At 39.0% G+C, this 144,179-nt stretch overlaps 2 protein-coding genes across 4 annotated transcripts; both read left to right on the forward strand.

Moving 5' to 3' along the window:
• Positions 1-19,562: 19,562 nt before the first annotated feature.
• On the forward strand, positions 19,563-94,386 carry SPMIP4 (sperm microtubule inner protein 4). 3 transcript variants are annotated; one of them, XM_004447558.5, is made up of 10 exons: positions 19,563-19,805; positions 20,563-20,720; positions 44,335-44,511; positions 51,509-51,580; positions 54,117-54,146; positions 72,935-73,116; positions 76,252-76,340; positions 88,083-88,257; positions 88,550-88,641; positions 91,939-94,386. In XM_004447558.5, the coding sequence occupies exons 2-10, from the start codon at positions 20,587-20,589 to the stop codon at positions 92,761-92,763; spliced, it is 1,776 nt and encodes a 591-aa protein (XP_004447615.1). In that variant the 5' UTR covers positions 19,563-19,805; positions 20,563-20,586; the 3' UTR covers positions 92,764-94,386. The 3 variants fall into 3 exon arrangements, with proteins under 3 accessions (XP_004447615.1, XP_004447614.1, XP_058152850.1); XM_004447557.4 differs by having other exon boundaries at positions 19,564-19,912; XM_058296867.2 differs by lacking the exon at positions 19,563-19,805 and adding an exon at positions 42,034-42,125 and having other exon boundaries at positions 20,659-20,720.
• Positions 94,387-121,522: 27,136 nt separating this feature from the next.
• On the forward strand, positions 121,523-128,319 carry CYCS (cytochrome c, somatic). Its single transcript, XM_071215115.1, has 3 exons — positions 121,523-121,630; positions 122,547-122,723; positions 122,844-128,319. Exons 2-3 carry the CDS (start codon positions 122,555-122,557, stop codon positions 122,990-122,992), a joined length of 318 nt encoding a protein of 105 aa, XP_071071216.1. The 5' UTR covers positions 121,523-121,630; positions 122,547-122,554; the 3' UTR covers positions 122,993-128,319.
• The last annotated feature ends 15,860 nt before the right edge of the window (positions 128,320-144,179 follow it).

Raw genomic sequence — 144,179 nt, forward strand, 5'->3', positions numbered from 1 at the left:
ACTCAATTCCTCCTCATGTTCATTCAACCAGAGTAGCTTCCATTTTCTACCTGAAACCTGAGGGCCACCTGTCCCTTGGGCATTGGAGATCTGCTTCCATCCTACAGTGGGTGTAAAGTATAACTGCACGACTCAAGAGAGGTGATCAAAATGCAAATTTATTTTCAAGTCCCCCTGCCCATTTAAAATTTATAGGATGGTGAAAGAGATGTGCAGAAATCTTCCCCTGCCCCTGCCCCTGCCCCTGAGTGGAAACTTGGCCACATCCCATGAACTTTGCTGCTGCTCTTAAGAAATCGTCAGCCCTTTGGCCTCTCTAAGTCGAAAGAACATACAGTCTCATTTCTGTTGTATCAACATTATAACCTGCATTCATTCATTCATTCATTCATTCATTCATTCATTCTCCACTCTTCCCATCATGAGGCCTGTGATTCAAGGACAGGAGTATGGTCCATGTTCATCTCTGCTGTCTCTTCCAGGCCCACTTGCTTCCCTATTCTCTAGCTGCCTCTTTGGACTCCACTGGGATGGGATTGGGGGATCAAGGAGATAGGACAGTTCTCACCAGGCTGATGGATTCACTCTCAGGACCTGGCAGATGGTTATGCTGATGGTTGCTGGGGCTTCACCCTGCAAATCCCCTGCCTCCTGAGTGGCCCTCCAGTCCTAGGACATAGACTCCCACTCCATACATGCCTGTTTCTCTCCTGGGGAACCTCTTGAGTAGGGCTTGAAATAACTCCAGCAAATCTCTCTCTCTCCTACAGTCGTGCCTGGCTTGATCATGAGAGCTGATTCTGACAAAATCCCTCTATCCTGCTACCCTGGGCCTCTTTAGCATTTTTGGCCTAAAGTCGGATACCAGTCCTCTGTTTCTCTCAGCCACATGGAACACATTTCGTCATCACACAGAAGGTCCTTCTTGTGAAACAATAAGGAGCACAGTAACTCTGACACCTGGACACAGATAGGGAGTTGTCATGGCAAGGGAACAACCCTCTCCAAAGAGCTCACTCCACAACCACAAATCCTATCCTTTTAGTCTCCACATGGGTGAAGGAATTGAAGAAGAGTAGAACCAGTTTCTAATCACGTCCTTGAAAAGTCTGCAAATGGTTATCTGGTTTTGGGATTTCATATCTATCAGATTTAGTTTTATTAGTTTTGGTTAAATCTTCACTTTTGAGATCCTTTGCAACGAAGATGGCTCTCTCCTTACAAGGAATTTTCTCACCTGTTAAAAATGACCTTTTCTCTGAATCATCACACTTACATGTGCATTTTTCTGGGGATAGAGTTATAGTTCTTGAGCAAATTCTCAGAGAGGCCTGTGATCCCTTAAAGTTTAAGAATCACTGCAATAAAAGAGTTTTGTTTCTAGAATTATTTTAAGTTCATATCTGATTCCATTTATAAAGTTTTCAATGAATATTGTTTCTGATTGCTGTTTAAATGACTTAGCCCAACCTTCCTGCAAATAGCACCTTACGGTAGCATAAATTGAAAGTGAGAGAGCAATCAGGTTCTTCTGCTCAGTGTGCCTTTCCAGGCACATCAACACAATCAGTCCATTCTCTACCCCTCCTCCTCTCTTCCAACATGTCCCTTTCCCAAGGAAATTTAACTTGGGTTAGTCCTCACCTCTGCCCCAGCCTGGGAAGGTGAGCAGAGTGGAGGGCTCAGGGAGGACGCTGGTGATTCGACACGCATGACCACAAAGGCAGCAATTGTCATGGAAAGCGACTTCCATGTGATTGCAGGGCCACATTTCATACATCATACTGTGACAATGACCTTGAGAAGTACAAGAAGGAAAATGAAATGCACTGACTCTGGGATAAATTCTCCCCTGAGAAAAGTGAAAGCTCGGTGTTCACCTAACTATAGCTGACTAAATGAAATCGGCAGGAAAGGTGAGGGCACTGGTGTCCATTTACTCGATGACTCTTCCTTTTTAATGTATATTAGTTCAAGAACATACAAAACCACATGTTATTTCCTGGAAACCTGCACATTCACACTTGTGTGCCTTTGCTCTTGTTAATTCCTTCATCTGAAAGGCCCATTTTCTACCAATCAAAATCCTTTGAGGCCCAGGGTAATTATGGATCAGGCTGCAAAAAAAACAGAAAATCTAATGATATCGTTCAACTAAGTGAGGGGTTTACTTTTTTTCTCAAATAAAAAATGTCTGGAAGCAAAAAAAGGGATTCAGGGTAGGGAAGAAGGATGAACAGTGCACCCAGGGCACTGTTAGGGCAGTGAAATATTCTGTATTATACTCTAATGGCAGATGCATGACATTATGCATTTGTTAAAACCCATAAAACTATATAACAGCGAAGCGGACTTGGCCCAGTGGTTAGGGCGTCCGTCTACCACATGGGAGGTCCGCGGTTCAAACCCTGGGCCTCCTTGACCTGTGTGGAGCTGGCCCATGCGCAAGGAGTACCCTGCCATGCAGGGGTGTCCCCACGTAGGGGAGCCCCACGAACAAGGAGTGCACCCTTCAAGGAGAGCTGCCCAGTGTGAAAGAAAGTGCAGGCTGCCCAGGAATGGTGCCACCCACACAGAGAGCTGACGCAACAAAATGACGCAACAAAAAGAAACACAGATTTCTGTGCCGCTGACAACAACAGAAGAGGACAAAGAAGAACACTCAGCAAATAGACACAGAGAACAGACAACGGTGGGGGGGGAGGGGAGAGACATAAATAAATAAATAAATCTTTTTAAAAAACAACTATATAACACACTAATGCAAACTACTGGACTTAAATCAATAATAATGTATCAATATTGATTCATAAATTGTAACAAATGCACATTTATAACAAGAGAATTCTGCATGTGGAGGTGTATATGGGAACTCTGTACTTCCTGGCCAATTTTTCTGTAAACCAAAAACTACTCTAAAAAACATTCTGTTAATTAAAAAGAAAAAAGACTGGAAGGCAGCAAGCAGTCTGGGCTGATGTGGGGATTCCATACTGCTCAGAGACCAGACTCCTTCTGGCTTTCTGCTCCCCTCATCCTTAGTACAAGGCTCCCACCCGGCCGTTACATCCCTTCCAGGCAGCAAAATCAAAGAGCAAGGTCAGGGAGTATTCTTTTACAAAAGGGCGTCTTTAAAGGTGACCACCCAACATCTTCCTCTTTCTTGTCACTGGCCACCCCAAACTGCAAGTGAGGCTGGGAAATGTAGTTTTTCATTGGACACATCGCTCACCTCCAGCTATTCCTGTGGAGGAAGAGAGCACAGATATCGAGTGGACAACTAGACATGTCTGTCCAGCCTCACCTTAGTAGGCGATTATCTTATCAGTGATGAGTGACTCTTGAAAAGTCTCCCAGAACAAAAAGTGGGCCACTTTCATTTAACACTTGAAAAGAGCAACAAATGATCTTTCTTTCCTGTGGCAGTCAAAGTGGTACTGCTGATGAAAAAATCTACCTATCAGTTTCTGCTTCGGTGGGAGAAGCTGAACCAGTTGAAACAGCCACAAAAAATGCAATCACTGGCAGTGGAGCAGAGAAGAAAGGTGTTTAGCAGGTAAACTCCTACCTAGATTGACCTTCCACTCCCTGGGCTATTTGCGGTCTGTTACAGATATTATTCATGAAATGGGAAAAGCAGTAAATGAATTAAATAAATCATAAATAAGAATGCCATGGCCCACTGGCCTAAACTGTAGGCATATTCAGGTATTGGGAGCCTTTCCCTCCCTCTCCCCCAGTTTTGTGTTTGGTACTAAAAGCTCTGTGAAAATAATCACTTTGCTTCTTAGAATCGAGCTTGAGTTAGAAAAATACTACCTGGTGAATATTTGTCCCTCAATAGTGAGGAACAAATAGTCAGTGTTTATTTAAAATTATTTTTTTAAGTTACCCTAAATTCCTGATACATTTATTAGATGTTGCATGTTTTATTAAATTTTCTAGAAATATTCAAAAATCAGGGAGAGTTCACTTGTCTTTTTACATAGCTTGGCAGTATTCACTAATTGCACACAAATCATCAATACCTATGTAACCACACCCAAAATGTGGCATTATTGTGCCCCCCCCAAAAGTCCTATGAAAACAATAGCATTGATGTTTTTTAGAGATGCCTCTACTTTTACAAACTCATATTATTTAGAAATGTCTCTTTTATCACCAGGACAGTTTTTAAATGTCCTATATTTCCTTTAAGCTTGTTTTGAAAGGGGGGTGTTGTTGTTTTTTTCCCCTTGAACTATTCTGTCATCTCACCAACTCATTACATGTTGGATTCACCTAGGGTCAGAGCTACTGCTTCTTTCAAAATACCTGGGAGAGCAAAGGCGTCCATTGGCAGTCAGATTTGGGGAGACATTTATTTCAGAACAGTAATGAAGATGAGTTTGATTAGTTTAACTTTCCTGATAAATGAAGAATAGTCAACATTCATATGCCATTTTAAAGCACCTTTCTTTGAACTTCAGGTGCTCCATCATATTCTTCCTGATAGCCTATTTCTGCTTTGCTTCTTATCTGTTTCTCTGGTCTTTTATATTGCACTTAATAAAATTTAGAACACTCATTACACTTAACTTCTAAGAATAAGTAATAACAATAATTAGTCAAAATAAATGCCCAAAAATAACTAATAAACAATAGGTGCTCTTACAATATATTATGACATTCCCCCCTCATAATAAAACACTAATGTAATACATTTAATCCTGTGTGTAGATTGGAAAATGGGAAGTATTACCACCCATCTCTTTCTTCCTAAATATAAGAACTAAATATATGAAAAGAGTCAAACAAGAAAATCACTATCAGGATCAGGAGGAGAATTAAATTATGACCAGATAACTGTCTGAGTTAATACTTTCTATGTAGAGGTAATATTTTAATCCTGGAGGAAAATTAACTCAAAATTGGTTTCACTTCTTGCAGATTGCAGGCTTTGGTATATTGTAATTAATAAAACCTAGGACTACTGTTTTCTTTTTTGAAATATTCAACAATACTATTAAAAATTAGCTATAGCAATGAACCAACAAAAAATATCATGTAGCTTCTTCCTTGTAATTTGAAGCACTGAAATGTAGCCAATCTTGCAAAGTTACTCTTCACCACTAGAGGGCAGAAAATGCTTCACACATACAGAACTAATTTTAAATTCCTAGTCCAAAACAACCACCACCACCACCGCAAAAAACGACAAGAGATTTTAATACCTTGTTTTATTCTGTACAATATACTGTACAATTAACATGGCTCAGTTAACAACCATAAATAAACTAAATAAACTAAATAAACTAAAATACAGTCACCTCATTTCAACAGTTTATAGAAGGCAAAAGTGAAAATCCTTTTTAGTAGCCTGAAAATAGTTATGAGCTAAAGAACACATTACCATCAGGGAATCAGTACATAGCCAAGGAAAGGCAAAGAACTTAAGAAACAAACCAGGGAAACGGACTTTGGCCCAGTGGTTAGGGCGTCCGCCTACCATATGGGAGGTCTGCGGTTCAAACCCCGGGCCTCCTTGACCCGTGTGGAGCTGGCCATGCGCAGTGCTGATGCGCGCAAGGAGTGCCCTGCCACACAGGGGTGTCCCCCGCGTGGGGGAGCCCCACGCGCAAGGAGTGCGCCCGTGAGGAAAGCCGCCCAGCGTGAAAAGAAAGTGCAGCCTGCCCAGGAATGGCACCACCCACACTTCCTGTGCCGCTGACGACAACAGAAGCGGACAAAGAAACAAACAAACAAAAAAAAGCAGACAAAGAAACAAGACGCAGCAAATAGACACCAAGAACAGACAACCAGGGGAGGGGGGGAAATTAAATAAATAAATAAATCTTTTTTTAAAAAAAATCATTAAAAAAAAAAAAGAAAGAAACAAACCAAAGCAACAGTTCCTGAAGAGAATCAGCAAGACTTTTTTTAATGTAAAATATATGCAATGGAATTCAGAGGTGGTAATTACTATAAAATTGAATTTTAACCACCGAAGTCACAAAGATATCAAATGCTAAAATATTGACATCTGAACCTTAATTTTTCCTTGGGCGTTCTATTATCACGAGCCATGGGTAGTTGTGATAGTGTCAGAGATGTTTTTCCTTTCCTCTTATCTTTTTGACCTAATTAACTTTTCTTCCCCTCCCAATTAAGCCATTTGCATTTCAATAGCTAAAGCATTACTTTGTTTGATTAGAAAACACAACCTCTTCACTTTTTCACTCTCATTAATTAAAATGAGTCATGATAAATAAAACCATTTGGATTTCAGTTCGGGTGGGTGACATTTTAACTACTGCCCCCTCAACCTTCTCCCTCTTTCAATCTTGGCCATGTCCTACATTTAGGACAACAAGAAGGCAATGGCACCAGGCTGATGGAGGGATGGAGCAGATATGAAGCCAGGGGTTATACATCAGTGAGTCTGTGACTTCTCTGATGTATGAGTCTTTCACTTGCCAATCAAACCTGAGAAGGCTTTTACCTTATAGGGTTATGCATGACCTTACCCAAGACACTAAATCATTTCTGAAGTCTTGTTTCTTACCCTAAGCAAAACTGTTCTCCCCAGGTCTTTGGGCACTGTTTACTCTAATACTAATAAACACGGAGCAGTGGTACAGTAAAGTTGGAGTGTGGGGATTGCAGGAGGTGCACTGCTTTTGGAAAGCAATGCACTTCTAAAATCAGGACTAATCACAGAAGAGGAAGTCTTCTGATTATTACCTATTGGCAAATTTTAAGAAACATCTATCAGCAATAGCTGCCCAGTAACAAATATGATTAACAGGAGCCATAGACTTTTTTGTTCAAGCAGACTGCACAGTTATACATCAGAATATCACAGATGGCATTTCTGCACTGAGCATGGCTTTGCACTGATTAACTTCTATAGCCTTCTACTTTTAAAATTTTATTTTTAACAAAAAAAATAGGTTTTTTTAATGAAAGAATTATTTTTTTCTCTCCCTTTCCCCCATTGTCTGCTCTCTTGTGTCCATTCACTGTGTGTTCTTCTGTGTCCGTTTGCATTTTCGGTGGCACTGGGAATCTGTGTCTCATTTTGTTGTGTCATCTTGCTATGTCAGCTCTGTGTGTGTGTGGCGCCACTCCTGGGCAGGCTGTGCTTTTCAAGCGGGGTGCACTCCTTGCACATGGGGCTCCCCTACACAGGGAACACCCCTACATAGCAGGGCACTCCTTGCAGGTGGCAGCACTACACGTGGGCCAGCTCACCACAGGGGCCAGGAGGCCCTGGGTTTGAACCCTGGACCTCCCATATGCTCTATCAATTAAGCCACATCTGCTTCCCAGTAGTTTTTAAAGGTAAAAGAATTCTACAAGGCTTAAAATCAGGATGACTAAGCTTCCCAGTTTTCCAAGGACAGATACAATTTTTTGCCTATATCCTGGTGTAATTATTATGAGGGCCCCCTTTCACTCTCAAAAGTATCCCAGTTGGATGAAATATTACAGTCGCAAACCCGACCTTCATCCACCCCCAATTTCTATTCCCCAAAAGCAACTACTTTCAACCTGCTTAGGATTTCATTTGGCTCCAAATTTCTTTAAAAAAAAAATTATGTTACTTGTATCTATTTAAAACTATATTTGAATACTAGTTCCAAGACCAAAGAACCTAGTAGGTCAATTTTTTTAAAGACTTATTCATCTGAAAATGACTTTTCCTACTTCTACACTGGTTGGAATTTTATAGCCTTTATAACCATCCAAATTCTCAACAAAGTATGGGGATAGGAAAAGTTATGTCATTGTTAGGACTTACTACCTAGCTCTCCCTTCAGAGTAGCATTTGTTGCCTGTATTCTCAGCTCTTTTAAGGATTGCCTCAGTTGCAGAGAGCTACTTGGCCCACAGAAATTACATTCCTAGGTCAGCACCATCGATAGCAGATGGGGGCAAGGGCACAAAGGCCTTGAACTGGGACTGCTCTAGCAGGCCCTATGTGTTCCAGATCCCCCCAGAGAGTGGGCCAAGGTTTGGTCTGCAGCTCAGATGAACCTCTCTCTCTGCCCAATCCTGCTTCCTTCCCCTTATTTCCACTGATGTTGATCTTCAATAACTACCTTGTATTCCCAAACGCCATCTCAGCACCTACTTCCAAAAACCCAATCTGCAAAAATTGGTAATATGGTTCAAAATTCGAAAGGCACAAAATGGAAAAGGGAAACATCTCCATTACTCCATTGGCCTCCAATTTCCCACAAGCAACTAATGTGGCCAGGACTTCGTCCTATTTCCAGAAATATTCTGTGCATATATGAGAAACTGTGTAAATGTGCATTTTTTAATTTGCTACACAAATGGTAACCTACCTTACAACTGTTCTGTCCCTTGTTGTTTTTTTTTTTTTACTCATAAAGACATATCTAGGAAATTGTTCAAGTCAGTACATAAAAAGTATCATGATTCTTTTTAATGGCTGCATGGCATTCCAGTGCATGGATGTAGCAATTTATTTGGTGGACATTTAGATTATACTAAATCTTTTCCTATTACATGCGTTGCTGCAATAAATAATCTCTCGTGTGTGATTGAGTACTGTGTAGGAAAAAAATGCCTGTAAGAGGAATAACTATGGCAAAATGCAATACATTCATAACTTTGGTAGATATTGGTAAATTGTCCTTCACTGATACTACATAAATTTATAATCCTTTGAAAAAATGTATGAACCTATTTCCTCATACCCTTCCTTTAAGTGTGTCTATGTTTCCCAGGTGTTAAATACCAAGCAATGGGTCAGTTTAAACACTGGGAATCAATTGACCTACAGCCTTGAGGCTAGAAGTCCAAACTCAAGGCTTCAGCAAGGCAATGCATTCTCCCCAAACACTGTAGTGTTCTGGGGCTGGCTGCCAGGTCCTTTGACCCATGGCTTCTGTCACATGGCAATGTCCTTTCCCTTCTCTTCTGGGTTCGGTTGACTTCCAGCTTGTGCTCCTGCCTGGTGACTTTCTTCCTGTGGTCTTTTCTATAATGACTCCAGTAATAAGATTAAGGCCTGTCCTGCTTCAATTGGGCCACAACTTAACTAAAATGAACATCTTCAAAAGATACTTTTTATAATGAGTCCATACCCACAGGAATGGATTAAGAATATAATTTTCAAATGTACATCAGTATTCCAATGTGTTAAGAATATGGTGACACAGACAAAAATACAAGTACTATAACTTATGCACTACAGGTAACAGTAATAATGTAATATTATTATGCCTCAAGGACAACAAAGGTACTATATCAATGCCAAGGGTCATCAGTAGGGGGGTATAAGGGGGTAGGGGAGTAATGAAAACGTTCTAAAATTGACTGAAGGGATAACAACACAACTCTGTAATAAAACCGAGAGCCAGTGAGTGTACGTTTGGATGGATTGTACAAGGCATGGGACTGTATAACACAAGAAACCCTGTGGTAGATGATGGACTGTGGTTAACAGTACAAATATGAGAACCTTCTCTCATGAACTATAACAAATATATAATACTAATACATGGTGTTAATAATAAGGTTATTAATATGGGGAAAATACACCTAATGGTAGCTATGGACTATAGTTAGTAGGAATATTTGGATGTTCTTTTTATCCATTGTAACAAAAGGCTCATGACAATGCAATGTGTTGGTGGTGCAGTAGTGTATGGGAATCCTATATGTTATGAATGATTGTTTTGCAAACTCACAACTTCTCTAATAAAAAATATTGGATCTTGAAAAAAAAATTTTTAATGGGTAGAAATTCAGCCTACCACAATATGTATCACAGTATTGTCTAAAAATATAAACAAAAATAGAAATTTTAAATGTTGGGATAAAGATATATAAAATTTAAAATATTTTCTTTCCATGCCCTACTGGATCATCTAGTGCCACCATGGTGCTATTATACTCCCATTGGAAGCCAGTGGTTTACTAAACTAGGGAGTTTTCTGAGATCAGAGATCAGATCTTTTCAACTCTGAGTAGCCTGTGTCAGACATACAGTAGTAGTTCAATTAGCATTTGTGGAATGAATGAATTAATGGGGAGAAAGGGAATAAACCTGGTAAGCAGTAAATACAAATATATAAAACTGCTTATTTTAATGTACATATTTTGTCACCAATAGTGTAAGTTTTCTCCCTCTCTCATACTGTACTATTATATATTACAGTGTAATACTATTATATACTAATATACATGTAAAGTGATGTGTGTAAATAAAGCACACACACAGAGTTAATGCTCAAATTATTTTATTAATGGAGTATATAATCAAAACATTTTGATAACTCTTTAATAAATTCTTATCTATTTTCATTTTTAGGAGTCAAAATCTATAATGTGCCTCTTTAGATTAAGCATATTTTTATAAAACCCTTTGCCTATTTTGCCCACAAATGCTGCCATCTTTGGCAGTTTATGTGTCCAGTTCACTTCTATTGAACAAAGATTTATTGAACCCCTACTAGGTATTAGATGTACTGACCTTGCATAGTTTCAGTGTTGTTGAACTGATCACATTCAATACCCACGTACTGGCTTGCTATCTTGATGTTTGATTACATGATAATGTAAAGTGGCGATTCTTAAATTTTCATCAATTATAAAACATATTGCCCAAATTTCTCCTTTCATCCTCTTTGCCCTCTTCCTTCTCTATTCCCTTTGTTACAGAAATGGATTAATCCTCCAAAACTGTGTGACTGGCTAATACTTAGAGATATTAATTTACATTTTTCTCTCTGAGCTTTTTTTCTTTTCTCTTCCCTATGCTTTATGTCTTAGGGAAAGGATGTGACAGGATGGGAAACAGAGGAGCCACTTTCTGGCTTTCTTTCCAAAATCATCTGCCCCTGAGTAAGGACAGCATTTGTGAGAAGCAGCAGAGGGGCCTGCAAAGGGAGGGGGGAGAAAGGGGCCTCTCCCAGACTAATGCTAAGATTCTTTCAGGCTGCGGGGAGGAACAGGGGTTTCCGGGGCACGGGTTCCCAGCATGGCCCAGGTACCACAGAGGGCTGCTGGTAGTGAAAGAGAACAGAGATCTAGAAATCTCACATCACAGCGGCAATTGTATGTGCACAGCCAACTTCAAGACCAGAGCGTTCCCTCTGGTCACAGCATAGCACCCTCCACAATACTGACAAGATCCAGAAAGGGAGAAATACCAGAGAATTATTGAGGTAAAATTTCCCCAATAGCCTGCATGCTGATAGTTCAAAGGCAAAGTTAAATTTACTGACAGAAAATAAGGTTTTTTTAACTCCTGATTTTGTGGCCTAAAAGTCATATCCTCTACAGTGGGAATAACCGAATTACTCTGAAAACACAGAAAGTGAAGATTTTGGTCTTGGAGACATTGATACTATGATGCTCTAAGGCATGGGATACAGAGCAAATCATTCTGTACTAGAACTAAGCAACAGGCAATTATGCTTGTATTTCCCATATCAGAGAATCCCGAAATATTTCCTTTCCACTTTATCCATGACTGCATATTATATAAAATGCATTTGTTATGGCTTTTCATATTAGTCAGATTTGCTGATGATGCCGATAATTTGCCTAGTTACTCTTAAATTTGTCATTTCCCTCACTGGACCACCTATTCATGAAAGGTAGTTAGCTTAATAGTTAGTGACCTGTTCTTAGCCCTCAGATGGACTCTCATTTATCTTTTAGATTGGTTTAAATGTTTTGAGATAAGTGGTTTTCTTTTCGTTTTCTGACACCTGATCTTCATCATTTTTACAGAGAATTGTGTTTCCAAAAAGACAAATCACCCTAACATGTCAGAAGAATAGTACATTTTATTGTTGTTTTGCTTTGTTTTCTTTTTGATATCAGATGCTTACAGAAAATTAAATTAAGAGTACTCCCTGAATTTAGGGAATGCTATTATATACCTCTTTTTATAAGTCCCCTCTCATTTTGCTTTTTCCACTTGATCACTGATCTCCACTTCCATTTCCTTTTTCCCCAGTAGGCATCAAATATAAATGTATTTAATAAACTTAATACATTTTGACCTGTGCAGAAAACAGATGGATCTTGGATTCCAATTCCAGCTGTTATTCCTGATGTGGTATCATTGCTTGAGGAAATCAACACTTCCCTTGGTACCTGGTATGCAACTATTGATCTGACAATGCTTTTTTCTCAATAACTTTTAGTAAAGACCATGCTGAACAGTTTGTTTTCAGCTGACTGCCCTACCTCAGGGGTATATCAACTCTCCGGCCCTATGTCATAATCTAGTCTGCAGGAAACTTGATCAACTTTCCCTTCCATAAGACATCACATTGGTCCCTTATATTGATGACATTATGCTGAGAATGAAGCATGTGAGCAAGAAGAAGCAACTACTATATAAGTAAGGCATTTGTGTGTCAAAGGGTAGGAGGTAAATCCAACAAAAATTCAGGGGTTTCCAATTCAGTGAAATTTCTGGGCATCCAGTGGCGTGGCATGTACACTGTTGCAACTGGCCCCTCCTATAACAAAAAAGAGGCACAATGCCTAGCTGGCCTCTTTGGATTTTGGAGACATCATCCTCATTTGGGCCCATTTACCAAATGACTCAAAAAACTGCTAGTTTAGAGTGGGAACCAGAACAAGAGGAGACTCTGCAACAAGTCTAATCTTCTGTACAGCCTGCTATACCACTTGGGCCATATGATCCAGAAAATCCAATGCTGCTGGAAGTTTATTAGCAAATAAACATGCTCCTTGGAGTCTTTGGTAGGCCCCTAGGGAGAATCACAGTGCAGATCCTTAGGATTCTGGAGAAAAGCCCTGCCATCCTCTGCAGATAACTACTTCCTTTTGAGAAATAGCCTTGGCTAGCTACTGAGACTTAATAGAGGAAAAAAAAGTTTAAACATGAACCACCAATTAACCATGAGACCTGGGTTGCCAATATGAATTGGGTGTTTTCTGACCCACCAAGCTGTGGCTTAGTGCACAGCAGCACTCCATCATCAAATAGAAGGGATATATACAAGGTTGAGTTTGAACAGGACCTGAAGGCACAGGTTACCAAAGGAAGTGGCCCAAATGCCCAGGGCCCCCGCCCTTGCCACTTTATCTTCTCCCCCAGCCGCCAGTTATGGCTTATGAGGAGTTGCCTATGATCAGTTGACTGAGGAAGAGAAAACCTGGGCCTTGTTTACATACAATTCTGCACTATACAAGGTACCACCTGGAAGTGGACAGCTGCAGCACTACAGCCCCTTTCTCAGACATCCCAGGACAGTGGTAAAGAGAAATCCTCCCACTGGCTGAACATCAAACAGTGCCCCTGGTTGCTCATTTTGCTTGATTCATGGGTTGTCACCAGTGGTTTGGCTGGATGGTCAGGGACTTGGAAGGAATATAATTGGAAAATTGGTGACAAAGAGATCTGGGCAGAGCTTTGTGAATAGGCTTTGCTGAAGGGGTGAAAAACATGAAGATGTTTATGACCTATGTGAATGCTTACTAGAGGGTGACTTCAGAAGAGAAGGATTTTATAATTAAGTGGATAGGATTAGGTATTCTGGGGATACCAGTCAGCCTCTTTCCCCAGCCACTCCTTTCATTGCCCAAAGGGCTCATGAAAAAAATGGCAATGGTCACTTTGTAGGGATGGAGGTTATGAATGGGCTCAGCAATATAGACTTCCCCTCACCAAGGCTGACTTGGCTACAGCCACTGCTGAGTGCCCAATCTGCCAGCAGTGGAAAACAATACTCAGTTCCCAATAAGGCACCATTCCCCTGAGGTGATCAGCCTGCTACTTGGTGGCAGATTGACTACATTGGACCATTTCTATCATGGGAAGGGAAGCATTTTGTTCTTAGCAAATTAGATAAATACTCTAGATATGGGCTTGCCTTCCCTGCATGCAATACTTCTGCCAAAACTACCATCTGTGGACTTACAGAACGGCCATCCACTGCCATGGTACCCCACACAACATTGCTTCTGATCAAGGAACCCACTTCACAGTAAATCAAGTACAGGAATGGGCACATGCTCATGGAATTCACTGGTGTTACCATGTTCCCTATCATTCTGAAGTAGATGGATAGAATGAACCTTTGAAGACTCAATTACAGCGCCAACTGGTGGCAATAACTTGTAGGACTGGAGCAGTGCCAGGAAGCCATGTATGCTCTAAACTAGTGTCCATTCTATGGTGTTATTTATGCCAAAGCCAGGATTCACAAGTCCAGGTATCTAGGGGTAGAAATGGGAGTGGCATCACTATTACCCCTAATGATCTACTAGAAAAAATTTTTCCTTCCTGTTCCTATAACATTCAGCTCTGCTTATCTACAGGCCTTAGTTCCAAAAGAAGGAGTGCTTCCACTAAGAGACACAATAATGATTCCATTGAACTAGAAGTTAAGACTCCTACCTGGCTGCTTTGAGCTTCTCAAACCTCTAAATCAATGGGCAAAGAAGGGAATTACTGTACTGGCTGTGGTGATTGACACTGACTACCAAGGGGAAATAGGACTGCTACTACATAACAGAGGTAAAGAAGAATTTGCCTGGAATAAAGGAGATCCTCTAAGGCAGGGGTTCTTAATCTTTTTTGTTCCGTGGACCCCTTTGCCAGTCAGGTGAAAACCTCAGACCCCTTACTAAGTCCACACTATACTGTGGATTATTTAATAAATAATTCACACCCACACCAACATGTCCCCACAAGAATTTTTTTTTAAATTTCAATTCAAGCTCATGGATCTCTTGTTAAGAACCTCTGCTCTAGGGTGTCTCATAGTACTACCAGCCCAGTGATTAAAGTCAATGAAACCCTGATGCAGGAAGGGTTTCTAATGGCCCAGATCCCTTAGGAATGAAGGTTTGGGTCACCCCACCAGGCAAAGGACCAAGACTACCAGAGGTGCTGGCTAGGGATAAAGGGAATATGGAATAGGTAATGGAAGAAGGTAGTTATAATTATGAGCTACATCCACATGACCAGAAATCAGAAACGAAGACTATAATCGCTGTATTCCTTATTATGAATATGATTGTATTATAAATAAAGCAAATACCTTTCTCTTCCCTATGTTATTCCTTTAATACATATATATAACATAATTCGTATTAACTTTATGTCATAGTATTTAAGTTATAGGATATCAGCTTTAAGAATGAATATTACTCAAGGACTTGTATTCTCTTCGGGAGAAAGGGTGAGTGTGTTTCTAGTTTTATATATGTTTATCTCCTACCAGTTCTGTTTCTCTGGAGAACCCTAATACAAAAGGTATATACCCAAAAGAATTGAAAGCAGGGACTCAGGTATTTTGTATACTGATATTCATAGAGGCATTAGTCACAATTACCAAAAGATGGAAGCAGCCCAGGTGTTCATAACCAGATGAACTGATAAAATGTTCAATTTACATGTAATGGAATGTTTAACCACAGAAAAAGAATGAAGTTCTGATACATGCCACAACAGTATTAACCTTGAAGACATCATGTTGAGTGAAATAAACCAGATACAAAAGGACAAATATTGTACGATTTCACTGATGTGAACTAACTAGAATAAGCAAGTTCACAGAGTTGGAGACTAGAATACAGGTTACCAAGGTGGGGAGAATATGGAGCTATTGCTTAATGGGTACAGAGTTTCTGTTTAAGATGATGAAAAAGTTTAGGTAATGGATGTTGGTGAATGTAGCACAATATTGTGAATGTAATTAATGCCACTGAGTTATACACTTCAAAGTGGTTAAAATCAGAAATTTTCTGTTGTACGTATGTTATAACAAAAAGTTAAAATAAAAACGACTAGTATCTGTGAAGAAGTCCTTAGTCCTTCAGAGATTTCAAGCACCACTTGCTTAAAGGTTGTTTTTACACAGACTTGAAAGTTTATAGATTATGATTCATGCTTTACATTATCATTTACTTCCTGCATATTCTTTACTAAAAGGCTAAAGGCCTAGCTGTGGTTTAAATTTTTGGTCATCCCAGACACAGTGTGCTATGCATACATTTTTTTCCATTCCCAAATTTCATCTTTCCTGCTTGAAGGATTAGTAGTGATACAGAAAGTAAAAAGGGATGCATTAAAGTAAATGAAATAGTGAAAAAGCAAGGTGTCAGGAGAAGTAGAAAGGTAATCTGAGGCTATGGATGTAAGTCATTTTAGTTAGCCTGAGCTGCTATTGCAAATACCACAAACCAGTTTTGGCTTAAACAACAGGAATTTACTGTTTCATGGTTTTGGAGACTACAAGGCTCACTTCTTCCTGGGATCTGTAGTATTCCGGTGGTTCTGTGACAGTATGAAGTTTTTTTATGAATTCCAAAAAGGAAAGGATTATGTTTTTTTATTAATCCATTCCGGTGGGTGTGGGGTCTTTTGCTTGGACTAGGTCTGAGGCATGAACTAGCTTGGGTCTCTACCCTCTTGCTGGATCTGATATAAACAGAGATTGAGAGAGAGACACACTGAGGAAAAGGAAGCTGCCATATTCATCCTGCCAAGAGAAGCCCCGAGGGCTGAAAGAGGTCCCGAGAGTCCAGAACCAGCAAAGCACAGGCATGGAAAGAGGCTCCCGAGGGACTGGGCCTATGGAGCTCTGCTATATGCCTGAAAACTCATAGCTGAACTCGGGAAGGAAGCAGAGCAGCCAAGACTGAAAGAGGAAGCTGGAAAGAGACAAGCCCTATGCCTGGTTGCTCACAACTCCAAGAGATGGTGAGCCTGGAGGGGAAGACAGAGACCTAGGCAGGGATTGCCCATCATCTTGCTTCACCATGTGGCAGCTAACTTTGGTGAGAAAGCATCTCTAATGGTGCCTTGATTTGGACATTTCAAGACATTGGAACAGTAAACTTTTACCCTCAATAAAATTCCCATTATAAAAGCCAATCCCTTTCTGGGACTTTGCACTGGTAGTCCTGTGGTAAAGACAGGTTCCTTGCTTGAATCTCTGTATCTCGTCTCATGGCTACATCTGCTCAATTCTCCTAGCCTTTGTGACCTCTAGGTCCTCTTTATAAAGCCTCCAGTAATCCAGATTAAGACCCTCTTCATTCAATTGGGCCACACTTTAAAAATAACACTTTTAAGAGATTCTATGAACAACTGATATAGGCTTTGGGTGGGGGAGCTGTTTGTCTCTTCATAGATAACCGGAGCTGTATGTGTCCTGAGCTGTGCATGTAGGACAGTGAGAACTGCAGCCCTGCCCTTGGTAACCATGACAACAACTTCAGTCCCGGAAAAACAGTTTAGCAATGCAAACTCTATAAACTTTAAATATTCAGGGAAAATGCAAACCAAATGTGCCTTACCTAGAATGTATGAAGTCCATGCTAAAAGCTTACCTAGGATGTGGAAGATATATTAATTCAAGCTTATTGAGCACTGAAACAAAGAACCATTTGGCCCTTCCTCTGTATAAAAATAACTCAAAAATCTTGTTCAGGGCTCAGGTTTTGAACAGAAAGCTTGTGAGTCCAGCCAGCCATAAATAAATTTCTTTTTCCTTCCCAAAATTATTATGAGTCCTGGCCTTTTCATACGCAAATTATTGCACCTCTCTCGACTTCTACAACATCATGGGTTCACACCTACATGAATGCAGCTTACGATTGGGAATATGTCTAAATTGGAGTACATGATTCAATCTACTGCAGTTCTTTTGAACATCCTTGGACAGGAGGCTACTGTGTTGTTGAAATGAGTTAAATCACAGGAATTAAGGACAAGAAATGTTGGTCATAATAATATACTCAATCCTGACATAACTGAGGGCCTTTCCAAAGAGAAAAAAATTTTTTTACAAACACCTGACATATTTTTTTTGTCCATAAATTTTGTTTGGAAAAAAAAAGGTAAAAATAATTAATTACATTTTCCTGCCCCTTACATTAATTAGCCTTTAACCTAAAATAAAATTTCAAACAGTCTAGCTGAAAGATATCACCACACAAGCTATTCAATCAACCCTTGGTTGCAACATCCTCCCCAGTGTCACCACCATCCATATACATCCCAGCATTTGGCTACAGATGCATCTTCATTAGATGCTTTGGATTAAATCTATTTTGCTCACTTATTACCTCCCGGAAAGAATCAAGCCATGAGGAAATGGGTGGACATCTAAGAGAAAGTGATTTTAAAAATGTATAATGGTGTCAAAGATAAAAGCAGACTTCACCTTAATACACAAGTCTGTCTCCAGCAGTATCCACTCTCCAGGTGTAGTGGGGTGATAACTACCAGAGGGTGGAGAGAGGTGCAAGTTCTTACAAATAGACCCAAGACTACAAAATTACTACCCTACATACTCCTAGGTACCTTTCTTCCTGTCATGTCAGCTAACCCTCACCTACAAGGCACAGCACAAAATAAATACCCACTGATTGGCTGATGAAAAGTAAACCAGACAGAGAATGTCTAATGCACCAATGTCTAGCTGGAAATGTGCTAACTAAAATCTCTTCATTTAAGCAGTTCTGGAAATTCTAATACCTTCCCCAGATCTAATTGAAATGGTTTTCTGTTAATCTAATACTCTTAGTTCTTAGTTCCTAGAAGCACAATAACCAGACCTTCCCAGTACTGCTTAAAATAACATCTCAAAGCAAAATCCTAGTACGGCATCAAGAATATTTTGTAACCCAGTAAATCTGTAACTTTCCTCCAAAATAAAAGGCTTGATATCCTTGAGTGGTCAGCTGCTCATCCTATTTCACCTATAAACTTTAATCAATAAATCCCTGAGACCGGGACAGGCAGGGATTTGGCATGTTTAAGATAGGACTGAAAATTTTGCCCACATCCTCATGAGACTTTTTTAAAAACCCAGCGTCATCACCCACATGGCAAGAATGCATCACGTGGTCATCACTTGATCTTGGATCGCTACCCCCTTTTCATTGCCTTATTATAAAGACCCTAGCTCACATTCTCACTTTCGACTAGTCTTTGTAAGATTGCTTGTGCTCTCGCAATAAATCACCTTCTCACTGAGAGACTTGATTCTCCCTTGTAGCATGGGATCAGGTGGGCCCCTTTATTGAAAACCACCGTTCAGGCGGTATCACTCACAAAATGTAATCTTCCCACAGTCACCCTCCTCCAGGGTCCTGTTCTCAGACATTAGAGAATTTCCTGACCCTGTAGAAACACGGTTCCCAGTTGTTTCTTTGGGGATGGGGGGAAGGGGACCTGAGGTAATTGAGGGGGGCTATGCGCTCGGGGACTAGGTAAAGGACTGCATCTGCAGGTGGGCCTACTGGTTTGTCACGTCTGCCCCCTTCCAAGGAAGAAGCGACGATGTCGTCGCATTGGCCGCCAATCCCGCGAGGTCCCGCCTCACTAAAGTCTCCCCTGCCTCTCTCCCCTTAACCTAAACTTTCTCCGCCCAGTCCACCCGAGGAACCCCACGGCGGCCGGGCACTTAGACCAGGCCGTTTTCGAGGAAAAGAGCCGCGGCCACCGCCAGAGGGAGCCCAGAGGCAGGGCGAGACCGACGGCCGGCGCGTGGCAGCCGTCGTTTCGCCTCCTGTCTGGGCGTCTTGCCCGCCCTCCCCACTTCCGGTTCCGCTCCGGATTCTCGCCAGTCTGGCGGCTCCAGGGTTTCCTCCGAGACCTCAAAGAGCGGCCGGGCGCCCTCCAGTCCTCCTACCTGTCACCCCGAGGCTCGCCGCCGCGCTGGGATGCATTACCTAGTGCCACAGTCACCGTCGCCGTCACAGGCGCCCTCAACCCCACCCCGGCCCGCCCGCGCTCCCTCTCCCTCCCTCACCCGCACCTGCCCGCAAGCTCCACCGGGCCGCAGGTGCGGAGGGCAGCGGAATTCCACGCCCCGCGGAGGCCCGCGGGCTCTTGGAGGGGGCGGGGGCAGGGGAGGCGCGGTCACGTGCGGCTCCCAGGCTGATGTCTCAGGTCTGTCCGAACTTTCGCGGTACCCCTGGGCGGGACGACGAAGGCCCGGGAGGCTTGGCCTCCGCCCCTCGGGTCCGCGGTCCTCGCTATGGCGCCCCCTTAGCTTTTCCACCCAGTCGGAGGGAGGAGTGGGATTCTCACCTAAGCAGGCAAGAACCAGAAATCCCCTTTGGAGTCCCACAGGATCTATGGTCATTCTCCACCTCTTGGCAGTGGGATTCTTCTTCAGAAACTACAAGGCCTGTAGAAGCGCAGCCCTTGATTCTGTTGGACGCGAGTCTCCCTGCTTTTTAGAGAGACCATGGGCTGGAGGGCGGAGGAAAGGAGGATCTTTACTTGAATAGTTTATGGTTAAATTTGAGGCACGAATTGAATTTCAGTCGATTAATGGACCAATAGGTTGCCCAGGTTGAGCTGGTGTCTACTTAGAAACGTCTTCACTTCGGGTTTATGTCCATTGAAATTCATTTCCATAGAAATTAAATTGTTTATTACTTAAGTCATCTGAGAGGCTTTGGAAGGAAGCCCCTGATTTCAGTGCAGCTTGGGCTGAATAGTTAGGCAGTTCAAAGCGTGTTACCTGTCTGCTCTGACTGATGGGTTGAGTAAGTTGACCTCAGAACCAAATGTGTCTTCCATTTCTTTTCCAGATTGTGCCTTTTTAGCCAAGAAGCATGGAGGTAATTCACGGCAGGCCCTACTGTTGCAGGGAGCTTGAAGGAGCTGACATACTGTCAAACACCTTTTGCTCTAATGAATTGCACACTCCACTGCAAACAGCTCTTCGCACAACTGCCTCAGACGACAGGTACAGCAAATGCTAGATAGAGCAAACAAAAAAGTATATTTTTTAATGTAAGAAAAACCATTTCTCATTCAGGGGCTCTTCTATTTATTACATAAAAGAAGCCAAGTATGACAACTAAACCTTAAAGTGCCCACATCTGTTAAGAACTTGATGAGAAGTCAGTTGATGCATACTATAAAAAGACATCAAATTCGTTCACTAAATTCTAGAACTAAAGACTAGTCATTTCTTTAATTTGGAAACTAATCTGTTTTAATCAAAAAATTATTTTATAAAGGGGAAATTAGTGTAGTGGTTCCTTATCATCCCCTAACACCATCTGCTGAAATATACAGAATCTGTTTAAATTTTTGCTTTACCAAATTTCTATACACGTACTTTTGGTTATAGTTACAACACATCTAACATATAATGAGTGATTACTATGTGTTGGCACTGTACCAAGGCTTTGTAATTCTTTCAACAACCCTATGAAATAAGTACTATTATCCCCGTTTTACATGTGAAGTAACAGGTATAGACATGTAATTTGCCAAAATTTTAGTGCCAGCTTTTCTGTATTATGTTTACTCAAACCGTACAAACAAACAAACAAAAAACACCTCTAAACATCTGAGAGTGAAAAACAGCCTGCAGGGTTGTTTTTAGTTTTTTAATTTCACTCAGTCAAATCTTTCACATAAGAATTCTTTCTTTAAGAAATCAGACAGTAAATTGCCTAGCCTCAGTTTAAACACTTCCAAATGGGGCATCACTTAACCACACAGGTAGTCCATTCCATTTTTGAATGCTCCTGATAGTTGATTTTCTAGTGAGAACATTTTTCCTCCTTGTAACCTCTACTTGCTCATCCTTGTTCTTCCTCTGAAGCCATGCAAAGTAAGAATATTCACCATTCCATTATAGCAGTCCTTAAAGTATTTGAAGATTCTTTTGGTCTCTAAAGTTTCTCTTTACCAGACTTTGCCAGATATCGCTGGTTCTCACAAATTTTGTGTCAGGTTTTTTGTTTGTTTAATATACCTGAAAAGTATGCCTATACAAAGAATTAAGACATGAAAAAACATTGGTTCAATGAGTCTACAAGAATTAGGATTTAGGGGAGGTGGAAAAGATTACCTAAACAGTTAAAACAATTGGAAACTGCAACCAAAATAAGCTAGTAAAATCCCTCATATTTATAAGTAGTCTACAGAAGACTCTTTCCGTAATTTCCGTTAAACTAGAGTGCCTTAAGGGTCTGCTCATATGCAAAACAGAGCCATCTGCTTTTTAAATTCTCTGACTGGTCCCCATGTTGTTAAATGTTCTCCCCACCACACCCACACCCCCAGCTTCTTCATGAAGCAGTCCTCTGTCCCCAACACTTCAAAGAGAATGTGATTCATTGCATAGACATCTGCCTTCTAGCACCATCCCTTATATTTCTTCTGTGTTCCAGGTCTGCAGCTGTGTTCAGGGTTACCATATCATACACTCTTAAGTTACACGTCTATGCTAAGCATAGTAGACAATACAGGGGGAAAAAATTTTTTTTTGTTGCAAACTCAGTCTATTTGGTGTATTTCTAAAGGTGTAATACTTATTTATCAGTAAAAAGTTAGAAATTAACTGCAAAAATAAATAAGTCAGTAAATGGCAAACTAATTTCCTTGAGAGTCAAGGTACATATTAGAAAAGGAGGGGCAAGGCAGGTTCCATCCAATTTCATGAGTTTTATCAAATACAGGACCTTACTTACTCCTAAGAGTACCAGATGGGAAACATGTTTTATAAATTAGATCTAGGAAGTAGAATGTGGAATCAATTCATACCGCCTCTCCTCAAAGACCATCCACTAGATAATGAATTAAAATATAAGATTAAATTAAAAACAAACCCCACACACACTCCCCACTCCCAGCCCCAAAGAAAATAAAACACTAAGATGTCCTAGATTACTCTCCAGAATGGAAACAGGGAGGAGCATCAATAATTCAATTTAGTCAGTTACAGTAATCACAAGCGTGGCTTGCTTTTAAATATACAAAAAAAATTTTTTTTTTAAGCAAACAAGAAATAGTACCAGGGAAGTAGACGTGGCTCAAGTGATAAGGCTTCCATCTACCATATGGGAGAACCCAGGTTTGATCCCTGGACCTCCTGGTTAAAAAGAAGAAGAGAAAGCGTGTCTGCGTGGCAAGCCAGTGCCCACGTGGCTAGCCAGTGCCCATGTGGCAAGCCAGTGCCCGCGCAAGTGAGTCACGCAGCAATATGATACAACAAAAGAGAGACAAAGGGGAGAGTCAAGGTGAAGCGCAGTAGAAACCAGGAACTGAAGTAGCATAGCTGACAGGGAACCACTTTCCACATCATAGGTCCCCAGAATCAAATCCCAGTGAATCCTAGAGGAAAAAAAGTGAAAAGAAGAAGACAAAAAGAAGAAATAGATACAGAAGATCACACAGTGAATGGACACAGACAGCAAGAACAGCACGGCAGGGGGGGCGGGAGGAGGGGGAAGGAGAAATAAATGAATCTTTAAAAAAAAAAAACAGTACTGATCACTTTTCTGAAAAAACACAATTACTCAAAATTAACTAGATAGAGAAGGGGCAAGGGACCAAACCTATGGGTCTTGTTCTCACACAAGTACATGTGGGTGGGCATTGGACATTTGTCATTATTGAAGAAATGATCTTCAGATTGATTTAAACATTACTTAAGTATGATGCTGACACTAGCTGTGCAGAAAGGACTCTGGAGAGATGCTCATAGCAGCGCACACTTGCAGCTCTTCTTTGATTCTGGAGGCTCCAGGGCAACCAATATTACTTCATTAAATACATTCTTTAGGCATTTCTGTGTGAGTGCAGAGCACTCCCCATATTTGACAACCCTCAGGTCACTGGCCACCTTTTCAGCAGTGTCCAAAGTAATAGGCCTCTGTTCTTGGAATGTTCCTTGGTAGTAATAGGGTCATCTCTAAGATCAATTTGGGTACCAAAAAACAAGAAAGGACAGTGATATGTTATCTCAGTTACCCACTTTTCATTCATATTTTCAAATAAGGATGGATGGGCCACTGAAAAACAGACTAGAAAAACATCTGTTTATGGCTAAGTCAGTGGTGATAATCTATCATAATTTTCTTGCCCTACAGTTTGGCTCTCCACCAAACATAACTGTGACTGAGTAGTTGTCAATAGCAGTTGGTACAAATTCAGATGAAAGTTTTGTTTGTTGTGTAAGGCATCAGGAAACATATTTTCCTTCACCCACAGCCATGTACTTAGTTGTCTAAATTGCTGAAATTGTTTTGTGTCCATTTTCAATACTTCAAATTCAGATTGACCTCAGCTTCTCCCCTGGGTTACTGGCAACACTGGGCAGTCTTCTCAGCTGCCAGGCTTGGGCACACACCTCTCACAAACTTTACTCTTCTTTCCTCTTGCATCCAGGCTTTCAACATCATGATCAGATTTCATGGATCTATTCTAGTTTGTGAATGTGCTCTTTTTATTTTTATTTTTTTAAAAAGGTTTTATTTCCTAATTATAAAAATAACACGTGTTCCTTATTGTTTAGAAACCATGGAAATCCATAAAGAAAACAAATTCATTTTTCCGACTTAATAAAACCTAAACTACAAGGAAGAAAACCTTTGTCCTTTTATCCAGAAATAATAATCACTATGTTAACATTTCAATATGCATCTTATGTGGTTTTTTGTTTAAATTGAAGAGCATATTATACATATATTTTTGTGAACTTCTATTTTCACTTAGAAACACGTTATATTTTTAGATTAAGAGGAAAGAGGACTCAGTTCACTTCTACTCCTGAATCAGTCCTTGCTGTACCTGATTCTCAAAAGTGGCTGTTGACCCTGAATTACTACTCAGATCCAAGAGCCATCATATTAGGCAGGGCTTCCCTAGAGTCAGAGGAAACCCTTAGTAGGTAATGTGTGATCAGGGCAATTGTCCCTGACTCAGAAGCAGTAATATGAGGTTTTAGATTTGACCAAAAGGGTGGGGTTAGCTTCCAGTTAGAGCCTCTACCCGCCTTTTTTTCACCTCCAGGGTCAGCATACTGCTAAATATCTGATCTAGTATGAAAGTGGCTCTGCCTACCTGAAGATGGTTCTGGCCTTTCTGCCCCCTCCCTGCAAGATCAGATCTAGGTCAACTGAGCCTGCTGTTTCACAGCATTAGGGCAGTTCCTGTCAATGGTGAAAGGACACATGACACCCAGACTTAAGACACATTCCTCCTTTGTTCTGCATTGTGATAACATTCTGGCCACAGCTGATGTTAAGTGTTTTTCAGCAATGTTAAACTGAGTTCATACTTCACTTAGGATAACTGAAATCTAAAGGCCTTTTTCTTAAAGGGTAGCTAAGCTATTTCCTCAATACTTTAGTCTGCCATAATATATTTATTAACATTCAATTTGAGACCTTGATTTGAGTCTTCTGGTTCAACAGCTAATCTTATATTTTAATATCTTAAGGTTTTGGTCTCTGAAGTTAATAATGATGAAATTTAAAACAATGACATTCATAACATTTCACCCCTTTTTAAAAATATGAATTCCATGAAAATAAAGTATTTTACATCTTTATGTAAAGTGAATACCTGATTCTCAATCATAGTTTAAAGTTAAGTCTCTAAAAAATTAATTTGGTTATTCCCTCATAGAAAGACCATTAACAAATACTCTCCTTTTTTATTTTATTGAAGTATAAACTTCATGCAGAAATGTGCACAGATCATAACTGTACAGCTTGATGAATTTTCACAACATGAACACAACACATCTGTGTAGCTGGCACCCAGAACAAGAAAAAAAAAAAATCCAGCATTTCAGAAGTACTCTTGTGTCCCATTCCAATCTCTATACCACCAAGGTAACCACTAGCCTGGCATTTATAACTCATAAATTAACTTTGCTTGTTTTTGCATTCCATATGACTAGAAGCAATACAGTTTGCACTCCTTTGCCCTTATTTTTTACCTCAGCATGTTTTTAAGATTCATTCCTAATATTGCATGTATCAGTGATTTGTTCCTTTGCCAAAGAGTACTCCATTATATGAATAATCCAAAATTTGTTTATGCATTTTCCTGTTGATAGACAGGTTCCTCCCACACCCACCCCCCAGTTTTTGGATTTTATAAATGAAATTTCTCTACATATTCTTGTACAAGAATTACTATGGATATATGTTCTTGTTTTTTATTAAATATCCAGAGGTGGAATTGCAAAATCCTGGGGTAGGTGTATGTCAAATGTGTAGAAATAAAGCTGTTCATAATGTTCCTTTATTATCCTGTGTGTGTAAGATCTGTATTGATGTCAGCAGTGGGTTGAAGGGTAGCCCCCAAAATGATGTGCACCCATCCGAACCTCAGAACATAAGAATGTAACCTTATTTGGATTAAGGGTCTTTGCAGATATAATTAAGTTAAAGAAATTGAGATGAGATCATCCTAAATTACCTGAGTGGGCCCTAAATCCAATGACAAATGTCCTCATAAGAGACATACAGAGAAGACACACGAAGAAGAGAAGGCAATGTGAAGACTGAGGCAGAGATTGGAGTGATAGGATCACAAGCCCAGGAATGCGTGGACAGCCGCCAGAACCTGGAAGAGTCAAGGTATAGATCTTCCGTAGAACCCCTAAAAGCCGAGAAGACATGCGACAGCTTGATTTTGGGCTACTGGCATCCAAAACCAGGGGAGAAAAGTCTGTTTTAACTTTCCTATTTGTTGTAAGTTGTTACAACAGCCCTACTAATATACATTTTGGTACTGAGAATGGGGTGCTGCTGTAACAAAAAAGTAGTCATTGCTTTGGAAATGGGTAATGGGCTAGAAGAATTTTGTGGCGCTTGAAAGAAAAGTCTAGATTGCCATGAAGAGATCGTTGGTACAGATGGATATTAAAGGCAGTGTGGTGGGGAAGTGGTTGTGACTCAACTGATAGAGCATCTGCCTACTGTATAGGAAGTCCAGGGTTCATTACCCAGGGCTTCCTGGCCCGTTTGGTAAGCTGGCCCACATGCAGTGCTGCCATGTGCAAGGAGTACTGTGCCATGCAGGGGTGCCCCCGGCGTAGGGGAGCCCCACACGTAAGGAGTGCACCCCATGAGGAGAGCTGCCGCACTTGAAAAAAGCACAGCCTGCCCAGGAGTGGGGCTGCACACATGGATAAGTGATGCAACAAGATGATGTAACAAAAAAAGCAACACAGTTTTCCAGTGCCGAATGGCAAGAATGCAAGTGGACACAGAAGAACACACAGTGAATGGACATAGAGAGCAGACAATGGGTGGGGGATGGGAGAGAAATAAATAAATCTAAAAAAATAATAAAGGCATTGTGGTGAGAGTGAAGGCAAGTGAGGACAGCATAGTACAGAAAGCTTCATTTGTCTTAGAGAATGCATACATTGTCATGAACAGATCATGAGTGGGTTTATCTTTTATTTCATTTCATCTTCTCTATTGGCTTTTTATCTGTACCTTGTTGTATTATGATTTTTAATGGTTGCTTTAAGGATAACAACATGTAACTTGGACTCATTGCTCCCTGCCTTGAATTAATTTTTACCACTTCATGGATAGTATGGGAACCATACAACAGTTTAATTTCAATTTCTCCTGTCTTATCTAATGTCATATATTTTACTTCTACACATTATAAATGATGTGCTACAATATTTTTTTGCTTTAAACATTCAATTGTCTCTTAAAGAAAACTAGTAAGAAAAAGATTAATCTTCCATATTTACCACATAGTTACCGTTTCTGGTGCTTGTTATTCCTTTCTGTAGATGTGAATTTTCATAATGTCATTTTCCTAGACTCAAATTTAGCATTTTTTGCAGCATGAGTCTGCTGTAAACCAATTCTCTCATCTTTAGTTTCTCTAAAAGTGTCTTTATCTCACCTTTATTTTTAAGCTGTTTTTCCTGGATGTAGAATTCTATATTGACAGTTTTTTCTTTCAACACTTTAAAGATGTGGTTGCATTGTCTTCTGATTTGCATAATTTATAATAAAAAGTCTACTGAATTACTTGTTTTTTCCTCTGGGTGTAATGCAGTTTTTACCCTGCTGGCTCCTTTTTTTTTTTTAAAGATTTATTTATTTATTTATTTTCCCCTCCCCGCCATTGTCTTCTCTCTGTGTCCATTCGCTGTGTGTTCTTCTATGTCCACCTGTATTCTTGTAAGCAGCACCAGGAATCTGTGCATCTTTTTGTTGCATTATCTAGCTATATTAGCTCACCGCGTGTGCGGCACTACTCTTGGGCAGGCTGCGCTTTTTTCACGAAGGGTGGCTCTCCTTCCAGGGTGCACTCCTTGCACATGGGGCTCCCCTATGTGGGGGACACCCCTGCGTGGCACAGCTGTCCTTGCACGCATCAGCACTACACATGGGCCAGTTCACCACATGTATCAGGAGGCCCTGGGTTTGAACCCTGTACCTCCCATGTGGTAGGTAGATGCTCTATCAGATGAGCCAAATCCGCTTTTCTCTGGCTGCTTTTAAGATTTCTCTTTGGCTTTGGTTTTCAATAGTTTGATTATGTTGTATCTACATGTGCTTTCCTTTGTATTTATTCTGCTTAGGGTTCACTGAGCTTCTTGAATCCTGTGGGTGGTTGTTTTTGATCAAGGTTGAAAATGTCCATTATATCTTCAATTATATCTTCTTCCCCATTCTCTCTCTCTCTTCTTCTAGGACTTCAGTGGCATGTATGTTACATGCTTGATACTTGTTACATGCAGAGGTCATTAAAACTCTCTTCTTTTTTGTTAGGATAATTTTTCTCTCTACGCTTGAGTATGGGTCATTTTATTGACCTGTCTTCAGATTCACTGATTGGTTTTTTTTGTAGTGCTCATTTTTATATTATGCCTTTGACTTTTTAATTTAAGATATTGTATTTTTTCAATTCTAGGATTGCCATCTGGGCCTTTTTAAGAGTTTCCATGTCTTCTTGACATTCCCCAGGTCTTCATTATATGCATTTTTTTTTCCTGCAAGTTGTTTACCATATTTATAGTAGATCTATTAAAGTCTTTGTTAATTCTCACATCTGGATGTGATGGGCTATTGGTCTTTTATTTCTTGATTATTGGTTACACTTTTCTGCTTATATCTAAAAATTTTTTGTTGTGAACTTGGTATTTTGAATGATACATTATAGAAACTCTGGATTGTGCTATCTTCCTCTGGAGAGTGTTGACTTTATTCTAGTTGGCAGATTAATGACTGGTTTCAGACTTTTTAAAAAATGGATTGGTTTTCCCTGTTGTTCTAGGTCATAACTCTTAGTCCTGGAATGTCTTACTTCTAAGTGTGACTTTTCTAGAGTTTTAGTTGTATAATAAATCCTTTTAATGTGGCAGGACTAAATATTCAGATTTTGTTTCCCCAGCACTGGGCAGCTGTTGAAATCACTGATCAGCCTTCCAGCTGTTGCTTTCCACTGGCTTTTTTAGAGTATTGCTCATTGAGGTGCAATTGTAAGCCAACTATTTGAGGGAATTTGAATGCATATATATTTTGGGACTTCTTCTCTGCTTTCTATCTTACTAGGATCCCACCCTTAATATTTAGCCCTCCGCCAACCTGAATGCCAACTTCTAACACCCATCCCAGTAAGTCTATCTCTTTCAGCTTGATCTCTGCTCCCTGTGTGATGAACTGGGAATTGCCCTCCAGAGAATACTCAGGTAATGTGGATCTCAGTGTGCTTTTCAAGGGTCATATAACCTCCAATTTTTGCCTGAAATTGATTTTTCTCCAGTGTCTTCCAACATGGTGTGTGCGTGTGTGTGAATTTGGGAGTTTATAATTGTTATAAGCAGGAGAATTAGTACAATACAAGCTACACTGGAATAAGCTGTTGCTAGAACAGGACTTTTTATAAATAATTGTTTTGAGAGAATTCAGAGAAAATTTATATTTATTCCTTGAGATAACTGGTGATAACCTTCAACATTGTTTCTATAAAGCACACTATCCACATCAGAAATAGATGCTTATCAAAAATGAGGCCCCTGTGCCCTACCTGTGCCTTCTGAAATAGAATCTCTAGGGTGACAATTTTCTGTTCTAGATGTTATATCACTGCAACTATTTCATATTCCCAGCCCTGTCACTTATTCATACATAACAGTCCTTTAGCCGTCTGATTAGCTTACATGATGTCTCTGCTTGGCTTGTGGCAAAAAAAGTTATTTTCTCCTTTTGCAGATAGACGCTACAGCAAACAGAAGTAAAATGGCTTGTATTCAGTTGAAAATGACATTTTTCTAGGGTTTTAGTTTTATAATAACTGTGCCAGAAATAGAATCCAAACTTCATGATTTCTAGTTTGAGTTGTTGGCTAAATGATTTCTGCTGATGATTTCCTTATTTGTGAAATAGGAAGTTAGACCAGATTCCTAAAGTTCCTTTTGCTTCTACTATCTAGCTACATATTAATCATAGGATTTAAAGTAGTTCTAGTTAAAAGCCATTCGAGTAAACACATAAACAGTTTCTCCCAATTTTTAGGATAATTGAGTAGGATTTCCAGACTTAAGCAGAACTTATTTGGTCTCTGTCACTTATTTACGAGTGAAGACTACTAGAGCAGCCATTCTTAACTTTTTTTTTGCCTTGGTACCACAAATGATAAATGTTTACCTGTGACTCTTATTGATAATTGTAGCTACTACATAAAGATTTTTGTACAGTTTCCTAAGATCTATCTGTGACTCCATCCGTTTCTCTCTTGCTGGTCTAGTAACACCTTGTCTGAGAATTACTGCCCTAGAGAATACTTGTGTGTGCTTCCCCTATGCTTTGTTCATTCACGCCACCAGCATTTGTTATACCATGTTGTATCTTTTCAATTTTGCATGTCTGTTTCTTCCACCATGGTATTGTTTACACACCATTTGCTAAAAATGCAAATTCTTTGGTCCATCCCAAAGCTGTTGAATCAGTCTTTGGGCTTGGGGCCATAAAGTCTTTATTTTAACAAGTTGACCAAGTAGTTCATATGCACACTCTTTGACAACAACTGCATTACACACAAACTTCTTCAATGTAAGAACTTTCTATTCATCTGTGTTTCCAAAACATCTAAGTGAATGGCTTTCTTTCCAGGCCACCCTCACAGGCATGTAGGTTTACATCTTTATTTTCTACTCTTTTCACCTAACACTCTCTTCTGTGGTCCTTCCTTATCCCTTTCAAATCTCTATTCAATTCTTAATTTTCATATCACTGACCAGTAATTCATTTTTGTTTTGCCATGAAAATTTTACATTGTTTTACTTTGGAAATCTTCTGGTCTTATTAGGGCTTTTTTTTTTTCTTTTTTTGTCAGAAGTAACAGAAGCCCACTGGCTAAAGCCAACTCTTCACTTGTTGACTCATGTAAGTGAAAAATCCAGAGGTACAACTGACTTCCCATGTAGATCATATGATGGCATTGGGACTGTCTTCAGCTGTCTTCTCTGCTTTCCTCTGTGTTGGCCTTTTTTCTTGGGCAGTCTTTCTCCCAAATGTTGACAAAAACAGCTGCTAGCAGTTGCAGCCTCACATTTGATAGCTTTCTAAGTTCAGGGAACAAAGGAAAATGGAAGAAAAAGCTCTGGAGAGGACTTTCATTAGCATATCATGGGGCATTTACCCATTCACTGGGGCCAGGAGATGCAGGCTTTTACTAGCCAGCACTGTTGCTATAGGTCCATCCTGGAGGTTCTCTCCCATCCAAACTACTGGAGTGAAAGTGGGGCAGGTGGTTCCTCAAAAGGAAGACTGGGCTTTGTTAGCAGTAAAGGGGGTTCCAGGCAGACAGAACTAACATTGTCCACTTTACCTTCCTGCTGATGTTCTCTTACTATTTTAGTACATAAGGACTTTTGAATTGCCACATATGATTGAATTTACTATGACTTTGAAAGCATTGTCTAAAGTAGTTCACTGAAATTTGGGTTCTCTCCCTAAATAGTCCTATTGTTAGTGATTGTCCCCAAAACTCTCTAATTGATGTGAAATTTAAGAGAAGCACCTATGAGAAAATATTCCCTTTCATTAACTGAATATAAAATTAAATACAAGGTATGTTCAGCTATCTATAAACTATAAGAAGTTATCATTTGAAGCAATATCTAGGTAGAACTAGGCTCCTGTCTCCTAATAACTAAAATTTGCTTTCCCTTTTATTCCATGTGAATCTTTCCTTTCACAGTCCCTAGACTGGTATAGCCAGAGTAACCATGTATTCTCAGAACCCCTCCTCTTAATTCCCACTCACCTTTTAAAAGCAGCTGGATAGCCACAGAAATAAAGATCCTCTATCTTCATAATTTTATTCTTTTTATCTACTCTGGAAAGTGCCATTAGAATGATGTTGGTATCTCTGCTCTGTTGTTGAGGATGGCGTCTTCAGACCAGCTTCAGCATCCATGGCTCTTAACCCCTACCTCAAGATTTCTCAAAAACAGAACAAAACAGAAAGCTCCTGAATTTCAGAGATTACTTTTCACAGCTGTAAGGATGATCTTGAGTCCTACCATATGTTAGCTCTCAGCTTCTTAATTTTCTAAACATGGATTTCCTTAAAGGAGTACTTTTTAAAAAAATGTTATAATGTGTTTTAAACTAATTTGGCAACTTTAAAGGTGATGCAAAATGATTCCCTCACAGTAATCTACTTTTTATTTTTTTCTTTTCAGAATAGGCAACACAGTGTAGCTCCATTGTCTGCAGCCCTCCACAATCACCTGAACTTTCTAAAATACAGATTCACAAACCTATCTCTAGACATTCTGGCTCATGGGGTCTGAGGTGGAGTGAGGGAATCTGCATTTTCAAAATTTTTCTAAGCTTATTTTAGGAACCATTGTGCTAACAGATAACAGAAAGCTGTTATAGCTGAAAACAGGAAGAAAGTTAGAATTATGGTTCTGGCTTACTCACTGATAAAGCAGGCGTTCTTAACCTATTTTGTTCCATGGACCCCTTTGCCAGTCAAATGAAAACCACATTCCCCTTACTAAGTCCGCATTATACTGTGTATTATTTAATAAATATATCACAACCACTCTAACCTGTCCCCACAAGAATAATGGTTTTTTGCATTTCAGTTCAAACTCATGGATCCCTGGTTAAGAACCCCTAGATTAAGGGCAAGTTAACCTTTATATCTCAGTTACTTTATTCACTTCTGTATTTTGGAACAATTACAGCAGTCACTATTTTACACAAATGGGTGGTATCCTTTTGGGTGGTGTATTCTTTTGTGGTTCTCCCACTAAAAATTTAAGCATGGCAGGAATGGCTATTCAAAGTCTTCATAGTTCCCTATGCCCTATTCCCATTAAGCTATTCCCTTGTCTTACTCATTAGGCAAACAAAGTTATCAATTAAGAAAGTGCCTTGAAAATTGCTTAAGATTCATGGCAGGTTTTGTTTCTAGAGTCACTCCATTGCTTTCCGATTCTTGAACGTTTTTCTTGAATAAGTTCTCTGCAAACTAAAAACTACGGATTTTGTTTGTTCTGAGCTTTCCTTTAATCATGCCTTCCAGTAATTACTAGCTAAATTTGACTTCCTGAGTTTGGGATTTGGTGTTTGAACTTCTGTAAATTGACTTTAAAACAAGATATTGTTTCATCCATAGGGTATGGTATTTTTTCAAAAACAAGTAAATACTTAATTTTCTGTGGTTACAGATTTCAGTACTAATAATTTGATAATTTTTTCCTTCTTTATGGAGATGTGTGTTATATAAGTTTTAAAAATATTTAATTCTAACACTTCAGTAACTATTTTAATTGGTTCCTTCCATAATATGCTGTTAGTATTAAAGCTAAATGGGAAAGCAGGACACCCTAAAGTAAAAGAGAAATATGACTTATTTATGCTTTCCCTTTTATTTTAAATGGTTTCCTGTAACTTACCGGCCTTAGATGGATGCCAACCCAAATGATTGATTAACATTTTCTACTGACTTATCTTCCTGGGAGAATGTAATATATGGGGGTCAGATGTTGAGAAATAGACTCATTTATGATTTAAATGTAACTTTTGCAAACTTAAATATTAAAGCTTAGGTTGTCATTAATCAAATGTATTTAAATATTTTTCACTTGTCATGTCCCCCAAACCATGTCTATTGATCATAGTCATATAACTGGTAGGAGCCTCAGATATCTGAGAGCTAAATGCCATCATCCTTTTTATAGTACCCCAAATCCATGATTGCCCAGAGTCCCACTGACTAACTAGTGCAGAGGCTGGCAAACTTTTTCTGTAAAGGGCTAGATAGTAAATATTTTAGGCTTTACTGTCTTTAACACAACTGCTTTACTCTGCCTTTGTAGAGCAAAAGCAACCATAAACAGAACATAAATGAATGGTCTCAGCCCTTAAAATTGGGTAAATTCAGCTCAAATCTTTATTTCATGCCTTGTGGAAGTCCAAAGCTTTCCCCCAAATTTATCCAGAATGGGGTTGGGAGTGGCTCTTCAAAATTTCATGGTTACTTCTGACTATGAGATCCTGGTTCTATTTAGAGTGTTTCTGCCCAACACAACATTGCTGCAGATGCAAAACTCAATTTCCTTTAAAGGCTTCGTCCACACAGAGCATTTGTGAGCACAATAAAATTCACAGAAGAGTAGGAGTTTGGGAAGAGGAGTCCACAAAGCACAATATTACATATATCTTTAAACCCCTATTAGCCATAACTTCTGTAATCTCAAAGTTCTTTAACCCACCTGTCTCCTGGGGGTTCTCACTAGCTTTCACCCAAGGAAGTCCCCAGCCTCCTACCATCCTGCTGGTTCATGTCTTCTCTTTGTCCCTTTACTCCCCTCTTCCCTCTCCTCTTCGTGTCTCAGGGGCAAAAAACCCAAATCACTCCACAGCTGAGCAACTTTATCTCTTTTTAGATTGCGTTCCTACCAAGACCCATACTTGCAGGGTCTCTGGTTCTACCTCACATGGCTTAGCAAGACGTTTTATCAAATGAAAGTAGTTCCTTCCCTAAAAGAAATTCTGGAGCCAACATTGTCAAGATTTTTCAATTTCATAATCTTCCCCACCTCTAAGCTTTTTCACATGTTACTCTCCATCTAGAATGCTCTCTTCCACCTAGATAATTCCTATTCACCTTTTAGAACTCATTTTATACAGTGATTCTTCCAGGCATCCTTCCTCTGTAGAGGATTTCTGTTTGTCCTGGCAGATGCTTGGGAGTGCATTACTGATCCAGGACCACTTAACTCCAAGGTCAGGTCTTGGGCAGATGCAAACTTGGGCAAAAGATTGAGAGCTGGTTTATTTCTGACTCATCTTTAATGTGAGAATGTTTTCCCTTGTAGGGGCCCAGCTTTTTGTAGAGATGTGTCTCTTTTAGATTTTTCATCTGGCTCTGACTTTGATTTCTGTACCCTTCATTCTGCAGGGCCCTTAAAATGAAAGTGTCAATTTTCCTGAATTGGAACTGCCCTAAGGGCAAAGATTTCACTTGTGCTTGTTTATCAAGCTCTGGGTTCCTATTTTCCCTCGTAAGTGGGCCTTGCAACCCTTTTATCAACAATTAGTTGCTTTTAAGAAAATTTTTTCATGTATTTTTCAGCATTTTCATTTGTTTTCAGTTAGAAGATTGGTCCAAATAACCTAGTCTAACATTACTGGAAAAGTGAAGTCATTAAATCCTTCTTAATTAGAAAGCAGATCTCTTGTCATATTTATTAAGTATTTTTATGAGAACTTCTCCTTAGCCAGAAACTTTGTTCTTGCATTATATGCTACAGTTCAGGAAAGAAATCCATCTCTGGCCTTGCTCATTCACTCAGGCATGCATTCATTCAACAGATATTCATAAGTACCTGTGTGCCCAGTACTTGGATAAAGCATGATTACAAAAGCACAAAAATTTTAAAGTGCCCTTGACTCCCTTGTTAAGAAAAAGCAGAGAAAATCATCTGAGCTAACAGTTTTCAAGATCAGACTAAGCCCTACCGGGAAAATGAGCAAATACCTTTGTCTCCCTCCACTGAATGATACTATTGTAACGGGTGGAACTCCAATGCCTGCTTTCTATGGAAGGTAACTACTGATTAGGACAGTGCTTCTACATTTTTAGCATGCCTAAGAAGCACATGATGGGCTTGCTAAAACAGATTACTGGGCCTCACCCCTCAAGATTTTTTTTATTAGAGAAGTTGTCGGTTTATAGAAAAATCATGCAGAAAATACAGAGCTCCCATATATCCCCCCTCATGCATGCAGTTTTCCCTATTTTTGCCACTTTGCATTAGTGTGGTACCTATTTTACAATTGCTGAAGCAATATATTATATTATGTTATTAATTATAAGCCATAGTTTACATTAGGGTTTACTATTTGTGTTGTGTATTTAGTTATATGGATTTTTTAAAAATTTATTCTAGTAACATATATACACCTAAAATTTCCCCCTTTTAACCTCATTCAGATATATGAAACTGCTATTGATTACATTCACAATGTTGTGCTAACATCACCATCATCCATTACCCAAATTTTTCCATCACCCAAAAGAGAAACTCTGTACCAGTAAAACATTAACACCTCATTCTCTACCCCTACCCCATCCTTTGGTAACCTATATTCTGGTTTCTGGTGTTATGAATTTCCTGATTCAAATTATTTCATATCAGTGAGATCCTACAATATTTGTCCCTTTGTGTCTAGCTTATTTCATTCAACATGATGTCTTCAAGGTTCATCCATGTTGTCACAGGTTTCAGAACTTCATTCCTTTTTATAGCTGAATAAAATTCCATTGTATGTATAACCACATTTTGTTTATCCTTTCATCACTTGGTAGACACTTGGGTTGCTTCCATCTTTTGGCAATTGTGAATAATACTGGTATAAACATTGATGGGCAAATATCTACTTGAGTCCCTGCTTTTAGTTCTTTGGGACATGTACCTAGAAGTGGAATTGCTGGGTAATACAGTAATTGTGTACAGGCATACCTTGGAGATTCTGTGGATTTGGTTCCAGACCACCACAATAAAAGAAATATTGCAATAAAGCAAACTGCATGAATTTTTTGGTTTCCCAATACATATAAAAGTTAGGGGGAAACGGACTTGGCCCAGTGGTTAGGGTGTCCTTTTACCACATGGGAGGTCCGCGGTTCAAACCCCGGGGCCTCCTTGACCCGTGTGGAGCTGGCCCATGTGCAGTGCTGATGTGCGCAAGGAGTGCTGTGCCTCGCAGGGGTGTCCCCCGCATAGGGGAGCCCCATGCGCAAGGAGTGCGCCCCATAAGGAGAGCCGCCCAGCGCAAAAGAAAGTGCAGCCTGTCCAGGAACAGTGCCGCCCACACGGAGAGCTGACACAACAAGATGAGACACAGAAAGAGACACAGATTCCCGTGCCGCTGACAACAACAAAAGCAAACAAAAAGAACATGCAGCAAATGGACACAGAGAACAGACAACTGGGGAAGAGGGGGGAATGGGAGAGAAATAAATAAAAAAAATTTTTAAAGTTATGTTCACACTACTTTTAAGTGTGCAATAATATTGTGTCTAAAAAATATATATATACCTTAATTTTAAAATGCTGTATTTCTAAAAAATGCTAGCCATCATCTGAGCCTTCAGCAAACTGTAATCTTTTTGCTGGGGGTGGGTGTTGCTTTGATATTAATGACTGTTGACTGATCAGGGTGGTGGTTGCTGAAGGTTAGAGTGGCTGTGGCAGTTTCTTAAAATAAGACAGCAATGATGTTTCCCACATCAATTGACTCTTCCTTTACAAAAGATTTCTCTATAGCATGTGATGCTGCTTCATAGAATTTTACCCACAGTAGAACTTCTTTCAAAATTAGAGTCAATTCTTTCAAACCCTGCCACTGCTTTATCAATTAAGTTTATATGATATTCTACATCCTTTATTGTTATTTCAGCAATTCACAGCATCTTCCCTAGGCGTAGATTACACCTCAGCAAACCACTTTCTTTGCTCATGCATAAGGAGCAACTCTTCACCTGCTCTGGTTTTATCATGAGATTGCAGGAATTCAGTCATATCTTCAGCCTCCACTTCTAATTTTAGTTCTCTTACTGTTTCCACCACATCTGCAGTGACTTTCTCCACTGACATCGTGAACCCCTCAGAGTCATCTATGAGAACTGGAACCAACTATTCCAAGCTCCTGTTATTGTTGATGTTTTGGCCTCCTCCCATGAATCATAAATGTTGTGAATGGTATCTAGAATGACAAATCCTTTCCAGAAGGTTTTCAACTGACTTTGCCCAGATTGATCAGAGGAATCACTATCTATGGCAGCTACAGCCTTACAATAACAATACCTTTTAATTGAACACTTAGAGACCATTATAGGGTTATTAGACTAGCCTGATTTCAAAGTTTCTGTGTCTCAGAAAATAGGGAGGCCCAAACAGTGGGAGAGAGATGGGGGAATAACTGATTGGTGGAGCACTCAGAACAGACGCAGTGTTTATCGATTCACTGTCTTAAATGGTCACAATTTGTGGCATCCCCCAAATAATTAGAGTAGTACATCAAAGATCACTGATCACAGATCACCATAACAGATATAATAATAAAGAATAAGTTTGAAATATGTGAGAATTACCAAATTGTGATACAGAGACATGAAGTGAACACATGCTATTGAAAAAATGACACCTGGAGTAGTGGATGTGGCTCAAGCAGATGAGGACCTACCTACCACATGGGAGGTCCAGGTTCGGTTTCTGGTGCCTCCTAAAGAAGATGAGCAAGACAGCAAGCTGACACAATAAACTAATGCAACAATATGATGCAATGTAGAGACACAATGAGGAAACACAATCAGAGACACAACAAAGTAGGGAGTGGATGTGGCTCAAGCAATTGGGTACCTCTCTCCTACATGGGAGGTCCTGGGTCCTGGGTCCCAATGCTTCCTAAAAAAAAATTGAGCAGACACAGCACACAACAGACAGACACAGAGAGCAGACAGCAAGTGCAAACAAAAAGAAGGGGGAGAAATAAATCTTTAAAAATTGGCACCTATAGACTTGCTCAATGCATAGTTGCCACACACACCTTCAATTTGTAAGAAAAAGCCAGTATTTGTGAAGCACAGTAAAGCAAAGCACAATAAAATGAGGTATGCCTGTATTCACTTTCTGAGGAACTGCCAAACTGTCTTCCACAGTGGTGGCACCCTTTTTTTTGTTTTACAATAGTAGCCATTCTACTTGTGTGAAATGGTATCTCATTGTGGTTTTGATTGCATTTCCCTAATGCAGGAGTTCTTAACCATTTTTTTTCATTGGATCCCTTTGCCAGTTAGGTGAAAACCATGGACCCCTTACTAAGTCTACGCTATATACTTTATATTATTTAATAAATATTATCACACCCGAACCAACACGTCCCCACAAGAATAGTGTTCTTTTGAATTTTCAATTCAAGCTCATGGACCCCCTGGAATCTTTCGACGAGCCCCTTGGGAATCCATGGACCCCTGGTTAAGAACCCCTGCCCTAATGGCTAATGATGCTGAGCATCTTTTTATGTACTTATTGGCCATTTGTGTATCTTCTTTGGAGAAATGTCTATTCAAGTCTTTTGCCCATTTTTAAATTGGTTTGTCTTTTTATTGTTGAGTTATAGGATTTCTTTATCTATTCTGGATATTAAACCCTTATCAGGGAAGTAGATGTGGCTCAGGTGACTGGGCTCCCACCTACTATATGGGAGGGCACTAGTTTGGATCCTAGTGCCTCCTAAAGAAGACAGCAAGCTGGCGTGATGGGCAGGCACAGCAAGCTGACATAACAAGAGACACAAGAAGAAAAAACATAATGTGGGACCCAACAAAGCAAGTAGCAAAGGTTCCCAGTGCCTCCTAAAGACGACAGCGAGCTGACGCAGCAAGATGATGCAACAAGAGACTCAGGGAGGAAAAACATAATGAGAGACACAACAGAAGCAGGGAGTAGAGGTGGCTCAAGAGAATCAGCAGCTCCTTCCCACATCAGAGGCCCTGGGTTCAGCTCCCAGTGCCTCTTAAGGAAACAAGGAAGATGAACTAACACAGAAAGTGAAAAAACAACAAGGGGGTGGGGAGAAATAAATACAATAAATCTTTAAAAAAAAAAACTCTTATAGATATGTGGTTTCCAAATATCTTCTCCCATTTTGTAGGTTGTCCAATTTCATGATTAAGTCCTTCTATCATCAAAGTTTATTTTGATGAAGTTCCATTTATATATTTCTTCTTTCATTGCTCATGCTTATGATGTGAACTATAAGAAACTATTGTCTAACAAAATGTCCTAAAGATGCTTCCATATCTTTTATTCTAGGAGTTTTATAGTTTTTGTTCTTGTGTAGGTCTATAATCCATTCTGAGTTGGATTCTGTATACAGTGTGAATAGAGTCCACTTCCATTTTTTTGCATATGTTTGTCCAGGTTTTCCAATACCATTTGTTGAAGAGACACTTCTTCCCCTATTGAGTGGGGTTGGCACCCTTGTCAAAAATCAGTTGGCCACATGTATGAGGGTTTACTTCTGTCCTCTTAGTTCATTTCCATTGGTCTGTGTGTCTGCTTTGTGCCAGTACCATGCTGTTTTGATTTCTGTAGCTTTGTAATACATTTTAAAATTGAGAACGTCCTCCAACTCATTCTTCTTTATCAAGAGGATTTTGACTATTCAGGGCCTCTTACCATTCCATATGAATTTGATGATTGGCTTTTCTATTTCTGCAAAGAATGCTATTGGAATTTAGATTAGGGTTGCATTGATTCTGTTTAGTCTTCTAATCCATGAATATGGAATGTCCTTCTATTTTTTCAGGCATTTTTAAAATTTCTTTCTGCAATGTTTTATATTAATAGTTTCCAGGTATAAGTCCTTTACATTCTTGATTAAATTTATTCCTAGATACTTGATTCTTTTAGTTGCTATTGTAAATGGAATGTTTTCTTGATTTCCTCTACAGATTGTTCATTACTAGTGTATGGAAACACTACTAATATTTGTTTGTTGATCTTGTACCCTGCCACCTTGCTGAATTTATTAGCTCTAGTAGCTTTGTTGTGCATTTTTCAGGATCTTCTACATATAAAATCATGTTATCTGCAAATAGGAAAGTTTTATTTCTTTCTTTTCAACTTGGGTACCTTTTATTTCTTTCCCTTGCCTAATTGGTCTAGCTAGAACTTCCACTACAATGTTGAATAACAGTGTTGACAGAGAGCATCCTTGTCTTGTTCCTGATTTTAGTGGGAAAGCTTTCAGTCTCATCTTTCAGTATGATGGTAGCTGTGGGTTATTCATATATTCCCTTCATCGTGTTGAGGAATTTTCCTTTTACTCCTAAGTTTTCTGAGTGCTTTTATAAAGATTTACTGCATTTTGTCAAATGCCTTTTCTGCAATAATTGAGATGATCATGTGGTTTTTCTTCCTTCATTCTATTAAAGTGGTAAATTACATTAATTGATTTTCTTATGTTGTACCATTCTTGCATACCTGAGATAAATCTCACTTTCTCATGGTGTATGATTCTTTTAATGTGCTGTTGGATTTAGTTTGTTAATATTTTGTTGAGGACTTTTACATCTATATTCATAGGAGTGATTAGTTCATCTTCTTTTCTTGTGGTACCTTTATCTGGCTTTGATAGTAGGGTAGTGTTGGCCCCATAGAATGAGATAAGAAGTGTTCCCTTCGCTTCAGTTTTTTGGAAGAGTTTAAGCAGGATCGGTGTTAATTCTTCTAGGAAATTTGGTAAAATTCATGAGTAAAGCTAACTGGTCCTGGACTTTACCTTGTTGAGAAGTTTTGATTACTGATTCAATCTCTTTATTTGTTATTGGTCTGTTGAGATCTTCTGTTTCCTCTTGAGTCAGCATAGATAGTTTGTATGTTACTAGGAATTGGTCCATTTTATTCGGGTTATCTATTTGTCGGGGTACAGTTCATAGTTATCTTCTTATAATTATTTTTATTTTGTGGAGTGGTAATTTTGTCTCCTCTTGTTTCGTTTAGTTTTTGCGTTCTCTCTCTTTTTTCCTTTGTCAGTCTAGCAATTGGATTGTTGATTTTATTGATCTTTTCAAAGAACCAACTTTTGGTTTTGTTTGTTCTTTTTATTTCATTTATTTCTGCTCTAATTGTTGTTTCCTTTTGCTTGTTTTGTGTTTAGTTTGTTCTTTTTCTAGATCTAATTTTGAGGTAAAGTGTCTGATTTAACATCATTTCTCTTTTTTTTTTTTTTTAGGAGGTATTGGGGGTTGAACCTGGGACCTCATATATGGACAGCAGGCACTCAACCACTCAAGCTACATCTACTCCCTTTCCTCTTTTTTTAATGTAAGCATTTAGAGCTATGAATTTCTCAGCCCTGCCTTTGCTCCATCCCGTAAGTTTGGTATGTGTTGTTATTTTCATTTATCTCAAGCTATTTCCTAAATCCCTTTGTGATTTCTTCTTTGCCCCATTGTTTATTTGTGTTAACTTGCAAATATTAGTGAATATTTCAGCTCTCCCTCTGTGATTCCTAGCTTCATTCCATTGTCCTGTCTCAGAGAAGATACATTGTATGATTTCAGTTCTTTTGAATTTATTCAAACTTATTTTGTGAGCTAACATATCGTCTATCCTGGAGAATGTCCTAGAGAAGAATGTGTAATCTGCTGTTTTGGGTAAAGAGTTCTATATATGTCTGTTAGGTCAAGTTGGTTTGTATTATCATTCAAGTCATCTATTTCCTTATTGATCTTCCTTCTAGATGTTCTATCCTTCATTGAAAATGGTGCATCAAAGTCTCCTACTGTTAATGTAGAACCATCTATTTCTCCCTTCAAATATGTCAATATTTGCTTCATATATTTTGGGGCTCTGCTATTAGTTGTATATATATTTATAATTGTTGTCTTATTTAATTGACCCCTTTATCAGTATTAGTGACCTTCCTTTTCCCTCATAACTGGTTTTGACTTAAAGTCTATTTTATGTGGAATTAGTATAGCTACCCTTTGTCTATTTGGATTATTATATACAGAGTATATATTTTTCCATCCTTTCACTTTCAACCTATTTGTGTCTGAATGTGAGGGAAGTCTTTTGTAAGCAGCATATAGTTGGGTCATATCTTCTAATATAGTCTGCCAATCTCTGCCTTTTGCCTGGAGAGCTTAAGTCATTTACATTTAAAGTAACTACTTGGGAAGTGAATGTGGCTCAACTGATAGAGCATCCAGGGTTTGATGCAGGGCCTCCTGACCTGTGTGGTAAACTGGCCCATGTGCAGTGCTGCCACATGCAAGGAGTGCCGTGCCACTCAGGAGTTCCTCCGTGTAGGGGTGCCCCACATGCAAGGGAAGCTGCCCCGCATGAAAAAAGTGCAGCTCACCCAGGAGTGGCACCGCAGCCACAGAGAGCTGACACAGCAAGATGATGCAAGAAAAAAGAGATGCAGTTTCCCAGTGTCGCCGGATAATGCAAGCGGATGCAGAAGAACACACAGCAAATGGACACAGAGAGCAAACAACAGAGGGGAAGGGGAGAGAAATAAATAAAATAAATCTTTAAAAAATAAAAAAAAAATTACTGATAATGCAAGTCTTTCTTCTACCAATGTGTGATTTCGTCTTTGTAAGTCTTATGCCTTTTCTGACCCTCTGTTCTTTAACATTTACTTTCATATTTGTTTGATTTTTTGTAATGTACCATTTCCAGTCCCTTGTCATTTCCTTCTGTATATATTAATATTTTTCAGTTATTTTATTTGAAGTTTACCATGTGCTTAAATTTAACATCCTCAGTCTGTAACTATCATCTTCAGTTTGATACCAACTTAACTTCAATAGCATACACACAGTTTCTATACCCTTCCATCCGTTCATCTTTTTGTTATATTTGTTATAAATTATAGCATTATACATTTTATATCCAAAACCATCATGATGCCTAAAGAATCATTATCTATCATAATCTTCTTGACACTGAGAATCTTGTCCATGTTCTGAAAATATGATGTAAGGTAATTATTAATTGTATTAGCCAAAGGGGTGTTGATGCAAAATACCAGAAATGGATTGATTTTATTAAAGGGTAGTTATTTTGGGTAGGAGCTTACAGATACCAGGCCATAAAGTATAAGTTACTTCCCTCACCAAAGTCTATTTTCACATGTTGGAGCAAGATGGCTGCTGACATCTAAAAGGGTTCAGGCTTCCTGGGTTCCTCCCTTCCTGGGGCTTGCTTCTCTTCCTCTGTGGGCTTACTTCCTGGGGCTCCAGTTTAAGGCTTCAGCATCAAACTCCAACATCAAAAACCCCCAACTCTGTCCTTTGCCATGCCTTTTATCTGCAAGTCCCCACCCACCAAGGGGCAGGTACTCAATGGCCTACTGACACAACTGAATCCAATATAATGTCATATGCCCAGAGGAAAAGGCCAGTTTACAAACATAATCCAATATTTCTTTTTGGAATTCATCAATAATATCAAACTGCTACAGTAAGCTATAGAAATTTTTGTTTTACTGAAATTTTTTCAAAATTCTCTTTTTTCACAGGTATCAGGAATTTAGGGACTCACTCCAACATTGTAGGCTTCCTTGGGGTGCGGAAAGGGAATATGGTGGAATGATACCAATTTCACTCCCTGAGGAACACAGGCCAAAATGTGAACCTCCTCGTTTAATGGGCAAAGGACATCAGCATTATGGGTTTGGTGGAGAAACCTGGCCAAGGTAAGTAACTTTTCTCTCTTTACATGGAGGGTTTTTTTTTGTTTTTGTTTTTAACAAATCAGTTTTATTGATAATAAAGCATGAATCCATCCAAAGTATACAATCAATGGTATTTGATATAATCACATAGTTGTGCATTCATCATTTCAATCATTATTAGAGCATTTTCATTATTCCAATAATAATAAAAATTCTGTTTCCATCCCTCTAGCTTATTTGTATTTCTATTTTGTAAAACTAGTCTTATATATATGTCACATTCGTGTTTCACATGAGGTTTCACTATGTTTTAGTCAGTCCCATGTTACATTTTTTAGCTTTCCTTTTAGTGATAAACAAGTCCTTAGACTTTCCTTTCAACCACTCTCGTACCCAGGTAATAGCTCTGCTAGTTACAAACACTATGATATGTTTTCATCATTTCTATTCATTTCCAAAGATTTACAAACAACCTTTTTACCAATGCTACACAGATTAACCATCAGCTTTCCATTCTCTACCCTCATCTATTTTTTAGTGACCTGTATTCTAATTATTAATTCCACTGACTTTACACAATCTATTTAGTTCATAATAGCACAATCATACAGTATTTGTCCTTTTGTGTCTGGCTTGCTTCACTCAACATAATGTTCTCCAGGTTCATCCATGTTGTCATATAATTCAAGGCTTCATTTCTTCTTACTGCTGCATAATATTTCCATTGTGTATATATACCACAATTTGTTTATCCATTCATCAGTTGATGGACATCTCGGTTGTTTCTGTCTTTTGACAACTGTGAATAATGCAGCTATGAAGATGTGTGTGCAGATGTCTGTTAGTTTCCCTGTTTTCAGTTCTTCTGGGTATATACCTAGTAGTGGTATTGCCGGGTCATATGGCAAGGCTATATTCAACTTCCTTAGGAACTGCCGAACAGTCCTCCACAGTGGCTGTACCGTTCTACATTCTTACCAAAAGTGAATAAGTGTTCCTGTCTCTCCACATCCTCTCCAACACTTGTAGTTTTACAGTTTTTAAAAAACAGCCGTTCTAATAGGTGTGAAATGATATCTCATTGTAGCTTTTTAAAAAAATACATATTTTTAATTTATTTTTAAAAGATACTCAGAGTACATAAAATGTTACATAAAAAATATAAAGGATTTCCATATGCCCCACTCCCCACACCTCCCACTTTTCCCCACATTAACAACTTCTTTCATTAGTGTGGTACATTCACTGCAATTGATGGACACATTTTGGAACACTGCTACTCAGCATGGATTATACTTTACATTGTCGTTTACACTCTCTCAGTCATCTCATTGTAGTTTTGATTTGTATTTCCCTAATTGCTAGTGATGTTGAACATTTTTCACATGTTTTTTCACCATTTGCATTTCTTCTTTGGCCAATTGTCTATTCAAGTCTTTTGCCCATTTTTTAATTGGGTCGTTTGTCTTTTTATTGTTGAGTTGTAGCATCTCTATATATGTGGATATTAAACCCTTATCGGATATGTGTTTGCCAAATATTTTCCTCCATTGAGTCAGCTGCCTTTTCACCTTTTGACAAAGTCTTTTGAGGTGCAAAAGTGTTTCATTTTGAGGACATCTATTTATCTATTTTTTCTCTTGTTGCTTTTGCTTTGGATGTAAGGTTTAAGAAACCAACACCTATCACAAGATCTTGTAGATGTTTCCTACATTTTCTTCTAGTTTTATAGTTGTCACTTTTGTACTTAGATCCTTGATCCATTTAGAGTTCATTTTTGTATAAGGCGAGATAGGAGTCCTACATAGAGGTTTTTTAATTCATTTTTTATTTTATTTTTTATCTATATAAATTGCTATTTATGTTTTATACAAATGGAATCATTCGATATTATTCATTTTTATTTCTATTGTGGGTCCTCTGTTAAATCTACCTCCAACCTTATTTCTTTCTCTTTTTATGAAAAGACAGATAGAAAAACAAATTATATAACTTCTAATTATGAATTTAGCTGAAAATCTGTTTTTGTGAATATCTTTATGGATGTGCTGTCCTTAGAAATGGTAAAGTATTGTGATCACAAATTTTTATTAATTTAATTTCCTTGTTTATTCCATCTTATCTAAAACTAATTGGAAATATTCCTAAGAGAGAAAGCAAATTTAAATGTTTTTGCTTGAATAAATAGCTAGCCTAATTCATACATATGATCTTGGTTTTTGAAGCTTTGCTTTATAATTTGTCCATCAATCTTCATTACAGTCATTAGAATCTACTGTGCATTATTATCAGGTATTAAATTATTTCAGTTATAATTTATATATCTTAAAGTCAATCTTTTCAGCACCTGTATTCAAAATGCAGTTTAAACCCAAAGAAAAAGCACAACCATCAACAGAAACAAAATCTGAGCAGCAAATTAAATGTCGCACTAGTTATTTACTAAAGATTATAAAATTTCCTAAGAGCAGAATCCATCAAAACTTCACATAGAACCTAGTTACTCCTGCTTTATCTATTATTCTTGGTTACCTGGTTTATTATCAGTCTAGTTTCTGGTGATGTTTTGTTTTTTATTCTAAAGCAGTTAAAAGAAATAAACTAAGAACACACATAGCTCGAGACAAAGACATTAACAATAGGGACACATGGCAGCCAGCAATCTTATTGGCAGCCTCAGCAAAGCAATAAAAAGGACATGAATGAAAAGGCCTGGCAGGATAAGTCCTATTTGGACAGATCTAAACATCTAACAGACGATAGAGTGAGGACCTCAAGTTCATTCATTCAACAGATTTTTTTAAAGTTCTCAATGGAACTTACTTTCTAAAATAATCTAATTTGTAATAACTTTGTAAAGCACATGTTGTTTTCCTGATTTCACACATGAATAAACCAAGACCTCAAGAGATTCCATACCTTACCTTAGGTCAGATAATTATAAAGTTGTGGAACAGGGATTTAACTCCAGGACTGTTTGACTCTAAGACCCAAGTTCTTTTCATCTACTCCTTCATTCATTTACTCTTGTTCTTTCCATCCACTTATCTATTGGCAGTGTAAGTATAACAAGCCTTGCTCTAGGGACTGGGGAATTATTCCTTATGGACTTTACAGCTGTTGTCCCCAAAATTTGTATTAAAAATGCAGAATAGCCAAAAGAACTAGAAGAATACTCACAGAATTACAATGTATAAAAAGAAGGCCAAAGACTAGTTTCTTAAGGGAAATCCAACCTGAAATGAGAAATGTGTATTTGGTCTCTTATTCTGTTATTGAATGCAATCCTAGCATGTGGGAGAGAAAATGTTTATACCAATTAGAATGCTCATCAGCCCCATCTCCAAAATGTAGGTAAATGTATTCTGTTCTCTGCATATACTTTTTTGTCAAAAGTTATACTTTTTCCATATGTATCTCTTAAAAATATATTTAGGGCAAATCCCTATCCTGTAAAAGAGTACAGATCACTTAGGAAACAACTAAGAATAGATTTATCTTGTTTCCTAAGCAATATTTTTCTTTCTCTCTGAAAAGAGCTTTTTAAGCAAAATAACAGTATTTTACTATTCTGTAACTGGCTAAGCCTCATCTGGTCCATATAGAAGCCCACACCCTGCCACTTGACCTCGAGCAGATTTTTAGTTGAGTATTGTGGTGCCACATGCTCACCACACTCCTAGGGGGAATAGGCATCACTACCTTGCCTCATCAACTCTTCAGTCATATGAGTTTGAAAATTAAAGTACTGCTTCTCAGGATAATGTCTAAGTGAGATATCCTACAGTATATCAGAGCTTAGGAAGTCTCAAAAGCATGGCTTACTCAGAGAAATGTAGTTCTCTTTCTATATGTGTGTTCCAATGCATTGTCAGTGTCATTCCATGTGAGATATCATTGCCTTCTGATTCTTCCTCTTCTAAAGGGACGTAAATAATATTTACTTTTTCATAATGTGAAAATTTCAGAAATTCTAAACAAGGGTGGGCAATCATCACCTAATTCAGCATCCATTCCCTAGAAGAGTGAAGTTACAAAGTAGTGAAAATTTATAACTTCATTTTCACATCTCCATTAATGCTTATTTTTGTAAGTTTGGTTGAACAGCATAATTTTCACTTTTGTCTAAGAAAAATGACTCTCCCCTAAGGTAATGTTAAATGCTAAAAAGCTGTTAAGTAGATCTATTATGCTCTGTGAACTAAAGAATGCTTTGAAATTCCTGGTAACTAGTGCTTAATAATAATATTAATACCAATAATAGTAATAATAATTGAAGGTTAATATCACCATATGAAGTAAAACCACAAAATATCCCTCTCATGACACCTAAAAACCTAAACAAACACAAAAATTTATAATCAGCAACCAAACAATGAAAACCTTATGCCACTAATTTTAATAAATGGCAGCTAAGGAAAGAAGCAAAATTCTATGCAGTTTATCCCATATCCTAACAAAACATTTCCCAAGGGGTCATTTGGGACAAGACAGCTCTTTGTACCACATATTACAAGAAGTTTAGCTTTCCTGTACCTTACCTAGAAATACCAGTATTATCCCACATTTACTGTGACAACCAAATAAAACCGTTCACATATATTTCCAGACTCCTCCTGGAAGTGTTGGGGGTAGAGGAGGAAATCCCACTATTCCTTGAGAGGCTTGTGCCTATCCCCATCTCCATATTGAGGGAAGCTTAGTCTACAAAATCCTCATAATTCTGTCATTTGAATTGAAGATTGAAAGGGTAAATAGGTAATCCTATTAAGAATGAAAAACCTTCCAGAGTAAAAGGCGTTATTTTAACAAAGCAAGATCTCAGGAGAGATAACATTCTACAGGATTGATTCCACCAGAATTCTGGACTGACTTCAGGGAATGACCCATGGGTATGAGACACTTCCCTGATTGGAAGAAGTAGATTCAGTACGGATCATTTGATGACATCTTAGAAGAGATTGCAAAGCCAAGACCCCCAGGACACTATATGACACTCTCTGAGCACCTCTTCTCTGCCACCTCTATTCTAACAGGCTAAATAAAAACGGATAAAACAGTATTCAGTCATCAAGCCTGCAGCAAGGACAGACAGGCAAACTAGTTTCAGATGAGTGTGTCAAGGAGAATTCACCTACACTTTATCATAGCAAATAGCTGGGTTTGGACAGAGCTGCCCAATTAAACACAGGTAATAAGAACAAATAGCATGGCAACTCTGCAAACAGGCAGAGAAAGATAAATATATATATGTATATGGCATACAAAAAGCACATAAAGAAACCAATCTGGAAAAAAAAAAACATAGTCCAGGAAATAAAAGCAGATTCCCTATAAAAGGGGATCACAAGGCTAAGAAAAAATGAGAAAAACAACATAAAATTACTATTACAAATCTAGTTTTTTTTTTTAAAAAAAAGCTAGAAATGGATATAACTAAAAATTGGCACCTGATAATAATGATACCAAAGCAGAGAAAAATTTAGGACACTAAAGCAAATAAAAAGGAAAAAAGACAATGGATGGGAAGGACAAATATAGGCTATATACCATAAGGAAACTTGATGGCCCAAATATAGAGCATCTAAGAAAAGGAACAGAAAAAAAGCATTGAGATACAAAAAATTTCCATGAAATTAAGGAAGAAATTATTCTGAAGAGCTAAGGGACATATCATATAATGGGGAAAACTGGTATAGAACTACTGACATTGACCTACAACCTGCACACATTATTCAATTCATAAAGAAAAGTTCTTTAGGCACTCAGGCAGGAAAAACAAATAATGTGCAAGAAGGAAAAATGAGACTGGCTTCAAGCCTTTACAGCATTAGTCAGTAGATTATCACTCAAAGCGATTATTCCAGCAAAATTGTCAATCAGTTATAAGGACTTTAGCAGGCATCACAAGCATGAGAGAATTTAGGGTAAACAGTACCTGTGGCCGTGAATCCCAAAGAGAAAAAGATTGTTTTTTACCTAATCCATTCCTGTGGGTGTGGCACTCTTTTGATTGGATTACATCAGAGAAGCGTGATTCAGGTTGAGTCTCCACCCTCTTGCTGTGGTCTTATGTAAGCACAGAGAGACACACAGAAAAAGGAAGCCACCATTTTGACCCAGACATATGAGGTAAAGGACTCCAGGTTCACCCATAGCTGAGCTCAAGGAGAGGAGCCCTGAGAGGCTTAAGGAGCCAATGCCCAGGTAAAGATGACTGATCAGCCACAGCTGAGTTCAAGGAGAAAGTAGAGCGAGACAAGCAGACCTGCCATCTTGTCTGATTGCCACACGGTACCTGACTTTGGTGAGAAAGCATCTCTGATGGTGCCTTCGTTTGGACATTTCCGGCCTAGAAACTAAGCTTTTATCCTAAATCAAATCTCCATGAAAAGCCAGCCCATTTCTAGTACTTTGCATCAGCAACCCTGTGGCAAACTAAGATAAATTGCTCTTCTTAAAAAAAAACCTGACAATAAACCTTAACAAAATCAAAAATATTAGTCAAAATAAAGAACTCAAGAACAGAGAAGCTGTGATAAAAGGGCTGTGATTAAATTCATTCAAATATGAAATGGATGAGCATCAAAGATGAGCACTGATTCCATTCAAATGTAAATGTTATAAACCCTGGCAAAGAACAGGTTATATCAACAACTAAAATGGACAAATCAGGGAGAAGTAGCAAAAGCAAAAATCCTACTCAAAGGGAAAAAATATATTATTGTACATTTTCTTTTAATAGTTTTATAGATATTTTTCCAACTATTTAGGTTTTTAACCCATTTGAAACTATCTTTGTGAAATTACAGATCTGATTTTTCCCCAATAGCTAGTGAATTTTTCCTGCATTGTTTATTGTAAAGTGCATCCTTTTCTACCAATATAAAATGTCACCGCACATATACTGTATTTTCACATGTATGTGGTTGTATTAATCTAATTGTAACTTACTAGCTCACCATTTCACTATGTTAATTTTTTTAAATATTCAATTTATTTTTTTCTTTCTTTTCAGAAAGCTGCCTATTGAACAATTCTATTATTTGACACAAAACAAAAAAAGTGACATCTATGGAAATGATTCTTTGTAAGTTTGGGTTTTCTTTTTCCTTATATGAATTCAAATCATATTTTTAAATGGAAATGAGTTATGTGAGAAATAAAAAGCTCAAAATGAAGACTTGCAGGGCAACACAATTGTTCCTCCTTTTTCCAAAAGAAATTAGTACTAGAAACCAAGACCAACAAAATAAAATAATAATAATAATAGTTTCTGGCATCTAATCTAAGTGAGGAAAAAAGAGGAAATTTAGAATAGTAATCTTGGAAAAGATTTATATCAGTCATCTTGGCCCATTTCCATGCCTTGGACCTATTTAATCCAAAGACTTAAGAATTTGTTTCATTTTTCAAATGGTTCATAGAAAGTGTCACAGCAGCCCTCAGCAAAATTTTTAATCAGAATTTTATGACAGTGTGGTTTGTTATGACCACCTACAATAGCTCAATAAAATTGCTCCCTGGCATTGGATTGGGAAAAGTGGACATGGTGGCTGATGGGTATGGGGAAAGGCAGGAAGAGATGAGAGGTGGAGGCGTCTTGGGGACATGGAGCTGCCCTGGATGGGGCTTCAGGGGCAATCACCGGACATTGTAAATCCTCACAGGGCCCACTGGATGGAATGGGGGAGAGTATGGGCCATGATGTGAACCATTGACCATGAGGTGCAGAGGTGCCCAAAGATGTACTTACCAAATGCAATGGATGTGTCATGATGATGGGAATGAGTGTTGCTGGGGACGGGGGGGAGAGGTGGGGGGGGGGGGTTGAATGGGACCTCATATATATATGTATTTTTAATGTAATATTATTACAAAGTCAATTAAAAAATAATAATAATAAATAAATAAATTAGTTTACAAAAAAAATAAATAAAGTTGTTTGAGGAGTCATTACTGGCAGACTCCTTGATGCCAAAATAAATAAATAAATAAATAAATAAAAATAAAATAAAATAAAATCACTCCCTAAGTCTTCTCTTTTTTGTATAAAACACATTGTTCATTTATCCTTTGCTTAGAGGTGTTATTTTCCTGTATATTATTTTTTTAGTCTTTGAAATAGTTTGTAATGTATATTACAAGCTAAAGCTTAGTTTTTAATTTTCAGATAAAGATAAAACACAGCATTGTTATAAAAATTTCACTTCTTTACCTTTCATTATTAGAATTACTAGGAATCTTTATAGTCAAGAAATTAATACAGAGTTTAGCCACTAGGGGGAGACAAAAAGTCATGAAATTTGTGATGCCAGGCCGTATCCCTTTGGGATCACTTTGGGAAAACTTTGCAAAGCAGCTGCGGAGTGTATCAGCAAAATTAATGAATTGGTTCAGACAAGGAGGGTGGTATCTCTGAGCGTTTGTTATTTTTATTTTATCCTTTCAAATTCTGAGCTTTTTAAGAATGTTTTCTTTTTTAAATTTTTAAAAAATATTTTATTTTCATTTTGGACAGTTTTAGGCATATACTTGTCAATATCATAGCTAAATTTGTCACTTGAGAACAATTTTAGATTTCTATCTAATTTGATGTTTTATATATAGTTGCCAATCTAGTAACACTCCATCCCTTGGATTACTATATTTATCACCCCTCCCCATCCCTCAACTCAGCCAGAAATATAGCTGGAAGATAAGAAATGCTTTTTTATAACTAAGTTGATAAATCAAGTCCAAGTAAGAAAGATTTAAATCTTTTACAGTTCATAGAAATTTTGTGTTTATAGTACATTATAGGATAATAAAATTGTTTGACTTACATTTCACTGGCTTGTGAATTTTTTCTACCATTGAGGAAAATATAATGAAACCAGTGTTTAATTTTCCTGATCTTTGTTATCAAATTTATATCATCCTGTTCTTTTTTAGTGGCTGAAATCTTTCAGAATCTTATTTGCACAGGCTGAAACTAATCACCGCAATCAAATATAAGCGGATGATTATCCCTTCCTAGTGTGGACTTTTTTCAGGGCCACAATATAATTCCTAGGCTTGCAAAACTCAAGAGTGATTCGTAAACACAATCTTGGAATGAACTACTTCCAAAAAGACCTGCCTCTGGGAACAGGGTTCATCCTGTTCTAGGCTCTCTGTTGACTGGACAACATTTACCATCATGAATATGAGTAACCTGGGCAAAGAGAGAGCGTGCGTGGTATTTAAGTCATGTGAGTGCACCATGTGTGTTCTGTGAGGCTTCCTCCCAGCTCTGTGGCTACTGCCCCTTGTGAGAGGGACTGTCAGTAAGAGCCACAGCTCTAGGCTCCTCAGAGACAGCCAGCCCATGTTCCTTCATAGCTAAGCAAGAATTGAGAAAAGGGTGGTGAGCGTGGCTAACGTTAGAATAAGTGGGATGGGAAAAAATAATCTGAGACAATTTAGTATGGAAATATATTTCTCTACCTTGTCAATGTTCAATATTCCAGAAAGTCAACCAAGAATATTATCTGAATATACTGTAGTTTGAAAATGGGACATAGCTTTTTTTCTTAAGCAAATTTCTAATAGGAGTATAAAAATCCTTAATATAAATTAGAATTTGTTTTCTTTTTTTATTCCAGGCTTCCGAAACCACCTAATTCAGCAGTAGAGTAAGTATACAAACTATGTTTTCCTTCCCTATTAGAATCAAGAAAAACGATTGGCATTCCCTATGGCTTAGACAAATTTGAGGACAAGTGAGACTTTTCATAAAAGTTTTGTTTTGTTTTTTTAAACAATTGGGAGAAGAGGTTGGTACAAGTCCAGGGTAACAGTGTTATTTATTTCTCCCAATTATTTCTCCTGTCAATCTTTTTTAAAATAATTTTTTAAATTTTAAAAGTTTTAGATTTACAGAATTATTGCAAAGATAGTACAGAGTTACCATATACCCTATACCAAATTTTCCCTGATATGAATATTTAACCTTAGTAGGGTACATTAGTCATAATTGAACCAATATTGATATATTAAGTAAAGTCCATATTTTATATACAGATTTCCTCAGTTTTGCCAGGATACCACATTACATTTTATCATCATGTCTCTTTAGGCTCCTCTTAGTTGTGACAGCTTCTCAGACTTTCCTTGTTTTTGATGACCTTGACAGTATTGAGAAGTACTGATGAGGTGTTTTGTAGAATTTCCTTCATTTGGGATTTGTCTGATGTTTTTCCTCATGGTTAGACTGGGTGATGCATGTTGGGGAGGAAGACCACAGAGATAAAGTGCCATTCTTTATCTTACATCTAGGTTACAGGCTGTCAACCTGACTTATTACCGATGGTGTAGACCTTGATTACCTGGCTGAGGTGGTTCTCAGGTTTCTCCACAGTAAACTGACACACCCCCCACCCCCACCCCCCATCACCCAGTTTTCCATACCTTACTATTTAGAAGAAATATGCAGCCCACACTTAAGGAATATAGCATTATGCTTCTCCTCCTTGAGGACAAAGTATCTACATAAATTATATAGAACTCTTCTGCATAGGAGATTTCTCTACTCTCCCCCTTTTACTTATTCAGTAACTTGTTTACTTCAATATGGGCTCATGGATATTTGTTTTGTACTTTGCTTTATAATTCGATACTGCTTTCTTTGTGTTGCTCAAATTGGCCATTGGGAGTTCTTTCCCATTGGCTCCTTTAACCCTTTGACATGCCCATCATTGTAGTTGGCTGTTTTTGTTTTGTTTTGTTTTGTTTCCTGAGTATTTTCTTAGTGTCTGGCACTGTAAGATACAGCATATTCATCTTGTACGTTTCCTACCCTAGTCCTAGAATCAGCCATTTCTCCAAGATCTGGATGCAAGGTATGCGAGGTGTTACTGAAATCCCCTCCCAATTTGAACTGGAAATATTAAAATAACTTTAAAATATTGTATTTCACTTACAGCAAGGATCTGTTTAAAAGGCTATTAAAATTAAGGTCTAAGTTTTTTTAGTTTTTGTTTTTTAAAAAACAAATATTTAAGAAGTTTTGGACTTTTCAAATTCTTTTGTTAGCAATATGAGAACTAAAGCTGTTTCTGTTGGGCTACTTTTCTGACTCACCTTTCTGCCTGTAGTGCAATAAAGTTCCAAAGTTTTCTCCTTTGACCCAAACACCTCAAACATCCCCTTCTAAAGGCTGTGAAACATCTCATGAAGAGTACTGGATTCAGAGACTGCGTGTGCCTCTAACTGAATGAATCATAAAAGAGAAACCTAATTCCTTTTTTTGCATGTGTATGTGTTTAAAAGAATGTTTGATATTCTGCTTTTTCTTATTATTTTCTCTCTATTGGCCTCTCTGGGGGCTGAAGACAAAGTGAAAAATAATCTTTATAAATCATTTAATGTAATAGGGACATAATTATTTTATACATAGTCTTAATTTAAAGGAATAAATATATTTTTTGGTCATTTAATGTAGTTGTACTCATAACTTGAATAGGATACAAGTTGAAACTTTCTATTTCAGTTTTTTTTTTTATTGACTTTGTAATAATATTACATTAAAAATATACATGTGAGGTCCCATTCAACCCCACCCCCCCACCCCCCCTCTCCCCCCCCAACAACACTCGTTCCCATCATCATGACACATCCACTGGACTCGGCAAGCACATCTTTGGGCACCTCCGCACCCCATAGACAATGGTCCACATCATGGCCCATACTCTCCTCCATTCCATCCAGTGGGCCCTGTGAGGACCCACAATGTCCGGTGATTACCCCCGAAGCACCATCCAGGGCAGCTCCATGTCCCAAAGACGCCTCCACCTCCCATCTCCTCCTGCCCTTCCCCATACCCATCGTCCACCATGTCCACTTTTCCCAATCCAATGCCACTTCTTCTATGTGGACATTGGATTGGTTGTGTCCATTGCACCTCTATGTCAAGAGGAGGCTCAGATTCCACATGGATGCTGGATGCAATCCTCCCATTTTCAGTTGTAATCACTCTAGGCTCCATGGTGTGGTGGTTGTCCTTCTTCAACTCCATCTTAGCTGAGTGTGGTAAGTCCAATAGATCAGATTGTAGGTGCTGGAGTCTGTTGAGGCTCAGGACCTGGCTATCACATTGTCAGTCCAGAGATTCAAATCACCTAAATATATCTTAAACCCCAACATTAACTGCACCTCCAGCACATTAGCATGAAAGTCTTATGAAGGGAGATCCCATCTGAGTCCAGATTCATCACACATAAACACCATTTCCAAAGAGGGGCCATCTGCCCTGGTAGTTAACCCCATCGGCCATGACCATAACTCCCATGGGTCTCTTTAGCTATTTCAGTTTTTGAAGGTCTCATTTTTTTTGCCAAAAATAACCTTTGCAACATATATAAGAAACTGAATAAAATCTCATAATATACATGAATCATGACACATCAAGTCCATGGCTTTCAGGTCTTAAAGTATATTTTCCTAAAATATTACCAGCTATAAATTTATACTTTTTGCTAGGAAATATAAATTTCTGGGGGGGGGGGGGGGAGGGAATAATTTATGCCTTTATCCCAAGTGATAAGAATTCACTGAGGCCTCTCCCTGCTTTCCTACCTCCCCCTCCTTCTTCAGGAAGCTAAAATTATGGTTGCAAGCCAGAATCAGTAGATTCTAAGGCCTGTATTTGCAAATTTACTTCCTATCAAGGTATTCAGTCATGAGTCAGAAATGGTTTATGGAATTTGTGTGTGTATGTGATCTTTTTATTTTAATATAATTTCTAACTACAATAAAGTTGCAAAAATGATACAGGGAACTCTCATATTCCCTTTGTATAGATTCAGTACTTTACATTTTGCCCCTTTTACTTTATATGTTTGTCTGACTGTCTGTATGCCTGCATTATCTCTCTATCTTCTGTCAATTACCTATGCATTTTTAGAGTAGGTTGGAGACATTGTGCCTATCACATCTAACTACTTTAAGCATGGATTTCCTGAGAACAGAACTTTCTCTTACCTAATCTCAGTACAGTTATATTATTTCTCATCCCAGGATCGCATTAACCCCTTTTAACTATTGGAGAAAAGAAAGAGCAAACACTGATTTGTGGGTGCCTGCTGGACACCAAGCATAGATAGCCCCAATACCCTTGACATAGGTTGGGACATTTCTTCTTCCAAAAGACCCTGTGAATTCAAATTTTCATTTCCCCTCTTTTACAGATGAACAAATTTGGGCCTGAAGAAATTCAGTTCTTGCCCCGAGCCTCTGGTTAGTCACTGGGGGGAGCTGACTCACAGACCTTGGTCTGGCCAACTCTTCTACTGCCCTAACACCGGAGCCTGGGCACCGTAAAGCACACACTTATCATGGGTTTCTCCACAGCAAGACACCAGGTCCAGGTGTCTCAGTTCATCTCACTGTGCCATCTCAGTGCCTCATCTGGGCACTGTGGAATCAGAATTACCCAGAGCACAGCAGAGCTCATAAGCAAGGTGCTCACTGCCTATAGCTTTTCTTCAGCCCTTTACAGACACAAACAAGCATGTCCAAAAGATGAGCATTCTTGTGAACATATGCATGGTTCAACAGCTGAGTCCCAAAGAGAGGGAGAACAGACATTACATGCTTGGGGACAGGGAGTGGGAAAGACACGTTTCTGTTTATGCGAAGCTCAGTTAGGGAAAGTTATCATTATCCTGGATCCTACAGCTAGCTTGGCAAGGCTCCTGGGAGGGGTAGAATATTAGAACTTAGAGCCACATAAGCATAGATACTTTGCAGCTGGAAAGGACTTCTGACACAGAGGCCACCTTCATGCCAGACATGGGGAAACTAAAGGGAAACTAGTTTTGCTTCTCTTATTCACCTAGTCAGTGACTGAGCTGGGACTGGACCCCAGATCCTCTGGCTTAGGTTCTTTCCACTACAGCTGGAAGTCCTTAGCTTTTTACAGTACAAACCTCCTTTTATTATTCACTCCTCCACCCTTAGCTGGTGCTATCTTGGATTCCATATTTTGAAAAATTATACCTGCCAAAGTGTTTCTGTTAATGAGTAATTAATTAGTTACCTGGTTTTTTTTGTTTTCTATTTTTATTTTTTAAAGCAATTTTATTGAGATATATTCACATACCATACAGTCCATCTAAAGCATTCATCTTGTGGCTTTTGGTATAATCACAGAGTTATGCATTCATCACCACAATCAATTTTAGAGCCTTTTCATTATTCCAAAAAGAAAAACCCACTACCCCTTAGCCTTCCCCTGCTATACAGAACTGCTAATCTAATTCTATCTCTCTACATTTATTTATATTTACAGTTTATATAAATGGAGTAAAAAATATGCAGTGCTCTATATCTGGTTTGTTTCACTAAATTTTTACATAATTGATGGAAAAATATATTAATATTCACCACAGTCCATAGTTTGCTTTAGGTGTATTTTTGCCCATCTAGCGCCCTATTAACATCTTGTAATGTTAACATATATTTGTTCTAGTTCATGGAAGAACATTCTTATGTTTGTACTATGGACCACACTCATCATCCACAACAGGGTTCACTATACTATATATGAAGAGGAAAGTTTCATCCTCTTAACTTTCCTTCTAGTGACATACATAACCCTGAATTTCCGCTTTCAACCACAGTCATACCCACATATCAGTGCTGTTAATTACACTCTCTCTAATGTGCTATCTTTACCTCTATCTGTTTCCAAACATTTACAATCAACCTCATTACAAATTCTGTACTATTAAGCATCAGCTCACCATTCTCTACCCTAATTCTATCTTTGGTGACCTGTATTCTAGCTGTAAGCGCCATGGATTTGCTCATAATATTTAGTCCATATTTGTGAGGTCATACAATATTTGTCCTTTTGTGTCTGGCTTATTTCATTCAACATAATGTCCTCAAGGTTCATTCGTGTTGTCACATGAATCAAAACTTCATTTCTTCTTACAGCTGAATAATATTCCATCATATGTGTATACCATATTTTGTTTATCCATCATTGGTGGATGGACACTTGGGTTGTTTCCATCTTTTGGCAACTGTGAATAATGCCACTATGAACATTGGCATGCAAATGTATGTTCACATCCCTGCTTTCTGTTCTTCTGAGTATATACCTAGTAGTGAAATTGCCAGATCATATGACAGTTCTGAATTTAGCTTCCTGAGGAACCACCAAATTGTCTTCCTCAGTAACTGTACCATTTTACGTCCCCACCAAGAGCTAATAAGTGTTCCTATTTTCTCCACATCCTTTCCGACACTTGCAGTTTTCTGATTTTTTAATAGTGGCCATTCTAGTAAGTGCAAACGATAATCTGATTGTAGTTTTGATTTGCGTTTCCCTAATAGCTAGTGATGTTGAGCATCTTTTCATGTACTGTTTAGCCATTTGTATTTCCTCTATGGAAAAATGTCTATTCAAGTCTTGAAAGTATATCATTCATACATGAACATACATAAACAATAAGTGTATAGCAAAAGTTGTGTACTTACAAAATGAACATGCATATCATCGTCCAGGGCTTCCAAACAACACCCCACCACCAGCACTTTGCATTGTTGTGAAACATTTGTTACAAACTATGAAAGAGCATCATCAAAATATTACTATTTTCATGAGAGAATGTTCTCATATTCTGTTAGCCACAGTCTATCTTCTATCACTATGGTTACCATATATTTTCTCCCATTGAATAGGCTGCCTTTTTACTTTCTTGAACAGTGTTTTGAGGAACAAAAATGTTTAATTTTGAGGAGGTCCTATTCATCTATTTTTGCTTTCATTGATAGTTCTTTATCCATTTTGAGTGGATTTTTGTATATGGTTTGCAATACACACCTACCTCCATTCTTTTATATGTGGATATCTACTTTCCCAGGACCATATGTTGAAGAAACTATTCTTTTTCTATTGAGTGGACTTGCCACCCTTGCCAAAAATCAGATGACCATAAACATGAGGGTTGATTTCTGAACTTTCAATTCCATTCCCTTGGTCTTTGTGTCCCTTGTGTGCAAGTACCATGCTGTTTTGATTTCTGTGGTTTTGTAATAGTTTTAAGATCAGGAAACAGGAGTCCTACAACTTCAGTCTTCATCAAGATCACTTTAGCTATTCAGTGTTCTTTACACTTCCATACAAATTTTTTTAAAAGTTTTTTTTTCTCTCCCTTTCCTCCTCCTCCCCCCCCAGTTGTCTGCTCTCTCTGTCCATTCACTGTGTGTTCTTCTGTGACCACTTCTATCCTTATCAGCAGCACCCGGAATCTGTGTTTTCTTTTTGTTGCATCATCTTGTCATGTCAGCTTTCTGTGTGTGCAGTGCCATTCCTGGGCAGGCTGCACTTTTTTTTCACACTGGGCGGCTCTCCTTACAGGGTGCACTACTTGCGCATGGGGCTCCCCTATGCAGGGGACACCTCTGCGTGGCACAGCACTCCTTGCGCGCATCAGCACTGCTCATGGGCCAGCTCCACACGGGTCAGAGGCCCGGGGTCTGAACTGTAGACCTCCCATGTGGTAGGTGGACGCCCTAACCACTGGGCCAAGTCCACTTCCCTCCATACAAATTTAATGACTGGCTTTTCTGCAAAGAAAGCAGTTGGAATTTTTCTTTTGGTGTGGGGGGGGCTGGTGTGAGAAGGTACTGGGATTTGAATCTGGGACCTCATGCATGTGAAGCAGGCACTCACCCACTGAGCTACACCAGCTAACTAAGGCTGTTGGAATTGTGATTGGGATTGCATTGAATTGGTAAATCACTTTGGGTGGAAATGACAGCTTAATAATATTTGTCTTCCAACTATGACATGGAATGTCTTTCCATTTATTGAGGTCTTTTAGCAATGTCTGGTAGTTTTCTATGTACACATCCTTTACAAACTTGGTTAGATTTATTCCTATATATTTGGTTCTTTTAGTTGCTATTTTAATAGAATTTTTTTTCTTGATTTCTTCTTCAGGTTGTTCATTACTACTGTTTAGAAACACTGGTAATTTTGCATGTTGACTTTGGACCCTGCCATATTGCTGAATTTGTTTATTGGTTTATTAGTCAGATAGCTTTGTTGTGAATTTTTCAGGAAATTACTATAAATATCCTAGCTCTCTTCTGGTTACAACTTACATGGAATATTTTTTCCCTCCTTGTGCTTTCAAACTACTTATATCTTTGATTTTAAGGTCAGTTTCTTATAAATAGCATATAGTTGGATCATGCTTTTTTTTTAGAATAATGGAAAATATTTTATAAAAACATAAGATTTACAGAAGTTTCCATACAAGCCATACAAAATAGTTACAAGGTTTTTTTTGAAGGGAAGATCCTATGCTTTTTTTAAAGATTTATTTTATTTATCTATTTCTCCCTACCCCCTCATTATTTGCATTTTCTGTGTCTGTTTATTGTGTGCTGGTTGTCTCTTTTTTTTTTTTTTTTTAGGAGGCACCGGGAACCAAACCTGGGACCTCCCATGTGGGAGGGAAGCACCTAATCACTTGAGCCATCTCCACTGTTTTGTTGTGTCTCTCATTATGTTCCTCTCTGTGTCTGTTGTTGCTTCATCTTGTTGCATCAGCTTGCCACACCAGCCCATCGTGTCAGTTTACTGTCTTGCTCATCTTCTTAATAGGCATCAGGAACCAAACACAGACCTCCCATGTGGGAGGTGGGAGCTCAGTTGCTTGAGCCATATCCTCTTCCTGGATCCTAGACTTGACAACACAGTCACAGTGTTATTAGTGAGGGCTGTGATGCTTGTTTAATGTCACCATTTTGTTTCAGATAAACACTTGTCCACCTACAGTGTCAAAATAAAGTTAGAGTTTGCTACAGGGCATATTCTAAAGAATAACTGGTTAGCTGTTTTTAACCAATGCATTTAATTAGATCACCATAAAAAGGGGGGGGAGGAGGCCATAAAATTAAAATAAAACTACCTCCCTCCTCAAAAATAGAAATAAAATAAATAAAAACACCCATATTCTTGCAGCTAAGTCTGACAACTACCTGCATTCACAATGCTTTATACTTAAACCATGGTGAGGGAAATGAATGCAAGCTGGAGAGGGGCCACTGCTTTTATACATTTTGCAGTAATCTAGATGATACTTCTAGCCTCTGTTCATGCTTTACAGCAGTGAATCAGGACAAGACATAGCTTTGCTAATGTGCGTTTAATCACTAAAGGACTGAAGATGTCTAGGCTTTTATTCTGTAATGTTTCTAATTCTAATATGTCCACTGAATGCAAACAAAAGAGGAAGAACTCTTGGCAGAACAGGAGATGCATACTTGATGATCAGATCGATTTAAATATTATTCATGGCATATGGCCTAGTCCATGCTCTCTAGCTCTTTCTGTGGCTTGGGCTTCATTGGTCTTCCACTGCTCTGCTCCATCATTTACTAATGTATCATCTGGATTGGGAGTACTTAACAAAGCCTGGATCAATAGCAGAACTGTGCAGAACTACAGTGCTGGAGAACACTTGTTTTCAAAATATCTAAATATATTCTTCCCAACTTGTCTATAATACATTAGGGTGATAAATTTTGGTGATGAAATGTACTTTAGGGGCTGCCATTGGGTATTCTTCTGGATAGTTTGAGTTTAAAAGTCCCTCCTTCAAAGGGGCAATCTTGGGAGTCAGCAGTGTCCACATGAAAATAACAGGTGTTGCTCTCATCTGTTTCTGCTTTGATACCAGGAACTGGTTCTGCCAGCAATGCTGGGTTTCCTTGATAATTCTGTGGGCAGAATTGTTACTTTTTATACACTTCAATTTTAGCACCTGTAAGAAGTGGAGTTACATTAAAAAAAAATACGATACAGTAGTACTGGCATTTATAATTACCTGTGTGGATACCTTTACCAGAGGTCTTTGTTGTGTATGCTGCTTTATTCTATCTAGTGTCCTTTCATTTCAGTCTGAAGAACTCACTTTAGCATTGCTCGTAGGACAGGTTTAGTGATAATGAATTCCTTCAGCTTTTGTTTATATTGGAATGTCCTAATCTCTCCCTCACTTGAAAGAAAATATAGCCGGACATAAAATTCTTGATTGTCAGTTGTTTTCTTTCACCACTTTAAACATTTCACCACTTTAAACATACTTCCTCCTTGCCTCCATGGTTTCTGATGAGAAATTAGCACTGAATCTTATTGGGATCCCTTTATATATAATTAATTGCTTTTCTCCTTGTCCTTGGCATTAGCCAATTTGATTACTATAAGTCTGGTCATGGTTCACTTTGAGTTTATCCTCTCTGAAGTTCATTGGACTTCTTGAATGTGCATTTTCATGTCTTGCAATAAATTTGGGAAGTTTTCTGCCATTATTTATTTGAATATTCCTCCTTTCCCATTCTCTCTTTTTCTCTTTTTTTTCTAGAACTTGGTTTCCTTGATAATGTAGTAGCCATTATCATGTCACCACATTATCAGTTTGTGTTGTTTTGAGTTGCTAAAAGAATTGCCACAAACTTTATGGATTAAACACTGCTTCTTATCAAATATTTATTTATGTTCTATTATAAAGTTTCTAAGATTTTCTGTGTATTTTTAACAAATCAGTTTTATTGATTTTAATAAAGCATGAATCCATCCAAAATGTACAGTCAGTGGTATCTGGTATAATCACATAGTTGTGTATTCATCACCTCAGTCATTATTAAAGCATTTTCATTATTCCAATAATAATAAAAAATAAACCAAAAAAACTCAACACCTCTCAATCTCTCTATGCATCCCCTGCCAAACATAGCTGCTATTCTGTTTCCATCTCTCTATTTATATTTAAATTTTGTACAAACAGTCTTATATATGCAATATTCCCCATATTTGGGTTTTACATGAGGTTTTACTATCTTATACAGTCCCATATTAGTTTTTAGCTTTCCTTCTAGTAATATACATGACCTTAGACTTTCCTTTTCAACCACTGTCATACCCATACAATAGTACTGCTAGTTACAAATACCTTGATATGCTTTAACCGTTGCTATTCATTTCCAAAGATTTACAAAAAACCTTTTTACCCATTCTGCACAAATTAACCCTCAGCTTTCCATTCTCTACCCTCATTCTATTTTTTGGTGACCTGTATTCTAATTATTCCATGAGTTTACACAATCTATTTAGTTCATAATAGGGCAACCTTACAGTATTTGCCCTTTTGTGTCTGTCTTGCTTCACTCAACATAATGTCCTCCAGGTTCATCCATGTTGTCATATGATTCACAGCTTCATTTCTTATGGCTATATAATATTCCATCATGTGTATACACCACAATTTGTTTATCCATTCATCAGTTGATGGATAGCTGGGTTGGTTCCATCTTTTGACAGTTGTGAATAACACCACTATGAACATCAGTGTGCAGATGTCTGTTCATGTCTGTGCTCTTAGTTCTTCTGGGTTTGTACCTAGGAGTGGTATTGCTGGATCACATGGCAACTCTGTATTCAACTCCTTTAGAAACTGCTAAACAGTCCTCCACAGTGGCTGTACCATTCTATATTCCCACCAACAGTGAATAAGTGCTCCTATCTCTCCACATCCTCTCCAACATTTACAATTTTCTGACTCTTTAATAATGGCCAGTCTAATAGGTGTGAAATGATATCTCATTATAGTTTTGAGTTGTATTTTCTAATCGTTAGTGATGTTGAACATTTTTTCATGTGTTCCTTTGCCATTCATATTGCTTCTTTGGTCAATTGACTTTTCAGGTGTTCTGCCATTTTTTAATCAGGTAATTTGTCTTTTTATTGTTGAGTTGAAGTATCTCTTTAAACATCATGGATATTAGAACCTTATTGGCTATGTGATTTCCAAATATTTTCTCTCATTGAGTCGACTGCCTTTTGACAAAGTCCTTTGCAATGCAAAAGTGTTTTTAATTTCGAGAGTTCCCATTTATCTATTTTTCCTTTTGTTGCTCATGCTTTGGGTGTAAGGTTCAATAGACTATGGTCTACCACAAGATCTTGAAGATATTTTCCTACATTTTTATCTAGGAGTTTTATGGTTGTTGCTTTTATATTAAGGCCGTTGATCAATTTTGAGTTAATTCGTTAATTTTTATATAAGGTGTAAGATGGGGTTTTCTTTCTTCCTTTTAGCTAGGGATATCCAGTTCTTCCAGCACCATTGCTGAATAGACTATTCTGGCCCAGCTGGGCGGGCTTCACAAATATCACTTGACTGTATATGTGAGGTCTATTTCTGAGTTCTTAATTTGGTTCCATTGGTCAATTCATCTTTTTTTTTTTTTTTTTTTTAGGTAGCAAAACCAGGGATTGAACCTGGGACCTCTTATGTGGAAGGCTGGCATTCAACCATTCAGCCACTTCAGCTCCCCTGAGTTGGTTTTTTCATTTATTTGCTTTTTGTTTTTGTTTTTAGGAAGTACCAGGGATCAAACCCAGAATCTCCCATGTGGGAAGCAGGCACTCAACTGCTTGAACCACATCTACTCCCCAATCTGTCTATCTTTATGTCAGTACCACACTATTTTTACCCCTGTAGCTAAGTAATGTGCTTTAAATTCAGGGAGTGAGAGCCCTCCAATTTTGTTCTTTTTAAAGACATTTTTGACTATTTGGAGTCCCTTAAACCTCTCCAAATAAATTTAATAATAGACTTTTACATTTCTGCAAAAAAAAAAAGGCTTTTGGGATTTTTATTGGGATTGTGTTGAATCTGTAAATCAGTTGGATAGAATTGACACCTTAACAGTATTTCATCTTTCAGTTCATGAAACATGGACTGTCCTTCAATTTATTTGTCTTTGATTTCTTTCTAGCAATATTTTGTGGTTTTCTGAATACAGAGCCTTTATATCCTTGATTAACTTTATTACTAAATATTTGATTTTTAATCACTGTCATGAATGGATTTTTTTTCTGATTTCCTCCTCAGCTTGCTCATCAGCAGTGTATAGAATCACTATTGATTTTTCTGTATTAATTTTGTATCCCACCACTTTGCTGAATTTGTCTGTTCTGGTAGCTTTGTTGTGTATTTTTCAGGATTTTCTAGATACAGGATCATATCATCAGCAAACAGTGAAAATTTTACTTCTTCCTTTTCTACTTGGGTGCCTTTTATTTCTTTATCTAGCCTAATTGCTCTACCTAGCACTTCTAGCACAATATTGAATAACAGTGGTGACAGTGGGCATCCTTGTCTTGTTCCTGATCTCAGAGGGAAAGCTTTCAGCCTTTCACCATTGAGTACAATACTGTAGGTTTTCATATATGTACTTTACCATACTGAGAAAGCTTCCTTCTATTTCTATCTTTTGGAGTGGTTTTATCAAGAAAGGATGCTGTATTTTGTCAATTGCCTTTTTCCATCAATTGAGACGATAGTGTGATTTTTTCTTCTTCAATTTATCAATGTGGTTTATAACACTAACTGATTTTCTTGTGTTAAGCCACTCTTGCATACCTGAGATAAAACCCACTTGATCGTACTGTATAATTCTTTTAATGTGCTTTTTAATTTGGTTTGCAAGTATTTTAATGAGGATTTTTGCATCTATATTCATTTGAGATCATTGGTCTTAATTTTCTTTTTTTGTAATATCTTTATCTGGTTTTGGCATTAGGGTGATGTTGGCTTGATAGAATGAGTTTGGTAGTGTTCTTTCCTGTTTGATTTTTTGGAAGACCTTGAACAAGATTGGTATTAGATCATCTTTGAATGATTGGTAGAATTCTCCTGTGAAGTCGTCTGGTCCTGGGCTTTATATCTTTTGGAGATTTTTGATGACTGTTTCAATCTCTTTGTTTTGATTGACTTGTTGAGGACTTCTATTTCTTCTAGGGTCAGTATATGTTGTTGGTTTCTAGGAATTTATTCATCTCTTCTATATTGTCTAGTTTGTTGGTGTACAGTTGTTCATGGTATCTTCTTATGACCTCTCTTATTTCTGCGGGATCAGTGGTAATGTCTCCCCTCTCATTTCTGATTTTATTTATTTATGTCTCCTCTTTTTTTCTTTGTCATCTAGCTAGGAGTTTGTCAATTTTGTTGATCTTCTCAAAGAACCAACTTTTGGTTTTGTTGATTCTATTGTTTGTTTGTTTTTGTTTTGTTTTGTTTTATCTCAATTTCATTTATTTCTGCTCTGATCTTTACTATGTATTTCCTTTGGCATGATTTTGGATTAGTTTGCTGTTCTTTTTCTAGTTCCTCCAGGTGTGCAGTTAGATCTTCAATTTTAGCTCTTTCTTGTTTTTCAATATAAGCATTGAGACTATAAATTTCCCTCTCAGCACTGCCTTTGTGGTGTCCCATAAGTTTTGGTAATTTTATGAATTTTTGAATTTTCACTTTTTCCATCCATTATTGATTTCCAGCTTCATTCCATTATGATCAGAGAAAATATTTTATATAATTTCAATCTTTTTAAATTTATTGAGATCTATCTTGTGACCCGGCATGTGGTCTATCCTAGAGAAGGATCCATGAGTGCTTGAAAAGAATGCATATCCTTCTGTTTTAGGGTGTAATGCTCTATGAATGTCTGTTAGGTCTCGTTCATTTATCACATTATTCTAGCTCTCTGTTTCTTTATCCTCTGTCCAGATGTTCTATACCTTACTGAGAGTGGTATATTAAAGTCTCAGAATATTATTGTGGAGACATGTATTTCTCCCTTCAGTTTCTTTTTATTCTTTTTTTTCTCCCCCTCCACCCTACCCTGCTTTTTTGCTGTCTGTGTCCATTAGCTGTGTGATCTTATGTGTCTGTTTCTTTTTTGTCTTCTCTTCCCATTTTTTCTTTTAGGATTCACCAGGATTCAATCCCAGGGATCTCCAATGTGGGAGAGAGGTTCCCTGTTGCTTGCGCCACCTCAGTTCCTGGTTTCTGTTGCATCTCACCTTGACTCTCCCCTGTGTCTCTCTTTCTTTGCATCATCATCTTGCTGCATCACTCACTATGCAGGTATGGCTCCCTGGCCTGGTACGCCTTTACCAGGAGGCCCCAGAGATCAAACCTGGGTCCCTCCCATATGGTAGATGGAAGCCCAGTCGCTTGAACTACATCTGCTCCCCTTCTCCCTTCAGATTTACCAGTGTGTCTCACATGTATCTTGTGGCACCCAGGTTAGTTCATTTATATTATTATTCGTGCTCTCTGTTTCTTTATTTTTCCTCTGTCCAGTTATTCTATCCAATCCTGAGAGCGGTATTTTGAAGTCTCTAACTATTATTGTAGAGACATCTATTTCTCCCATCAGCTTTACCAAAGTATGCCTTGCGTATCTTGGGGCACTCAGGTTAGGTGCATAAATATTTATTAGAGTTACTTATTCTTGACTAATTTCCCCTTTTATTAATATGTGGTGACCTTCTTCATCACTTATAAAAATTTTTCATTTAAAATCTATTTTTTTCTGATGCTAGTATCGCTACTCCAACTCTTTTTTGGTTACTATTTGCATGTACTTTCTTTTTTCAGCCTTTCACTTTCTTTCTTTTTTTTTTTTTTAGAGAGAAAAGCATTATTTTTTTTTTTTTTAAGATTTATTTATTTCTCTCCCCTTTTTCCCCCACCTCTGACCCCACCCCTGTTGTCTGTTCTCTGTGTCCATTTGCTGCATGTTCTTCTTTTTGTCTGCTTCTGTTGTTGTCAGCAGCACGGGAATCTGTGTTTCTTTTTGTTGCGTCATCTTGCTGCATCAACTCTCCATGTGTACGGTGCCATTCCTGGGCAGGCTGCACTTTCTTTCGCACTGGGCGGCTCTCCTTACGGGGTACACTCCTTGTGCATGGGGCTCCCCAATGCAGGGGGCACCCCTGCATGGCAGGGCACTCCTTGCATGCATCAGCACTGCGCATGGGCCAGCTCCACACAGGTCAAGAAGACCTAGTGTTTGAACCGTGGACCTCCCATGTGGTAGACGGATGCCCTATTCACTGGGCCAAGACTGCTTCCCATCAGCCTTTCACTTTCAACCTGGTTGTGTCCTTACATCTGAGGTGAGTCTTTTGTAGACAGCATGTAGATGGCTCATAATTTTTTATCCATTCTATTAATCTATGCCTTTTGATAGGGGAGTTCAAGCCATTAACATTCAATGTTATTTTGTAAAAGCATTACTTACTTCGTCCATTTTGTCCTTTGGCCTTCTGTTGTCATATCTTACTATTGTCTTTTAACCCTTTAATTTACCCTTCCTAATAATCTTCAATTCTACACTCTTCTCCATGTCTTTTGCCCTTTTTCCTTTCAGGCTGCAGCACTCCCTTTATGTCTCTTACAATTCTGATCTTTTGATAACATACTCTCTCAGTTTTTCTTTGTCTTTTAAGACTTTAAACTCACCCTCAATTTTGAAGGACAGTTTTGCCAGATACAGAATTCTTGGCTGCCAGTTTTCCTCTTTCAGTACTTAAATACATCATGCCACTTTCTTCTCACCTACATGGTTTCTTTTTTTTTTTTTTTTTTTTAAGGTACAGGGACCAAGGATTTAACCTGGGACCTTGTATGTGGGAAGCCAGCACTCAACCACTGAGCCACATTGCCTTCCCTGAGTTGCTTTTATCATTTGTTTAGCTTGTTGTTGTTGTTTTTTTCAGGAGGCACCAGGAACTGAACCTGGGACCTTTCATGTGGGAGGCAGGCACCCAACTGCCTGAGCTACATCCACTTCCTCCCCTACTTGGTTTCTAATGAGAGGTCAGCACTTAATCTTACTGAGGTTCCCTTGTATGTGATGCTTTGCTTTTCTCTTGCTGCTTTCAGAATCCTCTTTTTATCTTTATATTTGTCATTCTGAATAGTAAGTGTCTTGGAGTAAGTCTATTTGGATTTATTCTGTTTGGGCTCGTTGTCCTTCTTGGATATTGATAAATCCAGGGGTTTTATCCAGGCTTAATGTCTTGAGGGTGGGCTATGGGAGCCCGTCCCAGCCACTGTGGGGGTTTAGTAACTCACATTTGTTGTTTTGGGTTCTTCATCTCTCTGTCCCTCACCCTCCTGAAAGTTGCGCAGCACTCCTGGTCTACTGACCCCAAAGTAGTTCCCTCAGACAAGCTTTTACAAAGCAAACCAAAGCAAAAATTACCTTTCACTTTCTTTGCAAATTGGCTTTGCTTTGGCTTGAGGTCTCCTTCGGAGATTGGCCCTTCTGCAAAGAAGATCTTCCCAAGGCAAATGGAAAGTGCAGGGTCCTTTTAGTCTTATACCACCCTGTGAGGAGCCAGAACCACAGAACCTGCTTCTTTTCTTGGGCTTGTGCTTTCTATAGGCCTTAGAAATTCCTCATTTGCAATTTACAAGAGTTTGAGTAACTGTAGTGACGGCCCCTCAACTCCCTTTGAAATAGACCTCATTCCCCTCCTGGGCGCTTTCTTGAGTGACTTAATGTAGGTATCCGTTGCCTCAGTCTGCTTCAACTTGTTTCTCACACGGTTCCAGATCTCTGCACAGTGCTTTTTTGCCCTCAGGACAGTCTGTCAGATGGCACATTGAAATCTGGACCTGAAATTGAAGCCTCATGATATAATTTAAGATGTCTAAATTAATTTGCCATCTTACCTTTTGGTACATGAAGCTATTTCTTCCTGATACCTTGATTTAGATGCCATTGAAAATATGAGAAAACCAACCAAAAATGCTTGGGATTGAAAAATATCATGTGATGGAAAAGCAATGAGACATTTTTAGATATGTTTCTTACAGAAATTATTCTTATTATTTTGTAGTCACAATGCACAGTCATTTGCAGAAGCTATGTTTTAATTAGATAGAAAAGAACATGAAAGAAAAATTCCTGTAACAAGACTCTAATACTAACATTCATGACATAACCTGTATGTTTATTTTGACCTGGCAAATATAGACTTTAAATAGCTTTCCATAGCTTCTGTGGACTGTGATTGTTAGCTCTATAAACTCAGTTAATCTTTTAAGCTCTTTCTTTGGTTCTTCTCTCATAAGCACGCAAGCACCCAAACTGTTGTCACACCTTTACTTCTCACTGTTTGTCTGCTCTCTTCTGGAGGTCTCAATTCTGCCCAATCTTGCTTTTCTGCTTTTCTCAATTTTATTTTCCAATTCTATGTAATATTGCTCTATTCTGTGGGCTTCTTAACCTGTTTCCTTCTAGTTTAGAAAGCTCCTGTGCAGTTTGTTTGTTTTTTAATCTCTGCCAGTTCTCCAGAGAATAGGAAAATTATATCCCTGTGGTCTTTTAACTTGTGTGTTTTTTTTGCCCATCAGTGCACTGTCAACCAAGAAATAACAAACTAAGCTACAAGGCAACAAAGGCATTTATTTGGGGTCTTAGAATTGAAATTTGAAAAGCACAGATTCGGGTAGCAACCCAAATCATGTCCTGTCTTGGCATCTCCAGGCAAGGGTTTTTAAAAAATAAGATTAGGTAAGTCATTTATGGAAATTTGGGGTAGTCCACTTGTCCTTGAGTTTAGATAGATACTAAAGGTCCTTATTTTATGTCCTTGGGGTTTTGTTTTATATATATAAAACAAAATATACATATATTTGTATAAATATAAAATATATATATTTGTAAAAATATATTCTAAAATATATATATATATATTTTAAGGTACCATGAATCGAACCTAGGACCTGGTACATGGGAAGCCGGCACTCAACCACTTGAACTACATCCCCTACCCTGTCCTTGGGGTTTTGAGGAACATTGTTGCTTGAGGTTTTGCATGCTTTGGTTGTTTGTGATACCTGGCTGATATTTGCCTAAGAATACTCTCCAAAATTACCTCCCAACTCCATTTTAAATCTCTTTTAAATTTTACAGAATTGGTTGTTTTATTTCTTTTTCAGTACTATAGCTGTTTTTTTGACCTTTTGATTTCTAAACAGTACCATGTACAGAAATAGGCAGTATATTTTGCTGATTGATTCTTAAAGAAACAGATGGTCTGAATTGAAAGTTCAATCTGAGATGGTTGGAGTTCACTTTGCACTCCTGAAGCTGAATGTCCAAAACTTTCTATAAGTAAATTATAATAGCCTGTGAACCCCTTAAAACAAGAGGCAGGAATTGAAATCGACTAGAAATTCTTCCTGTAGCATTTGAAAACTACAAGATTCATATGTATCGGCTTCATCATTTTACACTAATGATATGAGGGTTATTCGCTGATAAAGCATTCAGGTATGATTTGTTAAAAAGTTACATTTATTTTTTTATTTGTCCAGCAAAATTAGGAAAAGTTTACATGTTTTATGGCATATATAGAGCTGACATTCCACCAGAACGCTTACTCCAGGAGGACAGAGACTTTGGTTCACTTTTGTATCCCCAGGGATTAGACTAGTGCCTGGCACAGAGAACGACTTCAATAAATATTTGATGATTAACTTTTCTTTAACTGTACTTCTTTCTATTCTGTTGTTTTGTTTGCTCAACCAAATCTTAGAGAAATCTGCCACCCGTATCCAGTTGAACACCCCTACCACACCCACATCTCTCGCGGTGCCATGTTCCCGACCTTTACCTCACCTAAGGAGTTATACACTGGAATTAAAGCTCGCAACCAACAGCCTTTCCCTCCAACTGTGCCGACAAAGCCTTATGATACAACGATTTTGAAGACAAGAGGTAAAATCAGAACAGTGTTAATTCTGGAGCTTATTCAGTAATTAAGTTAAAGAAAACAAGTAGCACAAAGAACTAAAAAAAAAAAGAGGTGACCCATTAGCAGATTAGGGATGTGCTTTTCAACACTGGCTGCTCTTTAGAATCAGCTGAGGTGCCACAGCAGACCTACTCTATCAGATTCTTTACAGATGTTCTTAATCTTTCTATTTTATACACAGCTTCCCATGGTAGAATCAAAAACCCAAACTTTACAGAATTGGTTGTTTTCATTCTTTTTTTTTTTTTTTTTTAAAGATTTATTTTTATTTATTTAATTCCCCTCCCCTTCCCTGGTTGTCTGTTTTCTGTGTCTTTTTGCTGCGTCTTGTTTCTTTGTCCGCTTCTGTTGTCGTCAGCGGCACGGGAAGTGTGGGTGGCGCCATTCGTGGGCAGGCTGCACTTTCTCTCGCGCTGGGCGACTCTCCTTTAGAGGTGCACTCCTTGCGCGTGGGGCTCCCCTACGCGGGGGACACCCCTGTGTGGCACGGCACTCCTTGCGCGCATCAGCACTGCGCATGGGCCAGCTCCACACGGGTCAAGGAGGCCCGGGGTTTGAACCGCGGACCTCCCATGTGGTAGACGGACGCCCTAACCACTGGGCCAAAGTCCGTTTCCCGGTTGTTTTCATTCTACTTGTATTTTCTGTATTTATTTCCCTGCTTCTCTCTCTTATGGCTTAACTTTTAAAAATTCCATCCTAGCTCAGGTGATCAGGACAAAGGCCATGTTTGGTTCTTATATCAGAGTCTGGGTGTAGCTGTGGTGATTAAATCACAAGATTCTGTTGAAATGAGACTCAGATAGTAAAGGGAGCAGTTGGTACCTCTTGACACCCTGGAGAATCCTTTTTGACATGCAAATTTGGGGTCTCCTGAGATGTGTTTATTAAAGAGGATGGTAATCCCGTGCACCAGCCATCAAGTCTTACCCATACTAGATACCTCGGTGTTTGTTCAGGAGACCTACATTTGTGTGAAAACAAATCTCTAGAAAAAGACTGAAGGGAAGCAGATGTGGCTTAAGCAATTGGGCTTCCATCTACCATATGGGAGGACCTGGGTTTGATCCCCAGGGCCTCCTGGTAAAGGTGAGCCAGGCCCACGCAGTGAGCGATGCAGCAAAATGATGACGCAACAAAAGAGAGAAACCAGGAACTGAGGTGGCACAAGCGACAGGGAACCTCTCTCCCACATCGGAGGTCCCCAGGATAGAATCCCGTTGAAGCCTAGAGGAGTAAAACGAAGTGAAGACAACAGAAAAAACAGATAGAGAAGATCGCACAGTGAATGGACATGCCAAAACAGCATGGGGGATGAGGAAGGGGGAAAAAAGGCTGAAGTCACTACAGAGAGAATAACTAAAAGTGACAGAAAAGATATATGGCAGGCATAGATAATTATTTGCTGAATGAACTTAAGCTATAAAGTAGGTAAAACCCAAAAATTGACTTATCATGCAATTCCTCTATACATAAAAATTTGCGCCAAATGTAATACTATCATCATGAATATCAGCCTTATTTCCTTATTTGGAGACTGCAGCATTTTAGAGATAGTATGGTAGAGCGTTTAAGAGCAGAGACTGTAGAACAGACTGCATGTGTAGAATTCTGACTCTACCATTTACTATCAGTCATGGGAAAGTTTCTTAACCTCTCTACCTCTGTTTCCAAATCTGTAAAATGGGAATAATAGAACATTAGTCATAGATAACAGAGTTAAATGCTAACAGTTATTGTGTTTATTACATTGTCATCATATAATGATTCTAATGTGTGTACCATGCTAACATTTTTGTTTAGCCCCTTATATGTCAGTCCAGTCAGCATTGATAAAAGGTAGTGAAAGCTCAATCAAATATATTGACCATTTGACCTTGAGTGCTGTACTTAGATATATTGGAAAGATGGGGGTACAAAAGAACTGCAAGATATGATCCCTAAACAATGAAAATTTTATGATCTTGTTAGATAAACTGTCAATGTAGTTTTTTTTTTCAATCCCTAAATTAGATAATTTCTGAAATTATATGAAGTGCATACAGTTAGCAATCACAGAAATGGGTGTTGGATTTATAAAACACTTTTCAGTTCAATTGTAGCTTAAGGAACTAAAGAAACAAGTTGCCATCTTAATTTTCCGCTCTTCCAAGCATCTCTCACTCTCTGCGCAGTCATTCTTGGGGGGATTTTTTAAAGATAAGTACATTTTAATAACCCTTATAAAAGATCTTTCCACAAACTATTACTGCATTAGGTTTTCTACTCTTCCACTTATTTTAACTCTTCCTTATTATAAATAATATTGTAAATAAGTAACATACGGATTAAGCAGGCAGGTTAATCTGCATGGATTCTACTTAGAAGCTATGTGACCTTGGGCTTTTTCTCTCCATGCCTTAGTTTCCTGGGAATAATGGTACTTTCCATATTGTAATGTTATGAAAAATACCTGTGATGATATATATAAAACACTGTATAAAGCAATAGCACATACTAAGTGTTCCACAAATGTCCTTCCTTAGTCTTATTACATATGGGACTGAGTGTGCAAAGCGTCCTTAAAATTGAAATTTATCATGGGACCAGAAGCCTGCTGTGTTTGGTAAGGCTTGTCAATCAAAAAACCAATACCTAAGAAGCTGATTTCTTAAAAATGTGCTCTTTCACTCCAGTTTGGAAAACTCTTAATATTTAGGAATAGAAAAGCCAAAATAGATATTTATAGAAATGTATTTGCTGAGTCCTTGGAGACTAGAACAGGGATCCACGAAGATTTATTATTTGAATAAGAATCCTTCCCTTTAACAAGAAAGATGAAGTAATATTGCTCCCCAATACAGCTGAGAACACTGGGCTCAGAGACCCATTCTCACTCTGCATCTCAAAAGTTATCAACAAAAAAAACAAAAAAAAAAAAAAAGCAAGAAAAAGAAGCTATAATAATTTTAGAAACTATAAAAAAAAAAAGTTATCATCGAGTGCATTCCTCTCTGTATTATCTTGTTTCTATTTATGGCCCCCCCCCCACATAAATCCCATGTGTTAAAAGCCTACTCTTATATTCAGTATAACAGTGCTTTTCCTGAAATTTTCAGGTAATCCTTATAGATACGAACTGGTTGATTTTCCCTCGGATTCAAAGAAGAAAGCCTTGAACTGGCCAGGTCAGGGTGTATATTATGATGTAAGTATATTTTTAAATGTGTGTTTAAAACAAAGTGAAAATATTTTTAGCCAATAAGTTTATAAATATATAAAAGATGGATTATTTTTGTTTTCTATCTGGATGAAAAATTGGAGATTTTTTTACTATTTTCATGTTTTTAAATTTTTCTTAGCTGATTTCATACATTTGACAGTTAAGTAACATTTCTGCAATTACAAAAAAACAGTTTCCTCCTAGAAAGATAGTGGAGGACCGTTTCCCTCATCTGTTCCCCCAACCATATTATGATTCATAACATATCAAGTAATTTGAAATATGCGTAGAGTAAATGGAGATTTTCAGAAAGATTTATAAGCTATCATCATTATTGTCCCAACCACTATTAGTACATTTATGATGAGTCAAAAAGAAAAGAAAAGAAAACAACCACCACTTATTGAGAAATTGCTACATGCTAACCACTTTAGATATGTCATTTAACCCTTAAAATAGCCTCCTAAGTTAGTGTCATCATTCCCATTTTATAGATGAGGAAACTGAGATTCAGAGAGTTGATGACTACTTCATGAACATAGAACTCAGGTTATGAGATTCCAGTCTTTGCTCTTAATCTCCACCTAGATGAAACATTTTATATCATAAAGGAAAATAGACATTTGAAAATAATAATAGCTAACACTTATTGAACAGCTACTCTGCAAGAGGCAATTCTAAGTGTTTTCCACGTATTATCTCCTTGCATCCAGCAACCTATGAGGTGGGCCAGAAATAAATTATGGAAGGCTGGAAACACTTGAATTTTACATGGAAAGACCATCATAGCAGGCAAGCATGTAGTCATTGCAATGTCACACAACCATCTATGAACTAAGCATTTTCCTGCTTCTTTAAAAAAAAAAAAATTACACATCAAGAAGAATCTAAAGAATCAGCTGCTTCACTGACTCTCTTTTCTTCCTTAAAGTAAAATCTCTGTTTAAGCAACCCAAAATCATGAGGTTATTCTAGAGGCTTTCCATCATTTCATCCTCTTCTAGTCAGTCTCCAGCTCTGTAGTTCAGTTTCTTCTTTGAACTTCTCTCATTTATACCTACTCATTAAAATACTGCTTTCCCCTCGTCACACCCCTTCTCAACCATCTTGAATAATTTCCCTTTCCCTAAGTGTAAATCCAAGTGCTTTAACTGAGCTAGGAAGCCCTTTTCCAACCTGGCCTTACCTCCCCTTCTGCAGCCTTGCTCCACTCATTAGTCTTTGAACACATGTCCATCTTCTTTGAACTCTTTCCAGCTAGGGTTCATGTCATGTCCCATTCCTGGAATGACTTCACCCTCAGGGCCTCTCTGCCCATGTAGCGCTTACTAATTCTCCAAGGCTCTGCTCCATATTTCTCTTGAACCAAAGAGAACCCACGTCAGTAAACCTCAGTTCTAGTTACAGTCTTATATGTGCCTTTTTTTTTTTAAGTAATGTTAGTCATATTGCTTCACTTCTCTGAGTTTCATTAGTATAACTTATCTGTATAATTTCAGGAAAATTGCCCTACAAACTTCACAGGACATGAGGATCAACTCAGATATGAAAGCACTTTAAACATTAGAAAGCGCTATAATTTATAAGGCATTATTATTACTCCAGCAGAAGTGATTTCTCCCTCTTCTAATTTTCTGCAACACTTTTTGACTGTGGTCAAGTAGCTTTTCACATGTATTTTAAATTACCATAAATTACAAGCTCCTTAAGAACAGAATATTTTATTATTTGTATATTCCCCCACAGTTTATTTTTAAGATTTATTTTATTTATTTCTCCCCAATTCCCCTTCCCCACCCCCCCCACCCCCCACCCCCCCGTCCATTGTCTGCTCTCTGTGTCCACTCGCTGTGTGTTGTTCTGTGTCGCCTTGCACCCTCAGTGGCACCGGGAAACTGCATCATCTTGCTGTGTCAGCTCTCCCTGTGTGTGGCACCACTCCTGGGCAGGCTGCACTTTTCTCACACGGGGCGCCTCTCCTTGCAGGGTGCACTCCCCACTCGGGGGGCCCCTACATGGCACAGCATTCCTTGCACGCAGCAGCTCTGCGCATGGGCCAGCTCACCACATGGGTCAGGAGACCCCGGGGATTGAACCCTGGATCCTCCATATAATAGACACTCTATATCAGCTGAGCCATGTCTGCTTCCCCCCATAGAGTTTTAACATTTTGACTGATTTATTCAATTCTTCCCTATTATGATTAAGCCCACTTTCTTAATCTGTTCTGACATCTTAATTTTCAATCTTTCTGTCATTTTTCTGGCTCAGCCCTAATCCTACTCAAGTTTGCACTCCCTGAACAAAGACATTTTTTAAAAATCTATACTGAACTTGAGTATCTCATGACTCATCTCTTTGATTTTTTTCTTTCACTTTTAGCATAAGATCCTATAGTTTCCCTGTCTTTGACCACTTAATTGGGGGAGTAAAATTCATAAATGTTTAAATGTTGCCTGAGTTCCAATAGCCAGTTCAAACTCTTGTCTCAAAGTGACCACGTCACGTATCCTGTTTCAAGTCTGATTTTATATGATACATTTGCGTCCTTATCACTGTGCCTTCATCTACCTCAGAACCTAAAACTGTTCTCCCTTCTTTCATCTCTCACCTGTACTTTGCTTTCATCCACTAATCTCTCCCCTAGATTCCCCTTTTTTTCTGCCTGAAATTCTAAACTTTTTCTTCTTTTTTTTAGAGGGGCAGGGGTTGGGTCTGGTCATTACCTACACAATAGGACCTAAGGGGGCCATTGTTTCTTAATATACTAACGTGTGACAAAGACCCAACTAATTTGTCTTCCAAAACAGTGTTCCCTGAAGCTCCTGTCTCACTGCAAAAGTTCCCAAGTGGGGAAACACCTGCCCATATGCCCTATGTCTAGAGTGATCTGTGTGTTAATCTCCTGCATCTTGCTCTGAGATCTTTGCAAACTAGAGGATCAATATTTCCTCATATGAGCCCTTTAAACACCAAGTCACCATGTTTGCCAGAGTCTATGCACATGAATCCTTTGCATTCCTTTTTCCATCCTTATTAATGTCTTCAAGGCCTACTTCTCCTTCCCTTTCCCATCAACACAGACTGGTCATGCAACAGGTATGTTGGGCCTTCCCCTCCAGATATGCCACCGCAAATTTAGAATTGATAGCTATACCAGAACATGATCAATGCTGAGTAGTTTGCCTACAGCTTCAAATTCAATGGCAAAGGAGTCTTGAATGTACAGCAGAGCAAATGGGCTAAAAAGGACAAAGAAGTAAAAAACAAAAAAAGTCCATCCTACTACCTATGCTTTACTTATGTCTGTAGCTAGAGAATAAATAAGCCAAGCATAACACAGTAAACTTTGAGCCCTTGGTAAATATTCAGGGAACTAATGTTGCAAATGGACATATAGTCTTTGTATTAATGTACTATTGTGTTAATTTAGATATGTATCAAATTGAACATGACTTACACTATATTGTGTAATAGAAAACAACTCATTTACATTGCATGTATGAGAAATTTAGAATTGAAGGAGTAAGATGAAATTGTTAGTATCTATTTGAGTAAACTTTTCTAAATGATCAAAGTATACCAGTTGTTTCCTCTCCTTGATATCAAACACACTTAATTTCTATTTCTTTTTTAAGAGGATCAATCTACATATCTACTAAGTTTAACAATTTATACCTGTTCTAATTGTTATTCATTATTGGCATCATATGCATATTAGATCTGTGGTATAGAATGATATATAGAAACAGTTGATATGACAGCTGTTTTTCTGAAAAAAATCCTTTACCTACAGACCTTAGTGGATTTTCTACATCTGTAACCTTAACTTCTTTTTCAAAAGCCTCACATAAATGCTTGTCATTGGAAGATCTCAAAATGAGGCAAAATGGAGATGATGAAAGTGTGTTGTAAACTATACAAATGCAATGTAAATTTTTTGTTGTAAATATTACTGGTGAACATTTCAATGCTGACAGAATAAATAGGTTAAAAATTGTCATGATAAAGTTATTGGAAGTAAGTCTAACTATAGTGAAACTTCTTCAGATTATTCCATTATCTGTGATGAAATTTCTCATATCGTAATTGAGTTGGTTACTTTCATCAGTCTAGAAAATCTATATTAAAAATACCCTTATTTTTGGAAAATATAATTAACAGTTAAAATAGGGTCTAAATATGTATTTGTTTGCCTCTACTGTTAATCCTACAGCTACCCATATGTATAGTATGCAATCTATAGGGTTCTGGGTCACGGTGTCATTGCAGAATGATATAATCAGAAGAGTTGCACAGAATTTTATTCAAGCCCCAGCTCTCCTGCCTACTTAGTGTAAGGCCTAAGGAAAGACATATGATAACTTGGCATTTAGAAGGAAAGAGGTTCAAAGGTAAATATAGTGACACAAGCATAGTATAGTGAATAAAACACTTGATTAGATTCTGGTCTCCTCTTTGTTGCTGATAAACTGTGTATTTGGGGGTTTTTTGTTGTTGTTGTTTGTTCATTTGTTTTTATGTCTGCTATAACAAATTTCCACAAACTTCAGAGCATAATGAGAACAGATGTGACTCAAGAGCAGATATGACTCAAGCAGTTGAGGTCTGGGTTCTGGCAGTGCTGCCTTAAAAAAAAGCAAAAACAAAACAACAATAAGCAAAACAAATGAAAAACTCAGTACAGGGGAGCTGATGTGGCTCGGTGGTTGAGCACCAGCTTCCCACATACAAGGTCCCAGGTTCAATCCCTAGTCCCTGGTACCTCAAAACAAACAAACAAAAAAAAACTTAGGTTAAGTTAGAGTTGGTCTGCTGGCAATGCATTGTCTCCATTTTTGCTTATATGAAAAAATTCTTTATTTTGCTTTTGTTTTCAAAAGATTTTTCCCCCTGGGTAAGAATTCTAGATTGGCAGGTGATTTTTTTTTTTCTTTCAATATTTTAAACATGTCTCTTTACTGTCTTCTAGCTTGCATAGTTCCTAACAAAAAGTCACTTTTGTTCTTTTTTTCTCTGTGTGCTTTTAAGATTTCCTCTTTATCCTTGGTTTTCAGTAATTTGATTATCATGAACCTTGATACAATTTTCTTTGGGCTTATTCTATTTTTTTTCCCCTACGACTATAAGTTCATGTATGTTAGATGACATGATATTGTGCTCTGGTCACTGACCAGGACTCAAAGACTTAAGGGACACCTCAACAGATCACTGGAACGTACTCTCTGTGTAACTCCCTCCCTGCAGTATTCTACCCCAATTTTTCACCACCTTGACTACCACAAATTCTGTCTACTCCACTCAGTGAGTCCACCCACCTCTCTGAGTTTGCCTCCATACATGCAGCCTGGAAGCTGCTTTTAGGCAGTAACTGGGTACAATCAGAGAACTCCCCTTGTTTCTTTCGCAGGGGTCACATCTGAACTGCCTATTGACTGATGTCTGAAAATCCTTGTATAATACAATTTGTCCACGGTTCTAGTTGTTAAAGATGGGAAGGTAAATCTGGTTCTTGTCACTGCATTTTGGCCAAGAGCAGAAATCCTAAACTATATGATCTTTAAGGCTGTTTCAATGCTTAGTGCTCATGATTCTGTAAAACTGTAAGAGATAAATGAGAATCAATAAAATAAAAGAGGAAAAAAATAATAATTCTTCCTTGCTCCTTTCCATTCAAGGTACATACATCAAGAACTCCATCCAGGAACAGAAATATCCCCCAATTTGCATAGTCTTTGCTATAAAAGTCTCAGGGACAACCCTAAATCTTCATTTTAAAAAACTTCCAGTGTGTTTGTCTATTTGAAATTATATCCATGAATAGTATAGTTTGTTTTGTCTTTTTTAAAAAAAAAAAGTCCTGTTGGCTTTTTTTTGTTTGTTTTTTTATAGGTAATATAAGCACATGGTGTAAAAATTCAGAAGCTGTGCAAAAAGTTATATAGTTAAAAATTAAGTCTCACTTCCTTGCCTGTCTTTTGGCCACCCAATTTCCCTCACGTAATTTACTGCCAGAACAAGTTTCTTGTGTATCCTCCCAAAGATTTACTATTCATAGACAAGCTGTTTCTTTATACATTTCTTTTTTTTTTTGTACCTTTCTTTTTTACCCCTTTCTTTTTTGTTTTGACATGCATCTTTGACATCTTTCCATCTTCTGTCTTGATATTCCTTTGGTATTAGAGCTACATAGTATTTCATTACACAGATTAACTTTCTTTTTAATGGTGGACATTTAAATTATTCCTGCTTTTTTGCTATTATAAATAATGCATTACAGATAATAACCTTATACATACAAGTCATTTGACATGTAATGGGTATCTATGTAGAATAAATTCTTACAAGTGAAATTGCTGGATTAAAGGGCAATTTTGTAATTGGCTACATTGCACTTCACAAAAGGTTCTATCAGTTTACGTTCCTACCAGCAATGCAGAAGGGTGCTCACTCAAATTTGAATGAACAGTTATAAAAACTTATATTTAATATAGTTTATACCCATGATGCCTTTTGGTTGAAAGAGATCTTAGTTCTATAAAACTGTTGACTTTGACCACCATTTTTTGAAAGATCTCTACTTCCTGCAGTCCAGCTTTTGTTACCCTTGCTTCTATAGATCCCCTATTGTAGCATTATCTTTTTCCTGTTCCTAAAGCAGTGGTTCTTAATCTTAACTTTAACTGTACATTAGAATCTCCTACGGCTCTTTTAGAAACCCCAGTGCTCAGGCTGCACTTGAGATCATTTAAATCATTCTCTGAGTATGGGGCCCATGGCAAAAATGACTTGTTCTAAAACTTGTAACTTATATTTATGGGCTAATACCTTCTCTCTCCTCCTACTCTAAACTGCATCCAATGGAGGGGACAGAGGGACACTGGTAACCTGAGAAGTAGTTCCAGATTGTCATGTAGCTGCAAAAGAGAAAACTCCATGAGCCATATTTTAGCAATTTCCAGATAAGCCAATAAGAAAATATGCATAGCATATTAATAAAGAGTATGAATTTTAAAGTGGCTCAGCTGCCAGCTCCAAAACTTATCTGCTGTTTGACCACGGGCAGTATATTTTACCCATCTAGGCTTCAGTTTCCTCATAGAAAATAGAGGATTAATAATAAAATCTACCTGATAGGGATGGCTTGAGAATACAATGCATGTAAAAGCACCCAGCACCATGTTAGTACATAGTACATAGTGAGTTCATGAAAAATGTTAGCCACTGCAAGTATTATTCTAGTGATTATAATACTTCATTAGCCTTAAGAAATGGGTAACCTTGATTATTCTACATAATAGGGTTTAACTTTTAAAAAAATAAAGTGCTGAGACTTCAGCAGAATGTTTAAATGTCATTTTGCCCTTCTCCGTTCATATAACATGTATATTAAGCCTGTGCCTTCAGGAATCACAGAAATCCAGGTATCTCTTTCCCACCCAGACCCCAGAGCTTCCCCACTATTTGTCTCTTTGGCCCAGCCTAGTTTTCCCAACCAGAATCCTTGCTAATCTTCATACTCTACCAGGGCCTCTCCTGCTACCACTCTCTTCCTTAAGCTCTCTCTTCTTACAGACCATTTATATAGAACATTGCCAAACCAACCAGATGATTCCTTTTCCTTTTACTATTGGAAAGCGTAAATAAGTTGTAATGTTTGATTCTTCTTGGCTATTTTTATCATTACTTGTTCAAGTAGCCTAAGACTTTTTCTTTCTATTTCTCAAGAACTTGAGCATCTGGTCTTAGCTTTTACATTACAATAATGTTCTTTGACATAAAATCCACCTTTTAATCATCTTTTGAATAATATGAGATATAATCAAAAAGGTCAAATACCGTAAACCTCCCTAACCTTGGACTATTTGAAATATTTTAACGTAACTGTTTTCAAAGCCTAGCTGAGACTATGTATTAAAACAGTGTTCATTAAAACCCAGTTTTCTTTAAACCTAAATATTTGGACAGGTCCTTGGTTTCCCTTGGAAATAGACTTTGCTCACTCATAAGAGTAAGTGCAGTTCTCTTCTTTGAACCATCTGTCATCTGTCCAATATAAAGATATCCATCTCTCTTCTAGAAATACCTTGCTCATTCCTGGGACCAAGATAGCACCCATAATCCACACTGATCTTCAAATAACCATAATGAATTTCATGAGCACACAGACTCTTCTTTAGCAAAGTGTCATCAACTCATTGGTCACCCACAGTGCATCTCTCCGTCACCACCACCACCCTGAGCCCCACCGTCCCACCTATTTCTGTTCAACAACAACCTAGGTACCCAGAATGGGCAACAGGCTGGCCTTCTCTCTCTTCCCTACCACCCAGGCTCCCCATATCCTGTCTTGCACCCTCCCTGTTTCCTCCATTCTAAGTGCAGCCTTTTTCTCCCTCTTGTGGATCCTTTCCTCCCTTCAAACAGCTCTTCCAAAGTCCTGACTATATACCAAAGAAAGCTGTTTCTGCTAGTCTTTTGTTGGCTTCCTTTCCCTCTCTGTTCATTCCATATGTAAAGGAACAAAGATCTGAATCATGACTTCTGAATATGAAAATGGTGCTAATGACCCAACAGAATTCTAAGTGAAATATGACCCAGTAAATGACCCAACATGCCAAATGGTAAAGTCCCTTCAAAGCGCAAAGTGGTCTCTACAATAAACCTCTTAATTCTCCTATTAAACCTGGTTAAGCCCCATCATTCAAGATTAAAACAAAACAAGCTGTATTTAATTTTCTTTAATTACTACAACGCATTGTTTTATTAACAGTTTATGGAGTTTTGGTGCCTCGCACAGGGCCTGCAGAACCTTGTGTGTAGTTTTGCATGTATTCGGTATTCCATAAATGTTTATTAAATAAGTTATGAGTTGCTTAGAATTTATGGGCTATTCTGGAAATGTAACCATAATTTATACAGCACTATTCCTCTGAAAATGTATTCCAAATTTAAAACAACATCACTCTTTGTAGAGTGGAGTTTCTACCTAGACACTAATATCTTAGGAATTGGATTCCCTTCCTGAATAAGTAAGTCACAGATTTGAAAAAGTTGTATAGGGGCATTATTTAATATTTCTTTTTTTTTTTTTTTTTCTTTTTAGATTTATTTTTATTTATTTAATTCCCCTCCCCTCCCCCGGTTGTCTGTTTTCTGTGTCTTTTTGCTGCGTCTTGTTTCTTTGTCCGCTTCTGTTGTCGGCAAGTGTGGGCGGCGCCATTCTTCGGCAGGCTGCTCCCTCCTTCGCGCTGGGTGGCTCTCCTTACGGGTGCACTCCTTGCGCGTGGGGCTCCCCTACGCAGGGGACACCCCTGTGTGGCACGGGACTCCTTGCGCACATCAGCACTGCACATGGGCCAGCTCCACACGGGTCAAGGAGGCCCGGGGCTTGAACCGCGGACCTCCCATGTGGTAGACGGACGCCCTAACCACTGGGCCAAAGTCCGTTTCCCTAATATTTCTTAAGATAGATTTCCACATGCTTTTAACCCAGAGTATTCTCTCTTTATAAAATTAGGGATCATTCAAATGAGGTTGCACTCTAACGTAAGCATCCCACAGTTTAGAGGACCCAGCTCTGACCCTCCTCTGGCTTTATCCCTCCGCATGAGGCAGGGAGTTTGTGGGGGTCAAAAGGATATGTCCATCTGGAGCCAAACTGCTTTGAGCCCACTTCTGGAGCCTTCATGGGGTCGCTTCCCCAGGTCTGCCCTCCCTAAGCAGACAGTGCTGCCAAGACAGTGCATATCTCTAAGCCAAAGGAGTGGCAGGGGCAGGGGGTGATGGGTAGATGGAGATTGAACTTGGAGGCTAGGGTACCCTCATGCATGTAAGGCACCTCATGGTTTGGGATGGAAATGAGGACAGCAAGAAATGGTGGGGGAGGGTGCTGAGGCCAGAGGCCGGCAACTGGCTCAACCTGAGCCACCAAGTTCCAGGGCAGAACTCGGAGTAGTACAAGAGTCTAAATTTGCACCTGGTCCTCCAGGTTGGAGGATGGAACATATTTTTTTCAACAGTTTATTTGCTGGGTTTATAACTTTAACTAGTTAGATAAAAGGAATGTGAGCTTCCATTTGTACTCATCCTTAGGACCTGCAAATGTTAAGAGTGGGCTTGACTACAAGGGCACCAAGCAGCATACTGTTCAAGGAATGTTAGTTCTGCACTTTCCACCACCATCCATACCTCGGCTTCTGCTGTTCCTTTGGCCTCCCCATCTCTGCACATGATTCAAGGCCCAGTTTCTGTTGTATGATGGCCTCTTGTCTCCTTCTTCCCACCCCACGTCCTACTTCCCTGTTCAGCTGGAATAAATCTTTCCCTCCTCTGAACTTCCAAATAATTTTATCTTCACCTCTTTTATAACAAAGAGTTACTTTTCATTCTATAATCATTCATATATATGCCTATATTAGTCAGCCAAAGGGGTGCTGATACAAAGTACCAGGAATCTGTTAGCCTATTTATTTGGGGTAAAAGCCTACAGTTACAGGGACCCTAAAGAAGTATCATGAGAGGTACTTTCTCACCAAAGTCAGTTGTAACGTGTTGAAACAAGATGGCAGGCGATCTCTGTCTGGTCTCTCAGAGCTTCCTATACCAGTCTCTGGCATATGGCTCATTTCTTTTCAGGCCTCCTTAGCAATTAGCTGCTTTGTTCTTTTCAGCTGCAAACTATCAGGTAAATGGCTCATCTCTCTTCCCAGACCTTTGAACCTTCATTCTGTCACATGGCAGGACCGAAATGACCAAGTTCTTTCCTCTTCCATGTCTGTGAAAGTCTCTCTCTTCCCCTGTGTCTTCATTGAGTGAGTGTTCATTTACATCAGCCCACCAAGGGGGCGGGGACTCAACCCTAAGTCACACCCTACTGATGTGGTCAAATCAAAGCCCTAATCTTAATAGGTAATTTAATCAAGACGTGTCAGCTGAATCTAATGCATTTAAACAGTATCATACCCAGAGGAACAGACCAGTTTACAAACATAATCTCTCTTTTGGGGATTCACAAATAATCTCAAACTGCCACAATGCCTTATCTCCTCTATTAGCCAATATGCTTCTGGATGGCAGGATGGTTCTGAGCCATCCTTATTTCCTGCTACTACCTTGCACATAATAGGTGCTCAGTAAATATTTATGACTATGCTCAGTCTGAGAAAAGGTGAATTTCTAAATAACCAAAAAGACAGCAATGAAACTCATTCATTTATTCACATTTACATGTGTGCCTCTTTTGAAAATACAAAATAAGATACCACAGTAAGCAACCATGTCTGTAGAACAAAAAGTTTTATTTGAATCTGAGTGACTTAACCTTCATCAGAAATCCATAAAAGACTTCAAATAATGTCATTTCAGGCAGGGAAAGAGGAGGAGGAGGCACACAGTTTTAGCTAAACTTAGCCAAAGAATCACCTTGGAGCCATTTGTATCTCTAATAAAATTTTACTGGAGCTAGAGTATTTCCGGGATCATTTCTACAATGTACATTATCATGATTCCCACTAAGTCAAAAAAACTTTAGGAAACAACCTTATCTTTTTTTTTTAATCAGATATTGAGTTTACAGTTGGCAGAATATTCGTAATTAATAAAGAAAGAAATAATATCTAACTTCAGCCTAGAATTTCCTTTGCCCCCTTCCCTGCTGAGATACTGAATAGGCACTTATTCTACTAGATATCATTACTAGCAATAATCTTTATCTTTATATTCTAGTTTCCTAAATGTGTGGAGAAAAATAAGCCAGTATTCTACCCAAAACCTCCTAAAACCTTCGCTCCTAACACTTGTTTAAATTCATGGGATCCTATTAACTCTCTAAAAGAAGCCAACATACAAAGAAACCTTGAGAGGTCTCACTGGCTCACTTCATACACTCATGATTTCACAGGTATGAGTTCACTTTAATATAAGTAAAAAGAATAAAATTGGAATATATGGTGAATGCTGTTACTAACTTTCATCTTCTAATAATTTTTGCTGCTCCTCAGTGTAAGCACTAAGAGGACTTAAGGTGGGTGGTAAGTTTCTCTGTGTGGGTAGCTGGGAAGTAGGGTTAGTTTTCATTTTATTGGTTTTAATTATATTACAAAGGGAATGGATAAGCTTTCCTAGAAAATGTATTTTAAGTGCCATTATTTATTTATTCTTACAAAATACTAAGACATAATGTTTCCATTAAGGTCTGGGGCCCATGAACCCCCTTGAACTGGATGATTACCATGAAAAGGAGGTAGCAGAGTTAACTGGACAGATAGGATTTGACCCAGAGCCTGTAAGTAATGTCAGTCAACTCTCAGTTATTTTAGGGGGGATGTATCCAGGTACTGGACTCCTAGTTGCTTTTTGCCTTTTTACTTGCATCATGAGTACTGGTGACCAAACTAGCAAAAGGAAAATTTAACTCATTTTATTTTATTTTATTTTTCTCTCTTTACTTTTTTTTTAAATGTTACATTCAAAAAATATAAGAGGCCCCCATATACCCCCCACCTCCCTCACCCTACTCCTCCCACATCAACAACCTCTTTCATCATCACGGGACATTCATTGTATTTGGTGAATACATTTTGGAGCACTGCTCCACCACATGGATAATGGTTTACATTGTAGTTTACACTCTCCCCCAGTGGACCATGGCAGGACATACAATGTCCAGCATCTGTCCCTGCAGTACCACCCAGGACAACTCCAAGTCCTGAAAATGCCCCCACATCATATCTCCTCTTCCCTCTCCCTACCCTCAGCAGCTACCGTGGCCACTTTCTCCACATCAATGCTACAATTTCTTCCATTACTAATCACAATAGTTCCATAGTAGAATATCAGTAAGGCCACTCTAATCCATACTCTCTTCCTCCATCCTGTGGACCCTGGGATGGTTATGTCCATTCCACCTCTATATCGAGAGGGGGCTTAGATTCCACATGGATGATGGATGCACTTCTCCTGCTTACAGTTGTAGGCACTCTTGGCTCCCTCCCTGGTGTGGTGGTTGACCTTCTCACTTTAGAAGTTAGTGTTGAACTGATTTAAATTAGTTTGAATACACTTGTCCACTATTTGAAAGAACAAAAAAGTTATCTTTTCCTTTTCAAAGTCTTGTTTTTACTGGTGTTAAAATAACTCACAAAGGAATTGATTTACAAAAGAACAGAGCTCAACTACTCATTTAATGAGATTCAATAAATTTCTTGAATTTTTGCATATTTGTATTCTTGAACATTAACATTGCTTTTGAAGAGATAAAGACTTACTCCTGATATCCACAATAATTGAGAGTTGGCTGAATTACAACCAGAAGCCAATAAATACTCTGCATATATCTATAGATATTTCTTAATTGACTGTGTGAAATGGCCTGAAAGAAATGATCAAGCCCGTTAGCAGAAGTTATAATCTGCTGGTTCAATTATGTAAATGAAATGAAATGACCTAAAACTGTGCACATATACTGTTTTTTTGGTACCTAAAAATTTATCCTCTAAAACTGCAGAGTTTTCAAAACAAAACTAATATTTTCAGAGATGTAAATTGTGGAAAGACACATAGAAACAACTATAAGGTTACTTCAATGTAAGTTTTTTTTTAGATTGAGCTAAAAACATTCATTTTTCATTAGATTCAATATTTTCTAAGGTAATAGAAAGTCATAAAACCAGAAGTATTTCCATAGACTATGCTTTATCATTCACTGAAGGGCTTTTACTTTTCTTTATTTTTTACTTGCAACAAGCATTCTCTAAGAATAGCCAAGGTTATATGTTCACTGACATTGTCAGGTGCATACAGTAAACTGTCCATATTTCCACAGATTTGACCCCATAGTGTCTAACCACTCAGGAAGCAGCTCTATCATTTTTACAAGGAAAGACATGTGTAATTATACAAAGTATGCTTGCCAAAAATATTATATGCAAAATTATTGTACAAGTAAGCCAACACTTAAATATTTATTAATGATAAGTTAAATTATACCTAAAATAGTTTAAAGTTTCATGAAAGTTTTAGTGAATCTTACTGGTTTCTGACTGAAACATAAATAACAAACTCTGGGGAAACATGTTTTAGTGGTAATAAATATGTGTGTGAAATATTGTGTTGTAATAGAATAAAATATAAGTACCAAAAATCTGCTACTTGCATAAAGGGATACTGTCAAAGTAGGATATGATAATCCTTATCTTTTTTTTGTTTGTGATAGATTTAACAAAATGTGTCAAAGGGATGGATTTTTTTTTTCTTTTCTTCATAGTGTCTACACAAACATGATTAGCTAAAAGTTATAACAAAAGTCTTACTGACTCAGTCCCATAGAAACTCCTCCAACTTCAAACAGATTACATTACAACGAATGTTCCTTAATCTGTTTCTTTTTTTGAAAGTCTAAACTACAGTTATTATTTTCTCATTACTTTCATTTTTAGCTACCTCTGCTGTCAATTCCATCATTGTCTTATTTCCATTCTGTTTTTTCCTCAACATATTAGTATACAAGTTTTCAAACATACAGAAAAGTTGAACTAATTTGACAGTTAACAACCATTTACCCACCACCTAGATTCTACCACAAACATCTCTACCTGTTTTATCACATGATCTATCCATCTTTCCATCCCTCTATTCATCCATCAATCCACTTTATTATTTAATGCATTCAGAGTAAATTGCAGACATTAGTATACTTCACCCCAAACACTTCAGCATGCTTATCATTAACCAGAGTCCAAAGTTTGTTTGCAGTTATTTTCTTCTTTTAAGGTAAAATTTACATTCACTGACATTGCACAAATCTTAAGTATACAGTCACTGAGTTTTGACAAATGCATACATCATTGTAACCCAAACTCATCAAATTATAGAACATTACCATTATTCCAAAAAGTTCCCTCATGCTTCTTCCCAGTCAACTCCTCCCTCTTCCCCCACCAGACATACATCTGTTCATAGCACTTTGAATACACTGGTTGAGTTTGCAGTTACCAGACATGATCGAGTTAACAATATTTATAAAACACCTCAAAAAGAAGCACAGATACAACAAACTCCCCTCAGATAGTGTTTCTCAAAGCATACTGAGCATACCATCTGCCTCAGCATTACCTGAGATGCTTGTTTAAAATGTAGATTACTGAATCCCACTGCAGACCTCCTGAATCACAATCTAGGAGGATCAGGCCCAAGAATCCCATTTTTTCTGCAAGTTCCAAAGGTCACTCTGATTTAGCTAAGGTTTAAGAACCCCTGCCTTAGCCAAAGTCTTTGTCTGAGGTTTAAATAACTGCACACAACTGTTAACGCCATCTATTGGGGATAGGCAGAAGTTGTGTTCCAGTGAGTCTTTTATATCTTTGAAAGTTTGAAAGCAGAGTTCTTACACAGAAGAGCTACTCTATAGCCAAATTAAAATCACGCCCTTTCTATACTAGCAGTAGAGTAAAGGAGAAGAATATTGCAGTGTACACTCAGACAGTGAAAAATTCATGAGTCTTGACCTGCCATTTGTGGAAACATCCTTATAAGGCAGATTAATGAATTAATTGATTTTCTCTTTCTTATCCTACCACTATAGCAAGAAAAATTCCATCCTGTTCTCAAACCCCCCAGACCCTTGGAAGGACGAATTGCCCGTTTGATTCAAGATCGACGTCCTCTGGAGGCTATTGTCCAGCAAAAAATACCTTCCTGTCCAGACTGCACCCCTGAAGTTTTGTGTACTTTTCATACCTTTATACCCAGTTCTACAGAAATGATGGCACTTAGTGATAACACACGGGCTGGTACAACCCATAAAAACCAGGAAATTGAAGACAAGATTAAGGAAGATCAAAGCTTGCTATCTACTTATGCAATACCATCTTATTATCCAACGAAAGATCTGACTAGCATTTATGACATAAAACCATACCCCAAAATCACAGATACTAAAAAGATGGAAGATTTGTACTGGAGACAGCTGTCATTGAAACCGCAGCCTGTACCTTACTGTAAACCAAACCCTTATACTCATTATGAGCATTTTAAATCTGCCTTCCATGACCCATATACTCTTTGTCAAAATTCTGATAGCCTTAGTAAGCCTAGTATTTCACAAAATAAACAAGACAAGGAAGATTTAACTTTCAAACAGTTTTTCAGTAAGCCAGAAAAACATCAGTTTGCCTTGAATATGGAGAATGATGAAGAAATAAAATCTCTTCTGGGCTGGATTCCTAGAGTTGGAGTGGCCAAGCCTCACACTGATTTGCTGGAGCTTAAGAATACTTTTTCAAAAACTGGTGCACAAAAGCGGTTCCATAAATCAATTCTAGAAGATCTTAAAGACCTCAGAGATAAGGAGCATTCAGGGATGAAACACCAATTCTATGGCCATAATTCCTATTATTTCTATAATTGAGATATTCATCCATCCCTTCAAAACCCAGCCTCTTGCAAGAAAAGGAAAAATATAACAGAATTTCCTTCTTATTGCCGGATTCTGTTTTCTAGCTTAAGCCATAATGACTTTGTTAATGAAGTTATGTTTTCTGGAATTTAAGTTAGGATCTGGTCAAAGGAACACAAAAAAGGTGATGTTCTGACCTCTTGAAAAATTTAACAATTTGACAATAAAACTTTAGAACTAGAAAATTGTATAGTCTTTAATCTCACCTTGAAATTCTTCTCCAAGAAAGTTTTTCCAAATCAGGGAAAACAATGTGTTCAACAAAATTTATATAATCACTGTTTTACAAAAATGAAAATTTGAAAAAAATTCAAATGCCCAGTAATTGAGGGATGCCTATACAAACTATAGTACTTAATAAAATAAGTATTTGAACACTGTCCCTTTATGTAAGTATTTGTACAAAATAATATTAGGTGGGAAAGACAAAATTCAAATTTAATTAAGGGATGATATGACTGTGTTACTTTAATAAAATAAATATGTGGACCCTATTCCTTTATGTAAACATGTGGACAAAATAACAGTTAACAAGAAGCAAAAAAACCTAAAACTCAAAATGCTTTGCATGCACAAGTCACAAACATGTGTCCTCTCCTTTTAATTTCTAATAGAGAGGCGAAACAACCATTTCTTTTATACAGATAAGATGATTTTATTATGAAGATCTAAAAATGGCTTCAGTAAGTAACTGGTGAGTTCTAATTGTGACAAGAAAAGATGTTTTAATATCAATCATTCTAAAGCCAAAAATGATTTTTGGAAGTTGTCCACCAAGAGGTTAGCTAACCCTCCATATGCAAGTCAACTCATTTAATGTGCCAAAAGGTACATTTTAAACAAGGAAATTTCATGAGGAATTTCTATGACTGCCTTAGATTTCTTTCAATTAGTTTTTGTTTTTCTTGTTTTACGGCCATGTTATTTGGTTACATCCTCTTTTAAACTATTCTGAGTCAAAATAACGGAATTTTCCCCAAACTTTAGTCTATACAACACTAGTTCCAGGAGACTTAAATAGTATGGCGGTATAGGTTATATGGCAAAATAATATTGGAGAAAACGAGTCAATCACGTGACTTGATGGACCGGTTCTCCAGAACCCTTTAATATGTAAATGGGGAATGTCCTAGGTGACAAACTAATCTGACCCTTTTAACATAGACTGAATCATTAGATTCTAGGTATAGTCTAGTTTGGGGTTTAATTGCACATTTTTCCGTTGTGTTGTAAGGGCATAGAATTGGATTCTGGCTGTGCGTGCTCATTCTGTCCATGCAAAGGTGGCACAGCCTTCTCTTCAGACATTTGACTTATTTGTCCTCCACTCTTAGAAGAGGATGTCAGCCCTACTCCTAGTACTGCTGTTTAGTTACGGTGAATCTATCCAGCCTTATTTGGTGACAGAGAATACCTACACTGCCAGTACTTGTCTGAGACATTGATTCTTTATCATTCAGTGCTCATCAAGAACTCAATTTTGAAAACTATTTATGGAGCCTTCTAGGTAAAGATGATTGAATCCATGCATCTAATTTCACTCATTTCAAAAAGCACATTAAAACAACAGCAGTTTCTTGTTTTGTGTTTTTGTTATTGTGTTTTGGGTTGGCTTTATCCTACACACAAAAGCATAAACTAACCAGATCAGAGAGAATAGGAGCTGAGACATCAGGAACATTTTGTAAAGGAGATGGATAACAGGTAGATCCTAACAGGCTAAAGACATTAAAACTCTAAACTGGGAGTGGGAAAGCTTAAAAACATCCTTACTTAGGCTCTAGAATCCTCGAAAGGCTCAGGGACTCAGCACCAGGAGCCTCTGGGTCTGGGAGTGAAGAGGGCAGGGAGAATTAAGCAGGATTGGGTGAAAGCTGGGACTCTCCCCTGACTCCCTCCCTCACCTTGGCATAGGTCTGGAGGTTTGTTTCCTGAAGAAAGGTAAAAGTGTGTGTCTGGCATGGAGGTCTCCAGGCATAGCTGAGGACTGATACTGATCTGAAAACAGGGGAACAAGTGATCCTGTATCAATCAGGATCCTCACAGGAACCTCAGAGGAATTCACTGAGGAGAGTTTAGTGATGGGACTATTTACGAGAGTGTGGACAGGATTAAGGGAACCTACAAGGGATAGTAGTGAACCCAGGGATTAGCAATAGCAACAAGACTTACTGGTCCTATGCCTTCAGGAAAAGCGAAGGGCCCAGGGTTACAGTGCCTCCCATTGGCTGAATGCAACCAGAAGCCGCAGAGGAGCACACAGGGTCCTTAGAGATCATCATCCTAAGGCAGAGAAGGTGGGAAATGGAGCTAGATGATCACAAAGATAATAACCAACACAGTGACCTTATAAATACCAACTCGAGTGCTGAGCCCTGCATCCCTCTTCCCTACTCAGCTGCCAGAAAACTGACAGACCTCAATTCTCCAGGAAAAAGATGGGGAAAATCTCTCAAGAACAAAAGCCCACCTGAATCACCCTGCAGTGAAACTGAAAGCCCTCCCACACACTCAGAACCCCAATTAGCTTTTTAGCTACCACCGCTCCCCATTCTTAATCATGGAGACTACCGAGGATTTCCAGACACATGAAGAAGCCCTCTAACATGGAAGATAGAGGTCAAAACAAAAAGAAAAAACCAATTTGGAGAAAACAGACTATGCAGGAAGAATAAAACTTAAGAACAAAAAAACCTCTTTAATCTATCCAGAGAAGGTAAAATAAGGTATTTCATCCATGAAACAAGAGCAGAAAGCTATTCAATCAACCAACATTTATTGAGCACCTATTATGTGTCAGACATAGTTCTTGGCACTGGAGACACAGCAGGAAACAAAACTGATGAAAGATTACCATATCCCTTCTACGTCTTGAATTTTGAACCATGATATGTAGTCAACTTCTGCTACATTAGCAAACAACCCCCACTCTCAGTGACATAGAAAAATAAGCCTTTATTCTCATGCTTGCATGCCTTCAGGCCTACTGGAGCAGCTGTGATTCAGGATGCAGTTGGGGTGACTCTGTTGCATGTGTGGCATTCTGGGGCCCAGGCTGGCAGGGAAAGGGCTACCTATGTATGATCCTCTTGAAGCTGAGGTATGAAGCTCCCAGAGAGGTAAGCAGAAATAGGATATGCCTATTTAGATCTAGACTTGGAACTGGAATGCAGTTATGTCTGCCCACATCCCAACGGCCAATGCAAGATACGTGGCCAAGACCAACGTCGGTGGGGTCAGGAACAGTTCTCCCATGGAGATGCAATGGGGCGATGGAGAAAATATTTACTGAACAATGATCTTTGCACAAGTGAAATGCATCATTTATTCCAAAAAGCAAATGCATTTATATACTTATGAAGAAGAACCTGAAGACCATCTGCAGTAGTTTGAGATTATTTTGTGATTCTTTTTGAATCACAAAAAGAGAAAGATTATGTTTGTAAACTGATCTGTTCCTCTGGGTTTGATGCCCTTCAATTGCCTTAAGTTCAGCTGAGGTTTCTTTGATTGGATTACCTATTAATATTGTGTTAGGGCCTTTTCAATTCAACCAGAGATGGTTTCTTACCAAAGTTAGTTACTATTGATCCCCATATGTTGCCACGTGGTAAAGCAAGATAGCCACCAATCTCTGCAAGGTTTCAGCCTTCCCCTCTGGGCTTCCTCTCTCAGGCTCAGCTGTTCTTCTCTCTTTTGGATTTCAGATCTAAACTATCAGGCGAAATGTAACCCCCAAAAAATCTAACTATATTACAAATGCATGAAACAACCTCACTGAAGGGGGTGAAGGAATATGGTACTGACCTAAGTAACTTTGGAAATGAGTGTACTAAAGGCAAAAGAAACTACACACAGGCTCTATACTCTAGTTGATAAAAAGCACTAATTTAAATATACCTTGCTTCAAAGCATTATTGTTATGATTATTTAATATATAAAAAATGTTAATTAAACCTTGGGAGAGGTGGGGAGGGGAAATAGAAGAGGGGGGAAATACTGTCCACTTTCAAGAAGATGGAGTAGACATACTTTATCTTATTCTTCCCACTAAATACAATTAAAAGTCCTGAATATTATATATAAAACACAAAACTATGAAAGAATTGGAGAAGAAAGCAAACCAGTTAGGGACCATGGGACCTGAAGAATGACACCACAGTGAGTTCCCTGAGTTTTCTTTATACCTCAAATATCCCAGACCTGGAGCTGAAAAAGCCTATAACCTGAAAGTGCCAATGGCTAATGGGAAGGTTTGATGTTGCATGGACCCCAGAAAATCATGTCCTTGGTGGTTATCTATTCCTGTGGGTATAAACTTATTGTAGGTGGGGTATTCTTTTGATTAGTTTATTTTAGTAGGGCATAACCTGGGGTGAATCTTAATCCTCTTACTGGAGTCTTTTATAAGTGGCATGAATACAGCAGAAAGAATACTATGAAAGCACAGAGACAAAGCCAGAGGAAGCCAGAGGCTGAAAGCAACAAAACCTGGAGAGGGAAGAGACCAGCAGACCTTGCCATGTGCCTTGCCATATAAGAGGAGTCCAGGATTGCCAGTAGCTGGTCTTCAGGGAGAAAGCAACACCTGATGATCCCTTAATTTAGACATTTTTCTCAGCCTTGAAACTGTAAGTTTACAACCTAATGAATCCTCATTGTAAAAGCTAACCCATTTCTGATAAATTGAATTTTGGCAGCCTAGCAGTCTAAAACAGATGCAGACAAGAAAAAGCCCCAATATAAGCCAATTTTTCTAATTCAAAGGACCAGGAAGGGAGATGCCTAGCAAGGCAGAAAACTTTTAGACAATAACTGCTTTACTATAGTCAAACAGCACATGCAAAAAAAAGTTTCCCTACTCCTCCGTACACTAGCATAGGCCAAATAAGAAGCCTAGGGAAGCAGATTTGGCTCAACAGATGGAGCGTCTGCCTTCCATATGGGGGGTCCAGGGTTCGAACCCAGGGCCTCCTGGCCCATGCGGTGGGCTGGCCCACACACAGTCCTGATGCATGCAGGGAGTGCCCTGCCATGCAGGGAGTGCACCTCGTATGGAGAGCCACCCTGTGCAAAAGAGTCCAGCCTGCCCAGGAGTGGCACCACATACACACACAGCTGACACAGCAAGATGAAGCAACAGAAAGAGACATGGATTCCTACTGCCACTGACAGGGATACAAGTGGACACAGAAGAAGACACAGGGTGGACACAGAGCAGACAACTGGGTGGAGGGAGAGGAAATAAATCTTTAAAGAAAAAAAAAAAAAGAAACCTAGACTTCTATCCTGACGAAGTTGTAATGAGGAGCCCCAATATCCCCACTAGGATGGTGTCAGAGAAGCGAACTATGGACCCAAGACTTTCATCCCACTGGCCATTAGAGACCGCTCTCATGTCAGTGGAAACCATACAGGGAGTCTGGGCTTCCACCCTTGTTCAACTGTAATGAGGTATCTCTCCCCCTCCCAAACAGTGGTATCAGATGAAGGTTAGTGGAGAGTCAGGACTTTTGCTACCACTCAGCAGAAAGGAGGCCAGTGCCACCACAGTGCCAATGGAGACCACATGGAGAACCTGAACTCCAGTTCTCAGTCAGCAATAAAGCAGAATCCCTCCTTGGGTTATAATGGAGACCAAGTGGGGAGCCTAGAATTCTACTTCCAACTGGCAGTAATGAGGCTGTGCCTCCCCCTTACTCTGTTGGAGCAATATCAGAGAAATGCAGCTGAAACAGAAGATTTAAATAAGACCCAGAGTTTCATAAAATAATTTTTAAATGTCCAGGTTTCCAATGAAAATCACTCATCCTACCAAGATCTAGGAAGATCTCAAAATGAATGAAAAAAAGACAATCTATCATTACCAATGCTGAGATAACAGAGATGTTACAAATGTCTGGTGTAGATTTTAAAGCAGCCATAACAACAATGCTTTAACAAGCACTTATGAACACACTTGAAACAAAAAAGGAAGAATAGAAAGTAATAGAAGACATAAAGAAGAACCAAAGGTAGCCTTTAGAACTGAAAAAAATATACAATAAATCAAATGAAAATCTCAATGAGTGGGATCAACAGCAAAATGGAGACCAAGGAAAGAATCAGTGAACTAGAATAAAGAAAAAGAAAAGTTGGAATCAACCCAAACGCCCATCAACAGATGAATGGATAAACAAAATGTGGTATATACATACAATGCAATACTACTCAGCTGTAAGAAGGAATACAGTACTAACACATGGGATAACATGGATGAATCTTGACGACCTTATGTTGAGTGAAGCAAGCCAGGCATTGAAGGACAAATACTACATGACCTCTCTGATATGAAATAAGCAAACCAAGCTGTCTCAGAGAGATAGAGACTAGATAATAGGTTTACAGGAAATTGGGGGGAGAGGAAGGTAGTGAGTTGACACCTACATGGGTAGAATCTATGATAAAGTGGAGGTAAGTAGTTGTACAGGGAAGAGATAAGATGGGGGCATAGGGATACTATTGGGTGGGGCTTTGCAGGCTGGAGGGGGCTAGGGTTGGGAGGATAGGTCAGATGATGCAAGGCATTGTGGGGAGGGTTGGGGGGTGCAGATGAACATGGGAAATTGTCAAGTATGTGTTTGAAACTATAATGTTGAGAAAACTCTTTAGAAAATGTAATAAGGAAGGATTAGTTTTTTAAGGTGCTTAATGGAGGACATCTGGCACAGGAGCAGGCTTCTAGGGAGTGTGTGAGTGGTCATCTTGTCATAGTGTGTAATATCATTGCATGGGGAAGACCCATACAATGAGTGGGAAGGTGGACCCCCATCCTGGGGAGGCCTGGTGTTCTCAAACATAGGGAAGGGTGTCTCAAGAGAGAATTGGTAGCTCCCAATGGGGGAGGACAGTCTAGTGCATCAAGCCCTCAGCATTGTCGCAAGAATCCGTGAATCCAGTCCTTCAAGCAGTGAAGCTTGGTTGTCACTGTGGGCTCTGTGGGGAGGGGGAGAGAAGAATAGAATAGCTGGAAGCAGGAGTAACTGGGGGACAATGGAACTGTGCCATAAGATTGAGCACTGATGGATATATGACATGTTAAATTTCACCAAAAATTTATACAAGTGTATAGTCTAAAATGTAGGCCATAATGTACCTAAAAATTTAGAAAAGTGTACAATCTAAAATATAAACCATAATGTAAACCAAAATGGAACCATGTTTGCTAGCTATGTTTCAATATCTGTATATCAGCTGCAGCAAATATAACATGAACATGTAAAAAGAGTATTGCTGGGGAAGGGGGAAAAGGGTTGGATGTTGGATATATGGGAGTCCCCTATATTGATTATGTGACTTTTCTGTGATCTAAAACTTTTTTGAAGACAAAATAAAAACAAAAAAGGTTGTAGGCACTGAAGAAGGAATGAAAGAAATTGCCTTGCCACTGTACATAAAGGGCAGCACCTATGGCAGGAATGAAAGGCAACACATCAAAAACAAAGTTTTATGATTTTTTTTAATTTTTTAATATCCTGATTTAATTTTTACTTTATTTTAGTTTTTCTAAATTAGTATGTACTCTATTTCTAATCTTTAAACCTATCATTACTGTTTCATTTTCTTGCTAATTGAATTTGGCAATATATTAGGTTTCATTTTTGAAAAAGTTTTGGACCACAGAGGGCTTCAACTATGGCAGGGGAGGAACACTGGTGTGGGGTGTTATTGATGAGGGACACATGGTTGGGAGGGAGTTCTCCAGGGCATGTATATAGGGTATATAAAAATGTTTAGATATTTGTTGGCTATTTTCATAGTAGTTACATTTACAAACAAAAACTGAAGGAGCGCTGAGTTTCTAGGGAAGCTTGTCACATTCCCCAATGGAACAGCAACAGTCCCCCAAGTGCAAGGGCAAAGACCAGTGAAGAAGGATGGTCCAATGATGAGCCCTTAATATTGATGGCTATGCTTTAGAGCCTATGTACCTGAAATTTCAAATAGGCCTAGAGTTGCAGGGTGCCTAAGAGTTACCTCCTGAGAGCCTCCATGTTGCTCAAATGTGGCCACTCTCTAAGTTAAACTCAGCATGTAAATGTATTACCTTCCCCCACCATGGGACATGACTCCCAGGGATGAGCCTCCCTGGTCCTGAGCGATTACTACCAATAACCAGCTGGTGATGCACCTAGAAAAAGATCTTGAACAAAAGGGGTAAATGGTAAAGACAAATGAGTTTATATGACTAAGAGACTTCAAAATGAGTCAGGAGGTCATCAGAGGGGTCATGCTTACGCACATCTCAGCAGGACCCCAGAGACAGCCAAAGTAGATACAGCCCCATGTACTGGTGCTCCTGAGGGCTACAGAGACACACAGGTTTTTTTGGTCATGACAGATGGCTCTGAAGTTCAGTGCCTTGTCAGTGGGCCTTACTTTGGAATTTGTGCTCCTAAGTGTGGAGTTGGACTCAGATGTGACCTCTCGACACATGCCTCTTCTGTCACTCTTACTGAACCTGTGATTTATGTTCCAGTTGGTGTATACTCTGGAGACTTGAATCTCTGGACTGTCCATGTGCCAGCTGGGCCCTCAGCCTCAGCAGAGTTACAACACCTTCTCTCCAGTTCATTGGATTTACACAGGTCAGCTAATAGGGAGGTGAATATGGTCAACCACTACACCAGGGAACCAAGAGTGCCTACAACTGCAAGCAGGAGAAACGCATCCATCAACCATGTGGGATCTAAGCCCTCTCTTGATTTAGAGGTGAAGTGGACATCACCATCCCAGTGTCCACAGGATGGAGGAATAAAATATGGTTTACAGTGAACTTATTAGTATTCTATTATAGAACTATTGTGACTCTAGCAATGGAAGAAAATGTATCATTGATGTGGAGACAATGGCCATGGTAGTTGCAAAGGGCAGGGAGAGGGAAGAAGAGATTTGATCTAGGGGCATTTTGGGGACTTGGAGTTGTCCTAAATGATATTGCAGGAACAGATCCTGGACATTATATATCCTGCCATAACCCATTGAATGTACCAGGGAAGAGTGTAAACTACAATGTAAACTATAATCCATGTGGTGCAGCAGTGCTCCAAAATGTATTCACCAAATTCAATGAATGTGCCACAATGATGAGGGAGGTTGTTGATGTGAAAAGAGTAGGGTGGGTGAGGGATGGGCTATATGAGAACCTCTCATGTATTTTTTTAATGTAACCTTTTTTGTGATCTATGTATCTTTAAAAAAAAGACAATTAAATTTTTTTTAAAAAAGTAGAATTTACTCAATCTAAACAACACAAAGAAAATAGACTAAAAAAATATCAACAGAGACCTGTAGGACTATAACAAAAGAGCTAACACTTGTATCATTAGCATCCTAGAAGAAGAGGAGAAGAGGGACAGGGCTGGAATAGGAATAGAAATAATGGCTGAAAACTTCCCAAATTTGGCAAGAGACAGAAGCCTACAGATTCAAGAAACTGAGGGAAAAAAAACAAAACATATAGAATAAACCCAAACAAATCCATAAGATTAAACATCTGAAACATCATAATTAAACTTTTGAAAACTAAAGACAAAGGAAAATATCTTGAAAGCAGAGAAAAACACTTGGCATATAAAGGAAAAACAATTAAAATGAGAGTGGATTTCTCATTTTAAAAAATGAAGTCCAGAAAGAAGTGGCACAATATTTTTCAAATACTTAAAGAAAAGACCTGTCAACCCAGAAAACTAGATCCAATGAAAATATCCTCCCACAAGAAAGGGGAAAGAATAATGAAATCTCTCACTTCATGAACCTTGAAAGCAAAGAACAAAATAAACCCAAGGCAAGCCGAAGGTAGGAAATAAAGATAAGGGCAGAAAGAAATGAAATTAGAAACAAAACAATAGAGAAAGATCAATGAAACAAAGAGCTGGTTCTTTGAAAATATCAATATCAATTTAGTGAGACTGACAAAGAAAAAAAGAATATAGAAATTACCAATATCAAGAATGAGACAGGGAAGTGGACTTGGCCCAGTGGTTAGGGCATCCGCCTACGCCATGCAAGGTCCACAGTTCAAACTCCGGGCCTCCTTGACCTGTGTGGAGCTGGCCCATGTGCAGTGCTGATGCGTGCAAGGAGTGCCCTGGCACGCAGGGGTGTCCCCCGCGTAGGGGAGCCCCATGTGCAGGGAGCGTGCCCCATAAGGAGAGCCACCCAGCCTGAAAGAAAGTGCAGCCTGCTCAAGAAAGCTGATGCAGCAGGATGACACAACAAAGAGGAGACACAGGTTCCCGGTGCCTTTGATAAGGATAGAAGCGGTCACAGAAGAACACACAGTGAATGGACACAGAGAGCAGACAACTGGGGATGGGGGTGGCAGGCAAGGGGAGAGAAATAAATAAAAAGTAAATCTTAAAAAAAAAAGAATGAAACAGAAAATATTATTGAATATCCTACAGACATCAAAAGGATAGTAAAGGAGTAATGGAATTAAAAATACACACATAAATCTGACATCTTAGATTAAATGAACCACTTCTTTGAAAGCACAGACAACCAACCCAATATAAAATAGATAATTTGAATAGCCCAATAAATATTAAATAAATTCATGATTTTAAAACTCTCTCTCTCAAAAAAAAAAGAAATATCCAGGACCAGATGACTTTTGTACAAAATTCTACCAAGCATTTAAAGCATTAACATACCTTCTACACAATCACTCCAGAAAATAGAAGAGGGAATACTACCCAATTTATTTAATGAAGTTAGGATTGCCTTTATATCAAAACCAGACAATGGCAGAAAAAGAAATCTACAGACTAATAACCTTCATGAATGGACATAAAAATCCTTAACAAAATATCACCAAATATAATTTAGCAATATACAAAGATAATGATAAACCATGTCCAAGTGGTATTCATTCCAAGGATGCAAGTTCAATACCCTGAAAATCAATCCATATAATATCCTGGGCTAAATATTAACAGACTAAAGAAAATAATATGATCATTATCAATTGATGCAGAAAAAGTATTTGTGATGGTTTGAAGTTATAGGGACCACAGAAAATTATGTTCTTAAAACTAATCCATTCCTGTAGGTAAGCACAGGTTTCTTAAAATTAGGTTACTTACATAATAGTGTAGCCCAGGGTGGGTCTTAATCCACTTAGTGGAGTTCTTTATGAATGGGATGAATATGTAGAGGTAGAGAAACAAGAAGAAGCCACAGAAGCCAGAAACTGAAAGCAATGAAAGCTGAAAGAGAAGGCAAAGACCAGATGCCACTATATACCTTCTCATGCGACAGAGAAGTCAGGATTGTTGGCAGCTGGTCTTCAGAGAGAAAGCATCACCTGATGATGCCTTGATTTGGACATTTTCATGGCCTCAACTGTAAGTTTGTAAGCTCATAAATCCCCATTAAAAAAACCAACCCATTTCTGCTATATTGCATTTTGGCAGCCAACCAGACTAAAACAGATTTTGGTACCAGGAAACTGGAGTGCTGCTATTTCTGCTATTTGGTATTGCAAATTCCAAAAATGTTAAAAGGGCTTTCATATGACTAAAGAGTAGAGGCAGGAAGAGTTGTGAGGAATGCTTGATAGAAAAGGCGTAGATTGCTTTGAAGACACCGTCAGTAGATATATGAATGCTAAAGGCACTACTGATAAGGCCTTATATAGAAATGATGAATTTGTCATTGCAAACTGGAAGGAAGTTGACCTTTGTTTTATTTTATTTATTTTTATTTCTTTATTTTTTAGTTTTTTAGGAGGTACTGGGGATTGAACCTGGGACCTTGTGGATGCAACGGAGGCACTAAACTAGTGAGCTACACCCGCTCCCCTGATCTTTGTTTTAAATTGCAAAGAATTTTGCAAAATTGAGTCCTGATGTCTGATGGAAAACAGAATTTGAAGGTGACAATCTTTGATATTTAGCTAAAGAGATTTCCAAATAAATGTGAAAAGTGCAGCTTGGCTTCTCCTTGCAGTTTACAGTACAATGTGAGCAGGAAGGGATAAGCTGAAGACTGAACTCCTGGGTACAAAGAAACCAGAAATTGATAGTTTGGAAAATTCTGTACTTCTGGAAAGTGAGTCCCCAGAGAATAGTGCCCCATGTGAGGGTTTAACTGAGCATGGAACCAGTCACCCATTTCAGTGCAGGTCAGGATTGGAAATGCAGTTATCCAGAAAGGATTTATGGGAAGTCTTATTGTCTGACATTTGGGGCCCCTGTGTACTACATGCAAAACTGATAAGTTTTGTGTGTGTGTGCAAGATCTGTATAAACAGAACCACTGCCAGCCTGTACTAAAAGGGACAGAAAAGGGACAGGTTGAAGGGAAAATGATTTCAAAGGCAGAACCATGAAAATTGAGATCTGGACTGATATCTTCTTTGGCCAAGTGGACCCATCCTTATATGTGGAAAAGGTGAGATGCTCCAGATCTTGGAGAGGATGAACCTTTTGCCCCACCATTCAAAAAGAATGTTACCTCCCTAGGTTTTTCAGATGCCCAGGAGACTGCAGAGAGGTTAGCTCACCTGATGCTTAAGGAAGATGGAGCTTAGCGGCCATCCACCCCCCTGATGTTTGACAATGGTTGTCCAAGAGCCTGGCCATCACCCCAATTTTTTAAGATGTTGAAGCCTTCACCCCAGTGGATCAGGCCCCAATGACAAAATGTCATTCCAAAGATGACTCTTAGCCTTTGAAATCTAATATGGAAAGAATATGTCTATTGGGGGTCCAGAGAGTGGAGTGTGATAGTTTGAAGTTATGTAAATTCCAGAAAAGTATGTTCTTAAAGCTAATCCTTTTCAAAGGGTATAAACCTATTGTATGTAGGGCCTTTTGATTAGATTACTTCAGTTAAAGTGTGGCCTAGGGTGGGTCTTGATCCTCTCCCTGGAATCCTTGATAAACAGGATGGAGAGAGAGAGAAACAGAGAAAAGTCATGAAAGCCAGGAGCCGAAAGTGGAAACCTGGAAGAGATGGGAGAAATCAGCAGACATCGCCATGTGCCTTGCTGTGTGGCAGAGGTGCCAAGGATCTCCAGCATCCAGTCTTCATGAAGAAAGCATTGCCTTGATTGTGCCTTTATTTGGACATTTTTTCGGACTCTAACCAAAAGCGAATAAATTCCCATTGTTAAAGCCAACCCATTCCATGGTATTTATTTTCAGAAGCCTAAGAAACTAAAACAACTACACACCTATAAGAATGGCTAATAGTGACAAAATCAATGCTGGCAAGGTTAAGAAACTGGATGACTTATACATCACTGATGGGAATGTAAAATTCTGGAAAACAGTTTGGCAGTTTCATAAAAAAAAAACTAAAGATGCAACTACCGTATGACCCAGGAATTGTACTCTTGAGTATTTATCCTAGAGAAATGAAGACTAAAAACGTCCACAAAACAAAACAAAACAAAACAAAAAAACCTTTACAATGTTCTTATCAACTTTATTCATAATAGGCCCAAATTGGTAACAAACCAGATGTCTTTATTTTTTTAAAGACTTATTTTATTAATTTCTCCCCACTCTCTTGTTGTTTGCAATTGCTGTGTGTGTTCATCTTTATTTCTTTAGGAGGCACCAGAAACCAAACCCAGGACCTCTAATATGGGAGGGAGGTGCCTAATTCCTTGAGCCACTTCTGCTCCCTGCTTTGTTGTACCTCTCATTGTGTTTTTCTTCTTGTCTCTTGTTGTGTCAGCTTGCCATGCCTTCCTGATACATCAGCTTGCTGTCTTCTTTAGGAGGCACTGGGGACTTAACCAAGGACCTTCATGTGGTAGATGGGGGCTCAATTGCTTGAGCCACATCTGCTTCCCCCAGATGTCTCTTAATTAGGGCAATGGTTAAACAAACTAATATATATCCGTACCATATAATATGACTTAGCAATAAAAAGGAATGAACTTTTGGTACCTCCAACAACTTGGATGAATGTATAGAGAATTATACAGAGGGGGAAAAAAAGTCAATCCTAAAAGGGGACATAATGGATGATTCTATTTATATAATATTCTTTTTTTAAAGATTTTATTTTTTTATTTACTTCTCTTCCCACCACCCCCCCACCCCCCATTGTCTGCTCTCTGTGTCCATTCGCTGTGTGTCCACTTCTTTTCTTGTGAGTGGCCTGGGAATCTGTGTCTCTTTTTTTGTTGTGTCATCTTGCTGCATCTGCTTTCCATGTGTGCGGCACCTCTCCTGGGCAGGTTGGACTTTCTTTCGTGCTGGGCGGCTCTCCTTACGGGGCGCACTCCTTGCATGTGGGGCTCCCCTATGCGGGGGCACCCCTGAGTGGCAGGGCACTCCTTGTGCGCATCAGCACTGCACATGAGCCAGCTCCACACGGGTCAAGGCGGTCCTGGGTTTGAACCACGGACCTCCCATATGGTAGGCGGACACTCTATCTGTTGAGCCAAGTCCACTTCCCTATATAATATTCTTGATATAGCAAAAGTATAGAAATGGAGAAGAGTTCCATGGTTTCAAGGGATTAAGAAGGGATGAGAGCAGATGGTAGGTGGGTATGGCTACAAATATGCAATCTGAGGGATCCTTGTGATGGAAAATCTCTGTGTCTTGACTCTATCCATGTCAATATCCTGATTGTGACATTGTACTTATACATAGTTTGGCATGGTGTTACTACTCAGGAGAAGTGATAAAGGATTCACGGGAGCTCTTGGTATTACTTCATACAAATTTATCTTTAAAAGATCAAATATAAGCTAAAGAGGCATGTGCATGCATGACATGTGCACTAGAGAGATGACGAAACATTTTTTCCTGAATAATTTGCCTGAAAGAAGAAAATATTTTAGTAACTCATAGAGGAGTCCAAGCCTCAAATATAGATACTATGAACATCTGACCCAACAAATATTCTGAGAAGATTTAAGAGTTTTATTAAAGCAATCCCTGCAATGCTATACAAAAATGAAATTATACTTTGTGACAAAAATATTCAACAGTAAATGCTGTCCAATTAACAACACGTAAATGATTAAAAAAACTCTAGAAGCAATCTGGTTAAGTCCAATTCTGATTCTTTCAGCACATTTAATGAAACATTTTCATATCCATTACGGTGTATTATTAAACTTATCAACAATAAATCATGTAAATGAAAGTTGCAAAATCTAACCAAATGGAATCAGTGCTTGTTGGGTAGCTGGTACATTGAATATTCTTCGAGTTCTGATACTACACATAAGAGAAAAATTTCACACAATACACTAAGGAAGATGCCAAGAAAAAAATGAGTAAATAAATTTGTTTATTTCATTCTTTCATTGAAATTATTCTGATGGTCCAGCAAAGACAGTAGCATAGTGATTACAAGTTCAGGCTTATCTTAAAATCAGCTGTCCTGAACAGAATCTTGGCTCTGATTTTAGCTATATGACACAGGCAAGTTACTTATGTAAACTATTTACATGGGGAGAATGATAGTACCTAATTCAGAGTGGTTGTGAGGGTGAAATTAGGTTAAATACGTAAAGGACTTAGTATCTAGAATATAGCAAGTGCTCAGCAAATATTTAGCTGTTCTTATAACCTGCAAGAAGGGTTTTAAGTATTTTAATATATTCCCTCAGGTGGACATTGTTATTCTTTTGGCCATCCAGCCCCTTGGAACACCTTCCAATATTTGAGGAATTCCTCAACGTATGAGTTTATGCCTATGATACATAAAAAGCCTGAAGCTCATGTCCCCAGGCACCTTTGCAGCTAGGTCACAGAGGAATCAGACTTCAATTTGAAAACTAGGGAGTGTGAAAAAGGCATTGAGTAGAATCCATTATGGCAAATCCATGATGGTCCAGAAGTCTAAATGGCCACGGTTCTAGTAGAGGCAGGCAGTGACCAGCACTGGCAGGGAGAAATGAACTGCCTGTGTTTGCCCTGCCAAGAAGCCCTGAGATCTACTTTGGGCATTTTTTCCTAGAGGCATCATCTCAAAGGCTGGTTCACTTGCCCTTCTAAGTACTTTGTTAGTTACTTAATATCCTTTAATAAGTTCTTTTTCATCTTTAATGATTTTTATTAACTTTATTTTGTAATTTAATCATCGAAAATATAAACAAAAACTAAAAAGAAAAGACAGTTGAATAAAAACATACATTTCCCAATTAAATGTACTGGATACAGATACATATTTAAAATCATACAATATGTTACACAATATATTTGGTTCATAATAACACAATCATACAGTATTGTCCTTTTGTGTCTGCCTTGCTTTGCTAAACATAATGTCCTCCAGGTTCATTCACGTTGTCATGATTTCATTTCTTCTTACAGTTGCATAATATTCCATCGTGTGAATAGACCACAGTTTGTTTATCCATTCATCTGTTGATGGACACCTGGGTTGTTTCCAGCTTTTGGCAATCACAAATAATGCTGCTATGAACATCAGTGTGCAGATAACTGTTTGTGTCACTGCTCTCAGTTCTTCTGAGTACCCAGTAGTGGTATTGCAGGGTCACATGGCAAGTCTATATTCAATTTAGGAAATGCCTAATAGTCTTCCATAGTGGCTGTACCATTCTACAATCGCACTAACAGTGAGCTAGTGTTCCTATCTCTCTACATCCTTTCCAATGCTTGTAGTTCTCTTTTTAATAGTGGCCATGCCGAAACGTGTGAAATGATACTCGTTGTAGTTTTGATTTGCATTTCCCTAATCATTAGTGATATTGAGCATTTCTGCATGTGTTTTTTTTTTTTTTTTGCCATTTGTATTTCTTCTTTGGACAAATGTCTATTCAGATCTTTTGCCCATTTTTTAAATTGGGTCATTTGTCTTTTTATGTTGTGTTGTAACATCTCTTCATATATCCTGTTTATTAAACCTTTATTGGATTTGTGATTTCCAAATATTTTCTCCCATTGAGTTGGCTGCCTTTTCACCCTTTGGACAAAGTCCTGTGAGGTGCAAATGTGTTTAATTTTGAGAACGTCCCATTTATCTATTTTTTCTTTTGTTGCGCATGCTTTGGGTATAAGGTCCAAGAAATCACCACCTACTACAAGGTCTTGAAGATGTTTCCCTACATTTTCTTCTAGTAGTTTTATGGTTTTAGCTTTTACATTTAGGTCTTTGATCCATTTTGAGTTGGTTCTTGTATAGGGAGGGAGATAGGGGTTCTCTTTCATTCTTTTGGTTATAGATATCCAGTTGTGCCAGCACCATTTGTTGAAGAGACTGTTTTGTCCTGTCAACATTAACTTGGTAGGTTTGTCAAAAACCAGTTGCCTGTATAGGTGAGGGTTTATTTCTGGATTCTCAATTCTATTCCACTGATTGATATGTTTATATTTATGCCAATACCATGCTGTTTTGACCACTGTAGCTTTGTAATATGTTTCAAGTTTAGGCAGTGAAATTCCTCCCACATTGCTCTTCTTTTTTAGAATGCTTTTGGCTATTCAGGTGTGCTTTCATTCCACGTGAATCTGGAAACAGCCTTTTCAAATTCTATTAAGGTTGGGATTCTAATTTGTATTACATTGAATTTATAAATCAGTTTGGGTAAGATTGACATCTTCACGATATTTATTCTTCAAATCCATGAACACAGAAAGTCTTTCCATTTGTTTAGGTCTTCTTAAATTTCTTTTAACATTGTTTTGTAGTTTTCTGCAAAAAAAAAAAAAGACCTGTACTTCTTTGGTTAAATTAATTCCTAGGTATTTGAGTTTTTTTGTTGCTATTAAAAATGCAATTTTTCTCCTGATTTCCTTCTCAGATTGTTCAGTACTAGCATACAAAAACATTACTGATTGTTGCATGTTGATCTTGTATCCTGCCACTTTGCCGAACTCATTTATTAGCTCAAATAGCTTTGTTGTCAATACTTCAGAATTTTCTAAGTACAGGATCATGTCATCCGCAGACAGTAACAGTTTTACTTCCTCTTTTCTTATTTGGATGTCTTTAATCTTTTGGTCTTGTCTAATTGCCCTAGCTAGAACTTCTAGTACAATATTGAACAACAATGGTGACAGTGGGCACCCTTGTCTCGTTCCCGATCTTAGAGGGAAAGCGTTCAAACTTTCCCCATCGAGTATGATTTTAGCTGCGTGTTTTTCATATATGCCTTTTACCCTATTGAGGAATTTTCCTCCAATTCCTATCTTTGAAGAGTTTTTATCAAAAATGAATGCTGGATTTTGTCAAATGCCTTTTCTGCATCGATTGAGATTATCATGTGTTTTTTTTCCCTTCAATTTGTTTACACCGTGTATTATTTTGATTGATTTTTTTTATGTTGAACCAGCCTTGCATACCAGGAATAAATCCCACTTGGTCATGATGTATAAGTCTTTTGACATGCTGTTGGATTTGATTTGCAAGTATTTTGTTGAAAATTTTTGCATCTATGTTGATTAGAGAGATTGGTCTATAATTTTCTTCTCTTATAGTATCTTTATCTGGCTTTGGTATTAGTGTAAATTTGGCTTCATAAAATATGTTGGGTAATTTTCCCTCCTCTTCAATTTTTTGAAAGAGTTTAAACAGGATTGGTGTTAATTCTTTTTGAAATGCTTGGTAGAATTCACCTGTGAAGCCATCTGGTCCTGGACTTTTCCTTGGTGGGAGATTTTTGTTGATGGATTCAGTCTCTTTAAATGTTTGTTAAGTTCTTATATTTTTTGGAGCATCAGTGTAGGTTGGTTGTGCATTTCTAGGATTCTGTCCATTTCTTCTATGTTGTCTAGTTTGTTGGCATACAGTTTCTCATGATATCCTCTTTTAAAATATGTATTTATTTATCTCCCCCTCCCCACCCCCACCTGGTTGTCTGCTTTCGTGTCTATTTGCTTTGTGTTCTTCTGTGCCTGCTTGTCTTCTCTTTAGGCGGCACCAGTAACCGATCCCGGGACCTTCTAGAGTGGGAGAGAGGCACTCAATCTCTTGTACGACTTCAGCTCCCTGGTCTGCTGCATCTCTTATTGTCTCTCCTCTGTGTCTCTTTTTGTTGCTTCATCTTGCTGCTCCAGCTCTCCATGCAGGACAGCACTCCTGTGAGGGCCAGCACTCCTGCATGGGCCAGCTCTTTGCATGGGCCAGTTCTTCACTCAGACCAGCTCACAGTGTGGGCCAGCTTGCCTTCACCAGGAGGCCCTGGAATTCTTATCCTGTACCTCCCATATGGTAGATGGGAGCCCAAACACTTGAGCCCCATCCTCTTCCCTCTCATAATATCCTCTTATGATTCTTTTTATTTCTGTGGGGTCAGTTGTAACTTCCCCCTTTTCATTTCTGATTGTATTTATTTGTACCTACACTCTATTTTTCTTTCTTAGTCTAGCTAGGGGTTTGTCCATTTTATTGATCTTCTCAAAGAAGCAGTTTTTGGTTTTGTTGTCTTCCTCTATTGTTTTTTTGTTCTCAGTCTCATTTATTTCTACTCTAAGATTTATTATCTCTTTCCTTCTGCTTGCATTGGGATTGGTTTGTTGTTATTTTTCTAGTTTCTCTAGTTGTTCAGTTGAATCTTTGAGTTTAGCTCTTGCTTCATTATAGGCATTTAGTGCTATAAATTTCCCTTTCAAGACCACCTTCACTGTAACCCACAAGTTTTGTTAAGTTGTATTCTCATTTTCATTTGTCTCAATATATTTACTGATTTCAGTTGCCATTTCTTCTCTGATGCACTGATTATTTAGGAGTGTGTTGCTCAGCTTCCACACTTTAGCGAATTTACTGTTTTTCCTATTATTGATTTCCAGTTTCATTCCATTATGATCTGAGAAGGTGCTTTGTATAATTTCAATCTTTTTAAATTTACTGAGAGCTGCATTGTGCTCTACATGTGGTCTATCTTGGAGAATGATCCATGGGCACTTGAGAAGAATGTAAAACCTGCTAGGTTTGGATACAGTGTTCTGTACATGTCTGTTAGGTCTAATCGTTTATCACATTGTTCAAGTTCTCTGTTTCCTTCGATCTTCTGTCTAGTTGTTCTATTTAATGATGTGAGTGGGGTACTGAAGTCTCCAGTAATTATTGTAGACATGTCTGCTTTTTCCTTCAGTTTTGCCAGTGTTTGTTTCATGTATTTTGGGGCACCCTGCTTAGGTGCATAGATATTTATGACTTTTATATCTTCCTGGTGGATTGTCCCTTTTATTAATATATAATGGCTTTCTGTATCTCTTAGAACTTTTTTGCATTTAAAGTCAGTTTTTTCTGATATTAGTATAGCTACCCCTGCTCTTTTTTTGGTTACTGTTCATGTGGAGTATCTTTTTCCAACCTTTTCCTTTCAGCTGTTTTGTATCCCTGGGTCTAAGATGAGTTTCATGTAAGCAGCATATGGATGTCTCATTTTTTTTTTATTGTTTTTTTTAAAGATTTATTTTATTTATTTATTTCTCCCCCTGCCCCAGTTGTCTGTTGTCTGTGTTTATTTGCTGCATCATCTTTGTCCACTTCTGCTGTTGTCAGTGGCACAGGAATCTGTGTTTCTTTTTGTTGCGTCATCTTGCTGTGTCAGCTCTCCGTGTGGGCAGCGCCATTCTTAGGCAGGCTGCATTTTCTGTCGCGCTGGGCGGCCTTCCTTACGGGGCACACTCCTTGCGCGTGGGGCTTCGCTACATGGGGGACACCCCTGTGTGGCCCGGTACTCCTTGCGCGCATCAGCACTGTGAATGGGCCAGCTCCACATGGGTCAAGGAGGCCCGGGGTTTGAACCGTGGACCTCCCATGTGGTAGACGGCCGCCCTAACCACTGAGCCAAGTCTGATTCCCATGCCTCATGTTTTTTTATCCATTCTGTCAGCCTGTATCTTTTGATTGGGGAATTTAATCCATTCACATTCAATGGTATTACTGTAAATGCACTATTTACTTCCACCATTTTCTTCTTTGGTTTTCATATGTCATATCATGTGTTTGTCTGTCTTTGTATGCTTTGGGTTATCCTTTCTGCTATTCTTTCTTCTATACTCTCCTCCAAGCCTTTCTCTCCTATCTTTTTCTTTCAGATTCTAAGGCTTCCTTTAATATATCCTGAGAAGTTGGATTTTTTGGCAAACTCTTTTAGTTTCTGTTTGTTTGTGAATATTTAATACTCACCTTCGTACTTGAAGGGCACTTTTGCTAGATAAAGAATTCTTGATTGGCAGTTTATCTCTTTCAGTATTCTAATTGTATCATACCACTGTCTTCTTGCCTCCATGGTTTCCAAAGAGAAATCTGTGCTAAGTCTTACTGGATGTTCCTTGTTTGTGATGGTTTGCTTCTCCATTGCTGCTCTGAGAATTTTTTCTTTATCATTGACATTTGACATTCTGAGTAATATGTGTCTTGGAGTAGGTCTATTTGGATTTATTCTGATTGGGGTACAGTGCACTTCTTGGACATGTAAGTTCATTTCATTAGAGCTGGGAAATTTTCAGCTATTATTTCCTCAAATACTCTTTCTGCCTCTTTTCCCTTCTCTTCTCCTTCTGGAACTCCATGACACATGTGCTGTTGCACTGGGTGCTGGCATTCAACTCTCTGAGCCCCTACTCAATTTTTTTCCATTATTTTCTCTCTTCAATTTTAGGTGTTCTGTCTTCAGTAGCTCTTATTCTTTCTTCAGTCATTTCAAGTCTGCTGTTGTATGCCTCTGTTGTGTTTTTGATCTCACCTATCGTGTGTTTCATTCCTGTGAGCTCTGTTACTTTTCTGTTAGGATTTCAAATTCTTCTTTGTGCTTGCTCAATGTCTTCTTGATGTCATTTATTTCTTTAACCATATTGTCTGTCAACTAGTTAATTTGATTTTGGAAATTTGTGTGCATCTGCTGAGTATTTTTCTCAAATTCTTGTGGGGTTTTGATGCATTCCTTTTCTTGGGCCATATCTTCTATTTTCTTAGTATGGCTTGTAATTTTTTGCTGATGTCCAAGCATCTGATAAGATGTAGTTTACCCAGATGCTCAATTTCTTTCTCTTTGGTAGGGATTTAGTGGCAGGAGTTTGTGTGTTACCACTGCTCTTTGATTCTTAGCTCGACCTGGATTGTTAGGATTGTCCTGCTGGTTGCTCAAAACTGGGCACTAGACCCAGTAACTGGTTGTAGACTCATTTCCTACAGTCTTGGGGAGGGAGGCTATAGAGACCTCCTACTTATTTTTTATTTTCTTATATGCACTTCCTTGGTCTGCCAGCAGACGGAGCTCTTTGGCAGCTCTCAGTTCAAGTCCTGATCTGAGTGTATTTGTTGCAACACAGACTGGATCAGTGTGATAAAGCTTCCTATATGAGGCTAGGAGGCTTGTAATTCAAACTTTCCCTGAGACAGTTCTCCAGCCTTCTGTGACAGCCCCCTTTCTTTTCCTGCCTAGGAAATATTTCCAATTCTCTCTGAGGCCTCAACAATCAGTCCTGGTTGGTTGAGAAGGAGATTGGGAGAGTCATATATCTTTAGCCCTTTGGTGGCTTCCAAGGCTCACAATGGCGTGGCTCTGCCCAGCCTGGAAGGAGTGGTGGGACACCACAGACCAAATTTGTGGGTCGGTAGCTGAGTCAGCCTTAGGCTGTGTCCCTCTCTTTCCCCTTTCCTGGGGTGGTAGATCACTGGAGCCCTCTTTGTAGCTGGGGAGCAGAGGCCTGAGAATTTGAAGCGTCTTTACTGTGGGGGATGGTGCCGGCTACAGCCGCTGCTGGTTTCAACTCACAGTTCTGTAGTCGAGATTTCCCCCCTTTGTCCCTCTCTCCTTTGGGCAGTGTCCAGCCTTTGCCTGGTGTCCTAAACCCTAGAAGATCTTTTTCTAGGCTGTTTCAGCCTGTACTCTAGCTATTTTTCTAGAGGAGAAGAGAGTTCCGTGTCTTTCTTGCTTCTTAATAAAGTCTTTAATTCCTTGCCTACCAGTAGCAGTTTGGCATTGTTTATGAATTCCAAAACTACTAATGATTTTTATTATTGGCAATTAAAAATTGTAAACTGACATAGAAATTAATACCAGAAGTGATTGCAGACAACAGAGTCTCATGAACCATCACTAATATATTGAGAAATAAATTTGTGTAAGGTGTGCCAACTTCTTTGAAATACACTGAAATAAATGTTCTCTGGAAGGGGATACTGAAATTACAATGGGCTCCCTGATTTTGTGAGGATAATGGACTCTGTTGGTGGTAAAGGCCAAGATCACCCCTAACAGTCAGAGGCAAACTGGGAATAGTTCTGTAATCAGCAACAGGACAAGAGGATAATCAGAGAGATACTTGGCAGTGGTTATTGTATGCCTCTACTACAGGGGTTCCTAACCTTTTTGTTCCACAGACCCCTTTACCAATCAGGCAAAAACCATGGACCCCTTTTCAGAATGTAGCAGCAGATATTTTTATGACACTTAACATTGGTATGTCTTTTTAAATTAAATTTTAGTATTATTCAAAATTATGTTTTACAACTTTCCCATAATTTTGATAGCTGATAATCTAACACGGTTCAACATCTGTTCAAATTGCCATTTTTGGCAAACATTTAGAAATTCAAGTTTTCCCATTGTAGTGGTTTGATATAATTGATGAATTCCAAAAAGAAATATTGGATTATGCCTGTAATCTGATCTGTACCTGGGCATGATTGAGGTACAGTTAGGGCGGTGAGTCCCCACCCAGTCCCCACCCCTTGATGGCTGGGGACTCGCAGATAAAAGACATGGCAAAGAACAGAGTTGAGGGTTTCTGATATTGAAGTTTTGATATTGGAGTTTGATGCTGCAGACTTAAGCTGGAGCCCCAGAAAGTAAGCTCACAAAGGAAAGAGAAGCCAGCCCCAGGAAGGAAGGAAACTTGAACCCAGAGAAAACCAAGCCCCAGGAATGTAAGAACCCAGGAAGCCTGAACCGTCGCAGACATTGGCAGCCATCTTGCTCCAAATAGACTTTGGTGAGGGAAGTAACTTCTGCTTTATGGCCTGGTATTGGTACCCCAAGTAAATACCCTTTATAACACCCAGCAGATTTCTGGTATTTTGCATCAGCACCCCTTGCTGACTAATACATCCATGAAGTTATAAAACCATTTCTGCCATCCTTATGAAGGAGTTATCCACTACACTCAGAACAAGCTACATCAAAATAAAAATCATACTATGCTCTCACTATACTGTGTATTATTTAATAATAATAGATTTATTTAATAAATCTATCACACCCACACCAACATGTCCCTAAAAGAATAATAATTTTCAATTCAAGCTCACTGACCCCCTGGAATCTTTCCACAGACCCCCTGGGGGCCTGTGGACCCCTAGTTAAGAACCGTGCTCTACTAGAACCTTGGCCACTTGGACCTCTGGAGCCTGGACATCTCTGCTGTACCCTTTGCCTTAATGAATTCCACTCAATGTCTTCTTCACAATTCCTAGTTTTCAAATTGAAGTCTGATTCCTTTATGACTTAGCTGCAAAAGAGGCTGGGAACATGAGCTTCTTGGGGTATTTAGAACTGAAATAGATATGCAGCACACTAAAGTCTACATTATGATCTCATACTTGGCATTTCTTAAGAGTATGGGAATTCCGATGGGTCTGAGTTAAGGAGCTACTCCTCTGGAGAATCTTCTGGAGAAGGTTTGTGTGTGCTTCTGCCAAACATCAGGACACACTGCCCATCTGCAACTACTTTCATTAATTTTTCAGCTTGATGTTTTTCAGGCCATGCAGGTAGAGTAAAATCACGCCTTAAACCTATATGAAGGCAGACATGTGGTTATAAATTCTCAGGAGATAATTTTTCCTCCTTCCCTGTACTGAGGCCAAGCCAGAGAAGACTCTTGGTTTCTTCCCTTTGTCGGTGGGCGGCATTTTAGCCTTTAGATTCAAGTGTTCCATCACTATGCAGGGATCTCAGCCACACACACACCCCCACCTCCCCTTTGCAGGAGCTTTTCTTAATTCTTCTGTGTTTCTTCTGTGTTGATATTAAAGCCTAAGGCTCTTCCACTTTAGCAAAAGTCCTTAAGGTAGCCCTGGAATCAGCTTATGCTTATCGCATTAATTTTTAGTTATTGTTCCCTACTTCATCCATTCCTCCAACCAGGGGATTTCATTTACTTTCTTGTGACCCCAGTTATGTTTTTTTTCCCTTTCAAGTCAATAGGTGAGTTTTACTCTATCTTAAAATTACAAATAAGTCGAGGTCTAAGCAACATCTGGCATCTTATTTCCAGAGCTGAACAACTCTTAGATCTTATTCATCAGGCTGCTGAACTGTTCCTTTTTTAGAGACACAGACACCACCCAACATTTTTTTGATAGCCTTATTTTTAACTGTTATGGTTTACTTAATCAAAGCAAAATTTCTTCAAGAATTAACTCTTTCTGGGTTTGAGATACTGAACAAGCAATGCCTGGAGTCATCCAAACCCTGCAGATATATTTTTCACCCAAGAAATTTCAGATTTCAATGAGACCCACTCTCCTGAATAACAACATTGATGGAAGCCCAGCGCTACACCCTTGATCACGTACTGTACATGACTACAGACAGGGAGAACCATAGCCAATTCTTTTCTATTTCCCCAGCATCTGTTGACCCGAAGACTGTTCTTTATCTTTCCAAGGAGACTGAGTCCTACTTGGATGTGATTGAAGTCCCTCCACAGGGTTCCCCTGGGGTCCATCACAGTAACTACATTCCTTAGCATGATGTTGACATTTTCTGGGATGCTGACAATCAACAACCTAATTGCTGAGAATGGTCTTCACTGCTGCAGATGTGGCAAAAAGCTAAGTTATGGTTTAATTTGCTGGGGGCAGGAGGGAGTGTTTTACTAAACATTTTTTTCATCAGGAGGGTTTTTCAAATACATCCTCCACTATATTGTTGGAAGCAATAATCTAAGGCACTTGCTTTACAATATTCATACCCCTTACCAGCCACTATCCATCCTGAAGCATAAGATTGAGGTAGGGCAGCAGGTATAACAGATATGAATATAAAACAGAGCAATTTGCAGATCATTATTGTGCTTCTCAACTAATGACCTCAGATATCTTGAGTAGGCACTAAGTATCATGGATCTCTTTATTTTTTTAATAGCAAATTTTCTTTTTTAATTTTTTAAAAAAGATACATAGATCACAAAAAATGTTACATTAAAAAATATAAGAGGTTCCCATATACTCCACTCCCCACCCCACCCCCCCACTCTTCCCACATCAACAATCTCTTTCATCATTGTGGCACATTCATTGCATTTGCTGAATACATTTTGGAGCACTGCTGTCCCGCATGGATTATAGTTTATGTAAGAAAGAAATCTTCTTCTGAAAGAAAATAAGGCTCACCCGATTGTGGAGAAGAAAAGAATTTATTCACAATCTTGCAAGAAGGGGAGCACAACCAGAAAACGTGGCTGGCCCCCCGAACAAAGAAAATGACACAATTTATACCTCTAAACCTAGCAAACAAGCCCTTCCTTCGTTTCTCCATAGATTGGATACTTCAGAAGTTATAGCCTTTATCCAAGAAGATCTAATTTTCCCGCACAAGTTTGTGATTAACCGCTTCCCCCATCACATTCCAACCATTTTAGATTTTACCTGCTCCCCTTAGCCAAATAAGGAAAGGCATTTAGTGCTGAATTGGTATTGACTTAGCTCTTTCTTGTGCATCTTTTTTACTGCCTATAGAACTGGCTTAAGCTGATTTTCTTTGTTTCTGCTTAACCCAGGAGTGGGAGACTGAGGCAGTCAGCTGCCAGGTTACATTAATTAATATTTTCTTCCTTTATGTGAAAACTAAGCTCCATTTCTTACAGTTTACATTGTACTTTACACTCTCCCCAGTCATGGATCTCTTTAAAACTTGAATACACTGATATTATAAAATGGAACTTGTGATGTCTGCTTTACCACAGGAATGTATTAAGTGTTCATTTTTGTTCTTTTTCCTCATCTTCCCATCACTTTCAGTAACAGGACTCTTTATCCACACTTTCCTTACTTTAAAGTCAAGAACATGCTGTTTTTCTATTCCCCTCCTCATTGGAATAAACCTAAAATGATGTCTATCAATTCACTTGGTCAATTGATTTACTGCTACATCCATATAAACTGCAACACACTGCCTCCTCCCCATTAGTCAACTCCTTTATGACTGGAGAGTAGTAATTCACAACACCACAACACTAAAGATTTTAATAGAACAAATATCTCTTTATGAACCACATTTCCCTTTGGAGGGATATAGGTGGCAATATCAGGACTTGGCCTGTGAAGTGCAGGCTGAATTTGCAAGGTGTTGCTATGCTCACACTTTTAAAAACTTGTCCGCTTGTCACCTGAGACTACCTAAGAACGTCTATCTTGGTTCCCTCCAAAAGCCACAAAAGGTCTTGAAGAGTATTGTGATTTCCGCTGTTTTACAGGATGACTGTGGTAGAGAAATTGGAGACGGAAAGTCAGACAGAGAAAACAATAGAAATAACCCCATCAAGTAAGGGAATGGACAGCCTGGGGCTTTTAGGATCAGTGATTTGGAAGCAATGTAGGTAATCTAGGTCATTCTTCTGGTATCTTTTGCTTAAAATGGAGATGAAAGGAAGGATGCTAGAATGTAAGGTATACCAGAGGAGTGCTCAATTATTTAATCATGACACCTAGGAAAGTGCCTGGCACATAGTATGCATTCAACAAAAACTTGACTAGTGAATACAGCAGTGCTAGACAGAATATAGCAAAGGAGGAGCAATTCATCAGAACTTGGGGGCTTAATCTGAGGATCGAGAGAGAGTAGAAAAACTTCCCAATGACAGAACTGAGTATATCAGGAAGGGGAGCTAAATTTTGGAGGAAAAGTATGATGCCTGAAATCTCCTGTGATCAAACTTGAATTACTAATATGACCCCAACTATTAGCTTTAACACGATGTTTACCTAGGTTAGAAGGGATGCAAATCCTCCAGATTCCCAAGAATTATTATCTAATCATCTAAAAACGTTTCTTCTAGATGATGCCGGCACACCATCCCCATTCTTTTTTGCACGCAAACCCAGCGGGGTAGGGCGAGGGGTGGGTGAACTGGGATATAAGCAGAAAGAAACCTGCAGGTGAGAAGCCAGAACTATAATACTGTCTTTGTGGGAACTGCAGCACCTTCGCCAGTCTTGGGGCAACCTTCAAGGTAAGATTTGGAAGATGACTTCAAGTAACAGGTTAGAGAGTGGATCTCCAGCTCGGGTCCATATCTTATGACTCCTGGTTACACTCTTCCTTCGGAGAGTAGGTGGCGCCCGCCGTAGAATTACGACTGAGGATGGATCGCCAGCTGGAGCGCTGACAGCCAGTAGACGTCTAGACGCGTTAATGACGGAGAGGTTCCCTCCGGGTCGGGAAAGCACCTCTTTCGAAACCTAGTACATCTGCAAGGTAACGCCCACCACGCCCACCTCATCTGCACACGCTTGCGCACTAAGGTCATGATGAATGATGCCGGCCCCGCCCCACACGACCTCGCTGCCACACGCCCGATGACCTGTCGTAACGGCCCGGCAGGAGGCCTCCAGGGGAAGGACATTCACGCGGTACAACCTATCATGCTAGCCGGCATGCGCGCGCAGGCGCCGACTCAGTCCTTGGATACTGGAGCCAATGAGGTGCGGCTGGCGTCAAACCGGATCTGCTGGGCAGGTCGCCCGTTGGGCCGCAGGAGGGCGGAGTGAGTTCGGTTGCACCAACACCGGTACTTAGGCGCGGAGCGGCGTGTCCTTGGATTTAGAGCGCGGGACGTCTGGCTTTGGAGTAGACTCCTGTGTAGTGCGCGACGAGAGAGCGGTGAGTGCGGGGCGCGCAAGTTGCAGTGGTTTCGGGGCCGACCCATGAGAGGCGCGCTTTTCTGTGGGGAATGCGAGCGCGGAGTCGAGGCCCGTGCCGGGTACCAGAGACAGTATCGCGTGCCGGGCGGCCCGGGCCAGAATCGACGGCCCCGTACTGTGGCCAGGGCTTGAGGGAGCGGAACACCGTCAAATTAGGGGCGTGGACTTGGTGAAGGCCTTGAAGGCATGCAGGCGACTGGGATGTGGATCCGACGACGACGCGGTCCTGGGAGGTCGCGGAAATGGTGGCTAAGGCTTCCTTCCTAGCGAGGGCGGGGGAGGGGGAACGATGCGCAGCGCTTTTCGTCGTCTTTCAAAAGGAGCAAAAGCTTCAGTTCCTCTCGTAAGGGGTAATTTCGTTTTCTGGCTACTTGTCCCACTCGTTAATTCTTAAGGTGTCGCCGAAAAGCTGTTTTCATCGCATTCTCCTTGAAACCAGCCTGTATGGGTGCCCTTGTAATGGCCCTACGGGTCCCTAGAACTGGAGGGTGGGAATGTCACTTGAATACCGTGCACCCTGCACGTTCCCTCGAGTGCTCAGCAAGGCATGTTCTAGTGACCTAAGCTACACGTGTGACACCTGAACAGACTGAATCAGCTCTCGCTCTCTCGCCTGTTTTTTTTCCCATGTACTTTGCCTTATTCCCAAAGAGTGGTGGCTTTAAATTGCAGTATGAATAAATAATTAGACATTCTTAAGTGGTAATTCGGATGGTTTTAGTTTAATGTGGTCGTGGTTCAACTTAATCAGAGTTGACGCTTTTTGACCTTGACTTTGTCCTTTGACACTGGAGTTTTGTACTAGGTTCTCACTTTGCTCACTTGGGCTTTAAACTTCCACTCCTTATTCACTGAGTTGGGATTTTCATTTTTAGAATTCAAAATGGGTGATGTTGAGAAGGGCAAGAAGATTTTTGTTCAGAAATGTGCCCAGTGCCACACCGTGGAAAAGGGAGGCAAGCACAAGACTGGGCCAAATCTGCATGGTCTCTTTGGGCGGAAGACAGGTCAGGCCCCTGGATTCTCTTACACAGATGCCAACAAGAACAAAGGTAAGAGGGGGACGGTTCTTGAATAACCAGAAGTACTAATTGCACGGATGCAGCCTACATAGTAAACCCTTTATCAGCAGTGTAAGGAAGATACTTAACCTTGCATCTCTTTTTGTTTAGGCATCACCTGGGGAGAGGAGACACTGATGGAGTATTTAGAAAATCCCAAGAAGTACATCCCTGGAACAAAAATGATCTTTGCTGGCATTAAGAAGAAGGCAGAAAGGGCAGACTTGATAGCTTATCTCAAAAAAGCTACTAATGAGTAATAGTTGGGTACTGCGTTATTTATTGCAAAACAAAAATGTCTTATGACTTTTGTACATGTAACATATTTAAATTGATCTCATACACCAGAATTCAGATCATGAATGGCCGATAGGATATTTTTGTTGGACAGTCTGAGTTAAATAATATTGGCTTATAGTTAAATGTGTATGATCAAGCTTTTTGAATTTGGATAGTAATTCTGGTCCAGCAAGTGCTATCACTGTTTCCCCCTTCTAAAGTTATAATTGGACTCAAAGCTAGGTTGCATTTGTAGTGTTCAACTTTTCACAAAGATAAGTGAATGCCAACTCACAACTTAAAATAGGAGATTGGTTTTATATTTAGATTTATATAATGGTTTTATGAATATATTTAAATACTAAGGGAAATCCCTTCACTGTCTCATAGAGCAAGACTCACCTGTGTTTCAGTTGGTGTTCATCAGCCTGTTTAAAGGCAGGTGCTGAAAATAAGGTAGCTATGTCCACTTTTATCTTTTTGGTCTTTACTGTGTCAATCTAATTAAAATTCCCTGTATCTGAAATGTTGCCTTTCAATTAACAAAAGACATTTTGGTGTGGTTTATGTAAGATACCAAGTAAAGAATGCTGAACACTTCTTACCTTTTATAGATGATCCATAAGGTTGGATGTTTGTAAAAGTCATGTGACAAGATAGATTAGCAAGTTAAATTTTGATTTTAAGTTCTTCACTATGTAAGCCAGACTAAGTTGTGGTTCAGGGTTGTCTTTAAGCTGCTATTCAAAGCCACATAAAATTGTAGAGCCATTGAATTATGTGTCATGATGTTTTTGCCAACTTATAAGGATTTAGGTGAAGGAGATAGACCATCGGCACAAGTTTGACCATCAGCACAAGTTTGTAAATGATATGACCATAATGCTTAAGGTGGTTTAAAAAAAAGCCACAGACCATGAATTTTTTTAATGTGTTTTGATCTAATGACTGATGCCAAAATTTTAATAGTTAAAAAGTACAGTAGACCAAAATATCCACCTAGCAATGGTACTAGTCATGGTATTAGATTGTGTTTACTTGGTCCTCTAGAACAGTCTGAACGAGAACAACACATCAATAATTCATTCTTAGCATTTCCTTGGCCAAAATGAGAACTACAGCATTTATGCCAAAAGTGGGTAGAATGTGCTTCTGGTCATAGTTTGTATACTATAACAGTACACTTACATGTACTAAATTATTTCATTTGCGTTCCATACACATGTAGGGTAGTTTCTGGAAATTTCATAAATAGTGAGCTTGAACTAAGCAATAAAGAATGATTAGAGATTCTCTGGGAAATCTACACTGGTAGAGGTTAGAGGCCATCTTGGTGGGACAGTGAGGAAGGAGCGGCTGGTCTGTGGTTGCAAAGGTGATGTGAATGACTAGGTAGTCCTTTAAGGTCTGAAAAATAATTTGTAATGTGGATCTTACTTTCAATCATGGGAAAAATGTAAGAAAGCAAGAAAATCAGTGTGGAAATACAAGCAGAAACAGTTTGGGAGGCCAAGAAAAGCCTGCTTTAATTCAGATTTTAAACCCTGTCAGTTACTGGGCCTTTCATCTTGATTTGCAAATTCAGAAATTTGATTTTTATGACTTAACCCAGAGGTGATCAAACCCAGTGATTTAGCCATGAGAAAGTAGTTTCATTTTTTACAGTTTAAAAACGTTTTCTCATACTTGTGTGCCTCCTATATCAACTAAGCCCTATGGTGCTGTGAATAATTACTGTATACTTGCTGTATTCTAGGCCAGTGTTACTCAAATAAGGTACCACTGGTGATTTATAGTGTAAGTGATCTTGTAGGTTTCAAGAGATAATTGTCAAAGGCACATAGAAAATGGAAAAAAGGGACATTTCTAGCTGTATGGGGTATATGCCCTCTTATAAATAAAACAGGGACAAGCTAGCATTGTAAACTCCATGTATCTAAATTCTTAGGGCTTCATGTTAGGTGGTTTGGTGAATGGTAACAAAAGTAAGAACTGGATGTGTTTCAGGGTTGCCACCTACACCATCCAACAAAGTAGCTAGTAGCTACATGTGGTTATTAAGCCTTTGAAATGTGGCTAGCTTGATGGAGGAACTGAATTTTCGTTTTATTCAACTTCAAAATTACGTAGCCACATATGGCTAGTGGCTACTGTATTGACAGCACAGATCTAGAATTGGGTATAACGCATGGCTGTCTAGGAAGATGCATTGAGTAGTGGGCCGTTAGTAACTTAATCATGCCTGGTCCTCTGCAGTTGACTAGACTTAGGCAGAGGCAGTTTTATATGGTTAAACTCAAGAGTAAACCAAAAACCAATTTACGTAAAATGGGAAACTCTCAATTCTAGTGATGGGCTCTTCGGGATGCCTTGAAAATCAAGGAAATAGGATGTTGCTGTTTAGGGCTATAATTCACACAGGCAGAACTGATGTCAGGCAGCATATAAATACAGTTCTACAGTGAGTAGAAAGTGGATGTGGCTCAAGTAATTGAGCATACCACATGGGAAGTTCTGGGTTCGGTTCCAGGTGCCTTGAGAAGGCGAGCAGACACAGCACACAGCAAATGGGCACAGAGAGCAGATAGCAAGCACAAAATGGTGGGGGGGATACTTTTTTTTTTTTAAGTGTAATACAAAGTATTAGGTTTGTTTGCCTAATAATAGTTGAGTTTCAGGATACTGTAATTGGACTTTGGGGTATTTGAAAATGCTGATTATACCCTCCAGGCTGTCTCTCAATTGCTGCAGCTAAACAGATTTATTGTGTTTACGTTTAGTTTATTTCTCAACAAATCTATTTCCACGTTGTTAAGGGGAACTTCACTGGTGGTCTCCCAATGTATCACCAACAAATGTTTAGCTTTCGGGGAGCAGATGTAGCTCAGGTGGTTGATTGCCTGCCTCCCATATATGAGGTCCTGGGTTTGATCCCTGGTACCTCCTAAAAACAAACAATGAAAAGACCCAATTCTCATTGGGGAGCAGATATAGCTCAATGGTTAAGTGCCTGCTTCCCATGAACAAGTTCCTGGGTTCAATCCCTGGTACCTCCTTGAAAAAAAACTACAGCTTTCCATACATAGAGGTGCACAATGATGAGAGTACTTATGTGTCAAGATTGAGACATTCTTGACAGTTTTAAGAAATGGCCTGGCAAAAATGGCAAGAGATGACTATAGAACTTTGGTTAAAATGTGTTAATAGCTTTGGAGACATCACAATGACAGCTGGAAGAGAACTTGCAGATTTCTTACAATCCAACTTTATCATTATATAGATGAGAGGTGACATTAACCTGAACTAGTCTTATATAGCTGAAGAGCAACATAGCTGAAACCAGAACCAAGATAACCTGACTCCAGTTGTGTCTTAGTCTAAGCCCCCTTTTTGCCAGACATTCTAGTGAGTGTCCTTTTTTTTTTTCCACTTCCTCTATTCATTAGAAATGTGACTTTGTTCCATATTGGAACTGTTAAAAATGTGTCTAGAGCTTGAACAGTGTACTTTGAAAAAGGATCATTGCCTAGTTAATTGTATTTTCTGTGGTAAAATGGAGAGAATGCTAGGCTTGGGTTTGAACAGTTACGTTTAGAGTAGGGATCAACAGACTGCAGCGCAAGTCTAGCCAGACACCTATTTTGTAACTAAAAATTTTTATTGTAATAGCCATGCTCATTCATTTATGTATTTCTAGTGCTGCTTCTGCATTACAACATCAGAGTAGTGTTAGAGGCAGTATAGCCCACAAAATCTAAAATACTTAACCACCTGGTACTTTACAAAAAGTTTCTCAACTCCAAGTTTTAAAGTTGGCCTTGCTCTGCTAATAACTTTTGCTATCTGGAGGGTAGGAGTAATCAACATTCATAAGATTGCTGTTGAGGATTGAATAATGTGTGAAAGTCCCAAATTATTGTGAGCAGTGAAATATTTCTGTGGTTTTTATATCCACGTTAAATTCTTCAAAAGTCACCGTGAGAAATTGGTATTCAGCATGACGTTTTGTCCAAATTCTAATCTCAAATTGTTTTAGAGTTGTAAGATGCATTCAATCTCAGTTCATACCTCATAAAGCATGAGGGCAGATATTGTCCCTATTTTATAGATGAGTAAACATGTTCAGAGGGGTTGTTACTGCCAAAGGGCACACAAGTCCATTACCTTGTTAGGATTGCTTATAAACTGACTCCTGCCTTGTGCTGTGCCTTCTGAAACTATGAACTGGATCAACTATATTAGACTTCACAGAACCCTGGCACATTTCCTTTCCTTAATAGAAATCCGGCTTTCTCCAGGCCTCGTCACCTCTACAGCTCTGACAAGTGGAGCCTGTTCAGACATGTCTTTGCATGCTGTGCTTGACAGAGGCCTATAGTCCTGATGGCGTCTGGATCTTCACTGTCTGCCACAAGCAGAATTATTTGTGTGAGATTTTCTTTTTTAAATTATCCTGGTAATACTCTCCATAAAAGTGAATGGATGATCCATCCTTATGCCACCTTAGCCACAATTTTTTTTTACTTAATTTTAATTCTCAGCACCTATTTCCCATGGTGACAATTTAGACCTTCTCGTTGTTCCAAAACTACTACACCTCTGAAATTATAAATTCCAGTATGCCAGTCTTTATGCCCAATCTCATATTGCTCTATGTGCTATCTCTGAATTCATCAAGATCGCCCAGCCCCATTCATTCCCTTGTGGCCTCTCCACCTTTGTCGCTTGTGCTTCCATTCATGACACTTAATCTGCAAACACATAGCCTTGGAGCAATCCCGCCATCTGCTTTACCTGATAAAAGCATACTGGAGAAAGTTGGACATTTCTCCTGATCACCGTCTCTGGTTGAAGTGAACCAGCAGAAACCCTGCGCAACTGCCTTTTATATGTCCATTCTCTCCTAGCCTTCATCAGGGATATGTCAGACCTTTACCATTTTCTTCAAGCTTCTTATCTCACCCCATCCCCCATTCTCTAATTCTCACAGCAGATGGCCTAGTCTACCATTTAAGATAAGAATTCTCTACTTCCTGGCTACAAGGAAATGGCCTGTTGCCCCTCCTCCCCCGCAACAATTTTGTTCTTAATTCAGATATGGTTCAAAATATTCGATTACATCACAGTAGCTCCAGATGGTACATGCTCCAGAATGGTCAAACTAACTTCCATTCCCAATGCCCTTGTCTTCTGCTTGCCTCTCCAGTCGAAGCTGGAGAAGCTAAATGCTTGCTTTTGCCTCAGTAAAGGACAGGAAGTTTGCATTGGGAGCCATACTCTAACTGAATAAATAATGCTGTCTGCATAAGTTCTAGTAACTGGCTTTTCTTATTCTGTTAAGTTTAATAAGATTATAACTACCTGAATTGGGCATCTGAACCAAGAAATTTTAAAAAACTTGCCAGTTTGGGCATTATGGAAGGGAAAATCTATAGCTTTTTAAAGTCTTACCCTGGGTTGGTGCATACTATATTGTCAGTAAGATGAAAATTTTATTCTTTCTACTCTTGAAATTAGAGTTTGATGATGGAAGAAGACAGTTCAAAGGTCTGAGTCCTCTGCTGACATTGCTTAAAGTTGAGCAGATTGCATGGAAGGGAAAGGTCGCTCACTAGCTCACTGAAATGGCTCTTCCAAGTAAAGTCAACAGGAGGTTTATTGGTAGAGAAACACCTGGAATTAAGAGATTTATATCCGTGACATAGGCCCAGAATTCTTACAGCTCAACCGTCAGATGATGTCTCATTCCCTACTGGTGACTTAGATCAAGAATCAATGAGGGAGCTGGTGTAGCTCAGTGGCTGAACGCCTGCTTCGCATGTACAAGGTCTTGGACTCAATCTAGGTACCTCCTTAAAACAAAACAATGAAATCCAACCTCTACCAACTACAATTATTTTGAAAACTTCTGACATCGCCTGAAACTGGTAGTCAAAAGGTAAAATGGGCACCTAATTTTCAAACACATCTTCTAAGTGTGTCTAAGTTTTCCAATAACTTGACAAAGGCATAGTTTTTTATCATCCTACTTATTAGGATAATGCCAGCCATAGCCAACTTCTGAAACTTTAAAGGTCATCTCAACAAGAAGGGAGACAAAACTAGATGGGAAAATGTGTTATAAGCAACTTAGAGTGGGAAATGTTCTAGCCCTTATCTATTCCGCTCCCATGGTTTTATCAGGTAGCTCAATTCAGGTCAAACTAGGGTGCCACATGGAGGAACCTTGATTATGAAGAACTAGAACTCTTCCTGTCCTATCACAGCACATTGTTGACTTGTCTTGAGCAGTACTCAGTAGTTGTCTTGTTAAAGAGTGTCTGTTTTGGAGCAGGAGCTCCTCATAATTCCTGGGTAAACTTGTGTGATGAAAGAAGACAACTATGTTAGCCAAGTAAATACTGCCTCGGGAAGTGGATGTGGCTCAAGCAATTGGGCTTCCGCCTACCGCATGGGAGGCCCCTGGTTCGTTCCTGGTGATTCCTAAAGACTACAGCAAGCTGGTGTGACAGGTAGGTGTGGTAAGCTGACACAACAAGAATAAGCAACAAGAGACAAAAGAAGAGAAACATAATGAGAGACTCAACGAAGTAGGGAGCAGAGGTTCCCAGTGCCTCCTAAAAAGCACGAGCAGGATGGTGAGCTGGTACCACAGGCAGGCATGGCAAGATGACATGACAAGATGATGCAACAAGAGATAAGAGGAAAACATGAGATACACAACAAAGCAGGGAATGGAGGTGGCTTAATCGATGAGGTGCCTCCCACATCAGAGGTCCCAGGTTCAGTTCCTGGTACCTCCTAAAGAAACAAGGAATATGAACAGACAAAGCAAATGCAAACAATGAGGGGGTGGGGAGAGAGAAATAAATCTTAAATAAGTACTGCCTCATGTTTGCACAGAGAGAGAGTATTTCTTTGGGAGAGCTTTTCAACTTGTAAATTTCCTGAATCAGACTAGGTTAAGATTTTTGGAGAACCAGTGCCCAGTGGCAAGGCAGGGAGTTCCTGTGCATTGCATACTCTCCCAACCTGGTACCTACCAAGAATAAGGTAACAAAGGAGGGCTTTTTCTGTTGTAACTTAAAGTCAGATAAAGATTCTAGCATGATAAAGTATAAGCCATTCTCTTTGTAGATAACCCACCTAAAGATTCTAATAGCTTTCTTTCTGTTGTCTACCATAAACTTGGTCAAGCAGATTAGAACTAAGGCCCAACTCCACTCTTAACCCAAGCTGGGTACTTCAACAGTATACCCTGAAAGTGAAGAGCTAGTGCCTTTGCCTTTGGCCTTCTACCCTGCAGGTGCCATACCTGAATCCAACTGCCCTTTGATTTCATAGGAAGGCAGTGATTGGCTTTCAGGAAACAGCCACAGCCTTCCTACTCTTGATTTCTCCTATATCATTGACCATTCCTTCTCAGCGTCATTTATAAGCTTTTTTTTGCTTACTCTTACAGAGACTGCTTTTTGCTTACTCAATACCCAATTACCCTTTCACTTTTTGTAAAACAACCTTGGGTTGAGTTGTTGGTTTTCAGGGTGATAATGTGCCTATAAAAGAGTACCTTGTCTAGCTTTACCTAGGTGTGGTCAATGGGTCAAGTGGAAGTCGGTTGGGCGGGACTTCTGGGAAGTCTTTTTTAAAGAGATCTGACTCAGCTAGGAGGAGTGCCCTTTTGTCCCTTGATTTCCCTCTTCTTCCTTCCTGGAACCTGGATGGGATGACTAGCTCCTTTGGCAACCATCTGTTCTACAAACTTTTAAAGGTTTGAGGATGGAAGCCTTTTGTCAAGGATGGCAAAGCAAGAAGATAGAAGGACTGGCACATTGATGACATAGTGAAGCTGCCATACTAACCCAGAATTCTGTATGTAAGCGTTTAATAGACTTCTTGTTTAAGCCATTTTTATTTCAGTTTCTGTTATATGCAATTGATTCTAATCCTACTTTATACAACTATCCCTTAAATAATGGTGTATCCCAAAGTGATGTCTTTAGTACTTTTCTTTACATTTTTCCTTTGGCAATATCCCATACCCATGACTTTATCCCACACACCAATGATTTCATATTTACACCTACAATCCAAATCTCTTCTGATCTCAAAAGCCATATACTAAGCTACATCTTAGTTATCTTTATTTGGGTTTCCCCCAGAGACATAGTGGTAGGCTGAATAATGGTCTCCCAAAGATGTCCCTGAAACTTGTGAATGTTACCCTATGTATTAGGGTTCTCTAGGGAACAGAATCAACAGGAGATATCTGTAAATAGTATGAAATTTTATAAGAATCACTGTGGGGATGCGTAAGTCCAGGTTCTGCAGGCAGGCTGCAAACCAAGGGCTCTGATGAAAGTCCAGTGAAGGTCCTTGATGAGTTCCTGGGAGACGTTGGCTGACCAAAGACAAGCTGGGAAATTCTCTCTGAATGTTGAAATCACTTCCCCTTTTAAGGCATTCAACTGACTGGATAAAAGATCACTTGTTGCTCACCGCAGTCTCCCTTGATGATAGATGTAAGCAGCCATCTATGCAATAAACTCACTGATGACTAAATGTCCTTGTATTACAATTAGCCCAGTGCTTGCTTGACTAAACAACTGGGAACAATTACCTGGCTGAGTTGACACATTAGCCTGTCACCCCTTATATGGGTATAGATGTGATCAAGTTGAGGATCTTGACATGGGGAGATTCCCTCAGTTATCCAAGTGGGCCTCATGCAATCACAGGGGTTCTTATAAGAGGGATGCAGGAAGAGTCAGAATAAGAAGGTGGTAATGTGACAAAGGAAGCAGTGATTGATGTAGCCATAAGCCAAGGAATGCCAGTAGCCTCTAAAAACTGGAAGAGGCAAGGAATGGATTTCCCCTATTGGAGTCTCCAGAAGGAACCAGTCCTTCCAACACATTGCTATTCACTCCATAAGACTTATTTCAGACTTCTGACCTCCAGAATAAAAAGAAAGTTTATAGAAATTTGTTACAATGGCAATGAGAAACTAAAACAGGCATCTCCAAACTAACATCCCCAAAATAAGTTCATTAGTTTTTCCCATAACCTGAACCTCTTATATTCCCTCTCTTCACTCTTATATCATTCAAACTAGAAATTAGGCATATATCCTAAATTGTCTCAATCCTTCACTCATCATGGGGTATTTTCAGTTCTATGTATTAATTGCCTTTCAAATTGGTTCCTAATTCAAACCTGCATTATCTTCCATCATAAATAATACTGTAGCTCAGTGGTTCTCAACAGGGAGCCATTTCACCACCAAGTAGACATTTACCAATGTCTGAAGACATTTTTATTGCCACCACTATGGGTGTGGGTGCTGCTGAACATCTCGTCTTGTATAGGATGGACCCCTACAACAAAAAATGGTCCAACCCAAAACATCAGTAATGCCAAGGTTGAGAAATCCTGCTGTAGACTTAAACTGGTCTCTCTGCCTTCCCATATTAAGACACTTCAAAGGTCATCATTGTAAATTGCATTTCCCTGGTGAACTATTTTTTTCTTTTTTTGAAAGATTTATTTATTTCTCTCCCCTCCCTCCATTGTCTGCTCTGTGACCATTCGCTGTGTGTTCTTTTGTGTCTGCTTGTCTTCTCATTATGTGGCTCCAGGAACCCATCCTGGGACCTTCCAGATTGTGAGAGAGGCACTCAATCTCTTGCACCACCTCACCTTCCTGATCTGCTGCATCTCTTGTTCTCTCTTCTGTGTCTCTTTTTGTTGTGTCATCTTGTGCACCAGCTCTCTGCGTGGGCCAGGACTCCTGCGCAGGGCAGCACTCCTGCGCAGGGCAGTACTCCATGCAAGCCAGCAATCTTCATGGGCTAGCTCGCCTTCACCAGGATGCCCTGGGTATCAAACCCTGGACCTCCTATATGGTAGACGGGAACCCAGTTGCTTGAGCCACTTCTGCTTCCCTATTTTTTTCTTGCTCATCAGAAGTCTTTTGGAGTCCTTGTCTTAGTGTCAATCACAGTCACTTATGGATTTCTTTCTATTGGCTAATGAGGTTTTTTTTTTTTGCCTCAGTTTTCAGTCACTTCATCCTTGTGCTTGGCATGCCTGGTATTTTCATTGAATGCCAACATGGTGTATGAAAAATTATAATAGCTCTGAATGATATCTTCCTCCTGAGAAAGTTGACCCTTTATTTTGCTAGGTTGATAGAAACGGAGGCTTTTAAAGCCATTTAGAGTCTGAGCTGAGAGGAGTGACAAAAATTCCTCTTTGTAGATGTTCCTTTTTTTTTTTTTAACTATTTTGTACATTTAATAGTCAAAATTATAAACAATTAAAAACTAGAAAGAAAACAGTTGAATAAAAACATGCATTTCTCAGATGTACTGGATACATATAAATTTTTTTTTAAACATACAATATGTTACACAATATATTTGGTTCATAGCAATGCAATCGTACAGTATTTGTCCTTTTGTGTCTGGCTTGTTTCACTCAACATAATGTCTCCAGGTTCATCCATGCTGTCATATGCTTTATGATTTCATTTATTCTTACAGCTGCATAATATTTCATTGTATGAATACACCACAGTTTTTTTATCCATTCATCTGTTGATGGACACCTACGCTGTTTCCAACTTCTGGCAATCATGAATAATGCTGCTATGAACATCAGTGTGCAGATGTCTATTCATGTCACTGCTCTCAGTTCTTCTGGGTATATACCCAGTAGTGTTTATGCAGGTTCACATGGCAAGTCTATATTCAACATCATTAGGAACTGCCAAACAGTCCTTCACAATGGCTGTACCATTCTGCATTCCCACCAACAGTGAATAAGTGTTCCTATCTCTCCACAACCTCTCCAACACTTGTAGTTCTGTCTTTTTAATAGTGGCCATGCCGATACATGTGAAATGATATCTCATTGTAGTTTTGATTTGAATTTCCCTAATCATTAGTGATGTTGAACATTTCTGCATGTGTTTTGTTTTTTGCCATTTGTATTTCTTCTTTGGACAAATGTCTACTCAGATCTTTTGCCCATTTTTTAATTGGCTTATTTGTCTTTTAATTGTTGAGTTGTAATATCTCTATATGTCCTGATATTAAACTCTTATTGGATATATGATTTCCAAATATTTTCTCCCATTGAGTTGGCTGCCTTTTCACCCTTTGGACAAAGTCCTGTGAGGTGCAAATGTGCTTAATTTTGAGAACATCCCATTTATCTATTTTTTTTTTCTTTTGTTGCACATGCTTTAGGTGTAAGGTCCAAGAAACCACCAGCTACTATAAGGTCTTGAAGATATTTCCCTACATTTTCTTCTAGTAGTTTTATGGTCCTGGCTTTTATATTTAGATCTTTGATCTATTTTAAGTTTATTCTTGTATAGGGAGGGAGATAGGGTTCTTCTTTCATTCTTTTGTTATAGATATCCAGTTGCCCCAGCACCATTTGTTGAAGAGACTGTTTTGTCCTGTCAACATTAACTTGGTAGGTTTGTCAAAAACCAGTTGAATGTATAGGTGAGGGTTTATTCCACTGATTGATGTGCTATCTTTGTGCCAGACCATGCTGTTTTGACCATTGTAGCTTTGTAATATGTTTCAAGATAAGGCAGTGAAATTCCTTCCTCATCACTCTTCTTTTTTAGAAGGCTTTGGCTATTTAGAAGCCCTTTCCCTTCCAAATGAATTTGGTAATTGCCTTTTTAATTCTGAAAAGTAAGCTCTTGGGATTTTGATTGGTATTACATTGAATTTATAAACCAGTTAGGTAAGATTGACATCTTCATGATATTTATTTTTCCAATCAATGAACATGGAATGGCTTTCCATTTGCTTCGGTCCCTTTTAATTTCTTTTAGCATTGTTTTATAGTTTTCTGCATATAGGTCCTGTACTTCTTTGGTTAAATTAATTCCTAGGTATTTGAGTCTTTTTTTGTTGCTATTGAAAATGGAATTTTTCTCCTAATTTCCTCCTCAGAATGTTCTCTACTAGTGTCCAAAAATATTACTGATTTTTGCATGTTGATCTTGTATACTGCCACTTTGCTGAACTAATTTATTAGCTCAAGGAGCTTTGTGTTCAATACTTCAGAATTTTCTAAGTACACGATCATGTCATCCACAAACAGTGAGAGTTTTGCTTCCTTTTTTCCTATTTGGATGCCTTTAATTCTTTTTTTCTTGTCTAATTGCCCTAGCTAGAACGTTTCGCAAAATATTGAATAACCAGTAATGACATTGGGCATCCTTGTCTTGTTCCCAGTTTTAGAGGGAAAGCTTTCAACCTTTTCCCACTGAGTATGATTTTAGCTGTGGGTTTTTCATATATGCCTTTTATCCTATTGAGGACTTTTCCTTCATTTCCTATCTTTCAAGTGTTTTTATCAAAAAAGAATGCTGGATTTTGTCAAATGCCTTTTCTGCATCGATTGAGATTACCATGTGGTTTTTTTGCCTTTAATTTGTTAATGTGGTATATTACGTTGATTGATTTTCTTATGTTGAACCAGTCTTGCATACCAGGAATAAATTCAACTTGGTCATGATGTATAAGTCTTTTAATAAGCTGCTGGATTTGATTTGGAAGTATTTTGTTGAGGATTTTTGCATCTATGTTTGTATTAGTCCGCCAAAGGGGTGCTAATGCAAAATACCAGAAATTGGTTGGTTTTTATAGAGGGTATTTATTTGGGGTAGGAGCTTACAGATACTAGGCCATAAAGCAGAAGTTACTTCCCTCACCAAAGTCTATTTGGAGCAAGGTGGCTGCCAACGTCTGTGAGGGTTCAGGCTTCCTGGGTTCCTAAGTTCCTGGGGCTTGCTTTTCTCTGGGTTCAAGTTTCCTTTCTTCCTGGGGCTGGCTTCTCTTTCCTCTGTGAGCTTACTTTCTGGGGCTCCAGCTTAAGTCTTCAGCATCAGACTCCAACATCAGAAACCCCCAGCTGTGTTCTTTGCCATGTCTTTTATCTGTGAGTCCCTACCCACCAAGGGGTGGGGACTCAATGCCCTAATCATAACTCAATCATGTCCAGGTACAGATCAGATTACAAGCATAATCCAATATTTCTTTTTGGAATTCATCAATAATATTAAACTGCTACAATGTTCATTAGAGAGATTGGTCTGTAATTTTCTTTTCTTGTAGTATCATCTGGCTTCGGTGTTAGGGTAATGTTGGCTTCATAAAATATGTTGGGTAATTTTCTCTACAATTTTTTGGAAGAGTTTGAACAGAATTGGTGTTAATTCTTTTCAAATGCTTGGTAGAATTCACCTATGAAGCCGTATGGTTCTGGACTTTTCTTTGCTGGGAGATTTTTGATGACAGAGTCAATCTCTTTAAATGTGTTTGGTTTGTTAAAGTTCTTGTATTTCTTATAGCGTCAGTGTAGGTTGGTTGTGCATTTCTAGGAATTTGTCCATTTCATTTGGGTTGTCTGGTTTGTTGGCATACAGTTTCTCATAAATCCTCTTATGATTCTTTTTATTTCTGTGGGGTCAGCTATAACTTCTCCCCTTTCATTTCTGATTGTATTTATTTGTATCTTCTCTCTTTTTTTCTTTCCTAGTTGAGCTAGGGGTTTGTCAGTTTTATTGATCTTCTCAAAGAACCAGCTTTTTGTTTTGTTGATTTTCTCTATTGTTTTTTTGTTCTCAATTTTATTTATTTCATCTCTAATCTTTATTATTTCTTTCCTTCTGCTTGCTTTGGGATTGGTTTCCTTTTCTTTTTCTGGTTTCTCTATTTGTTCAGGTAAATCTTTGAGTTTAGCTCTTCTTTTTTAATATAGGCATTCAGTGCTATAAATTTCTCTCTCAAGACTGCCTTCGCTGTATCCCAGAAGTTGTGTTTTTTTTTAAAGATTTATTTTTTATTTATTTCTCTCCCCTCCCCGCCCCCAGTTGTCTGCTCTCTGTGTCCTTCACCGTGTGTTCTTCTGTGTCTGCTTGTATTCTTGTCAGTGGACCAGGAATCTGTGTCTCCTTTTTGCTGTGTCATCTTGCTGTGTCATCTTTTCATGTGTGTGGCACCACTCCTGGGCAAGCTGAACTTTTTTTTCATGCTGGGCAGCTCTCCAGGAGCCCAACTGATTGAGCCACAGCTGCTTCCCAGGTGTATAGATATTTCTAAATGTTATATCTTCCTGGTGGATTGCCCCTTTTATTAATATATACTGGCCTTCTGTATCTCTTGTAACTTTTTTCCATTTAAAATCTGTTTTGTCTGATATTACTATAACTATCCGTGCTCTTTTTTGGTTACTATTCGGGTGGAATATCTTTTTCCAACCTTTTACTTTCAGTCATTTTGTATCGCTGGGTCTGTAGTGAATTTCTTATAAGCAGCATATGGATGGCTCATATTTTTTTACCCATTCTGTCAGCCTGTGTCTTTTGATTGGGGAGCTTAGTCCATTCACATTCAATGATATTACGATAAATGCATTATTTTCTTCCACCATTTTATTCTTTGGTTTTCATATATCATGTCATATTTTTGTCTGTCTTTTTACTCTTTTGGTTATCTTTTCTGCTATTCTTTCTTCTATACTCTCCTCCAGGCCTCTCTCTCCTCTCTTTTTCTTTCAGGTTCTGAGACTTCCTTTAATATTTCCTGCAAAGGTAGATTCTTTTTTTCATCAAATCTCTTAGTTTCTTGTTTGTAAATATTTTATACTCACCTTCATATTTGGAGGACAATTTTGCTGGATAAAGAATTCTCAGCTGACAGTTTTTCTCTTTCAGTATCCTAATTGTATCATACCACTGTCTTTTGCCTCCATGGTTTCTGAAGAGAAATCTGTGCTAAGTCTTACTGGACCTCCCTTGTGCATTATGGTTTGCTTCTCCCTTGCTGCTCTGAGAATTTTCTCTTTCTCTTTGACATTTGACATTCTGAATAATGTGTGACTTGGAGTAGGTCTATTCGGATTTATTCTGATTGGGGTATAATGCATTCCTTGGACATGTAAGCTCATTTCTTTCATGGGAGTTGAGAAATTTTCAGCTATTATTTCCTCAAATACTCCTTCTGTCCCTTTTCCCTTGTCTTCTCCTTTTGGAACTCCCATGACATGTGTGTTGTTGCATTTTGTGTTGTCATTCAGCTCTCTGAGCCCCTGCTCAATTTTTTCAATTATTTTCTCTCTGTTCTTTCTTCAATTTTAGCTGCTCTGTCTTCAGTATCACTTATTCTTTCTTCTATCATTTTGAGCCTGCTCTTGTTTGCCTCTAATGTGTTTTTTAATCCCACCTTTTTTGTGTTTTATTCCTGTGAGCTCTGTTACTTTTCTGTTCAGGATTTCAAATTCTTCTTTGCACTCACTCAACATCTTCTTGATGTCATTTATCTCTTTAACCATATTGTCTTTCAACTCAATTTGATTTTGGAAATTTGTGTGTCTGCTGATTAGTTCTCTCAAATTCTGCATCTTTTCTGGGACTTTGATTTATTCCTTTTCTTGGGTCATGTCTTCTATATTCTTAGGATGGCTTATAAATTATGCTGATGTCTAGGCATCTGATTAGGATATAGTTTACTTTGATGCTCAATTTCTTTCTCCTTGAAGGGATTTAATGGCAAGATGCTGTGTGTTACCACTCCTTTTTTATTCTAGCTTGACCTAGATTGTTAGGGTTTTCCCTGCTGGTTGCTCAGAACTGGGCATTTGACCCAGTAATTGGTTGTAGATTCAATTCCTAGGGCCTTGAGGAGGGAGGCTATAGAGACCGGAAAAAAGAGAAGTGGTTGTGACTCAACTGATAGAGCTTCCTCCTACCATTCGGAGGGTCCAGGGTTCGATACCCAGGGCCTCCTGACCCATGTGGTGAGCTGGCCCATACGCAGTGCTGCCACGCACAAGGAGTGCCATGCTATGCCATGCAAGGGTGTCCCCCACGTAGGGATGCCCCACACAAAAGGATTGCACCCCACAAGGAGAGCCACCCCATGTGAGAAAAGCACAGCCCGCCCAGGAGTGGCATCACACACACAGAGAGCTGACACAGCAAGATGACACAACAACAACAACAATAGTGACACACCTTCCCAGTGCCTCATGACAAGAATGCAAGTGGACACAGAAGAATACACAGAGAATGGACACAGAGGGCAGACAATGGTGGGGAAGGGGAGAGAAATAAATAAAATAAATCTTGGAAAAAAAAAATAGAGGCCAGAAAATCCTCTCCCACTTATTTTTTATTTTTCATGTGCACTTCCTTGTTCTGCCAGCAGATGGCATACTTTGATGGCTCTCATTTCAGTGCCCCATCTGGGTCTATTTGTTGCTACACAGACTGGATCAATGCGATAGAGCTTCTTATCCGGAGGCTAGGAGCCTTGTAATTCAAACATTCTCTGAGGCATTTCTGCAGCTTTCTCTGGCAGCTCCCTCCCTTCTGGCTAGGAAATATTTCCAGTCCTCTCTGAGTCCTCAACAATCAGTCCCTGTTAGTAGAGGAGGAGGTTGGGAGGGTTGTATATCTTTAGCCCCTGGCAGCCTCCTAGATAAACAATGGCACGGCCCCACCCAGCCTGGAAGGGCTCCTGGGACCCAGCAGACCAAATCTGAGTCAGCCTTAGGCTGTGTCCCTCCCTCTCCCCTTTCCTGGGGTGGTGGAGCCCTGGAGCCCCCTTTGTCTGTAGTCAGGGGCCCAGAAGCTGGAGAGTTCTCAAGTGTCTTTAGTGTGGGAGATGGTGCCAGCAGCAGCAGCCTCTGGTTTCAACTCACAGTTCTGTCGTAGCTATTTCCCTCCTTTGTCCCTCTCTCCTCTGGGCAGTGTCGGCCTGTTATTTTTCTGGTGGAGAAGAGAATTGTGTTTCTTTCTAGTCTGCCATCTTCCCGGAAGTCTCTTCATAGACTTTCTGCTCGGCTTCTTAGCCTACTGCTGGGCTCAGCTTGAAAATTCAGTAAATATCTTAAGGGCAGGGTCTTGGACACATATTTTGCCTCTTCCCTCTCACCAGTACAGTACCCTTCAGGCTTTTAATTTTTGTCTCTCCATCCTCCTGAGATTGCCAAAAGCCCTGTGGCTTTTTAAATAGCTGCCTCCCTTCTCCCCGCCCCACCCACACATGCGCAGGATTGTTCTGTGCCCAAGTCCATCCCCTGGATTCTTGGGCTTTTGCCCCATACCCAGAATTGGCAATTGCCCTGAGGGAAAATGCAGTGACAGAACATTGGCTCACCTATCTCAGCAGTTCTCTCTTCTCCAAATTTTGTCCTTCCAGGTCCTGACTGCTTCTCTATTATCTTTACAGGGATTTATCTCTAAAAAGAAACTGTAGATTCACAGTCCAAACATTGTAACTTGCTGACAGGGTCTAAACTACTGGCCTCACCTGAACTGTGCGAAGGTGGTTATAGGATGTGACTGAGGAAGTGGAACCATGACCCACACAGCTTCTGAGCTGGCCACCATTAAGGAGAGCCCTGGGACTCGGTTCCAGGTAGATCCACAGGTGCTAGTTTCCAGCCCCAGTAAACTTTTCATCATTCCTGTAGTTGGAACTGCCTTTTTCCCCAGAATGGTTTTTTAAAATATGTTCTAATCAGGGCTCCTAGCAAGGAAAAGAGATCTTATCAATATCACTCAGGTAAGGGAATGTTTTGCAGGCTTGTTTTGTTTTTATAAGATATATTGTCAGTAACAGAATCTGAGATTTTACCCTGCTGATAAGTTAACCTGCCACAGTTCATGGCTGGTAGCACAAGCTACGAGACTCCCAGATCAGAGACACATGACAGTTTATTATTTGCTGCAATAGCACCAGAGTACCATCATTTTGGGGTTGGTTTCCTAATCCCCAGTTCCCACAGGGAAGGACTAAGAGGTCCAGATAACACCTGCACGTGCAGTGGGTTGTGTGACAGGAGGATCCCAGAGCTTAGAGAACCCAAGAATTGGTACTGAGCGTAAGCCTGTCTGACCTTTGCCCGCTTGGGAGACACTATCTTTATTATACTGGACAGTAAGGAAACCTGCCCTCTGCTCTAGAGCGAGGCATTATATCTCCCAAGTTTGTTTGCTATATAAACAACCTTGAAAATATAGTCCAGGGCTGTCAGTGCCTCTGTTCACAAGATGTGCAGACACAGGAGAGAACCATGGAGAATTGTCTCCCAATATACCCATGAAATGTGATGAAAATGCAAGGATGAGGCTGTCTGGAGCTGAAGGATGGCAGGAGTTTGGAGATCTTAACTCTCGAGCGTACCATGAGTGGTATTCCGCCGTGCTCCTCGTATCTATCTCTGCCTGCTACCAACTGGGAAATTCTTTCTTTGGCTTCAGCACAAAATCCAATTGGCCCAGCTCTTTTTTCATCCCTAACCTTAAGTCACATATTGTTGACCTGTCTATGAACTGGCTTTGATCATGTTTCATCAATGGTCTAGCCGACAGGAGTTGAAGGAGTTTGCATGATCTTTAAAATATCTGTGTGTGTTGGTGTCTCCAGGGGGGCTTTAAAAAAACATCTCTCTTCTCTACCCAGGTTCTAGACAAAAGAAAAACAAAGAACAAGGCAGATGGAAAATCAAAATGCCACTTTATTTAATTATAAAGATGGAGCTGGAAAGCTTAGGACAAGAGTCAGGTGGCTACTAACTAACCCCAGAATTAGGCAGGTTTATGTACCCTGTTAGAAAGAAATCATCTTCTGGAAGAAAATAAGGCTCACCCGATTGTGGAGAAGAAAAGAATTTATTCTCAATCTTGCAAGAAGGGGCACACAACCAGAAAACATGGCTGGTGCCCCGAACAAAGAAAAATGACACAATTTATACCCCTAAGCCTAGCATGCTAGCACTTCCTCTGTTTCTCCGTAGATTGGCTACTTCAGAGGTTACAGCCTATCCAAGAAGATGTAACTTTCCCCACACAAGTTTGTGATTAACCGCTTCCCCCATCACATTCCAACCACTTTAGTTTTTACCTGCTCCCCTTTGTCAAATAAGAAATGGAATTTAGTGCTGAATTGGTATTGACTTAGCTCTTTCTTGGGCATCTTTTTATTGCCTAGAGGACTGGCTTAAGCTGGTTTCCTTTGTTGCTGTTTAACCCAGGAGTGGGAGACTGTGGCAGCAGGCTGCCAGGTTACATTAATCATTATTTTCTTCCTTTATGTGAAAACTAAACTAATCTTTGTTTCTTACAATTGCCCCTCTTTCTTTTAAATTCTTTTTAGTTTTCACATTTCCGTTCTTCAAATTTTCTAAGTGCTATCTCACACTCTTCATCATAAGAATCTCCTTCTTGAAGGGGGTACCGATTGTTTTGCCTACACTGTATGGGCATTTGTTTGGTTAGGGCAGTTTCAGTGAGTCTTTGAACTAGCCCTCGGGCACATGGAATGATACAGCATCCGACTGTGGTAAGCGCCCCAGCTGAGATAATGAGGGAGGTTAAGATGGAGAGAGCAACTCCTTTCCATTTTCCAAACCAATTTTCAAGCCATTTTGTGAGTGAATTACTAATGCCAGAATTCTCTGCTAATTCCTCAGATAAGGCTGTTAGGCCTTGTAAAGCTTTAGTGATAGTTCGGTCAGGGGCAGAGTTATTGGAGATGAATGTACAGCAACTACCTCCAGTCATAACACAGACTCCCCTTTCTCAGCTAGCATCATATCTAAGGCCATTCTATTTTCCCATGCCATTCTGCTAGTAGCATCTAATTGTTCTGCAATTCCCTTAACTGCATTCCTGATGTAATTAATAAATCTCTGTTGATTATAATAGATATAATTAATACATTTTTATTAATGGTGACCCACCAGAACAAGAATGACTCAAGCCCAGCTGCTACCTAGTTTCTAGCCTTAAACTCATCTGGGACTCCTTGGGGAACTCCTATATTGTCTAAATAGATCCGCTCATCAAAAGAACCAAGTAAACTTCTTTTCTCTCTCCCTCCCTGGGATGATATTCTTGCTTCTTTTTCAAATGCTAAGGTGAATGGGGTAGCCAGTTGGCCCAGAGCACAGGTTCTGCCCCACCTCTCAGTCAGTATTGGTCAGAGAACACCCTTTCCACAGGACCACCACAGGTCTGCTCAAGGTCTGACCAAACTGGAGAAATTGTCAGTACGATCACTGCTTACATTCCACACTCGTGTACATGAGGCCATATTTCCAAGGTCCTGGAATCCTTTCCCCTGTCTAGAGAGACAAGCAGAGTGATTCCCTGGACCCAGACGGGAGGCAGGTATGGCCTTAATGTTTCCGTTTTTGACTGGTGGGAAGAGAGAGGACAACGTACTACAATTCTCCCCAGGAGGAGCATTTTGAAAGAGGAGTATCATGCACTTAAACTCCTTTTCATGCTTTTCCATACCGAGCGGAAAGGGTACAACATGAGCTGTGGGCAGCCTGTTGCACAAGCATAACAGTTGCTTTTGTTTAGACTCTGGACTGTATATTTGATCCATTCTACCCAGGCATTTATGTCCCCATATCCTATCTCTATTTCTATAGTTTGCTTTAAGTCTTCTGCCTTAAGTATCCTAACGGCTTTGGGATCATTTTGAATTGGGGAACTGGTCTTTGGTGGGTTTTCCTGTGGTATTTCTGAAGGGTTGGCTGGAGAGGGCGTTGTTGATGTCATATCTACAGGGGGAGGAAGGACTCGGATACGGAACCCCCCAGAGGATCTTTACCGGTAACGGCTGCTCCCATTCCATAGACTCTATTGACCACTTGGTCCCTGCCGCTGCTCCCAGTTTCTAAGTTGTCTGCTTTCTTAATAGTTATTACTACTGGATTGCACTGAAGACTTTTGCAGTCTGGCGGGGTATTACCTTTATAAAAGGTTATCTTACCCTTTAATGGCCTTGAACTTGGTGAGACCCATCCCATAATCACGGTCCATCCCTTATACTGGGTAGTCCAACATACATCATCCCAGGAGGGGCAAGGGGGGGCTCCACTGTAACCATTCCCCACTGGCTCTGGGCATAATATTTATTTTCCCCACTCAGCCTTCACTGGTGCTCTAAATTCCCACAATCTATTTATTACTTGGCAGGCGTCACACTGCACCATTTGGGACTCCAGACCTTCAGTCACATTTATAACTAATTTGATGGGGCTAGTTGCTTCTCAGGTTTGAAACATCATAGCTAATAAGATTATTTTCACCTGTAACTTAAGATCTGAATTTCTCCT

The sequence above is a fragment of the Dasypus novemcinctus genome, chromosome 5 (assembly GCF_030445035.2).
Source record: "Dasypus novemcinctus isolate mDasNov1 chromosome 5, mDasNov1.1.hap2, whole genome shotgun sequence".
Classification (NCBI taxonomy): domain Eukaryota; kingdom Metazoa; phylum Chordata; class Mammalia; order Cingulata; family Dasypodidae; genus Dasypus; species Dasypus novemcinctus.

Coding starts and splice junctions, on each gene's coding strand:
- SPMIP4 (XM_004447558.5), top strand. CDS start 20,587: ATGGAGGTAATTCACGGCAGGCCCTACTGTTGCAGGGAGCTTGAAGGA. Junction 20,721..44,334: donor ACAACTGCCTCAGACGACAG/GTACAGCAAATG, acceptor CTTTTTTCACAG/GTATCAGGAATTTAGGGACT. Junction 88,258..88,549: donor ATACACTCATGATTTCACAG/GTATGAGTTCAC, acceptor GTTTCCATTAAG/GTCTGGGGCCCATGAACCCC.
- CYCS (XM_071215115.1), top strand. CDS start 122,555: ATGGGTGATGTTGAGAAGGGCAAGAAGATTTTTGTTCAGAAATGTGCC. Junction 122,724..122,843: donor AGATGCCAACAAGAACAAAG/GTAAGAGGGGGA, acceptor CTTTTTGTTTAG/GCATCACCTGGGGAGAGGAG.